The following is a 144,179-nucleotide window of genomic DNA, read 5'->3' as shown; positions in this document are numbered from 1 at the left end:
TTTTTGAAAGTGTACAGAGTGCATGTTCCATAGGCACATATTATTACCTTAAGTGTACATATTAGTAGCAAATGGTACATATTAGTATACCTTTTGAAAGGGTAACATGCCAGTGACAGCTTTTGTACCTTTCTTTCTTAAATTTAATTTCATGCCAGCTTTAAAACGGCCCCAGTTTCACATTAACTTTCAGTAAAATACCTGCAGAAGTCTTATGAGAAACTCTTTAGTCTTCTAACTCTTTTTTTAACTCCTTTAGTCTCTTTTCGCAGTCTTCTAATGAAAATGACTGAGGTGATTTGGAGCGCTGGCATGTAGCATGATGAAATATGTATCATTAATACAGAATACTGAGAAAACACGCCAACGTTTTTTCCCCCTTCAGAGCATCTCCTGATTAGAACTCTAACTTAGTGAAAATGTTCTTCATATGCAAGTGAAGACTTGAAGACTTTGGAGTTAAATAATCAAAAATTCCCTTGATTCTGCTGATGGATTTTTTTGATGTTTTGAAACTCAGAGGTATCTTTTTTTTCTTTGAAAACCATAAAAAGATCAGGGGGTGAAAAAAAATCTGAATGAACATCAAACATCTAGCTTTAAAAGACATGGAGTCAGGGCAACTACAGGGACCTCACAATGTTTCTCTTTTAAAACAGCTAGGGAAGGGCAAGGGGAGGAATCACACACAACATTCATTTAAAGGGCACATTTATTTGATTAGCAGCCATGTAGTGAAGCCCTGGAGAGAGCGAGCCGGCCCTGATCAAAAGGGGAGGGCTGGGGCAATAATTACGGCACAAGGTCTCTCTTCTCTTCTCTTCTCTTCTCTTTTCTCAGGTGCCACCCTGGCAACAACAGGAGAGAAAGACTGAGGCACTAATTAAGCACAAGACCAAACGAGACCTGCCAGTACAACATTGCAAGGAGATTCGTAATTCCCTGCCGTAAGGGATTCAGGTTTGATACGGATTGCATGTGCAAACATATCTGCCAGGAAACCTTCTCTACGCTTAGCACACGTATGCAGACACGAATGTCTGACCAACGCAAGGATCCCGCTGTACATACTTAACACACACTCTTGCATACTATGGTGAACCTGAGTGCTCAAGGAGGCAACTAAGTTACCTTTACAATAAAACTAAAAAATATAACTAAATAACTAAAAATATAATAAAATACCTAACTACATAATTCTACTATTGTTAGAAATTGCAACAAAATTAAAATAGAAATATAAACTTTTGAACTGCGGGTTTCGTCTGGTCAGAGGAGAACTGGCCCCCTGACTGAGCCTGGTTTCTCCCAAGGTTTTTTTCTCCATTCTGTCACAGAGGGAGTTTTGGTTCCTTGCCGCTGTCGCCTCTGGCTTGCTCAGTTGGGGACACTTAATTTCTAGCGATTATCGCCGATTTGATTGCACAGATACTATTTAAACTAAACGGAGCTAGACAATGACATCTCTGAATTCAATAATGAAATGCCTTTAACTGAAAATTGAGTGTTTAATCTTATCATTATACATTACTGACACTCTATCCTCCAATTTGATATAAGTGCTTTGACACAATCTGTATTGTTAAAAGCGCTATATAAATAAAGGTGACTTGACTTTAAATGTATAGCATTGAACTAGATGTTACTATTTGGTAGAACATGCTTGGGCTTCTTCGGTCTTTTTTATTACAATCTTTTATTTCATTACAGTCTTTTTATAGGCTATATATATTTATCTTATAATTTTATTCACATTTAAACTGACTTTAAAACATGAAGTAATTTGCTTTTAATTATTTTTCAAAGGTCTTTAATGTAAAGGCCTATTCACACCAGGAACGATAACTATACAGATAGCGATAAAGATATAGTTGAAAAAACGTTTTAGTCCAAACCACAACTACAACGATAAAGGCACAGAGAAACGATATTGTTGGAATCACTTTCAGAATGATTTTTTCCAGCTGATGAACGATAAAAATTATTGACAGCCAATCATAATCAATCCTGCTGTCACAAGCTCGAGAATTTAAAGAGGAAGACAAGCATGCCCTGAGAATAAACAGAAGATATGGTCCACTCAGACCCGGCACCAGGACGCACGGCTTGGGGGGGCTTTTATATTTGTTTTGCATCTCTGAGCAATTACGGTGTTTTGTTCCTGAATAAATCAACCGTTTAAATCAGGGGTGCCCAAACTCGGTCCTGGAGGGCCGGTGTCCGGCAGAGTTTAGATCCAACCCCAATTAGACACACCTGAACCAGCTCTTACAAGGCATACTAGAAACTTCCCGACAGGTGTGTTGAGGCAAGTTGAGCTAAACTCTGCAGGACACCAGCCCTCCAGGACCGAGTTTGGGCACCCTGGTTTAACCCTAAAACCCTATTGGGGACAAATGTGGGCAAAATAATTTTGATTTATTTTTTAAAAATACTTCCCTTGATCTGAGCGGTACAAGACTTGGCTACTTTTCCTAAGTTTACCACCTGAACACACACACACAAAATGACTCGATTCTACAATGTTAAGTGGGTGAAAAAAAAACTCCTTAATTGTTTGTTCGTGGACAAAATGGGCACCCATAGGAATGAATGGGAAAACCTGTAATTCAGAGCATTCTTGTTGTTTTTTTGTAAAATAAAATCAATAAATCCAATACAATGTATATCTAACATACACACAAATGAAGGGCTGATCCTGTTCAACATTCTGAACATGGCAAAAACTCTCACTCATACACACACACAAACACAAACAATGCATTCAATGAGCCTATGACAGAGCTCAGAGCTTTCAAATAAAAACTTACTCACACATACAAAAACAAAAAATTTAATGAGCCAATGTCTGACCATGTTTTTTGGTATGATCCAATCATCCACAGACTCTCTCTCACACACGCACACACTTCAGAGTCAGATCAAAGTGCTACTGCAAGGTTTGTTGATACTTAGATACAAAACGTTTATGCAGCATATGCTACCTAAACCTGTAGTGGCAGTTATTTTATCAGTTCACTGCAAACAGCACAATGAGTAAGAGGTATAGTGCAGCAGAGACCCTGGATATTCTCCTGGAATCCAGTGGGGAGGAAGGAGGCATGCCAGACTGTGGTTTGGAGTCAGCAGAGGATCAAGGATCTGAAACGGACAGTCAGACTGAGTTTGACCCAGATTATGTCGACACAGATGAAGACTCTGAGGAAGAGGATCCTGGCATACTAACTTATGCATCTAAAAATGGAGAAATCATCTGGACGGCTACTGCACCTGACCAGACACCAGGGAGAGCACCTGCAGAGCACGTAATGAAGATGACCCCTGGGCCAACCAGATATGCCTGTTCGCGTATGGACGACGTAAGGTCAGCTTTTGAGCTTTTTTTTCCTGAGGAAACTCAAAAAACACTGATTGACATGACAAATTTAGAGGGGAAAAGAGTGTATGGGGAGTCATGGAAAGAGGTGGACTGGGTGGACATACAGGCCTACATTGGTCTGCTTTTGCTGGCCGGTGTTTATCGTTCTCACGACGAGGCCACAAGAAGCTTGTGGAATGCAGACACAGGGAGAGCCATTTTTCGTGCTACAATGTCTCTTGGTGCATTTGAAATCATGACAAGGGTCATCCGGTTTGACAACCGAGACACAAGACCTGACCGCTGGAGAGACGACAAACTGGCTGCCATACGAAAAATCTTGGACAAATGGGTCGAAAATCTGCCTAAAATGTACAACCCAGGCCAAGAAGTTACAGTAGATGAATGCCTGGTACCTTTCAGAGGACGCTGTAGCTTCAAGCAGTACATGCCAAGCAAACCAGCCAGATATGGCATCAAAATCTGGGCAGCCTGCGATGCTAAGACCAGTTATGCATATAATATGCAAACTTATACCGGCAAACCAGCTAATGGGCAGCGGGAAAAAAACCTGGGAATGCGCGTTGTCCTCGATATGTCCGCGGGTCTCCAAGGGCACACTATCACGTGTGACAATTATTTCACGTCGTATGCCCTTGGCCAGGAGCTCCTGAAGAGAAAACTGGGCATGCTGGGAACGGTGAGGAGGAACAAGCCTGAGCTCCCATCCGCGCTTGTGAAAATAAGGGGCAGAGAGAAATTCTCTTCAGTGTTTGCATTTACCAGTACACACACACTTGTGTCTTACTGTCCAAAGAAAAACAAAATGTGCTCTTGATGAGCACAGTTCACAAGGCAGCCACAGTCAGCACAGGGGAAGACAGGAAGCCAGATGTAATCCTGGATTACAACAAGACGAAAGGTGGAGTGGACTGCCTTGACCAGGTATTTTACAAAAAAAATTTTTGCATTGTTTACTCATTTTCCTATGACAAATTGCTTGCAGTTTATAATTTGTAACAAATGGATGAGTTGCTAAGTGAAAAAATGTAAATGTACTTTTGTCAGTATAGTGTTTGATTTTATTCTTTTTCTGTGTGTATTATTCAAGATGGTCGCTGCTTACACATGTAAGTGCAAATCCAACCGTTGGCCCATGGTGGTCTTTTCAAACATGCTGGATGTGTCAGCCCTGAATGCCTTCGTCCTGTGGTCGGGAATCAACCCTGCCTGGAATGCAGGAAAGACCTTCAGAAGGCGGATCTTTTTGGAAGAGCTTGGGAAGGCTCTGGTGTCCCCACTGATTCAGAGAAGGAAGAGTGTTCCCCGTGGAGCAGCCTCTCTGAGGATGCTGAATCAGATCAGAGGACAACCCTCCTCAGAAAGCATCCCTAGCACATCAACAGCAACTCCTCCAACAAAAAGAAAAAGGTGCCATGTCTGCACTTCCAACAGGAAGAAAACCAGCACTGTATGTCCAAAATGCAGAGAATATATCTGCAAAGAACATTCAGTTACAATTACCACCTGCCACAAGTGCATGTAAATAATGTAAATAATGTAAATAACTATTACTGTTTGTTCTTACCTGTTTGTTTGTTCTTTCCTGTTCTTAGCTAACACTTATTTAGTTGTTGTTATGTATATTCTTACCCGTTTGGTACTAATTAGTTATTGAAATTTTATGTTTTTTGTTTGAAATAAATGATAAATGTTCTACTACTTTGTCTTTTCCTTATAGCATGGTCATATTTATCTAAGCATATTTTGACATCTTTGTATAGTCTCACCTAACAGATTTTTTTTTTAAAATTACAATTTTAACTTGTGATAGTCAAAAACTTAAGAGGTCAAATTGATTTTATACAGTGGTTCAGTTCAGTCTATATGCAGCCATTGAGTATGAGTAGTACTATAGCCATCTAGTGGCTATTGATATTATTGTTTTTTATTCTTAATTTAATACCAATATAAGGCACTAGATGCCAGCAAAAACACTTCATCTTCAGGATTTAACTCTCAGAACTTAGTGGAATGATATTTTTAATGTAGGTAAAGAAATAATAAATATAACATAAAATAAGCATTATTTATATAGAAATTGTGGTACTTTTAGAGGTAAATAAATTCAAAAATACCCCCAAAATAAAAAAAAATACCATAAATGGATAGAATAAATTTTATCAAAGACATTGATATAACATTTATAATAAATAAAAAATTGGATGACACCTGAGACCTCTGTGCCCACATTTGTCCACGAACAAACAATTAAGGGCTGTTATGTGAATAGGGTATGAGGGTTAAATGATTCGGTTCAATCGCAATGACTCACTTATTAACAGTGATTTGCTGCCACCTATTGGCGGTTTTAATTTCACATTCAAATTTTTTTCATGTTTTAAATCATTTCAAATATCAGTATTTAACGTTTTATTTTTAATAAATCAAAACATTATTTATGCATTTGTAATTGCAGTTAAATGCATTCCTGTCTTGCATTAAACCATGTGTAAATACATCTAAATGCCACTTCAGATGCAGCTTCTATGTTGATTTGATTTGCTTTGCTTGGTATCAGCCCAAATGTCTTATTATTATAATTCACTGATTAAATGTAAGCATTTGACTCAAAAGATAATGGACAATTTTAGAAAAAAATGGCTTTATAAACATAAAAATGCCCTTAAAATATAAAAATCAGTTTAAACAGCCTATTGGAAAATATTTCTCAGTGTGAATTAAAAATATTTAAAAAATAATATTCATGTTTAATCATTTTAGAAACTTGATTTTACAGGCTACCAGGATAATTATAACTTGAGTTTATTAAATTCATAAACATAAACAAACGATATCTTCTCTGTTTCCAGTTTGTAGCATTGCTCATGCATTGCAACGTTTAATCTGATTCTCATGTTTAAGAATCTGTTATCTTGAAAAATAATTTATGCTACTACTGCCCACTGACTTGGTTTTAAACCTATATTATTATCCAATTTATGAGCCTTAAAACATCTTAAAATGCACACATGTAAGTCAGGAAAATCAAATTGTTTTCAAGTAAACGCTCAAAATTCATTATTTGGGTAAGGCTTTACAATAATTCACTAACACTTAAATTAAATAGAAAAGCAAGGAGGTGCATGATTTGGCATGGCAGCCAATAGGCCTACAAATAATGAATAAGCGTTTCCTTACCTAAATCCTGCGTTTGGACCAGGCTCGGTTGCAGAATCACATCACTCTGTGCTTCTGAAATAATTATCTTGATCTATATAGTGTAATTAGCTATCTCTGTGTCATACGTGGTCGCTTGTCAAGCATGAAAAACAAGTTTTATTTAAATTCTGAATATATTATCATATATAGCATGCAAAGAGCGCTCCCTTTAAATGTATTAAAACTGTCACTCATTCATCACGATCTTACAAAGTTCATTTTTAACTAATTAATGTGACCACACAATGATGAATATTTTTTTTTTTAAATGAAGTTACGAGCATGATAGAACTCGGCGCTGCACAAAAAGCGGTGAGTGCGTGGATTCCAACCTAAACACCTCTGATTGGCCATTGCGTTGTAGAAATCAATAAACATGTCTGTGATTGGCTACTTTGCTAGCCTCTGCGAAAATGCATTGTAAAATCATTTGAAACTTTCCAAATCTATTTCGTTATGCTATTATTACGAAGAAAACAGATTCTAGACCAGGAGTTATGGGCAGCTTTTCCATCTAAAAGCAATCAGTTACACTATTTTACACTATGAGTTAGACTATTATACAGGCTAAGCTAAAGACCGGCCGTCCCCCTCGGTGTGGACGCTAGTTATCTTCACAGTTATCTTTATAGTTATCGTTCTTGATGTGAACGGGCCTTAAAGCTATGAAAATAATTGTTTACAAGTTTCAAACAATGAAGAAACAAAAAAGTTTAATAAAAGTAAACAACGTCAATATTTAGTTAGTTAATTTTCCTTCCCTTCCAAAAATTCCACAGTTGTCTCTGCTTAAAAAAAACAATAGAACCCTGCCCAAAACACAATAGAAAATGTAATGGTTATAATGGGAATTGTATTGGTTTTAATGGAAACTATAATGGTGTCTACTGGTATGTGATGGATTCTATTGGTGGGATGTTAAATCCTATTGGAAAAATGCCCAAAACACACTACAAAAAGCAATTTTGTAATGGTTTTACTGGAAGAAGCTAATGGTTTATAATGGTATTTTAATGGAAACCACTGGAATTTCTGTAATGGTTTCTATTGGGCTTCTATTGTTTTGTTTTGTTTTTAGCAGGGGTAGCATCATTTCCACCACATCAAAAAAATTTTAGCCCAGTTAGGTTTTTTGTTTTTTAGTATAGCCTAGGCCTACTTGTTTACCATGGAACCAACACTGGCAGTTGATGCATTTCCATTACAGATTTGTGCAAAACTTTTGTGATACTTTATAAATGTCAATTAAAAACTATTCCATTAACCAATATTATGCGTCTAAAACTTTTTTCGTCTTGTGATAAGTCATGACACTACCCATTATTTTTAATCAAAGGAGACGTATGCGTGTATCTTTAGCAAAGCAGCATAGATAGCCGCTTCTAGGATTCTTACGTGCTGCGGCGCAGCTAAACACAAGCATGGACTAGAGTGGCCGTGTCCGAGCTGTAATGCGTCGCAGACATGTGCTTAGTACATAAGGGATCCAATCCATCCAAGCATTAATGACAAGGAAAGCCCCTTATAGTTGAGAGCGGCCATATATGAGGTGTTTCTTGGAGGTTATAGTACATTAAAGAATGATCAGGTGAATTTTAAGTATACGCCAGGTGACCTGTAAATGCGGAAAAAATAAACGTTCCCATTGCAGTTTTGAGATATTTTTTTTTCAAATTGCCTGAAAAACCACCTCATGCCAATGTAAAAAAAAAAAAACGTTTTTGCGATATATGGGAGTTTTTACGAAATTGATGCGTTTCCATAGGTGTATTTTCAATTCACAATTTCAGTTTGCGCAATTTGAAGGGTAATGGAAACGCAGCTAGTGAAGGAAATGTTTGAGATAAAATATGAACATCAAGGTAAATATCACTTGAGAGCAGATTATTATTAGTGTTGCATTTCCAATCAAGCAAATTTTGCCTAATTATTCTAAAGTTTTACAATTATTTTATTATTTTTAATTATTTAATATATCTACATACGCTATTAGACACTGTTTGTGGATCAATTAAATAGTGTTAAAAAGATTTAATTTTCAAAAAGTCTAAAGAGCCAAAAGTTCCCATATTTGATTTGTTCAGAATGACAGCAGCTCACCTTAAAGAGAAAGCTGAGCATAGAGGCAGAAAGCTACGCTAATGCAATTCTTGCAATATGAATATACGAATTCAAGTTCTGTTTTCACATTACTCTTGAAGAGTATATTTTAAGCCTTATACTTTCCCACTCTCAGAGACACAGACGTGAACATTTTCGAGTTGTTATTTCCAAGTTTCAGAGTGTGACCTGAGCTGTTACAATGATGACTCTTCCAGTCTTCCACTGATAAGTAAAATCCTGCCTCACACAGGTGAGACTGTAAAAGGCATCATTATCCCGCCCTGACAGAGAGGTGAGGGACGTGGAGAGACACATAGGTTATCAGTGTCTGGACAGAGTTTAATTTGTGGCTTCCTGGAACTGCAAACAGCAAACCCTGAGTGAGTAATACAGTCAGGAGCTGACATCAGGCTATCATGTTCATCATTCCACTACCACTGACAATGACACAAAGTTCATCTATTATTAATGCAGAACCTCATGCTCAACAAATTGCAGGAACTGTGCGAGTGTGTTTGTGTTGCAGAATATATGTGCGAGAGTGTGTTCCAGGGACAAATAAACTACCTCCTCACACTTCCTGTACATCTGCACTGTTTGATACAAATTGCTGTGATTGGATTGGCGAGGCATGGTGGGCCAACATGCCACAACTGCACTGGTCTGAGCCCATGAGGAAGAGCATTTTGTCCTTCATCCCAGAACTGTCTTCCGGCCTCTCCCCCGCGTGCCAACGTGTCAATCAGCCATAATTGCTATCCTGGAGGAACAATATCAAGCCTTGGAGCTCTGACCGCACGGATTCCTTGCAACACCTAATCTGTTAATGAGAGCCGCTCTGCTATTTTCAGCCCCGCCGCAGACAGAGACGCCATCACCGCCGTCGAAGAGGAGGAGGAGGAGGAGGAAGGGCCCACACGGCTAACGGTGACAGCAGAGGACAAGAGGACCGACGCTGCTGAGAAATGCAGCATCCAGCCGCATAAATGCTTCGTTAACCAAACTCTCGTCATCAGGTTTGATCAGCACCTCCAAAAAATGTGCCTCTCAGACAAGATAAGACGCGTGTCTTAATCTAGGAACCAGTGTAAATTTTTTATATTTAGGAAGGGGCCATATATTTTTTAAATTATTGATATTTATCCTGGTCTGGAAATATCTATATTGTATTTTTACCTCAAAAGCAACAAAGTTGTACAGTAGCTTTACGGTAACTTATGTGTGACTTGACTAATAGTGATAGTAAACTTTGCATCCAGTATATGTCAAAAAATACTAGTACATTGGTTTTATTAATATCAACTTTTTTTATTTATTTTTTTATTTTACGATTTAAAAAAAAAAATCTGATTTCTGATAGAAAAAAAACAACAACAATTTATTTGTTGGCATGTTTAAGGCATTATTACAACATTAAATCGAAATCGAAACAAAATGTTGCTATCTTCCACAGTTTTGAGTGGGGCATCTTTTGTGCTTAACTTTGTTAGGAAATTATTGATCACTATCTTTGAAATGTAGATCTCTCTTTGTCAGATTTTCCTCAGATTTCTCAAAGTAATTTGGCCCCTATATTTTCCTTGTCCTCAAGTCTTTCCAAGTCTTTCCTAGTCCTCTCAGTCTCTTAAGACTCAAAAATCAAAATTCTGTAATCATGCTGTCCCAGACCTGATTTATTTTCTCTTTTTTCTGTGACACATAAAAATAAATTATTTTTAGACATGTTTTCTTCCAAATATTGCAAGTCAATTGCAACCAAAACAAATTTTGTTACCAATTTTCTTCAAAATATCTTCTTTTGTTTTCTGCAAAATAAAGTCAAAAAGGTTTAGAATGAGGGTAAATGTATTATTATTGTATTAAATGTAATATAATTTATGAATACACTGACATTTAAATCATGCAAATATTTTGCAATGATTCAACAATCCCTAATACAGGGCAAGTTGTGCCACTGAAGTAATTCATTTCAATGTTTTTTGCTATAAAAGAGGACAGCTTAAATAAACAAGTGCCACATCTCAGCCCACACACTCCTGTTCACACACTCAAGAAGTCTCTCTTCTAAACGGTCTCTTCAGAGCAATGCCCAGAATCTATTTAATTTCTCTCTTTGCATCCTTTTCTACTTGTACTTGTGATCAATAGATGTTTTATCAACTTATTCAAGATATGAGCAAATACAAGCTCTTTCTATTTTTCTTACACTCAAATTTATAATGGTTTATAGTAGTAGATTTATAGTAGATTTAAAGTTTACATTTAAAGCTGTTTAATCAACAAATCATTGTCCTTTAAAAGCAAAATAATTGTATTAAATGCTTGAAAAAGAGAGACGGGACAAAAAAGACAAAAGCTCACGGGATCCTCAAAGCTTTTGCTTTCCAACAGAGGAATAAGTACAAGGCACATGAAAGAGCTACACAAACAATCCTTAATGGAACAGATACAAGGCTTTTTAATTATCTAACTCAATCAGCGAGAGACCAGTGGATCAATGAATCCCCATTACACTGGCCGGTGGAGCATCAAGACAGGGCCAGTTTACATCAGTTCAAACGGCCAGCCAGGCTGCAGCTAAGTGACAGATTACTGTTTGTGGCTAATCTGAGGCAGTCACAGCGTTTGAACAGAACACATCTTTAATTCAGGCGGTGAGGCGAGTGTGGGTTGCTGGCCCTGTCACCGGGCCCAAACAACCTCTCTGAAATATTTATGGCCCCTGACCTCACACTGGACATGATGCCATGTGATGTGGGGAATTTGGGTGGAAATGTGGTCATTTCTGTTCCACAAATTATAGGCTTTGGTGAAATAATAAACAGTTGTGCTTTATGACTCAGGTTTTGCAAGTTGGCATTCACTTCATGTTAGTGCCCCCACTTTTCATGTAAAGAGTAGTTGTGTATGAACAACAATTTGATACATTTAATATGGACACAGATTCTAGATGTTTGCATAAGACATATGAATTGTGGGTAGCTGCTTAAAGGGACAGTCCTCCTCAAAATAAAAACGATTCCCATTGACTTCCATTGTATTTTTTGTCCATACAGTGGAAGTTAATGGAAACCAATTCTTTGAAATGTCTTATTTTATGTTTTAGGTTATTTTAGGTTTGAAAAACCATCAGGATGAGTTTTTTTTTTTTTTTTTTTTTTTTGATGGACTATCCCTTTAAGGCACTACACATAAACTTCAAACTTGAAATCTAAGCAATAACTAAACCCTATTTTGATGTCACAAGATTTTTGTGTAATTACAAATCTGTAAATGAGAATAACTTGAGCATAAAGAAAAGACTTTAAAGTCCATATAAAATCAAAATGTATGTAATTTACTTTGTTAGCGCACATTGCTATGCCTGAGGTGAATAATTAATCAGTGTTAAGTTAATACACAGAAAAAACAAATGTTTGTCTTGGTAATCTTTAATCAAAATCTGAAAATTTGAAAATCTGCTCTGGAATGGCATTCCGTCTCCGATGATGTCCGTTTGACATCTTGGACAGACTCCCCTCCAATAATTAATTTGCTGCGAATGAGAGATGGAGGAGGAGTGCTAAAATAAAACCCCACCTATTCAATATTTCAGTATTTCAGTTTTAAACAGAAATATGTCCCAATACAGAAGTCAAGCAACTTCCTGTTCATGCAGACTTTAACATTTCACACTTACATAATTTAGAAAGGGAGTTAGCATGCACTTTTGCGGGGTTAATCCTGCATTGTGGTGCCAAACGTGTAATGTGTGCAACAATGCATTGATATAATGTTACATCTAGATGCTTAGCAACAGATAAACATTCAGAAATTGAACAGTGTGACGCAATTTGTGTGACAGTGTGACAGTGTGACGTATGATGCAATTTGTTCAGTCACAGAAACAATGCATGTTGTAAAACAGCCAAGAATTTACATGGCAACTTTTTTTTCTTTTTTTGGTCTCACTGATGTGAAAGTAGGAGACTAGATGGTATTTAAGCCATTGTGTAATTTTAAAATGTAATTTGTTCCTGTGATGGCAAAGAGACTTTCGTGTCAAAAGATCCTTTAGAAATCATTCTAATTTACTGATTTGGTGCTCAAGCTCCATTTCTTATCAACGTTGAAAATATTTGTGCTGCTTAACATTTTGTGGAAACATGATCATTTTTTTTAGAATTCTTTGATAAATAGAAAGATCAAAAGAACAGCATTTATTTAAATATATATATATTTTGTAACATAAATGTCTGTACTATCACTTGCTGAATAAAAGTTGTTCAAAAGAAAAGAAAAGAAAAAGGAGAAAAACAATCTTACTGACTGCAAAACTTTTGAACCAAAAAAATTATAATAATAATAATTGTGCTTCATTATCAAAGATTTTATATTTTATCAAAAACCTGACTTGGTACGTAACAGCATGATCCCTCTGACTATAATACTAATAGTGCTCTGCTACTGTGCAGTATTTCTTTTCTCCGTGTACATGCTTTTAAAGAGGTGTTATCTAAGCCTTTCCTGATTAACAATTGTTTGATAAAGGGAAAAGGGGAAGTGGGGGTCCAAAATCATCAGTAAATAGAAATTGACCACCATCTGTGTCACATCATCTACCTCATTATGGAAGGCTGATGACCATTGATCTTTCTCAACACACTCTGATCTACAGAAACAAGAGGGGAACAATCTCATTTCCTCTCGTGGGTCAGGGTCACAGTCAGATCATTTGGAAACGAAGAGAGCTAGAGTGCGAAAAATAACAGAACATTTCAAATCATCCTGAACCACGAGACATGAAAAATGACTGAATGTAGGCTAAAATACGCTTTTTAACATTTGAAAAGATAATATTGAGGGATTTTTCGAACGAACCCCTTTCCTCTGAATACCCTCTCATTTCCTGATAATATTATGAAGCCACACATTGTTTCTGTGGGATTAAAATTACCCATGGAAATAGGTCATCATTAGTGCGCTTGTGCAATTAGCAAAAAGGCGTGAAATGGTGAAGAACAGCTGTGCCGTGGCTTAGTGTGGGATGCGGCTGGCACAAGATAAAGGATGTGCGATAAATAACCTCATTTCATAACACCACATGTCAGCTGGGTTCATTTACAATCTACCATCCAATATGACAGATACAGACTAGACATGCCTCTCCTTCATCAGAACGCATTGTGCCAAAAACTGTCTGATGATTCTGAGATTTTCTAGCACGCCACTGATTTGAATGGAAAGCCAGTTTGGTTTAAAACGACGTTAATCGTCAATTGAATATGGCTTGGAAATATTGGCGATTGCATCAGGCATTGCATCACCTTCATCCCCAAAGAGGATTTGGTGTACATCTCACAGTGTCTGGGATAACTGCAGCGTCATTTATTTCCAATGGCTCCGATTCCTCAAAAGTTCACGCGAACCTATTCTGGAGTGCAGGGGGATTTTAAACTAATTGACTGTACGGTGCTCATTCTGGAGACACAGAACTTCTAGCCAATTTATGTTACCTAAAATAATGCACATTTTAAAGAGGTGTTTTTGGACATGGTTCATAAGAAGCCCATTAATTAGATGCATTTGGGCCACACTTTATTCAGACAGCGTGAAAGAGCTGCGTGTTCGCTTCTCACCCTCTCCATAGAGGCCCGTTGTTTAATTGTTGGCAATTTACCCTCTGGATCGTATTTTCAACGAGAGAGACTTGAGTTTCACTGTGTCGATCATGTGTGGAGAGCATTTTCTTCACAGCGGACTGGAGTCCCAACATGTCGATCATGTTTGGAGAGAAAGCAACTCGATATATATTTGTGCAGAAAGTGAACATCCACAGAGTGCAGTTCAAAATTTCACTCGTTTTGTCTCTCTCACCTCCCAATTAGTAAGCATAACATACAAGAATATCGTTGAGGGATTAATAACTGCTCTGTAGATGGCAATAGCGCAGACAGATACCCAAACAGCCGATCACGCTGGCACCTTTCACGTCTCATTTCCTCTCTCTGGAGCCTTGGAAAGAAAGGAAGACACTGACAAATCTAAAATGAGAGATAAATTAGATTCAGATGTGGCTGGTGTTTTGTTATTATGATGAGGTTGGCCAGTATCATATTTTCCACGTTTGAAATAAGGCAGTCTTGTCTAGCGAATGGAAAGCTTAGGCAGAGGAGTCGTTTGTCATTCGTTTTCCGCCACATAATTATTTTGGGTCGCGTCGATTGAATATCTGATTCGGCTAATGAATTCGGAGGATTAATTTCACTGCAACAAGGCATCAATTGTTTCCAGTAAAGGGATGCTGAGTGCAGGGATGCCACACAATGTTTTTTGTTCAGTAAACTGATCATACGCTGTTGTGTACTAATGGTGTTTGCGGAGGGCCGCATTGATCTGCAGGCTCTCTACTTTGCATTGTCCAAACGATATCCGAGATGCCGATGAGTAATAGCAAAGCACGGTCCCGTCTCTCCACCGCAACGACATGTTGTGGCCAGGTACTAATAATTCTGGATTTGCAAAGTGAGTTTCATGGGAATCGGTTCCACTGTGGGCTGCTGGTCTGAAACCTCAGCCATTGACGGTTGTGTTGTTTGTGTCGCTTTCCATCACTAGCCTAGACGAGCGGCTTCATTGGCTGTGACACAGCAGGTAGAAGGAGGGAGAGGAAAGTTCACGACATTCACTGTGCAGAAGGAAGGTTACAGACAGTACTGTATCCATCTGAATGAATAGCAAGTATCTAGGTTGCAAGAGACAGTATACAGTAAGAGTAGTTCTTCAAATAAATACTTATGTTTCAACACATAGTATAATATATACAAAAGTTTCTCCATGACTTTAATCCCATAAGCATCAGTAATGTTTCGCAATGAGATGAAATGAAAAGAGTTATTTTTATAACGGTGCTGTATTATATTGTTATTTTACTATAAACCTAAAATAAATTATTTAAAATGTTAGAAAATATTCATATTATCAAGTTAACAGCATATGGTTTTCAGCAGTATAAAATAATTGTGATTAATCTCATGATTTCTGACAAGTCTTTAGAAAGCAAGAACTATATATTGCACATTAACATGTTTATTTTGACAGCCCTTAAAAAAAAAGTAAAATCCCTGTCTTGTTTGTTCATTTGTTACCTATGTAGAAGACAAAATAAGTGTTCCCTTTTGGTTAGGAAATGACAGTGATTTTGAGATTTTTTTATTCTGAAGAAAAAAAAGAGAGAGCGAAAAGACAAATAAAGAACAAAAGGTAACATACTGGTCATCTTTTAAATTCAGTGCAATACATGCTTGCTGATATCTAGTTATGTTATGTTTCGCAGTAAATTCGAATCAATATATTTTATAATTATCCCAGATATACCGTATGCTCATATTTCCTGTATAATTGATTAGCATTGTTTTATTCAATAAACATTACACACATCCTCAGTACTATTTCTGTACAAACAGATCTTAATAAACATGGGAACTAACACAAACACTCCAGTCATATTTTTGGTCAATTTTACAGCTCTTCATGAACCTGAATGTGCATTCTCAGACAGACAGCCCACTGGGGAATCAGTCTGTGCTGGTTAGAGCCCAGAATACAGGCCATATACACTCAAACACAAACCAGAAGAAGCCTGTTAGTAATGAGGAAAAGACTTGAGTTCCTTGGGCAAACTGATTCTACACTGAAAAAAAGAAAACTGAGGAAAGCAGAAAAAAAACTATCAGTTTTTTGGATCTGTGTTGGATGTGGGAGATGAGATCTGGGTATTGAGTCCATTAAAACCAGAGTATCTGCAGATTTTTCCTGTTAATTAAGGAATATCACACAAAATGAGGGGAAGCACACTCGAGGGGTAACTCACCCTTTGGAGTCTCCCTGTCTTCATTCAGCTTTGATTACAGTTTACGGCTGTTATTCAGGTCAAAAGTACAGTTGAGATGACTGACCATTGCAGCCAGTGGAAGATTCCATATGCATCCCTGAATTTTAATGTGCAATCAGTTCTGCTCCTGGAGGGTCACTGTCCTGTAGATTTGAACTCCAATCCTAATTAAACACAATTACGCCAGATAATAAAGGTCTTCAGGATTAGTTGAAACTTCTAAGCAAGTGCGTTTTTGGCTGGTTGGAACCAAAATATGCAGGATGTTGGCTCTCCAGGAGCAGGATTGGACTCCTCTGATCTACTGTAAATAAAAAAGGACAGTGGAAAGAGGTTGACCATGAGACTCAAGATGTTGGATAGAACATTTTGGACATTTCATGCACACTGCCCAGAAACAAGATGGTTTTAGATTTCAGATACTTAGTGTTATTGCATTTTCATTTCCTCCTACGACACATGTCTCATCCTAATTTTGTTTACTGTCAACCGATTTCTAAGTTTGTAAAATCCAAACAAGAGTAAAGTTTGGGCTTCCCATGAGAATACTGGATCAGCCCAACATTTCTTTAGAGCACTTACCAAATTTATGCCAGCAAAGTGTAGGACTCGTTTCACAACCACAAGTTTACAGGTTTTTCTCACTGGTACAGACGGACAGCCTCCACACTCCTCGCTTCTCTAAAAGACAAAAAGAAAAAAAGAAAAAAGAAAACAATTAGTGCATTACATAAAAATGTTTCACTGTACTACACAAAACTAACCCAGCTGCAACCAATACTGACCATTCAGACAGATTTGCAAGGCCTATTATAAAACTTACAGTAGCCTACAGTCTCCTTTCTATGCATGCCAGAGGTCGCGTTAACCGAAAATTCTCCGTCATTGACAGAATTTTTTTAGCAGTGACGGAAAAATCTGAAGGCTGTCCGTCACTTTGGCAGATTACACACACTGAGGGTGATCTATTGTAATTTATAACTGTAATTCCCACTCCTGTCCAGTTGGTGGAGAGTGCGCTCCAGTGAGGCAGCAGAGCGCGCGATCACTTCTAGAACAAAAATAAAGGTCTTTTGCTGTCTTTGATGCCGCACAGGCGAGAATCGCTTGATCTGAGGTGTCTACAGCGATCTATCACTCCACATTAAAGCCAAAACGGTATTTATTGCTTGAATTTCCTAATAAAATGGACAAAATTTGAAACCTGAGACTGCATTACATATCAAAAGTAACAACGCACAAAGCTTAGCCGATTGCCTAACGTTTTACGCACAGTGGGGCAATTTTCTTATTTTCCTAGGAGTAGGCACAGGTCTCATCGCTGGATTCTCGGCAGATAATTGGATACTTTCTATTTCAGACTCAACAGATACTGACGTCACTTCCAGGGTATCATCAGGTATCCCATGACTCTCTGGTCCTGAACAGTCACCCCTCCTGGCAGGATGCTCCACATGATGATTCAAACAGTCTCTGGGCTCAGGAACTGGCTGTTCTGCACACTCATGTATTGAAGCTGCTGTTGCTTTCTCCCTAGGACACAGCACTTCCTCCACTAGAACACACTCTGCCTCCAGTGATGGCATATCTTGCTCTGAATCTGAGGTCATTACATCTTGGACAGGTGGTTTCCGACACCTTGGCATTGGCACTGGGACTGAGTTAGGGCAAAGCCTGAGGTTGGATCTGTGCACCTTCTTTGCTGGACCCCCTTCAACAGGCTCCACAGTGTACGTGGTCCCTTGAAGCTCTAATACTCTGTACACAGTGGAGGACCAGGCGTACTGAATCTTATTTCACTTATAGGCTTATAGCCACAGCCATATCACCCTGCAGCCCAAGACCGGTTGCCCATGGAAGCTAAGCAGGGCTGAGCCTGGTCAGTACCTGGATGGGAGACCTCCTGGGAAAACTAGGTTGCTGTTGGAGGAGGTGTTAGTGAGGCCAGCAGGGGGTGCTCACCCTGCAGTCTGTGTGGGTCCTAACGCCCCAGTATAGTGACGGGGAAACTATACTGTAAAAAGCACTGTCTTTCGGATGAGATGTTAAACCGAGGTCCTGACTCTCTGTGGTCATTAAAAATTCCATGACACTCATCGTAAAGAGTAGGGGTGTAACCCCGGTGTCCTGGCCAAATTCCCTCCACTGGCCCTTGTCTATCATGGCTTCCCAATAATCTCCATCCACTTGATTGGCTCTATGACACTCTCTCCTCTCCACCTGTAGCTGGTGTGTGGTGAGCGCACTGGCGCCGTTGTCCTGTGGCTGCCGTCGCATCATCCAAGTGGATGCTACACACTGGTGGTGGTTGAGGAGAGACCCCCCCCCACATGATTGTAAAGCGCTTTGGGTGTATTGCAATACACAATAAAGCGCTATATAAATGCCTCATTCATTCATTCATTAATTAATTATTTTGTCTAGGTGGACGCAGGTATACACTTTGCCCCACCTCTACAGCTGGGCAATATACCTTCTCCTCATGCTGCCTTGCTCTTTCCACAGCTTTCCGTTAAGCATTTTCCTTTGCTCGAACATGGGCATCTCAGAGACGTTCTTGGTGCACTTTTAACCAGTCAGGCTTATCATCTGTTACAGGCTCCTGGCCCAACAGAGCATCAATTGGCAGATGCGGCTGGACTCCGAACAACAGATAGTACGGTGAGTATTCTGTGGATGAGTGTGGTGTTACGTTATATGCATAAACAAGCTCAGATAAATGGTCCGACCATCTGCGCTTCTTTTCGGGCGGGAGAGTCTTCAAGAGGTCATGAAGGGTTCTTTTGAACTTTTCACATTGCGGATTGCCCTGGGGGTGATGTGGTGTTGTACGAGTTTTCTTGACCCCATACAACTTGCAGAGCTCCGCAATCACAGCGCTTTCAAAGTTCCTGCCCTGATCAGAATGTAGTTGTTGAGGAACTCCATACTTCAGGAACCATTCTCTGAGGAGGATTTTGGCAGTGGTCTCGGCCTTCTGGTCACGAGTGGGAAATGCTTGATTGAACTTTGTAAACACATCAGTAACTACTAGAACATTTGCTCGCCCATCCGTGGCTGGTTCAAGGGTTGTAAAGTCGACTGCTACAACCTCCAGTGGCCGGGAGGCCAAGAATGAAGCCCAAGGCACCTTAATCTTGGATTGCAGCATCTTTGCTAACACACAGCGCTGACATTGCTTCACCCACTGTTCCACATTCTCATACATTCCTCCGCAGAAACATCTCTGTCTCAACAGGGCTATGGTTCTCTCGATCCCCTGATGACCCATCTGATCGTGGACATTTTTCAGGACTTGATCTGTCAGGCAGGTGGGTAAAAGCAGCTGGTGACATTCACCAGTATAGACATCTTCGAATTACATGGTATAAGAGACCATCTCTTTCTATGATTTTTGGCCACTGTTTCAACAGGGAACGTACGGATCTGGACAAACCTAACCTCTCTGGCTTGGTAGGTTTCTTTTGTCAACTCCAGAACTTCTTGAAAGCACTGAGTGTTGGATCCGACTCCTGAAACTGACGAAGTTCTGCCTTTGAATACCCTGGCAAAGTGGGAGTTTTCTCACCCACAGCATCATCTTCTCCAGCCAAGGACACCTGCAGCTGCCTGGCTTTGCTATACTCCACACCAGCTGCTAACAGGTCTGCCCCCAGAGCAGTTTCCATCCTGTACGAGTTGCAGATCGCCACACAGCCATCATAATCTGGATCTTCACTTTCAGAGTCTGGTTCACTAGATCCGGGTATCCTAGAAAGGGCATCAGCAGCAGTGTTGCATCGTCCAGGACGGTATTTGACTTCAAAATCAAAAACAGCGAGCTGAGCAGCCCAGCGCAGTTCAATGGCTCCTAATTTGGCAGTCGTGAGGTGTTGTCCGTTATTATGGTGAATTTGGGCCCCAGCAGATAACTTCGGAACTTTTCAGTGACCGCCCACTTAAAGGAACACTCCACTTTTTCTGGAAATAGGCTCATTCTCCAACTCCCCCAGAGTTAATAAGTTGAGTACGGCAGCAAAGTACCCTGATTATTACGCCGGAATGAGAGTATAGTTCATAGCCAAATCGGCCTAGAAAATCGCAACTTTTCATTTTCTGCCGGTCTTAGTACACGATATAACTACAGAAGAGTCAAGTTTTAAATAGGACAAATATCGAAACTCTTTGGTCATTTTTGAATGCGATGCTACTGGTCTAATCGGATTCAATGATCTATGCTAAGCTATGCTAAAAGTGCTATCGCCAGACCCGGAGATCGGCTGAATGGATTCCAAAACGGTAAAACTCAACTTATTAAAAAAAGTGGAGTGTTCCTTTAAGCGCTAACAGTTCCAACTTCATGCTGCTGTAATTTTGAACATTTTTCTCAGCCCCTCTCAACCTCCTACTGGCATATGCGATAACAGTCTTCTTACTCTTTTGATGCTGGTACAAGACTGCTCCCAACCCAAGGTTGCTCGAATCAGTTTCAATCACAAAGGGAAGTGTGAAATCAGCATACCCCAGGGTTGGTGCTCTGGTAAGTTTGTCTTTGAGACGTTCAAATGCCATTTGACACTGGGAAGAACAAGAGCTCTTAAACACCTGAGCTGCCTTGACGGGACTTGTCTCTCTAAGGCACACATTCACTACATCATGCAACGGCCCAGCTATCTGGGAGAACCCTTCGATGAATCTTCTGTAATTGCTACAGAACCCCAAGAATGATCTGAGTTCCTTGAGAGTACTAGGGACTGGCCACTCCCAAACTGCACTTATCTAATCAGGGCCTGTACTCATACCTTGGGCTGAAACTTGATGGCCAAGACATCTCACTTCTGGCTGCAGGAAATGACACCTCTCTATTTTTATCTTCAGCCCACTTTCTCTCAATCTTTTAAACACAGTCTCAAGGTGCACCAGATGTTCGTGAAAGGTGGATGAGTGCACCAACAAGTCATCTAAGTACAAGTTAACACTGCCATATGCTGACTCAATTTCCCTCTGCGGACGATAAAGGGACAAAATACAAAACTTTTCCTTAACATTTGGAACACATGACATTAAAACAATAATACCATTATACTGATTCCAATGAAACATGAATGCACATGACTAGTAAACACTTTCACAATCAATAAAAGTGAACAACACTCACTTGAATGCTTCACACTCACACCGGAAACACTCAGAGGGTCTATAGAGCACTTTTCTCCCCTCTAAACAAAATAACTTCAATAACACTGGTTTGCATTAAATTATGCACAAATTAAGTTTTTAACTGTACACTGATACAGATTATCATCAACACTTACGCTTTGGTGAGGAACAGTTCATTCACCCTGCAATGATATAACTCGTGCTGCTCATCTGTAGCTCTCGAGGCACTTCACGACACTCACGCCGCCGTGTTCCTTAAAGGGCCAGCATAACATTATGGCAACTGATGAGAAAGACAGGGTCTATGCGCAGTACATTCAAACCAGGGGGTGAAAAAAACACCAACTTTTTTGCGTTCGACACCAACTTTTCAACCTGGTTACACATATTTATTACATATTTATGCATTTATAATACGATATTTCCAACTTTCCAACTCCGCTTGTTTGTTTCACTCCACTTGTCTGTGTTTGCGTGTTCAGGGCAAGCAGTGAGTAAAAACATAATTGACCTATTGGTAAGCCCCGCCCCCCTTAGTTACTGTTGCTCCCTCGGACAAATAAAAGGAGTTGCTCACTGTCTTTCAATGACAGCTACAGTGTGAAAACCTTGTCCCACGATGTTTTTGCACAATTTTGGACATAGAAGGCCACTAAATGGGAATTAAATATTCCATGGAGGGATTTATAACATATTTAAAAATAAATACGGTGGGTAACTCGAAGAGAGGGTTTTACAGATCACAATGTAAGCGGGAGAAGTCTCATATTACGGTCGGTCATCACGATCGTGGATGACAACAAGCAGCATCAACACTGTTCATGTATGGCAGGGAACGATTAAATTAATGTACATTTAACCAGTTTAATATGGAGAGGCACTGAAATGTAGACCTCCGTTTATGTGTTTTTGACCTACACTGTACAAGACGCGAGAACAGTCCGCTATTTAGGTTTGTATATTAGCATGGACCCACTAACTTTAACATTAGCTAGTTTTAGCCAGAGATACCTTGCTAAAGCACAATAACATTAACGTTCTGCTTGAGCAGATGAAAACTGTAACTTAATGAGTGTATGACAACCAGAAAATGAAAGTTTTTGTCTTCATTTTTGGGGTGAATACTTAGGGACATTTTGCTCTGTTTTGTTTGGATTCAGGAAATGTAATAAAATAAATTATATCGCCCTTCCTCTCAGGATACCTGGAATCAGTGTTACCAGTACCCCAGACACATCGTTTTTCCATTTTTGAAGCATAAACCCCATAAAACCGATGCGCGCTTCGGATCTTCCAATGTTTCTCTATGGCGCTGAAACCTAAAGATGTCCGAGTTCCGCTCCCCCTGCAACTGATACTCGACTGCCATTGGCTAGTCTGCGTTTGAGGGGAGGGGCTTACCGATAGGTCAATTAGCATAGGCCTGCTTCACGGCGTAAAAGAATCCTTTACTCTTTTTTAACCGTTTTTTACTTTTTTTAAACTGTTCAGAAGAACCGAGTCGCGGAATTAAACCAGATTTTCTCATCACTACAGTGGCGTAGCGTTCTTGAATGAATCATAGTTTTTGAAAGAATCGGTTGAGTAAATGAATTAATATTAGCTTGATGAAACCCACAGAAAAAGAAAAGAAATGCCCACCACTAACGCACAAACTGTAGCTCAGAGTGGACATTTTTTTCCACTTCACGTAACAAAAGGGCATTTCTTTGTTAAAAACATCCACAATAAATACATCAATACAAGCAGCATACATTTAAATAAATGAATAAGCAAAATCAAATAAATAAATAAAAATGACATTAAAAAAAATAAATAAATAAAAAACACTTATTGGGGTAATCAAATTGCAGAAAATTTTGAGGGTTTTTTTTTTTTTTTTTATGGCACAAAACTTGATGCAACTTTATAAAATCTACATTTGTCTAAATAAATAATTAAACGGCAAACTTAACAATGTGATTAACAAAAGCAGGTATTACATTCTTTTTAGCTAACCATACATTCGGTGCCAAAGCAGGCGTTTAAGCCCAGAATGGTACGTAGGCTGCTATGTAGCTGTATACTTATGCATACATGTAGGAACATTTTTTTTTTTTTAATCAATAACAAGTTATTATAATAAATGTGTCCAAATAGTTTTTGTTCAGCTCATGAAGCAAAAGATGTTCTTAAAATCCCAGTAGGCCTATATGTTTTGTTTGAACATTTCTGCTAGATTATTTTTAGCTTGGTACCCATTCTAAATGCTCATATCAGCGCATGTCCAAAAAAGATTTAATGTATATATTTTAGACCAGTTCTTGAAATATTTCAATTTAACAGTTACGAATATCAGTCTCGTTGCTTTATTATAACATGACCAGAGTGTGACATTTATTCAAGGGTTATGCTCAAAGACATAACATAGGATTAAATTAAGAAAGAATGGAATTGTGTCAGTTCAAAACAACATTGGCATACAGTATGATGCACTGTGACTTGCTCTCCCCTGTGAGCCGTGCGTTAGTCTGCTGCGATGCATGAGCCATTGTGAGCATGGTAAACGTTATACCAAAACAAACAGCATTCAGGTTACAGGCCAATCGATCTCCAGTCATTAGCCATGTGCGTGTGGCGCCACTGGATGACCAGCAGAGCTTAGGGGTAACCCAACCTGCCCCTAATGAGACAGCACCCCAGCAAGCCACAGATAATTGATTCTGGTCAAAAAGGCTTTGTGTCACAGGAAACGGGACAAAATCTGGAGGCCAAGATGGACGCAAAGATTTAGAGCAAACTGATAAGAGCTCAGGACAGGACATAATCTATTATTCATCCCTCTGTGCTGACATTCCTGGAATATGTGGCGCAAAAATAATTTTTTTCGATCTAAAATTACTGGACAGAAAACATTTTATGCATTGTGAAGTTAGGTAAGTCACTCTTCTCGGTAACAAAGGTAACACTTGAAATATTTTCAATATGACATACATCATTCATAAAGAAACTTGGCTAGTTCTGACTGAATATATTCCCATTAGCGCTCCACCATACCCATAACTCTCGGCTTGTCTTTGCCTGACTATGTAGAGCACATGGACACACTGTCTACTAATAAACCCCGAATGGCAATGAGGAGGCACATAGAACAAACTGTCAGACCAAATTGGAAATCATAAAGTATTCTATAAATACAAGTTGTGTCTTGTCCTCACCTAGCCTAATTTATTCCATTTTCTACATGGAGTTAGTGAGTCCTCCTCCACATTAGGGCAGTTCATTTACAGTAGGAGTCTAGTGAGGACTGGTACATTACCATGGGGCAGAAGCCGGATCTCTAATAGACGGAAAGAGAACTGGAGGGCAGTTCCCGCTTGTGGAATACTGATGATTAAGTCTGTCCTGGGTCCTAAGAGGAGAGTAAGTGCTGAACAGCCAGCCCGAGCTGGAACACGCTTGTGCAAGCAGGCAGTGCAGAAGACTCAATGAGATAATGATGTACCTGTCCTCCACTATAACTCTAATCATGTCTCACCTCCAGATCAGGCCTTTATAAGGTCACAACTAATTCGCTGCAAGGAATTAAATATTCTATATTGTTTTAATGAAGGGTGCTTTTTTAAGAAGAAAGAAGAGGAAGATAAAAGGAGGATGGAAAGAAGCGTGCTATAGGCGGAGCACAATTATCTACCACAACTTTTTTTTTCATGTAAGCTAACATGTCTAACTATATGGGGGTCAATGACAAAGAAGAGTCTCCATGATAAAGAAAGAAAAACTTTAAAAAGGCATACAAATTTTTAGAAATGTACTCCTTGTTTCAATTGTTTTTTGTGGTTTTGAAAAAAATTTTACATTTAATTTGAATGAGTAAAAATGTCACTGGGGGAGCTATGAAGTAAAAGACAATAATATATTTCCAATACACTTTGAATAAATGTTAAGTGTACACATAAATGAAACAAATGTGTAAAACTGTTGTTAAAGATATTAAATAAAAAGTAAAATGATATTTTCCTGACGATTTGAATAAACAGGGTTTTTCTTCTTTTTTTTTTTTACAAACATCGTTTACCTGGAAACACATCACATGACAACCTGATATTTTCCACATCTGATACTTTAACTGACTTATTGACCGTAACACACAGTCACGTGGATTTCTTGGGGGAACAAACAAAAAAACAATAATGTAGGTCTTTTAGGTCAATAATGTAGAGATTTTTGACTTTTTAATTCAGAAATGTAAAAAAATTAAAAAACATTCTCATCACTATTCGAGGTGTTTTCTTGTCGTTTTATTGTACAAATTGTGTTTTAATGCACATTTTAATAAATGAATTGATCAGACAAAAATGAGCATCATATCATTGACCTTTCCCCCTTTTACAACCGAAACATTAGGCAAACAAGCATTAGGCCTAAGATATTGCTCTGGTGGGAATGAATGTCTATTTGTAATGAATGTGAAAGCCAGTCAGAGTACAGAAGTAGGGTTACATTGCCCAATACGGTCTGAAATTACAGCCTTTCAGCTGTGCAAATTAATGAAGTCGACAAACACTGGCCAAATGCATGTGACCAAGCTTTAACGAACATCTGTGATGGTACGGGGCTCTGAGGGGAATTCCTCATAAAGGGGCCATACAACTAAATTTACGTTTCTTCCTCCTATTACCAGACCTTTAAATAATAGAGTAAAATAAATAGCATCCATTAAACTGATCGCATTGTGCTAACTCAAATTGTGTTTATTATGCTAATGGTACATGAAATTAAGAAAAAGACCTTGATGTCAGGAGAGTTAATTAATGGACTTTCTGAGAAAGCGCAGAGATGTAATTCATTTCAAGGTAAGCGAGTCTCATTTGCAGTTGCATGGGTCCGAGCACTGCTGATTGCATGAGTTATTCTTGCAGATGTGCCACTCACAGCAAATTCCCTTCATTAGAAATGAACACCTCATTATATAAAGCAGCTAATTAAACATAATATAGCCCTGCAATGACTCATTAATACACGGCTCCTGTACATAACCGCTATGACTTTAGCATTTCAATGCATCTCTATATTTAAGCAAACAATGTTATTAAGAGCACTAATAGAGAGCTCAACACCTTTTTCTCAATCCGTTTTATTGTTTTTTAATCCACCTGCCATTTTTCTTCACCAGGTGCACCTGTGATGGTTTCAGTTCACATTCAGTGAATTTGTGCAGCCTTGGTTGTTAATGCACTACACATCTGTTCTTCAAGGGACTCATAATCAAATTCACTACAAATCATAGTTAGGATATTGTAATTATAATAATGTAGGACAAAACAAAAGAGATTGGAAAACTATCCTGGCCACTCTACTGAATCTCAATCACACAAGTTCCAACTTTCCCCTTCCTATACAAACACACACTTTATACCATCACTAAGCCCCATAATTCATTGCTAATTAGAAATGCTCCAGAATACACACATGCTCCAAGAGAGGGGGAAGTCATCAATCGAGCACTCTAAATGTAACACTTTATTCCAGTAGCAGTGTGTGTTTGTGGGCACAAAGACAGCCAGCCATTATGCCACTAGTTGGCGACAAGTGACTGTCTTTATGAGTGAGTCATTGAATCAATCATTCAACCAATCATTTCAAATGTGTTGCTCGTATATACTGGCCAGTTTATCATGTTTTGACTTAATTGCAGAGCAAAAACAGCCCTGTAATACTGTGCCTAAATGTACTCAATATTAACTCCTTGTTTATAGTTGTATAAAATCAATATCATGCTTGTCTGAATTTGTCTTACAGCTCTGGCAGACAGTTTTTTGCCCAAAAAATGACAATTTTGTCATCATTTACTGACCATCGTGTCTTTTCATGACATGCATCAGACTTTAATTCATCTTTGAAACACAAATTAACATATATGAAAGAAATCTAAAGACTGTGTTCATGCATGTTCGTTGATTAATTATATATTAACACGAGCCTAAATTAAATTTATTCATCATATAAAGTGATCTAAAAGACTTGGATTAAACTGTTTGATTAAATATCTTCATTTTTGTTTCTAAGATGTACAAGTCTTATGAGTTTGGAATGACATGAGAGTGAGTAATTGATTCCTTTTTCTTTTTAATATAAACAAATTAAAAACAAATTAGAAAAAAATTATTTCAAATAAGACAAAATACACTTGTATGAAGTTTTATTATCTTATGCAATGTTGCTTCTCAAGTAAATTTATATATTAAGTATTTTTATATATTTTAACCATGAAACACGACAAAAATACGCATGTAAATGATTTGGCTGATGCTTCACACCCAAGGTAACTTATACTACATTTATAGCAGTATAGTCTCCATGGAGAAACTTTTTCTCCTCTCACTAACTCTAGCCGACACCAACCGATGTAAGAGGTATTACTGTGAAAACACTAGTGTAATTTTAAGTTTGTACTGCTGCGGTTTAACATATACTTAACCTATGATTCATAGCTTTCATTACTCCTGGTACAATGTTAATCAAAACAAATATATAGCTGGTTCATATCAGCCCACAATATACATGTCACATAATTAAAAGCATTCAATACACCTTGTTCAAACAACACTCACTTCCCAAGCTCTGTTTCATGAGAAAACATTTATTGTCCATACTGTGAATCTACAGGACACAGTTCAAAAAAGGCCTCTCGGTGGAGGTTCAACTCTGTCTGCTTCTGTGTAATGCAAAACCTTCCTGAAAGTCTGGAGATCTGACAGTGGCTTGACGTTGAGCTGTGTTAATTACTGTAATGGCACACATTCTCATTAAGACATTGTTTACGTGTCCCGGGGCCTCGTGGAGTCCAAGTGGCGGTCTTGCTCACTCGTATGCCACCGTGTCGTTTTGTTCATCATGATGACGATGGCCTCGTTAGTGTAGACAGCTGTTCCTCCCAGCCAAAGACAAGGCCGTGGCAGCGAGGGCAGGCTCCATTGGGTCAGGACAAGCAGCGGCGCAACTCGGGAAAGGGGAGGACCTGCAAGCATGTGCCCCCACTGCATCAGAAATAGCAGCATGCCACTAGGTGGGCTAATGTTAATGAGTAATCAGAGAAAGAGGAATAGGAAGAGGGTGCCCTAGGACACATCATTCGCACAACCCCCACCCTTTTCCCAAGGTACCCACTTACTAAGTCCATGTGGTGGGCTCCCACAGACCCTCACCCTTTCCTAAAGCAAACATGCATGCTAGAATTGAGGATTGATGCCAGAAGCATCAGCAGTGGAATTTGTATCTCACACGCAAATATGCACATACACTGCCTTCAGGCGTAGCCTGAAATATTATATTTATGAGATCCAAGCACATGAACGATCAAGTGAAGTTTGCATTCTTAAAAATAAAGATTCCAAATGGTGGTTTCTGGAGCGATGCCACAGAACCATTTTGGGTTCCCCAAAAATTTGCTTTCTTAGAATGAAGAGCATCTTAACCTTTTTTTTTCACCATATAAAATTGAAATGGAAAGATTGCTTGAATGTTGAAGATTCTTCATGGAATATATAAATATATATATATATATATATATATATATATATTTTTTTTTTTTTTTTTTATTATTTTTTTTTTTTTTTTTAAGAGTGTATTTACTACTTGGAATCCTATATGATACCTAAGTAATGACTTTGGACGGGGCATGTTGATGTTAAACATGCTGGCAAAGAAGTCTTGTTAAGGAAAATTAGTGATGCAAAGTGTTTTTCTTTTTTCTTTTTTTTCCCCCCCTTGATATATTTTAATAATATCAAGATGATGTGTAGGAATGAGCTTACGAACAATAAATAAAATTACAAGAATAGTTCACCCAACAATGAAAATTTGCTAAAAATTTACTTACCTCAGGCAATCCAAGCTGTAGGTTTGTGTCTCCATCTGAACAGACTTGGAGAAATGTATTATCACATCACTTGCTCACCAATGGGTCATCTGCTTTGAATGGGTGCCGTCAGAATGAGAGTCCAACCAGCTGATACTGTAAAAACATTACAATACTCCATGAGCAATCCACATGACAATTCCTATATTCACTCACCTTCCAATGTGAAAAAAGTTTTTAAGCATGCATAAATAAGCAATAGAGAAATGACAATGTCAATCTATGTAAAATATAAAAATGTAAAATAAAATATAGCTAATTAAAATTACAGTAAACTTCACTTTTTTAAAATAATAATAATAATTAATCAACAACAAATGCTCATCTCAGAAGCAGCAGCTTCCCAGGTGCACTTAAAGGCAGCAATAGATTCTGGCAGAACATGCTCTTGATTAGCTCATCAGAGAAGCATTCTATGCCTACTCATTAACCTTTGCATTAACCTTAGGTGAGAACATACGTAGGTTTATCCTCTACTCCACAGCAGACAGCAAAGGCAGGGGATATTAGAAAGTATCTCTATGTTCCCTTGCCAAAATCCCACCAAATCTGGGAAGAACTCTCTTTCACTTCCGTCTGCTGCTCTGAATGCCAATCAGCATGTACCAACCTCCATTTTTAGAAGCTGGTATAGTAATCAAACCAGATGATGGCATTTCTGCTCTCTCTCTCTCTCTCTCTCTGGAAGAACAGTAATGAGGCAAAGCAACACCCCTCCCACAACCTTTTGATTTCACACACTTTCGAACTGTGAAATGTAGGTTCAATTAGGAATTTGTTAATATATATATATATATATATATATATATATATATATATAATCACTATCAGTTGATAGCATTTAGATTGGTACAATTTGTCTGTGTCCATAAAAATGTGGCGAAGGCAAAAAAAAAAAAAAATCAAAAAGTCTAGTTATTTAATTTGAGTGTGCTAAACTATAAAGCTTTAATTTCACTATCATCTCTAGGATCTAGTTGAAACTGGTATTCTTTGTTGGGCACCCTTCTGTTGCTGCCACAGAAAGCCTTTGAAAAACAAATTCCAGTGAACAAAAGAGAAAAAGATTAATTTGTCATTAAGGCAGAGCCTAATTGCAGTCAATTCTGAACAAACTTAAATTCAATTTATGCTCATTAAAATGAATATGCGGTGCGTTTCTCCCCATCGTTGCTTTGAGCTCGCAGATGAGAACAAGGGAATAACTTCATCCTTATTAAATAGAGGGGAGTTTATTTGGCCCTATTGTAGCCGAGCCACTTTGATTTTGGCACAGATCGAAGAGAAGAGCAGCTGGAGGAGAAATCAAGTTGAAACCAAGCCTCGGAAAATTGACGGAAACGTGAGCGTAATAATATTTAATAATTAAATTCGCACAAACAATGTCGAGCGAATAAAGTAATCTGCACAAAAAAAAAACACGCAAATGTCATTTGCATAATTGACACTGGTCCCCCCTCACCATACCGTCATCCCCATGCAGCACACCGCCTCCCCCCATAAATGAATAATGAAGATAATAAAAGATGTAGCTAAAATTGGGCACAATAACAGCAAAATTTCATCAAGGCCCCCGCGCTCTGATTAATCTGCTCTTGCAAATCAGCACAGTGAGGAGAGAGAGGGCGGGAAGCGCGTGATTAACAACGCCGGGGACCGTTGCGCTGGGCACGCTGCCCTGCGCGCGAGCCGCCCCTCCGCGCGCAGCTGCTGCGCTCGCGCTGTCTGGCGGTGCCGCCGCCCGGAGGAACACGACCAACTTTCCGCTGCCGTAATTTGTAATGTCGTTAACCCCTCGCGTACCGGTCCGTGGTTTAAAGCCTCATTAGGCCCTTTCCCGTTTCGTATTCCACCTCGAGCGCACCTCTCGCTTAAATTAGCCGCGGTGTAGCCTACCTTGGAAACAAATGAGGAAGCCTGAGGCTTTTTTTCTTTCCCTCTCTCTCTCTCTCCCTCTCCCTCTGTTTATGTGGGGGTTTGCGGTAGATATTGTCCCCCAACTCGAGGCTGGGTCTTTAAATGATTCAGTGCGTGATGAAATGGAAACTAATTTAGGTTATTAGAAACTGGATTACAATTCGTATGATGTTTTGTTGGCATTAAAGATTATGTTATTACCGCGCTCTCATTGATTTAAAAGTGCTTACACAGGCTGCTGTGTCCTTCAAATCATGGAGGCTGTATGAAACACTGTTTGAGTGTAATAGAGCATAGGTGTATCCCTGCCATTTAATTTGATGAGTAAACACAGCATGAAGCCATAGGCTACACAGACCTCCTGTGTGAATGCTAAAGGAAATATGACTCGACAAGTGTTTCTCTAGCTCCCCTCTCTCTTGGTCAAGAAACTGACACTACTGCCATCATTTAGATAATAACTGTGCTCATTTACTAATGTTTATCAGGAATGAAAAGCAAGCAGAGTCGTATATTCTCTCTTTTATACTCCTAATTAAGTTTGTCTTTAATAGTCAATTAGCTTGATTAAATTCATAACTGTGGAATACAGTTTAATGTTGTTGATCTGAGACTCAACATGAAGCATCATTGTCCATCACCTGTAAAACTATTTGCATATTCCCCATATTTTTAATGTATTTATTTTTAATTACCCCACTTTACAAGGACATTTCTATTCTAGCATCATTTTTATTCATCATCATTTTAAATTAGTGGCATTTTTGTGATTAAGTGCTGAAATTATTGTTAATGGTTAGTTGGTAATTGCAGAAGCAATAAGGTTGAGTTATGCATTTAGTATCAGAAAGATCCCAAGCCCCCCTCCTCACTCTCCACCCCATAATCAAAAAGACAACAAATGAAAAAACAACAGATGGGCGATGAGAGCACTCTCAATGTGCGAGTCCTCAGTTGCCATTCGCCCAAGTGCTTAAACACACATTCTATGTGATTAACACAGAACACATATTCAGAGAAACTCTATGAGTCAGATATGGGAATGAGACTTCAGAAGAAAAATACTAAATCACTTTCCCTCTGTTTCTCCCTCCCACTGATTGTCAGTCTGCGATTTCCTACGACAAAATATTTAAAAGCGTTTCAGATGTTCAATGAGCCCACATCAGTTCCTTGAGATATTAATAAAGATATCGGTGTGACAATTACACCCAAGTCTCTTCTAAAACACAGAGGTTCAGAAGGAAATGAACCTCCGGTTGCATAAAAGACATTCCAGGTGATATTGTAATGTCACTCAGCTCTTTCTTTTGCACTTTAGAGATAAAATACTAATGGAAATGAATTGCTGAAACAGTTAAACAATCATTCAGTGTTTAATTCGGGACAAGATGAGCTATTCAATTAACTTCTGAACAGTCAGTGTGTTAAGAAATAGGGATTCCAACAAGTAAAAAGCTCTTGTCTGACAGAATTTGTAGTCAATTTGTAATCACTTGGACATATTCTACCATTCATTTTTTTTTTAAGAAAGAAGAAAGAAATTAATACTATTATTCAGCAAAGATGCATTAAATTGATCAAAGGTGACAGACATTTACAATGTTACAAAATATTTATATTTCAAATAAATGCTGTTCTTTTGAGCTGTCTATTCATCCTTTCTAAAAAAAAAATAACAAAAAAAAAGTTTCCAAATTTTTTTTAAATTAATTAATTTTTTTTTAGAAAAAGTGTTTTCAACATTAATAATAATACAAAAATGTTTTTTTTGAACACCAAATCAGTATATTATGATTTCTGAATGATCATATGACACTGAAAAAAGTGGCCTTGGTGACCATAAAATAAATATTTTTTATATATACTGTATGTATATATATATATACATATATGTGTGTGTGTGTGTGTGTGTGTGTGTGTGTGTGTGTGTGTGTGTGTGTGTGTATATACAGTATATATATTTTTGTTTGTTTGTTTGTTTGTTTGTTTGTTTTGTATTATTACTCCAATAAATATATATATATATTTTAAATATGAAAATACTGAAAGCAACTGAGAGCTCAGAGCTGTGGAGAACAATCTCAGTGTCAGTAACGGCTGGACCTCCAGGCTTCTCTGTGTTGTTATTTCTGCAGGCGTATCTGACCTCAAGTCTGTCCATTGTGGCATTAACACCTTTGACATAATTAGCACTATAATTCCTCCACTCATTAGTGTATTAATAAAAGCTATGAACATCTGTGATGTTCATCTGCACACAAAGCACATGTATGAATGACACTTTCCCTTATTTAATGACAACAGTCTCCCTCAAGCACCCAGCAAAGATCACTCATGACTTCCCGCAAGCTAGACAGTCAGCCTTGTAGCCTTACTTGTAAATTCTGTACAATTAGTGGCCTCTTGCATAGCCGGAGACATCATTTGATTTTAACCTCCTCTGTCCAATTAACAAAATGTAGGTTGGAAAATAAATGGCAGACGCTGGGGCAAATTAATTATGTGTCCTGCAAGATGTTAGCCAGCGAGCGCCATACTGAGCTGCCATTGGAGGCGAGGGTGTGTGTGTGTGTGTGTGTGTGTGTGCCATATGGCTTGTGTGAGAACGGACATCATTCGGGGTGCAACAGTGAACCCCCTGGATGTCTAGCAGATATTCTCACTTGGATTTCTCACTTTCGATTGGACTACATGCAGAATTGCTTTGTCTCTTTAAAGAAGAGCAACATTATATGTTGTTTGTTTGGAGAGACTGTGAAAGTTGTAAGCAATTATGAAAGCTTTTCAAAATCTGGGTACCATTATATTGTTTGTTCTCATATGTTCTTCCAAAATTCTCTTTCTGCAGTACAAACATTTCAACACAATCGGTTTGTGTGACTCATTGTGCAATATCGCCCTCTAGAGATTAAATTAAGAATGTTGCAAAACATATTTCTTTGCTTCAATCAGTATTTGTTTTGTGTGTGTTCGTGTGTTTTGATTTGCTTTATGTTTTGTTTTGCTTTTGTTATTTGCTTTTAAGTCTAATGGTATGGTTGCACATTTTTTGTAGTTCTTTGAAAAACATTTGGTGCAGAAACCATTTTCACTCAGAAATTGCTAGTAAATTTCACAATTATCACAATTATTAATCAAACATTAACACACACGCATTAAGTAACACATTAATTAAACAAACAAACAAAAAATAAATTTCAAGTAGAATTTTCATGAAAAACACTCCATTAATCTTAATAATCCGAATTTTATTTAAACTTTGAAAAACAGCCAAAGCTGAAGTTTGCATAAAATGAATCTCTAAAGTATGAAACCATAAGGGTGGAGAAGGTGTTATATTTTTATTATATAATCAATGTGCATCCACTGAGGCCAAATTAAACAGACCAAACAAATATTTTTCAAGAGAGGAGGCCTTTCAGAGCTTTGCCTCAGCATGGAAAACATCAAAAATGCATTAATTCCCCTGGCAGCTGAAAGCACTGAAACAGATCTGCCTTAGTCTAAATATTTGATGCATTTTTTGGTGGTCTGAGTTGACTCAGTGTGTATAAACATGAGGTGTGTTCTGTGCGTCATGGCTCAGGTGGCAGATTTGTAAGCTAGAACTCATGAATGTCACAACATCCTTGTTCGTACACTGGCCCGTACTGTGCTTGATAAACATAACTACTGCCATCTGCTTCAGACTGCAAAAGGAAATGGAAGAGAAATCTGTGATTACACATTGTGTTCTCAACCATTTCAAAATATGGCACATACAAAACTGGAAAAAGACTAGATCAGAACAACAATAACTTAGTCAGCCCACCCAAGGAAGTGATCATCCTGTTGAACAGCAGATGGGTCAGTGACAAACAAGAGTGTGCACAAAACAGAAAAAGAAAAGTCTATTTTAAAACACGTGCTAAGTAGAACTGTATTGGACTCTTGTTAGTTTCATATGCTTTTGAACAACTTTTATCTGTTTTTTTCAAGAAACATTTAAACATTTAGATTTGTTTTGTTTGTTATGGTTTTGGGAATTCACACCTCATAACATTTTACAACCTGAACTACTCTTGCCTTGTGATAAAAGATTAAAAGGCCAAATTATCTGATATTTTATGATTTATTGAGCCTGAAACAGTCAGGAGGGTCTGTAGGGGCCTTCTTTATGATATAATTTTCTTGTTTTATGGTGGTCACACCGCATGACTCTTGGCAGAGAAAAAAAAAGGAGAAATGGTTATGTCATCTCCAACTCTTTGATTAAAATTTAATTACCAACATTGTTCAGAATTTCTTCTTTAATACAGGTTTGGAACGACATGAGAATGAGTAAATCATAACAGAATTTTATTTATTGGGTGACGTATCTACAAAAAATAATAAATGAAATTAAATAAAATAAAATAAAAAATAATCATACAGCAATAAACAACATTATTTTCTATTACATTCAATTGATAATTAAAACTAACATTAAAATAATGGAGATAAATTATGCGTATAAAAACATAAATGTGATATATTTAATATACAGTATATATATATATATATATATATATATATACACACACACACACACACGCATATACATATATATATTTATATATGTGTGTGTGTGTGTGTGTGCATATATAAACTTTATTAATTTGATTAATATCGGCACCCTTGATAAATATGATCAAAGAAGGCTGTGAAAATTAATCTGCATTGTTAATCCTTTTGATCTTTTATTTTTAAAAATCACAAAAAAATTTAACTTTTCATTGGATAATAAGAATTTAAAATGGGGGGAAATATCATTATGAAATAAATGTTTTTCTCTAATACACATTGGCCACAATTAACGGCACCCTTTTATTCAATCATTTTTGAAACCTCCATTTGCCAGTTTAACAGCTCTAAATGTTCTCCTATAATGCCTGATGAGGTTAGAGAACACCTGACAAGAGATCAGAGACCATTCCTTCATCCAGAATCACTCCAGACCCTTTAGATGCCCAGCTCCATGTTGGTGCTTCTTCTCTTCAGTTCACCACTCATTTTCTATAGGGTTCAGGTCAGAGGACTGGAATGGCCAGCAGAAGCTTGGTTTTGTGCTCAGTGACCCATTTTTGTGTTGTTTTTGAGGTTTGTGTTTGGATCATTGTACGGTTGGAAGATCTAAACACGGCCCATTATAAGATTTCTAACAGAGTCAGTCACTTTTTGATTTTTTATCTGTTGGTATTTGATAGAATCCATGATGCCATGTGTCTAAACAAGATGTCCAGGACCTCCAGCAGAAATATAGGCCCACAACATCAAAAATACAGCAGTATATTTCATTGTACACATGGGGTACATTTTATTCCTGTGTTCACCAAACCCATCTTGAGTGTTTGCTGCTAAAAAGCTCATTTTTTAGTTTCATCTGACCATAAAAGCCAGTTCCAGTCGTGTCTGATAACTGAATATGCTGGAGTTTGTTTTTGGATGAGCTAAGAGACTTTTTCTTGAAACCCTCCCAAACAGCATGTGGTGATGTAAGTGCTGTTTGACCATTTTCTTTAAGGTTTTCTGACCCAGAGACTCAACTATTTTCTGCAATTATCCAGCTGCGGTCCTTGGAGAGTCTTTAGCCACTCAAACTCTCCTTCTCACAGTGCATTAGGACGATATAGACACACGTTCTCTTCCAGGCAGTTTCGTAACATTTTATGTTGATTAGAAATTCTTAATTATTGCCCTGATGGTGGAAATGGGAATTTTCACTGCTCTAGCTCTTTTCTTAAAGCCACTTCACTAATTTGTGAAGCTCAATTATCTTTTTCTGCACATCAGAAATATATTCTTTGGTTTGTCTCATTGTGATGGATGATTAAGGGAATTTGGGCTTTGTTTTCCCTCCTATTTATGTTTTGGTGAAACAGGAAGCCATGGCTGGATAAGTTCATGTCCATAATCACCCTGGAGTGCTCAAAATTATGAATATGAATGGGAATATAATTCAGAGATATTTTACTCATAAGAATTTCAGGGGTGCCAATAATTGTGTCCAACGTGTATTTGAGAAAAACATTTATTTCATAATGATATTTCCCCCCATTTTAAATTCTTATTATCCAATGAAAGGTTAGATTTTTGTGAATTTTTTGTAATAAAAGATCAAAAGGACTAAGAATGCAGATACATTTTCACAGCCTTCTTTGATCATATTTACCAAGGGTGCCGATATTTTTGGCCATGACTGTATATATATACAGTGGGGCAAAAAAGTATTTAGTCAGCCACCAATTGTGCAAGTTCTCCCACTTAAAAAGATGAGAGAGGCCTGTAATTTTCATCATAGGTATACCTCAACTATGAGAGACAAAATGAGAAAAAAAAATCCAGAGAATCACATTGTAGGATTTTTAAAGAATTAATTGGTAAATTCCTCGGTAAAATAAGTATTTGGTCACCTACAAACAAGCAAGATTTCTGGCTCTCACAGACCTGTAACTTCTTCTTTAAGAGGCTCCTCTGTCCTCCACTCGTTACCTGTATTAATGGCATCTGTTTGAACTCGTTATCAGTATAAAAGACACCTGTCCACAACCTCAAACAGTCCAACTCCAAACTCCACCATGGCCAAGACCAAAGAGCTGTCAAAGGACACCAGAAACAAAATTGTAGACCTGCACCAGGCTGGGAAGACTGAATCTGCAATAGGTAAGCAGCTTGGTGTGAAGAAATCAACTGTGGGAGCAATTATTAGAAAATGGAAGACATACAAGACCACTGATAATCTCCTCGATCTGGGGCTCCACGCAAGATCTCACCCGTGGGGTCAAAATGATCACAAGAACTGTGAGCAAAATCCCAGAACCACACGGGGACCTAGTGAATGACCTGCAGAGAGCTGGGACCAAAGTAACAAAGGCTACCATCAGTAACACACTGTGCCACCAGGGACTCAAATCCTGCAGTGCCAGACGTGTCCCCCTGCTTAAGCCAGAACATGTCTGGGCCCGTCTGAAGTTTGCTAGAGAGCATTTGGATGATCCAGAAGAGGATTGGGAGAATGTCATATGGTCAGATGAAATCAAAATATAACTTTTTGGTAAAAACTCAAAGAATGCTGAGTTGCATCCAAAGAACACCATACCTACTGTGAAGCATGGGGGTGGAAACATCATGCTTTGGGGCTGTTTTTCTGCAAAGGGACCAGGACGACTGATCTGTGTAAACGAAAGAATGAATGGGGCCATGTATCGTGAGATTTTGAGTGAAAACCTCCTTCCATCAGCAAGGGCATTGAAGATGAAACGTGGCTGGGTCTTTCAGCATGACAATGATCCCAAACACACCGCACGGGCAACGAAGGACTGGCTTCGTAAGAAGCATTTCAAGGTCCTGGAGTGGCCTAGCCAGTCTCCAGATCTCCCATCGAAAATCTTTGGCGGGAGTTGAAAGTCTGTGTTGCCCAGCGACAGCCCCAAAACATTACTGCTCTAGAGGAGATCTGCATGGAGGAATGGGCCAAAATACCAGCAACAGTGTGTGAAGACCTTGTGAAGACTTACAGAAAACGTTTGACCTCTGTCATTGCCAACAAAGGGTATATAACCAAGTATTGAGATGAAATTGTGTTATTGATCAAATACTTATTTTCCACCATAATTTGCAAATAAATTCTTTAAAAATCCTACAATGTGATTCTCTGGATTTTTTCTTCTCATTTTGTCTCTCATAGTTGAGGTATACCTATGATGAAAATTACAGGCCTCTCTCATCTTTTTAAGTGGGAGAACTTGCACAATTGGTGGCTGACTAAATACTTGTTTGCCCCACTGTATATATATATGTATATATATTAAATACAAACATGTATTACTTTATTTAATTTACTTTTTAAATAAGACTATAAATCAGAGATTCTGTCAAAAATTCTTTATTTCTGGAACCCTTATATTAGCAATAATACTACCAATACATAACACTGTACATCTGTCTATGACTTAGAATAATAATAATATCCATAATATATTTTATAATATCAATAATATTTTATATATTTGATATATATTTTATATATTGACATTTTTTACTTCATACAACTAAAATATTACAATTATTTTTAATAAAAAAGTTTTTAAAGATTCACCTATTATTATTATTTTTTCTTTGTCAGCTTATAAACACATTGCAAAGTGACAGGTATTGCATGTTGTAATCATTTGTGGGATTTAATTAATGTTATTAACACATTCAAATCAGAAATATCTCAATTTACAGGTAAAAACATGAACAAGGAGCTTTATCTGGTAAGCCGGGTTTTCTTACCTTATTTATGAGCATCTGAGGTGACACAGGTAATTATTTACATTTGTTATTTGCTCTGGTTAATATGGAGATTAAATTAGGTGCTGCTCCCTTTAACCCTGACATTGACAGCTGTGCTGTTTTAAAGTTGATCCCTTACTCGCATTCACAGGGGATTAAGGATTGGAAATGGCAAACGGTTTGAATGTGTATAAAAATTGATATCTGGGATAAGCTACGGATAAATGAGCTGGGAAAATGGTTATGAAAACCTCTGGAAGAATGGTCAACACCTGCTGTGGTTTGAATGACTTTTTTCCTATTGGTGGTTATTTTGCTTCAGCTCTTTGCCAGATGCAACATTAATCCGAATCAAATTAGAATCATTTTCATTTGTCACATGTAGAAGAATGTTAAAATAAACCAGAAAGGTGTATAACAAAAAAAACTAAACTATTTTAAATAAAAGCTCAATTAAAACAGCGTTTCAGATGCTTTATAAAATGACAGCCTAAGTTCAAAAGTTTAGAAACATAAAAACAGATGGTGTTTGCAGAAGGCCCGTTACAATGCTAAAATCATGCAAACTCTATAATACAATAAAACATAACAAAATATGATATATGATGTGACCTGATAGAGCATAATACATCTCGTGCTCTTCCTGCATACTGTAATTGATCATGATGAATGCCTTTAATTGTTTGGTGCAGAGACCGTCATCATTCTATACAAGCAGGCTGTGTGTACATCAGTTGGGGCAACTTTGTCTTAATTAAGTGTCTGTGTGTGCATAGATTTCAAATGGGGGGATGGGATGGAGAGGATTTGGTTCAGATTATCTGGGCTATAGTGTAACAGTTCTGAAGGTAAATGCTATTAAAGTAGAGTTAAACAGAGTTTATGTATCTGAAAGATCTTACAGAGGAAATTCTTTTATCCGTTATGATTATGTTTCTGTTTCGACTCTGCCAAGGGTATATAATTTAATAGTGTTTCGATATAGTTAATATAATTTATGATTTTGGTTTTAGTTTATTATAATAACCCTGGTCCTGAAAACCAAATGTACAGTAGATAGAATCATTGTTGACATTAATGTACTGAGAGAAGAGAAATAGAGGAAGCATACAGCCCTGAGCCAGGGTGCAATTGCTTACTGCATGATTACAAGTAGGGCATCAAATCTACACATTGTGCGCTTTATGTCACAAAGTGTGTGATCTGCCCACAAATAGATTTAAAGGAATAAAAATGGAACTCCCAAAAATGGAAGTCCACATAACAGAAGTCAAAGGTCACCAAAAGGGTTTGATTACTAACATTCTTCAGAATATCTTCTATTGTGTTCTGCAGAAGAAAGAAATGACAAGAGGGTCACTACAGAATTTTCATTTTTGGGTGAACTATCCCTACTGCTTTAAATTTCACAGCCACAAAAAATAACAAAAATAAATAAAAATAAAAATAAAAAATTGACAATTAATTAAAAACAGTAATAATTAATTATATGTTGATCAATAATTTGACTCTTTATTGTCTTGTTTTGTTCAACTGAGTATCAATACTAAATCAATACCTGTAATACTATAAGTATTACCAATATTTGAACTTAATAGAGGTACATGATAGGTGTAACAGTATAAATACAAATTTAAGAATTTATTGTTTTATTACTTTATATTAATATAATAATTTTAGAAATCATGGTGTCATTTAAAACAGCTAAAACTATAACCAACTAAATCTTAATTGTAATATTACAAATTACCACTAGATGGCGTAAAATACATGGACAAAATACCATGAAAATGAAAGGCAAAAAGCTCTGTATAATAATAATAATAATGTTTATATAATAATAAAATATAAATAATTATTAATTCATAAATATCAATTTTGTGTGCATTTTCATAATATGTATATGAATATAAAGAAATATAAAGAAAAATACAAATAAATAATTAAAAGATTACGCAAAACTATTAAGGCTTAAGGTTATCTTAATTAATAATAATAGTTTATATTTCATAATGTAATTTAATACAGCTAAACATATAACCAAAAAAAAGGTCTATGAAGAATCTTAAGTGTACAATTTACCACTAGATGGCGTAAAATACATGGTAAAAGCCAGATGGAAGTATTTTGTCCTCCAATGGTAATGTAATGAATCTGATAGGACTGCTATTCCCAACACTGAAATGAATATAGCCTAGTATTCAGCAGTGTTTATACTCAATGTATGTGATGCAGCACAGTTTAATAAGAGTCTGATCATATTGTGTGTGTGAATGTGTTCATGATGCAATATGTTTCAATCTGTCTCTCAAACAACCATTGAGAATGACAGCTCTCAGTTCATTTTTGAACCATACTAAATTATGTGGTTCTTCAATATGCATATGTGTAACTAAAGAAGTGTGGAGGGCAAAATATGTAAAAACTACAAATCTAATACCCTGCATTGAATGTTAACCCTATTTGATGACCACACACATCTCTCTCAGGTATGACAGTAAGAGAATCCCTCCTTCACACACAGTATGACGCATCTCTGAGCTTGCTTGATCACTAGTCATGAGTCATGAATCATGGCCAACCTGCTCACATTGCAACAGAACAAAATCAATTGCTATTATTACCCCTATTGCCCCAGAGACTGGTTTTACTGGTTTTCCCTTGTGAATGTACAAAGCTAATATTGCATTTATGCTTTTATGGTAATACTCGTTTCTCCATAAACTGTTAAAAGCATCTTATTACAAACTGATTAGAACAGCAAATTCATTAGAACTGTGTAATGCATGATGTCTCATATAGCAGAACAGTGAGTCTTTATATTAACTGTGCCATCAAAATCTATAATACTCGGTTATTCTAAATGAGGAACTCCTGGGATGCTATATTGCCATTTCATGCTTTAGTCCAATATCTTAACCCTGTACTGAGCATATTGGTGCAACCTATTATAAAAGCAACAGCAGATTATCATGGATGATAGAGAAACACATGGTTTTACACAGGAAGCTCAATTGTTACCACAGGAAGTGTCTAGTTCTTAGCTCCTTGTAAGCTGGGAAGTCAGAAAGCCAATGGTGGTTTGGTTTCAGAGGTTTCAAACAGGAGATGACTCCCCATGGTATCAACCAAATTCAAACCAAAGATAGAACAAAAAGCAGGCCGGACAGATTTATGAACAATGTATTGAGATATCGTAATAATCTATATAAACTAAAATATCATTCATCAAATAAAATATTGTTCATTAATAAAGAGGAGAGAAGAAAACATGGCAAGATTAATGCATCAAGATTACAGTCCTTACAATAAGTGCATTATGCTTTGTTATTATTTCATCATGTAGCTGTCAAACCTAAATGATTTACATACATATTTGTGTCAGCTTGGTAAAAAAAAAAAAAAAAAAAAAAGCTGCAGAACAGAAGTACTGTTTAAAAATGTAAATATATATAACATATGTAAATATGCTACTATATAGCTTTATATATAATTAATAATAATGTCATTATATTATATAATAATAGCCTATGCAATACAATATAGGCTACTGTATTATTATTATTATTACGCACTGTTCACATTAATACATTGTGCTTTACATAAATCCCTGTAAAAATGCCATAAATAAACAATACAGCCTATAAAACACCTATTCCTATATTTTTGACAGGTTGAAGCCTACAGAAAACACTGAGCCCCACCTTAGTATCAGTCTTGTGTAAAAATGTAATTCCACAAATGTAGAGGAAATACTCTCTGACGTATTTCTGTAATTTTCAAACATTAGGCGCTGATGTAATCTGATACGAGGCTCTAGTAAATATTCAAGAATGATTTAAACTCTATATTTGGCAGTGTGCATGGACACTCATGGGAAAATGCTTGCATAGAGTTTCTGATCACATGACTGGAAGTGTAGGATTTGACTCCAGCTGGGAGAGCAGAGAAGAGGAGCGTGTTCAACAATACACGCATTCAAAACACTCGCGTTTCCACGACCGTGTGCGTGAATCTGTCACGGAAAACTATTGCATTGGTTTACTGAAACTTTCAAAGCTTTTATACAATTGCTTTTTATATATCAAACAAGGATATTTCGGCAGCGTCATGGGAATTGGGAAGTTTACCGGCTGCGCTATGGAATAGCCCGAGTCGTGGATCCGATGTGTTTTCTTCAGAATCAGGAAGAAATACGAGCTAACTAGGAGAGAATTGGAGAGGTTTAACTTCTTACTGACATTCCTCCTTTTTGCTCCCTTGAGTTTGATTCAAAGTTATTAAGAAGCAAGATGGCGGCCGATCCCGTGCAGGTGAGAGAATTATTTTATCTCTTATTTACTGACCGCGCGCTTCAACACTGTCAACTCACTTTGATCATATTACCTTTGTTTTCATCTAATCACTACTTTAAAATTTCAACACTGTTCTTAAGCATTAGATAGTGACTTTTAACTGTGTCTGAAAGGGTTAAATGTGGCCTAGAAATATTGACACATAGACCAACTGTTGCTTCAATCCCAGCCCATAGATAAACTATGCATTTTTACCGCAAACGAAGTGTATTATATGTATAATAATACTGTATTTACATAACTTCAGTAGCATTCAGAACAGCGGTTACTTAATGCTTTGTACCTCTTTGTGCTTGTTCGCATTATGTAGCCTAATGTTAATTTACTGTTTCTTAAACGTAATAATTACGATATATGTTAGCCTAACTATTTGTTTCCTTTTTGTATACTACCTAAAGTGCACTAATAATGTCCTTACGTTTTCTCAAAACCCTGTGAGCTGTTTTCATGAAGGAAAATGAGTGTATATGTGCACACAAAATAAATGTAGAAACTGTGGAGCAGAACCTCTCTTTCGTGCATGTCGTGAGGGAAAATCTGGAGTAAAATCTATTATTAGTAACATATCCTGAACGATTCCACCCTGGCAACTCCCTGAAACACTGCTGAATAATACTGTATGAGGCAATGTCAGTGTTTGTTTGCCTTCTTTTCATTAAACACGTTTCTTAAAAAAAGAAAAACATTCCGTTTAAAACTATATAGCAAGTTACAGTATATCAAGAAAGTCAAGAAAATCAAGATTCGTGCTAAACTTTACAAACAACTGAACTGAACAATATGCAAGTTTTGACATGATTCAGAATTAATTTAGAGAAGTATAAACTGGCTTTTTGCAAACTGAAGGTCATGAATGGATATTTTGATTTATGTAAGGGTTTTAGTCCAGCTGTTGCCTAATTTGATGGTCTTCGCATCATTAGTCATGTAACAAAATATTGTATCTGATTTGCATCTGTTTTTCTTAAAAGGCATGTTTCCTCAAATATTATGTTATATTGTGCTGTTTTGGCTTTTTAAACTATAGTTAAACCTTTTATTAATTTAGTTGTGTGACATAGGTGAGGTGTTGTACTGTCACAACTGTCATTTTAAAGAGACAAAATATGTTTCAAACAAAATGTGATTCATTCGAAAGCAATACAAAGTAAAGAAATAGTGTAAATGGCTGTGAATCAGGCCTTTGTGAATAGGATCATTTCTAAACTCGTGTCATTTTGTTGCTTTGAGAGGGAGTAGTTTGATTGCTGTGTTTGGGTTGTCTCCTCCCCACCTAATTGCAGTGAGGCTCAACTGAAACCCAACAAGTTAACTGATACTCTCAGTTTGAGTGTTCAGAGGGACTCCGCCAGGTTGTTTTTTTTTTTTTTTTTTTGGCTGAAGTGTTGGACAGGTATCCTCTAGCCCTTATCTGCAGCCAAATCACTGAAGGAGAGAGAGGCATTAGCTCAGAAATGCCACAGTCTTTGGGTAGGAAGTTATTTGTGTAGCTAAGGGAAGAGGATATAAGGATAAGCAAATTTTCTTTTCTTTAAAGATTAGTTTAGATCATTGTCAAACACACTGACATAAGCAGTCCACAAAATATTTCAGTTTGCTTGCTGAAATTGAGGGCACACTTCCTTGGAAAGGAATTTCACTGCAAGTTTTGGTTTCTTCCTCTCTTGTTACTCTGAATGGTGCTTTGTTCTTTTCTTTCTTTCTTTTAAAATTTATTTAACTATAATACGTTTTGTTTTAAATTTCTTTTAAATACAAGTTTTGTATTTCTTGAGAAAACAACAGAAAACAAGCTGTGTGCTCATTGTTGTGACAGTGGTTTACATAAACATATTATTTTTTAATGACTGAGCAATGTTAAACATGTTCATATGCATGTCTTTGGCCGTCACGTCTCATTGTTTTGTAAAACCTTTGGTTTTGGTTTCAATCCACTGTGCTCTGGCTGTATGCAGACTTTATAATATACACACACTAAACTCAGAACATTAATATCAGTTCCAGTTCTACTGGGTACTCCTATCCAATATGCTATTGTAGCCCATCAAAATAATTAAATAGGGCCTATAGCTGTACATAGCAGTTTGCAGAATGCATATGCTATAGGAAGTTATAATAAAGTAGTGCATGAAATGGACTTCTGTACTGATAAATAATCAGCTGAAAGTAACTGGAAAGGGTAATGTTGCATCTCAACACTGATGCTAGTTCATTTATTTTGCAAATTGCTTGCAGAGAAATTTCTAGCTAAACCAAGTACCAGTATATAATAACCATCCTTTTTTTTTTTTTTTTTAAATTCCATCGCTAAAAGCTCATGCAAAAAATCAGTTTTTTCCTAAAATGTCAAATATTGAAAAACATTTCATGGCTTGTGGGTCAATATGTAGGCAGATTTTTCCCCATGGGGAGTGAAAATCTCATGTGAATAGTAAATAAAAATAAATACTAAATTATTTAATAATTATGGATATTCAGTATTTTTACTACTACTACTACTACTACTTTTATGTCTGCTATTGCTGCGAAAGCATACATCCCATCCATCAGGATGGTCAAGAACCTCCCAGTCAAACAGGTTAGGGCAGCTTGACCAACATGTGGAATGACAAATCAGATTTTTAAGTCATTATTGTTAGTTTATTTTTAAATGTGGCATTAAGGTGGAAAATCTATCTTTCTGTAAATCTTCATTTTTACTTGGCAAGTCACCTGACATATGTTCCCATTAAATCTAGCTCCATAAAGAATCCTGTGCAAGACGTTTCTTGAGTGATCTGTGCCAGAGCACAAGGTCTTAGGTGTTTGCTGTGAGTGCGAGTTAACTACAGAAGTACTAATGGTAATGGAACAAATAAGTTAGTGGGTTAGATGAAAGTCTTTTCACTGGCGTGGGTGCTGGGGGTCATGGTAAAACCATAATAGGATGAGCTCTGAGATAAAACTCACAGGATGATGCTCAAACCCTCATTGGCTCTAAGCTCATTCATGACTCTTTTCAGTGGGTGGAGTTTCAGAGAACTGGCCAGTCACTGAGGCCCAGCATAGCTCTATGGAGGGCTTCACATGTTGGGACTCCTCTCCCTACCCATTTTGAACTCTTTAACTCACAAAAGTAAATCTAAACACATGGATTGTGAAATTTTATAAATATTTTTTTAGTATTTATTTTATTTTTTTTAATAGTTCAGTATTTATATTTAATAAATTCCAGTTATATGCAACAATATAACAATGATAGTAATATACAGCAATATTAACCTGCATGATTAGCAGTATTAACCTGAGCATGTAATGCAAAATATTCAATTGATTAGACTTCAGAGTTTTGATTTGATTCACTTAAACAGAGTTACGAATCAAACTCTAAAGTTTATATATATATGTATGTATGTATGTATGTATGTATGTGTGTGTGTGTGTGTGTGTGTGTGTTTATAATGCATTTTAAATAGATGCATCACTAAACAAGGAGAAAACCTGGGTGACAAACTGAAATGGTCTAGGAAATGTATTGATGCATTAAAATCATTGTGGTTTTAATATTAAAAATAAACATTTATTTGAATGGTACTTTTCATACATTAAATGCAGCTCAAAGTGCTGCACAAAATATTATAGCGGCATTAAAAGAAACATTGGTAATACAATTTCAGTAGTTTTCTCAGAGAGAGGAACAAGAATGTCAAGGGGAGAGAGTGAATCTACAGTATCAGTTTCAATCTTTCTCTCTCGTTCGCTTCACTATTGTCCAGTAGTGAGTTTCATTGAAGCAACTCTGACCGCACTGAGGAACACCAGTTCAGAGATTCCTCTTATTTAAATATTTCTTGTTCAGTTTAAAAAGTTAAAAGTTTGAAAATAATGTACACTAAACCCTACCCTAAGCCTAACCGATAGTTTGAACAAAAGCAAACATAATAAAAAGGCATTTCAAATTAGCAATTAAAAATACAATTTCAACTTGCTTCTGCAAGAATTTGCACTCTATTGTCGAGTGGAAATGAACTGTTTCATGCAATGCTGTACCAGGTGAGCTACTGAGCAAGTTTACTACATCAAATAAGCTCATAAAGATCTGTGACGCAAATTTAAATGTATTCGCTTACTAATCATTCACAACTGTAGAATTGTTTTGAGGTCGTAACATTGTGCAAGAAACCACACTAAAAATGCTTTATTAATCTATAATCTGGCCCTGTAATCACAGAAGTGTGAAAAGGAATTAAAGTTGTTGGTGTTTTAGTGTCTCTAGTGTTAATTTCAGCTGGAAACCGCAGTGAAGTCTAGGTATAGGTATGTTTTTGAAGTTTTGCAGTTTGCTTTGGTCATCTGATATCTTGTACAGGTAGCCTAAATGATCAGAAGGTCTTTCTAACCTCAGTGTGCCACAAGCCATTTGGTAACCTGTTGTCTGCTGTGTGGGAGTTAGTTTGTTATGCAATGTGGCCACTGTGTTCCCTGTGAGTGGATTTGTTCCACAGCCAGGTCCTTCTCTCAGGGTGGGGCATTTATTGTGGGAGAAAAACCCAACCAAGAGTCTTGGCCAATGTCTTTTTGTTCTTAATTTCTTCTTTTCCTCCTATGTACAGTTGTATATGTTCAACCCCGCCACCCTGTCACTGACTCATGTTCTTGGCATTGTCTTACTTCAGCGTCAATTCCTGGCTTCTCTGTTAGCTGTGTTACTTTCCGTGTTCAGCCAGCCAGAGCGTTTACAGGACTCTCCACAGACGGGACACAGACGTTTCCCTGTCTCTCACTGCTATATATCAGAAAGCTGAGGAGGAAAGTGAGGTTGTTCTCCAGCCACACTAGGTTCTTGGCTCTTAAAACCAGTTTACATCTTCCATTCCCTTCTTATGACCATTAAGGTGGTGTCACATTTACCACTGTTTGGCAAAATCTAATAATTTCAATAGAAATCCACTAATGCCGAGTTCACACTGCACGATTTTCAAACTCGTCGGATCGCTGTTGTTTTCACACTGCGTGACTATCTGGGGTAGCATTCAGTCGCTGCTGTGTTCACATTGCACGATGGATCGGCGACAGGGGCTTTCACATTGCACGATTTCACAATAGGAAGAATCGCCGACAACTCTGTCTGATCCACAAACTGCGTTTCACAACAAAACACACGCGAGAAGTGATAAGGAAATAATGCGAGAACCTGCGTCAGACCGTTGTTCTCGAGCTAGACTGGAAGTATTAAAAAAATATAGCCCGCAAATTGTCTGTGCGCTGATTTCCAGCTACAAAAAGAAAAACATTATTCAGATAGCTTCAGATATTTAGCATGTCAAATATTTCGTGGGCATCAGTGACATGACGGCGATTCCCTCAGATCGCGTTCTTGATAATTCACACTGCGTGTAATGTGTGTAATGCGTGTTTTAACAAAATTACATTACACACTACCACAAACTTTGGTTTTATTTATTTTTTGTCATTGAGCCACTGCACAAAATAAAAAAATGTAACCAAATCAATAAATCAGTGCAAATAGCTCTGTACAGAAACCCAGGAAAACATTTCCATGGATGAAACATGAAGGCGAATAAACACATGATTTTGACAGTATATGATTTGTATATGATTTTCATGAGATTCTGCCTATTTTCATAACGATACAGGGTGTTTATGTGACAAATTCTAAGCAGGTGTCTGAGCTGTTCCAACGTGCCTGCTCGTCTCCACACAGTGTGCGTTACATAGCAGGAGTCAGGTTCATTGTAGAAGGAGTCAGATTTCACTGATCACATGAAGAGAGGCGCTTTCTGTGCGAGTGCTTTGGGTGTAGAGCCTAGTTTTGCCGCATCAGCACAAGCACGAAGGTGCGCACAGAGTGGCAAAAATGATAGAAACATCCAAGAACTATCATGATAGCCAGTTTATTTTTACTTTACTTTTTGCTTTCATTTTAAAAAGCTTGTTATCTTTGCTGTAGTGTTGTCAAAAGACCCGGTACTTCGGTACCAAGTCGGTACTAAAAAAATGAAAACGTCACAGTACCAGGTTTTTTTAAGTACCGGTGGTACCGAGTACCCGGTCAACCCGGTTCTTGACACGTAAGGCCCTATGATTTCCGCAATGCAGAAAACGCGGACGGAATCACGGAACCTAGTTTAAAAATGGAATTTACAGTTTAACACGGAATGTCATAAAATTTGTCAAAGTAGGTCATTACACTTAAATCAAATCGCGATATGGACTAGTATCTGTAAATATTAAGCCGCAAAAGTCGATTCAAATATGAATCTCGCAGTCCCGCATGTTCTGCGAGTCTCAATGTGAATGAATGAATTGCAGAGACGCGTGGCTTTGTTACATACACTGTCGAGGTGATTTCAGCGTCTGCCGTCTAAATGAGGACGTAAATACATAAACAATATCTCCAGAACTGCTCTGAGAGTCACTTCACGAGCATTTTACCGTTTCATTTGAGTAAAACCATCATATACACACAAAAAGGTAAAGGTATTCACGGCAACCCATCAAAATAAAAGTTTGGTTTAGACATTGTGCCAGAAATATATTAGGCTACTATTTAGTAGTATGTATGTGATACTACTACTACTACTACTACTACTACTGTTTAAAAAAAACTAATAAAACGAATTTTTTTTTAATTAATAATCATACAATATTTCTTCCGTATTTTAATTTTAATAGTAAACCCCCTTTATTTAGGCCTAACAAAAAATAAAATGTTTAAATTTCATTAATTAAAAGACAAATACAATTTGGGTGAATCTTGTTTACAGTTTTCCATACTTTTATTACTTGTGGAAAAACTTCAAACACAATTTTAAATAAGCATAAAGAATGTCATTGATTTTTGTACGTTTTATTTTTGTTTGACTTATAGTGTGTTTTTTAATTAGCATGTTTTTGTGTATTGCTTTGGTACTGAAATTGGTACCGAGAACCGTGGATTTTCACTGGTATTGGTACCGAATACAGAAATTTTGGTACCGTGACAACACTACTTTGCTGTATACCTCATGTTACGCTATGGAGGCTTTCTTTTAATTTTTTTTTATTTATTTGATTCCTCAGTGTTCTGTAATTTATTAGTCTGTAAATAATACAGCCATGCCTCATCTTATTTATTTTTGTTAATAAAAGTTATGTAAGCTAGTTTGTCAATGTAGCCTACTGTTTTATCGTTATTGTGCTTTTTAATTAAGAATAACAATGAATCCATCTTTTTGTTTTAGTCTTAAAAAATGGAAAGCAAAACAGACAATTCTCTTTTCTTGTAAAACGTGACAAGATCATGAATTCGAACCCCGGCTTATAACATAAATTGAACTCCCGTTCACAAAATTCAAGTCACAAATAATATGAGCTGATGAAAAAGAACGGGTTGTTAACCATTTTCATTACCATATAACTATGATAAAAGTTCATGAGCATGCATTGATTAATCCCATGTTGTATTAATCCCATTCAAAACAAATGAAAAAGGTGAACGAACTGACCTTACTGCACCTGTATGCAAGCGTTGCTATAAATCATGTGTTGCCACAGGAGGCAACACATCAAACCTTTTTAAGCATTTGCCGCTTGCTCATCCTGATCTTTTCAGAGAATTAAGAGATCGACAGGTGAGTGCATCATTCATAAATTCAGCTTTAATTTGAACTTATTTACAACTGATCAACGCACATACAGATGTGATACAGTAAGCGCAAATGTGCGCGTGTGACACGCTAGAACCAGTGAAGTTTTGGTCACGTAATATATGCGCTAGCATTTCATACAATCGAAAATTTATTGAATTTGAATTAAGCAAGAGTTTTGCTATATTCATTTTAGTATCAATAATATGAAAGGAATGTTTCTGCTAATGTGAAGCAGCCGAGAGAGCGAGATTTATATTTAATGCTTTTTCTTTGGCTATCTGAAGCTGAAATCTGAAAACAATCTGAGAGAGAGAGAAATAATAACGTGGTTTTGAATATTACTTTGACTGTTAGAATAACACTTTACAATAAAGCAACATTTGTTGCATTAATTGCGTTACTTCAGTTGTATTTTTTTTTCCTTCAAACTCAAAATGTAACCTATATTCCCGGTAGGTTTTTGTTACATTTTGAGACATTTTGTTTGCACTATGTGTTTGAACTGAAAAGATAAGAAGATTTGAATGTATTTTCATTTTATTACTTCAGTTACATATTTTTTTTTTCCTCCAACATCAAAATGTAACCTATGTTCCCTGTAGGTTTTATGTTACAGTTTGATACAAAGGTATTAAGATATGAATCTGTTTTTATTATTATTATTATTTTAATAAAATTGTTTTCAATTCACTTATCTTTTGAGGCTGGATATTTGTCACCTATGGTATCGATTTAGTATCGTACCGAAGCCAAAATGATGGTATCGAGCCATCCCTATACCCAGCCCTAGTCACACAAATTTGCATCGTTGACCAACAGAATGCTGTTTGGTTTTAAAGTGACTTCTGTGTAAGCTGTGCTTCTTGGACCTTTTTTGCCTTTTGAAATCTAAATTTTGATAATGTGACAACAGCACCTTTATGCTAATGCATGGAGCCCTGACTCCTGTAGGTTTTTTTTAAATAACACAGCAAACTGAATGAGGGATTGTTGGTGTCTCTTGCTTTTTTTCTAGCATGTGAACGGATTTAAATTAGTAATAATTTGATGTATGGTTCTGATTGGTTGAATTTGAGGAAGGCAGCTGGAATTGCAGTATGCTTGATGTCTTTGACCCTCGTTATTTTACGACCACCATGACCTTAGTCTGAGTCGCCGTCATTCAGCAGTAGATTTACAAATGGCTTATCCGACATCAGGCTTACCTTGAATGGAACTCTTCCCTGCCAAAACTAGCTTAAACACTGGACTGATTTCCACACTTTAACAGGCTCCCCTTGTTAGAAGACCTTTGTGCTGCTTTATAGTTTTACATTTAGTTTGGGAATGTATATTTTTGGAGAGTTCTGGATATCTTAAGATAGCTTGAGGGTTTTGTGCTATTAAGAGAGAACAATGTTGGGGTCTGTATGCACAGCTGGAATCGTCCATTTCATGGTAAGAACCAGTTCTATATTCTGTGGTACACGGTCTTTTATTATACACGCATTTTATTAACCCTTCTTTTTTCTCAAAAATTGATTCACAAGGAATCTCACTTTTTTTAACAGCTACAGTATGTTTGGGTGCAAATAGTCAGTGATATTCTGTTTAATATTCTACATAGAAGCCTAAAAAATAAAAAAAAAGTGAATGTATAATAACCTAGAATCGGATGATTTCATTCTGTGCAAATGTCAAAATGTTTCCATATACTGAATATCATAATGGCAGTCATGAGGCATTCTGCTTGTGAAATTGCAGTTTTAACATTTGTTATTATGCCTTGATCTCTATCAGAACTTACTTTTCAGCTGACTCTTATGAAAAGATTTTAATGAAGTGAAAACGGTTTTAGTTTCTGAATTTTTATTGAAGGTAAATTTCAAAAACCTCTGGCATGGTGTATTATTATTATTATTATTATTATTATTATTTTGTTTTTTCTTTTTACATTTAAATGCAGGTTTAAAAATGTAACAAATAGTTCTATTTTTATGAGAGCAGTACTAACTCTAAAGGAATTGCTGTAATGAAATATGTAATCTAATTACTATATTAATACTGAATGTGTGTGTTTAGTCTGTGCTTTTGTTTTTCTTTACTATGGTACATTTTAAAATGTAATGTTTATATTTTAACCCGATTTGCACGTATATAAAGCATACATAAATGCATCACTATATTTGTATTCATAGCACAATTTTGGAGGACAATATTGGCCATCTTATAGTCTAATAACTTTAAAAAAAATACTGAGGATAAAATTTGGCTTTTTTAAAATTGATTATTCAATTAATCAAAGATATAATCGACATGCTGATCAATTATCAAAATAAACATTAGAAGAATCGTGATGCATTGTTGAATGCATTTTTCCACCACCACCACTAAAACTGATATGATTTTTTCCGGATATAGGCTATAGCTTTACGATTTATGGACTGTTGCACTTTAAAGCTCGTGGTGACCTTCTAGATGTTGATTCTTTCCTTTTTTTTCAGGAAGCCTCTAGTTTTAAATCACACCACTTGAGTTTTTTCGCTTTGTGTGGTCACATCTAGTTGATTTGAAGCAGTTGGGCTGCTCAGTCAGTGATCTGTGTGTGCTGACCCCACCCTGCTGATAACACGCGCTCTGAATGCCAAACCCCGTGTTTGCTATATGTCTTTCTCAGGAGGGGTCTTCTCATTCACCACGCAGGCATGTTTGTGTGAACTTTGAGAACCATGTTGTAGTGAGGAGGCGGTGCACTGAACTGACCTAAGGTGGAAAAATATTCTCAGTTGAGCTTGTTTTGATGTATGCTTTAACCTTACAAAACGAACACTTGCATCATCCAAGAGGTTGTTGGATGGATGAGGACAAACTGTCCTAAATGTCTAAATGGTGAATTGGTGCACATGTCTTACAGGGATAGTTCACACAAAAATGAAAATTTTATCATCATTTATCACCCTCATGTTGATGAGTTTCTTTCTTCTATTGAACATAAAAGAAGATATTTTGAATAATGTTGGTAACCAAACAGTTGCTAGTGGCCGTTGGCTTCCGTAGTATGGAAAAGATAATATGGAAGTCAATGGGTACCAACAACTATTTGCTTGCCATCGTTTTTCTTTCAAATATCTTCTTTCATGTTCAGCAGAAGAAAGAATTTCCGGTGTCCTTGTTACAGTGTGATTATATATTCAAGTATGGAGTAATATTAATTAACTAAATGTACTTACTGTATGCTTAGGGTTAGGATTAGGGTTTGCCTTAGGGTTACTTGCATGTAATGATCCATAGTTTATTGTTATTATAATAGCATGTTACAAGGACACCATTAAAAAAAAAAAGTGTTACTGAATTTCCTACAGGTTTGAGTAAATAAATGTAAAAATTAAATTCATTTTTGGGGAACTGTTCGTAATTCTGAGGCAACCTTTTTATTTGTACGTGAGATTTAATGTTGCTTGACATTGTTTGACCACTTGGAATTTTTTCTGTCAGTGACATAATGTCAATTTTTGATGCCTGATGCTTGGCATTATTTCATTTCAACAAGTCAAGTCAATTCACATTTATTTATGTAATAGCGCTTTATAAAATACAGATTGTTTCAAAGCAGCTTTCCAGTGATAAACAGGACAATAACAGTATTAATATTGCAAAATTCATCTATTTTGAAACACTTCCTTTTCAGCTGTAAAGCAGTTCTGCAGAAGACAATAGTGACGTTATTTAGCTCAATTCTGATTAATTAATTATTAATTAATAGGTCATTAATTATGAAACAACTTTAAATGCAGGTCTACAGAAGACATTGAGTTCATTATCAAGCTCTGTTCAGTGTCACTACAGTGAGATTGACGCTATTTTCTGAATAGTTGTCTTTTAAGCCACAGCTGACCAAGCCAAAGGCAGATAATTTCACATTTTAATACAAAAAAAGAACGTTGCCCAAATCAAAGTCATGTGGTGCATTCAGGGAAAAAGTACATAAATAAATTATGTATTCTTACAGAGGACCCTAGCAAACCTTCATGACTCTTTGTCAGAATCAGTAAGTCTAATAAAATAAAGAAAATATAGCTGTTTGTCAGGCCGACGCCATAGCCTTGTGGGCAAACATATGGCACAATTGCGCTTGCCCCTGAAATTAAGCCCTGTCTCATGATCCAGTTCCCCTCACTTTTCTCCAATTGTTTTCTATGTTTATTATTAATTATTTTTTTACGTTTATGTTTATTATAATAATGTTTGTTATTTTTCATAGTTATTTTTGGAGTCATTAAAATGACACTTTCCTTAAAACTGGTATAAAAGTGCTTTCAAATAAAACCAATTCCTGGTTTACAGGGTATATTTCTAGAAAATTTAAACTAAATTTCTTTTCTTCATCGTGTACACTCTGTTTGTCCCTGACCCTTGTGCTTGGCTGAAGGAGTCGCATTGTTATTGCGAGATCTCTGGGCCTTCTCAAGCTGATTAGCTGCTGCTTTATTCCGTTGCGTAACAAACTGAACCGGATCATACACTCTACCTTGCATGTGAAAGTAAATTTGCATCATTCTGCAGCATAGAAAGGATATTACTCTCACAATGCAGACCACTTATTCTGAGAACTTGCCATTGCGTTGCATCTTGAGAATGATGCTTCATTCCAGGATGCATTCCATGTCTCTGAATGCTTCGGATAATTGTAAACATTTCTGCTATCTCTTTCTCTCTCCTGCTCCTCAGAGTGATACTCGGGGTCAGATGGTTTCAGAACGTCTTGGTCTTGGCCAAAATCTGGACCTCTCAGACACCATGGTCCAACAAAAGCTGGATGAGATCAAGGACCAGATAAAACGAGAGATCCGCAAAGAGCTGAAGATCAAAGAAGGAGCTGAGAACCTGAGGAAGGTGACCACAGATAAGAAGAGTCTGGCTTATGTGGACAACATGCTTAAAAAGTCCAACAAGAAGGTGGAGGAACTGCACCAGGAGCTTCAGGAACTGAATGCACACATAGTGGTGAAGGACCTAGAGGAGGTTGTAGGTATGGCTGATTTCACTCCTGTCTCTTTAGCTTTTGTATTTACTGTAGATTTTGTTTTTAATCACTGACAAAATTGTACTGAAAAAAAACCCATAGTACTACCATGTTTTTTTTTTTTTTAAATAGATAAATTATATCTTGGTGTTTTTCAACAAAATGTTTATTTGCACTAAAATTGCTTAAGAATTAACTTGTTTATGGATTTGTTTAGTCATTTAATGACAAACCATAATTTCTAAGATTAAAAATGCTATAGAAATGTAGTTAAAAATAGGTTTTTCACTAAATGAACATCAAAAGGAACAATATTTAATCAGTCCTATAGATGCACCAATATATACCAATCCATAGTAATAAACTGCAATATTCACCAATGTTTATAACGCTTGGGTAACATTGGGGAACAAGTGAAAACAAATGTTTGAATCAGTTTGGAATCAGGTAAACAGATTAATTGAATCAATACATGGAAATGAATCACTTACCAACTCTTTTGCAATTGTTTGCTGCTATGGCCAAATGTAAAAATAAATAAATCACTGAGAATATCTATCTCAAGCCTCAAGTAATAGACTGGTTTCATGGCAATACCATGTTTTGGACTGAGGTAATACCATAGCTTTCTTTGAACTGTTGAAGTACAATGTAAATAACATGGTACGTAAATATTGTTATCATCAGTATAATGGTATACATTCAAGTACCATGTTATTACCATCTCATGCTGTTACTGTACCTTGGTACAACCACAGCACTTTTTTTCTTTTTTTGTTCTACTGTGGTTGTACAACCAAGGACTTTGTGTCCAAAACAACAGTTATCCATGGATATTACTGTGCCCTGTAATATACTGTTGAAAAAAAAATCACCACAACAAAGAACAATGATAATGATTTGCCAGGGATTTAAGGGATTATCTAAAATAGAAGGTTTTGCATTTGAGCTTTTGGTTATACAAGAGGCTTGCTGTTGAATTTTGATATTGTTGCTCATTTGAACCATCTGTCTTTATTTCCCTGTGAACTTTACTATTAATAATATTACAATGGTATAATGTGACTCAGAAACTGTCAAGTTAATCATAAATGAATGCAAAGAAGCAGTATGACAAGAATGGATGAAGTCGTTGCATCCTTGTTTGTGTGTAAATGTTGTATTATGCTCATGGCGTTGTGGGTTGTGATTTATATTATAGTGTGACTCTTTGTGGACTTTGAGAACATGATGAATGCAAACTCATGATTACAAGGCTGTAATTTCTTTGCTCTGCTAGTGCTTCAGGGGACCTCTGTTGTTTGAAATCATGTCTTTTAGTTTCTCTGAATGCACATGCATTTGTTAGTGTCTCGCCAGCTGTATGCCTTTTCTTAGTTAAGACCTGTTCAGGCCCAGAACAATAACTAAAATGGCTATATTAGCATCCACACCAACAGATGATGACATTGTTTATTCATAATTGCAACACACACTTTAAAGTAGGAAGGGATTTTGATTGGCTCTCAAAGTTTTTATTATTCATTAACAAAAAAAAAAAAATGCAGTGTGAAAGTGATTTCAATGTTATTGTTAATATATGGGGTACTAGATGGTGCTAAATACCCTCAAACGAAAGCACAAGCAATTAAAGATCTGGCAAACTATCCAACATGTTTTGACAGAGTTGAGCAATGTAGCCAATCACAGACATTTCTGTTGATTTCTTTAAAGCAGTGGCCAATCAGAAACGTTAGAGTTTTCAGAATTCACTCACCGCTGAAAGCACCGGGGTTTTGCACGCTCGTGAATCATCTCATAAGTGTGGACGTGATGTAAATAAGAGATTCATTGTGTAGTTTAGAGAGCTTAATTGATTATAGCGGAACTTTGTGAGATCGTGATGAACTAAGTTAAGATGAGAGATGCTTTGTGATAATAATGGGAGTGCGCTTTCTATAATCCATTCAGAATTTGTATGAAACTTTCATTTTTCGTACACAGACATGCTGCAACGTTTCGGGAATGACATCCGCATATTTATGTTCAGTGCATATTCAGTGATCACCAAAGCAATGGATGGGACAAAAATGACTCGGTGATTTATCCTGGATCCAGACTTCAGCAGACAGCGCACGTCCTGAGCGAGATCTAGTTCACGGACTAAAAGCGTGTGTAGCCTAAACTTTATTTAGGTCGGGACATATCAACCAGTAATTTCATTTCCAGTAACGGAAAGTTCAGAAATGAATGGTATGTGATTCATGACAGAATAGTCCTACGACTGATCTTTTAAATTTTCCTCACGTGTCTCACCTGTAGTAACAACTATTCGAAAAGGACACATTTCAAGTGACACAGGAAAAATACACGGGATAGATTAACATCAGAAAAGCAGCGTGCACATTTCTGATTAAAAATGAAAGACCGCTTAAAACGGAAAGCATCGCCATTCAAATCAGCAGCCAGAGTCAGAGCTCCACAGTTTAGTGAACGCAGGCAACCTCTTTAAGTTATTTTTGACTGTGCTGTATTGACTGCTTTGATGCGTTGCAATATGGTATGGCATTGTTTTGATGCATACATCCGAAAAAGATTTCTTGTGCTTTTTTTTTTTTTGCTTTTTTTTTTTTCTTGCCCACCTGAGTAAAGACTCAAATGTCGCCCATGTGTGCAAGCACGGCTCTTAATGGTATGTTTTTTTTTGTTTTTGTTGTTGTCTCATACTTTTAAATACGCTGTAAATTTGTAAATGCTACTGCTTATGTTAGATTTTAATATACGGTTTTATCCTGATTAAAGCTTTAATACAGCACAGCAACCGCATGCGTGTCCATGTTTAACGCTTCTCATAGCTATGTGAAAAATATATCTGTCCATACACACAAAGTGTATAATTGGAACACAGTTTATTGGAGCTGATGATCTGAATGAGAGAGAGAGAGATGCAGAGCAGGGGGTGTGAGGAACAGGATTAAGAACCGCTGCTTTAGAACATTGATTTTCAGGGCTCGCAAAATGTAAAAAAACCCTGGTAGTCCTTCTGGCAGGTATGCTTCAGATTTTGGTAGCCCAAAATTAATTTAACTAGCCCAAATAAAAAAGACAATTTTATTAAATATCGAAAATCAGATAAGTCTAAATGTAAAAGTCAGTTTAAGCCAATTTATGAACATTTTTAAGAGCTGCACAAGTAAAATGAACACAGTATGAGTGGGGTTGGACCATGTCTATGGTAACATTTTAAGCCATAAAATGACATGATTTACAGTTTAGATACAAGTTTTCACACACACAAATTTTTTTATAAAATGGCATTTCAGCTTTTAAACCATTTTTATTAAAAGGGACAAGTCAAGCATATATTAATTTAAAACACAAATATTACTGTCTTAAGTGTTTAGATTTTTAGAGGCGCATTAACTTTTCACATTTACAACTCTGTTTGCTCCTTAAAAACATGGGTCGATATTCACATTTATCTGAACATAAGATGGCACACTGAAAAAGCAAATTCACTCTCTGCCACGAGGTGGCGCTTTAGGAGCAAGTATAGCGGCTTGTCCGGTAACGGCTGTACACAAAGCAGCACTGCGCTCATATACGCTGCTTTATCAGGCATTTTATAGGCAAGATGAAATTAAAATGCCAAAGACACGTTTCTGAGGACAGACGGTTCCCTTCAGATACACATTCCTATAAAGACATCTGCTCCGCGTTTTGGCTTTGAAATGTGCAGTGCTCATATTTATTCAATGACATCATTGCCTTTTGAAGTTTAATCCACCTCTTGAAATTATAATTAAGATATTTTATGGCCTTAAATTTTTATACAAGTAAATTGAGAGTTTTTAAGCACCCACGGGAGCCCTGTATTTAACTTAGCCCGTCGAGCAGGGCAGTGATAGGCCTACATTTTGGTAGCCGACTGGAAAACGCAGTAGCCCCTGGACGTCGGGCTAGCGATTTTGCGAGCTCTGATTTTGAAACTTGTGAATCCATTAGAATCGTTAAAAGACAATCGCGATTTCATATGACTCGTTTTTTCTTCCTCCTCTCTAAAGCAACGCAGCATGGCCTCGCCTCCTTTGTTGCATGTTCCCGGGGGCGGGGTTTATCAGGGTTTGTGACATCACAAACCCGGGAAATAACTCATTGTAGTCCCTACGAGCCGTTTTTGTAGGCATTAAATTGACACAATTTTAAAAGACAATATCTCCGTTTGCATTGAGCTTTCAGCGTAGAAACTTGTTTAAGCAGATATTGTTTATGCTCAAACAGCAACATTACACACTAACTAACGTTTAAAAAAAGTGAGAGCGCAATCAACCACCCCTTTAAATCAGTATACAAAAACAGTAAAGGCTCTATAAACCTGTCTGTGACACTTTTTTTTGCAATGCAATCGGCTGGTTTTGTGTGCTAATAATTTAACAGGACATGAATGAGAATTTTCATTAAATTATTGTGCAGAATACATGAAACAAAACATGTGACATAATGTATAAATGGTACCGGTGAACATCTCCAGTATTTCCATAAGACAGTAGCAAAAAGAATAAACATTTATACAAGAATATTCTGAATTCTGATGTACTCTCTATGTATGTGTTACTAAGAAATCTGAAATCACTTTGCACTCAATTACAAAAAAGGAATACATGGGAATTCCCAACATATGAATCATGCAGGGAGGTGTCTTCTCCTTGGAAGAATTAATTGCATTCCTGTTTGGTCTATTTCTAACAAGGTCAAGTGAAATATTTTAAAACCTGTCAAATACTTAGGTTTGTGCATTTTAAGCCTGGTTTTAATTACAGGCCTTTTAAATAGTCAAACTACAGCAGTATTATCTAGCTTATCTTCATGCAATGATGACTGGCAGTAATTTAAATAGTTTTATTTATACAATTGCAGGGAAATATAAATTTGCATATTTTGTGTATGGGTAGTTGACTCAACCCATCAATGGACCTTTGTTTTAATCAACAAGATCAAGACGAGGAACAATGGATTTTATTTGAGTGTATTTAAGTTATTATAAGTGGGCATCAAATTTTTCACAATTTTCATGTTTTTAATGAATTTGAAATGGTCCTGTGTGGTGTGACAAATCCGCCATTAAACAGTAGTACAAAAAGTCCATATAGTCTATTCATATCAGTTAATATTATTAAAAGCAGTACGAAAAGTCCATATAGTCCATTGATATCAGGTAATATAAGCTGCATGTCTAATTGGCAATATGAAATTTAAAACAGTAGATGTAGTATTGCAAGTCACAATTCAGCTACCAGTTTTCTGGTGTTACTGACTATTATTGTTTTATTAATGTTTTGCCTTGGTCCGTCATGACAGAGCTGTCAGAAACAGGGCTTCCACCTTACCTTTGCAGGTGTATAATTTGTGGTTGTGTTCTTGTCAGGACATGAGTAGATGATCTCATCATTCTGAACCTCAGCTAATCATAAAACAACCCTGAAGTGCATGGCGGGCGTGCGTGCGTGCGTGCGTGCGTGCGTGCGTGCGTGTGTGTGTGTGTGTGTGTGAGAGTGAGAGAGTTTCAGAGGGAAAATGACAAAATTAGCCCTAGGTCATTCGTGTTAACTTGATCAAGTTATAAATTGCATGCATATTTTAGTAGTTTAGGTATTACTTGTTTTGGTAAAGATGAAGCAACTTTAATGCTGGCAATCCAGTTTTGCCCTCTTCTTTTAGTTTTTCTCCTAAGGTGTTTTTTCTCATGTTTGTGTTTGCTCAATCTTGTGCAAGTCTTTCCATGATGGCCTGGTTGTTCTCACAGAGAGTCTTTGAGAAACTGGCTCACTGTCACCTGAGAGAACATTTGCATTTTTCCTGCCTGCACAAGTCCTTCACTGGGTGTCATTATATCATTGTCATTTCTGTTTATTACACAACTCATCAAATGCTAAAAAAGAAAAGCCATGTTATTTGGTTACATGTTTTAACTGTTGTGATTTCTCAGTGTTCTTAATGTTACCAATATGTGTTGAATATACCTTAAAACTATTTTAATAGTATTAACTGTTCATATATATATATATATATATATATATATATATATATATATATATATATATATATATATAAATATAAATATAAATATAAATATAAATATAAATATAAATATATATATATATATATATATATATATATATATATATATATATATATATATATATATATATATATATATAAATAAATAAATAAATAAATAAATAAAATAAAAATATAAATAAAATAAAAAATCACTTCATTACTCTGGTAGGGAACAATAGTCTCATCCTCAGACATCACAGACCATTCACTTGCTGTCTCATTCATATGCAACCTAGAAAACTCTCCATTTTACAATCTCTAATCTGATTTTACACAAACAGTTTTAATCTGAGGTGCATATCTTAATAGCAGTTAAACAAAATATTCATTAACAGAACTGTTAATAAAAAGAACTTTAATAATTCATCTCTTCTTGTATATGTAAGTGGTTCAAGTGGCCAGAATTACTTAAAACGTGGACCGGACTTTATTTAAAAGCTTGGTTTTTATCTAAAGGTTTACAAACAGAAACAAGGATTTTTGCTTAGTTAATCAAACTTTTAGCATCATCTGCCACATCAGCCACACTTTATTTTTCAGTGTAGTTGTTTGTGGTTTATTATCATAAAAATGACAGGGTGCTAATGCTATCTGTCCTGCATTTAGAATGTCCTACCTGCCCTGAAGGATCAAGTGTGGTTTCACTAATCTTGTGTGCGTTTCCTGCCCATATGTTTAGTCACATTTCTCCAACATTCCCAACAATGTATAGTTATTTTAGTGTTTTATTAACTCTTTGATGTTGATTTGTGTTTGTCCAATATCAGAGTACCCGCTAACCCCAGACACCCCCAAGAGTGAAGCACGGACGTCCACCAACAGTAGCAGACTGGCCGCTCTGAAGAAACAGGCCGACATCGAGCTCAAAGTGAAACAGGGAGCGGAAAATATGATTCAGATGTATTCCAACGGCTCTTCCAAGGTAGTAGTCTGTGATGATTTAGAGGATCTGTGCTGTGTGGTTTGTAGGGGTGTGCGATTTGTATATATAGTCCACGATAATATCGTAATTGTTGTTTTAACAATGTGCGATTTGACATTGAGTATCTTGCAAAAATTATTCAAAACTCCCCAGAGCGCATGCGTACATTATGTGAAGTCTAGACTAGTGCACGTACTTAGTGTTCTTTTGCTGCATGATTCAGTCTATTAAAATGCATTTAGAATGATCACAAATTCAAGATACAATGGCAGAAAATTTAGAGAATCAATTTCACGCGAAGAGTGCCGTTTTCTCCAAATATTACCATGATTACAAATGTGATATTGATTTTTTTACAACAGTTCAATAAACAAGAAGCTAAGGGACTTACGTTTTAGACACCATATATTTCCTGTTTTTGCACTGTTTCGACAACAAAAATAACTGTTTCGTTTCTGAATGAATCAACCATTTAAATGATTCGGTTCAATCGCAATGACTCCCTTATTAATAATGACTTGCTGCCACCTGCTGGCAGTTTTAATTTCACATTCAAAGTATCTTTTATTATTTAGATCATTTCAAATATCAGTATTCAACGTTTTATGTTTTAATATCAAAACATTTATGCATTTGTAATCGCAGGTTAAATGCATTCATGTCTTGCAATAAACATTGTGTCAATGCATCTAAATGCCACTTCAGATGCAGATTCCGTGTTGATTTCATTTGCTTGGTAACAGCCCAAATGTCTTATTATCCTGATTCACTGATTAAATGTAAGAATGTGACTCAAAAGTTAATGGACACTTTATAAAGGTAAAAATGACCATAAAATGTAAAAATCCGTTTAAACTTACTGGAAACGATTACTTTCTATCAGTGTGAATTGACCACCACACAGAATATGAAAAATATCAAAAACTTTAGGAGTCAGTTCTTGAAGGGTTAGTTCACCCCAAAATTTAAACTCTGTCATTTAATTACTCAACCTCATGTCGTTCCAAACCTGTAAGACCTTCGTTCATCTTCGGAACACAAATTAAGATGTTTTTGATGAAATCGGAGAGCTATCTGACCCTCCAGCAACACAACTGAAATGTTCCCAGGTACAGAAACGTAGTAAATACAACTTCAGTTTTGCAACGCTACGAGAATAACTTTTTTTTTTTTTCTTCTTCTTCTTTTTTTTGCGCAAAGAAAACAAAAATAATAATTTACTCAACCATTCTTGTCCCCCAAGTTACGTCTTCCGCCATTTTTAAGAACATATTTGACTTAATCAGCGTTGTTTACATTCGGGGGGAAAGCGCGCGCATGAACGTAATCTGCATATTAAGCGTTGTTCACGCTTGGGGGGGAAAGCGTGCGTATGCATTTTTCAGTTAAATCAACCTTAAAGTGTAAATTTGTAACCTCTAGATATTAAGTTGGAATAGAAAAAGTATTTAAAAAATACACTTCATCTTTATATTACACTACATACTGTACTTTTCTTTTACTCCCAGAGAGAATAAGCCGTTTGATCTCTTAAAGATCTTGGGAGACAAGATTCATCCCAAGAAATGAAAACAGATGTTAGCAAACATGTTCTCTAAAATTGAGTGAAATCTCCTCTCCTTTTTCCAAAAGAGGTAAAGGAAGCCAAACTAGACTCATTTTTACACACATGCCAATGTCATGGTTGTAACCCCCTAGGGTGCAGCTGACATTAAGGAGAACTGGAATAGAACAGTTCAGTTATGTTTCTCCACCCTCCCCCTCAGGAAATCAGCCTTTGTTGCTGTACATGTAGTGTGTGAAAACATACATATAGTATCAGCAGAATCGCTCTAATGGTTTGGCTTGGCTTTGGTCTGAAGTGTCCTTTCCTCCCTTTTATCAAGAACGACTCTGTTAATTAAAGAGGCTCTGTGGCTAAAATTAGCATCTAGGACTCACAAAGGAGTTCTGTTAAATCAGCACAGTCTTCGGGGGAATATATGGAATGATAAACACAGGGAGACAGAACTGAAGGGAGTCTGACTTATTTCCAGATGTATGAACGGTCTAGTACCCTTTAAAAAACTGTTACAAAAACATACTCCGCACTATGGCACATGACTTCATTTGACTCACACTGATTAAGTGATATTCCTACATTTCTGCTGGCCCATGACTGCTCTCTTTAAGAGCTTTAAAGCTGCGTTTTTGCACCACTTGTGGCACCAAAGGGAATTGCTAACTCTTTGTCTTTCAATGCTGGGCCAAACAGGTATTCCCTTCCCAAACTCACACTATTGGTTGGAAAAAAAATAGAAAAAAAAAGAAAAACACAAATCAACTGGTATGTGTTTTTTTTTTTTAAAGTGGTGAGTCCTGCATGCAGGTTCTCAGCTGCTTTAGACATCCGGAGGAAAGGCCTCTAAGGTAACGTCAGCCTCGAATGGCTGCTTACAGGAAGTTTAGTCCATAGAGATTCCTGACTCAGTCACATCCTCGTTTTACACTTCAAACGAGTTTTGGATGGTTTCGTTTTTAATTTGTGGGTTTCACTTTTAATAACTTTTAAATAATATGATGTATAAAGAATATGAATTAAGACTAAAGTCATGCTATAGCCTGTTGTGAATGTGAACTAAAGAGTGTGACAGGCAGCCCCTTCAGCTGTGACTATATTCACAATAGAGTATGGCCTCATGGACCATTTTTTTTATAGAACAGTTAATATGTAAAAATTTTCAGGACACACATTTTTAAGTCCTTTTTATGGTTGTCAAAACTAACAGGTGTCTGAGGGAATTTTTAGGCTGCCTCAAAAAGCAACTTGGTGCGTTATATACAAAATAATGTGATCTAATGTTAAAATACTTAGGGATGTATACAATTGTTATCCTTTCAATATAAAATATATAGTCCCTGATATGCAAACAATAAGAGATTGTAGTGTGTGAGTAAATCTGTACGTTATTAATAAATGGCAAATTGAATGGAATGAATGCATATGAGGTGAATCCAGTAGTAAATGAAAGAATTACTGTTTTGAAAATAGATATGACCAGGTTGATAAGATGTTAAATTAGACATTCAAGACTCACTCATTCATATTTATTGAAAGGGGAAGAGAAACCAGTTTGCCACTTGTGTAAGAATTTTAGTGTAAAACACATTTTAATAGAATGTCCAATATTAAATTATATTAAAGTGTTAGTTCACCCAAAAACGAAAATTAGCCTGTGATTTACTCGCCCTCAAGGCATCCTAGGTGTATATGACTTTCTTCTTTCAGACGAATCCAATCAGAGTTACATTAAAAATTGTCCTGGCTATTCCAAGCGTTATTGTTACAGTCTGTGGTTGTTTCTGTTCAACAGTCCACAATACGTCAAATAAAGAGCGCACATCCATAATAAAACGTGCCTCACATGACTCCGGAGCGTGAATAAAGGCCTCCTGTAGCGAATCCATGTGTTTTTGTAAGAAAAATAATCAAATGTTTTCAAACGTAATAAAAACTTTGCTCTCACTTCTGTTGACTGTCGTACGCGGAAGCTGTTCTGGCGGATTGAAAAAGATTGAAAGATTCTATATGATTTTTATTAGTACTATTGTTGTTACTTGTGTGTTTTTGTATAGTGATTGCTTTTTAAGCACATGTTGTATGTGACCCTGGACCACAAAACCAGTCTTAAGTGTCAATTTTTCTAAATTGAGGTTTATACATCATCTGAAAGCTGAATAAATAAACCTTCCATTGATGTATGGTTTGTTAGGATAGGACAATATTTGGCCGAGATACAACTATTTGAAAATCTGGAATCTGAGGGTGCAAAAGAAAAAATCAAAATATTGAGAAAATCGCCTTTAAAGTTGTCCAAATGAATTCTTAGCAATGCATATTACTAATCAAAAACGACGTTTTGATATATTTACAGTAGTAAATTTACAAAATATCTTCATGGAATATGATCTTTACTTAATATACTAATGATTTTTGGCATAAAAGAAAAATCTATAATTTTGACCCATACAGTGTATTTTTGGCTATTGCTACAAATATACCCCAGCGACTTAAGACTGGTTTTGTGGTCCAGGGTCACATATTATTGTTAATGATACAGATGATATAGAATATGATACTGTTAATGTTGGCATGAATATAGCCATTGTTGCTGACATGGCGTTAAAACAAACAATTAAATAAATAATGTATGAGTGCTACACAGTAATATGTTTTGAAATATTGAAATAAAGAAAGCGATCATTACTTAATGTACATTTAAATAGAATTGACATGAAACCTTGATTCATGCACTGCTGTTGCAAAGTTTTAAGTCTGTAAGATTATTTTAATGTTTTTAAAGCCTCTAATGCCAACCAAGGCTGCATTTGTTTGATTTAAAAATATAGTAATTTTGTGAAATATTACTGTTTAAAATAAATAACTTGTGTTTAAAATAATGACGGCAAAGTGAAATTTTTAGTAGCCATTATTCCAGTCTAAAGTGTCACAAGACCTTTTGGATTCTTTGAATAGAAAATTCAAAAGAACAACATTTATTTGAAATAGAAATGGAACCGAAGAGTGTATCTCCTTTTTTATTTCTATTTGAAGGTTTATGAACTATGGATCTGAAATAAGTAATACTTGTCATTATAAAGTGCTATTTGTGCACTTTTTATTCCTCCTGTTCTTTTCTGAACTCTCCTTCTGTTTTTTTTTTTCTCCTGTGGCTTCATCTGTAGGACCGCAAACTGCTCGCAGCAGCTCAACAGATGCTTCAAGACAGCAAGACAAAGATAGAGTTCATTCGAATGCAGATTCTCAAAGCCAGCCAGACCAGCGAGATGAACTATGAGAACAATGACGGTATGTGGTGTAGCCGATTTCCTCTCTAATTATATCTATGATTTGCAATTTAAATGGGCAGGAGTGTGGTAATAAAACATAAATCTGATGTTTACAGTGACTTCAAGCAAGCCTATAATCAGTCCTCTGGACTTGAGGATAGAAGAGCTTCGACATCACTTCCGGATAGAGTCTGCTGTGGCAGAAGGTGCCAAGAATGTGATGAAACTGCTGGGAACAGGGAAGGTGACGGAGAAGAAAGCTCATTCAGAGGTCCGCTCCATTTCTAAGTTATAATGATTTTTGTAGTTTCTTCACGTATCTGTATCCATTTAATGCAGTTATTCATTTAACTATATACTTTTAATAGCCTACATTGCCTCAAGGGCCAAATGTTTACAGCTTTTCTCACTTTACACCATAATTGTGGTATGACACAGAGTGGTTAAATGGTCTTTAGAGCTATCATGTAATTGTTTTATTCCTGTGTGAGTTATACTCAGTTTTTCCTATCTGTTGGAGGATTTTAAAATGTCCTTTTTAAATGATTTTCTTTTGTAATACAACACACACAAATTTCACACCTACTGCCTGACAGAAACCAGTTTTCTTTAACATCGCTAAAGAAAAAAGATACAGGGAAAAAGATCGAAGCTAAGTCAATCAGTATACTAACGGCTGAATGAATCCTCTGTGCCTCTGAATCAATATGTTTATTTGAAGTTGTTCCTGTTGCTCACCTGGTAGAGTAAGGTAGAAAAAAAAAGGGTTCACTTTAGGGATTTTTTTTTATTGTGATTATTAAAAAATTATTAAAAGTATTTATTACAAATAAAACTGTAAAATTATTATTTTAAGTATTAAAATTATGCATTTATAATAATAAATATTAATAATAAAAACATAATCCAAAACAGTTTCTGGAATACAACCATTTGTCACAGAGAAATTTAAGTCCACTGTCATATTCAAAATGTGAGTATTTATGTCTGTATGCATTTGTAAGCATTGTCTGACTTTCTTGCAGGCACAAGCCCGTTTGAATGAGTCCAGTCAGAAACTAGACCTGCTGAAGTTCTCTCTGGAGCAGAGGCTCAGTGAGCTGCCCAAAAATCATCCGAAGAGCAATCTGATTATGGAGGAGTTAACGATGGTGTCCTCCCCACCTCTCAGTCCTCGCCAAAGCATCATGTCCACCAGCAACAAGTACAGCACTGTGGCCAAACCAGCTGCTCTGACCGGTAACAAAACATAATCCATACATTCACATGTACTGATCATATTTTAGATTGGTTTTAGAAATTCGACAGCTTGTAATAGGGTTAAAACCTATTCACACTGGGAGAAAAGTGCAAAAGTGAAGTGAATCACAAAACAATCCCATTTCTCATCAAATATTTGTCATAAAATGCAGAGGTCCATCTTCAAAACCAAAATTGAAATATTTTTAATAAAACCTGTGAGATTTCTGTTTCTCCATTGAAAGTCATTCCACAAAAAATATGATGCTTCGGAAATTTCAAAAATATCTCATAAAAGTGATCTTTATGAATTGAGGATTAATCTCAATTGGTTTAGGCTTTTATTCAAATAAAACATTGATCATTGCACATCAGATATGTCTGCTTGTCGCAAGAGTATCAAGCAAGTATGTTTGAAATGCCGTTGACCATGTTTGATGTGTTCTATGCATGCGTGTTGATCAGTGTTTATATGTGAATTTAAAGCCTAAATTAAATCTGTTTATCATATAAAGGCTTGGATTAAAACCGCTAGTCATATGGTTCACTTTTATTATCTCTTCATGAAAGGAGAAAAAAAAAAAACTGAGAAAGCAAATGGATTCCACTATAAACAGGAATCTTCTTCATTTAGCATTCAGTACTAGTTGGTAAAATAGCACCCCCAATTGTACTGGAGTATGTAGGAGCAATTCCAAAAATCAATATGCTTATATTTTATTGGTAGATATGTTTTGGCACTGGTAGAAGAAAAAAATAACCCATACATGTTCAGACGAATTTAGTCTCTGTTAATAGATCCATGGGAATTCGTTGTTTCAATTTATAGTCTTGTTCACTGCAAATATTATTTCCCAGTGTGAACAGGCTCTTTAGTCCTATATCACAACACATGGTACTGTACATATAGCCCCGTTTGAGAAGGGCAACAGCTGTCTGGGTATAGGCATGTAGGAACTGCATTCGACTTTTCACACTGTCAACAGCACACTTGGCCCCAGCGGTCCCCTCCCCCACCCTTGGCTTTATCACACACAACTTTGACCTTCACTCTGAAGGAGAATGAGAGAGCTTACGTTACCATTATAGACTCGTAGTGCTTTCCATATAAGGCTCTGTAACCACTGCGTGTGCCTTGAAATAGACATTTGCAATTGTTTGCACTCTTATTATCTTGTTAATCAGAATAGATGTGTTTGATGATTTACATCTCAGATCACGCAGCGTTTTGGCTCTGAGTTGGGTTTCTGTTGTAAATCCACAGGCACATTAGACGTGAGGCTCATGGGCTGTCAGGACCTCCTGGAGAACGTCCCAGGTCGCTCTAAGACAGCATCTGTTGCTCTGCCCGGCTGGAGCCCCAGTGAGACACGATCCTCATTTATGAGCCGAGGAAACAAGAACAAGTCTGGCAGCAGCCGAACGCTGTCCAAGTCTGATGATCTGTCCAGTTGAGTGGCTTTATATGTGTTTTAAATGCTTGTTGAAAATCCAAGTTAATATCATTCATGAGAATCTTGCATGGCTATTGTGCTTCACTGATTCATTCTGAAGCATAACAAATCGGGTAATCACTGTAAATTAAACTAAATTCAGAGACATTTATCTACATTTATCATTCACATTTATGTGAAACATGGTGATTTGCCATCTTATTTCATCTTCACTCATTGTTTCCGCCGGTAAATTGAAAATAACACTTGTTCTGACTTGGAGTCTTAAGTGAATACACTACCGTTCAAAAGTTTGGGGTCAGTATGTTTTTTGTTTGTTTGTTTTTTTTGTTTTTTAAGATATTAATATTAAATTTTTTATTCAGCAAGGACACATTAAATTGATCAAAAATGACCGTAAAGACATTTCTAATGTTATAAAAGATCTCCATTTTTAAATAAATGCTGTTCTTTTGCAAAAAAAAATCACAGCTTTCACAAAAATATAAAGCTGCAATGCAGTTTTTAAAAAAAATATAAATAGAAAGGTTTCTTGAGTACTAAATCAGAATATTGAAATGATTTCTAAAGGATCACATGACACTGAAGACTGGAAATTCGGCTTTGCCATTACAGAAATGTTACATTTTAAAATCAAAGAAGTTACTTTTTAGATTGTAATTTAAAATTTCAGAATGTTACTGTTTTTGTATTTTTGATCAAACAAATGCAGCCTTGGTGAGCATGGAAAAAAAAAAATGTGTATATATTATTTTAAATTTTTTAGACCCCAAACTGTTGAACAACTTTTAAATTCTTTGTCTATGTATTTTTGTTGTTTTGATTGTATGCAGACAGACATGTTTGGGGAGTATTTTTATTTTTATCAGCAACACATTTAATCAATGTATTAAATACACATCCCTAACATTCATGTTTTTGTTTTAAAGTAATAGTTTAAGAGTTGTTTTGTACTGTTATGACAGATGAAATCAGTGCCGTTCTGAAGCTGGACAATACAGTTGTGGGACAGACCCATTGGAAGCCAGTTAGCAACCAATCTTGGGATCAGAAGTTCACGCTTGAACTTGACCGGGTAATGCAAGAGAAATTGCATAAAACACACTTGTCAAACCACAGACTTATCCCATAATCCTCTCGACACATGAGTAGATGGGCACACATATGCACACATGCTCTCCATTCCAGCCTCTCTCAATTAACTTTGGAAATGTTAATCCCAGATTTGACCCAGTTCTTATGGAAACTCGGACAAGGCGGATCAAAAGTCATCGTTCGTAATCTCTTCACTCTCACATATAATTGTCCCCTTTCTACGATGGCTATGTGTTTCAGTCACACTCTTGCTCAAGCAAACGTCAGTTTAATTTTAACGTTCATATGTTTATAATCAGCATTAGTTCCCTGTTTTTTCTTTTTTCCCAAACTTGTCCTTTATAATGTATAAAACACATTAAGAAATGGGCTGATTTTGTATTTGCTTTCAGGCTCTTTTTATTTCTCTGTTGATGGAATTGCTCAGGTTTCTATTTGACATCTCCCAAAGGAGCAAGGGTTAAATAAGAGTGAATTAAATGACTTCTTCAGTTACTTCATTAGTGATTCCTGTAAACCTGATATAGAGGCTTACTTGCTATGTTATTTTGTTAATTTTTGAGGGTAGATTATTATTTACACACACGTCTATGGGTTTGGACTTGCTTTTGGCTGTGTGACGGCATAAGCGTTTAATCCCATGGCAGGCAACGTGAGAGATCTAATCAGCAGTTGTGTAATGGCAGACAGACTCTGAAAAGACCTGTAAAAGGCCTGTAAATGTCAAACCGTTGGCTGTGAACTGTAGTAAAACCCATAAGTGGTGACTGTTGGGCGTTTTTAACTTGATCAATAAATTTCAAAAAGAAAAGCACTTGACCAGTACTCTCTCAAATACAATTTTAAACTGGCATTCAAAAAATGAGTTTATTTAACATTTTAAATTTTAATTGTGCTCTCGGTGCCGATAGCCTCGTGACAGTGCACCGACATATAGCGCCGTTGTGCTACGGGCGTCCAGATTTTGAAATGGACCTTTCCCCGATTCTTTCCCCCCCCTCTCTCTCCCACTTCGTTACTGTCCTATCAAAATAAAGGCAAAAATGGCAAAAAATAAAAATAAATAAATAAATCTTTATTAAATAAAATGTATACATGTATTTTTTTTGGTTTGTTTTGTTAACCTAATTTTTAAGTCAATATTTTTTGTCAATTTTAAAAGTTGTTGTTATTATTGTTATTTTAATTTCATTTTATTTTTAATTTTTTAATTTTATTTATTAATTTTTTTTCCCAGCTAATATACTGATAATTGATTGCTTAATTTTATTTTTATTTTAACTGGCACTTCTAGTCCAGTTGAGGAGATTCCCCCACCCCCACCCCGTATGATTATAAAAATTGCTTTGGGTGTACAGTAATACACAAAGTGCTATATAAATGCCTCATTCATTCATTCGTTCGTTCAACTACCCATAGCTTTCTAGCAATCACATAGTAAACCTTGGCAACCCCTCAATACAACATCATAATGAAACTTTATGGAATATTTCATTTTTTTAAAATGTTTATGAAAGTAGTCAATTATGCTCACCAAGGCTGTACATATATTGTGTGTGTGCATATACATATATTGTGTGTGTGTTTACTTAATATAAGATATTAAATGTTTTTTTTTGGTTGACCTGTAGTCTCGTGAGCTGGAGATAGCTGTGTACTGGAGAGACTGGCGCTCACTGTGTGCTGTTAAGTTTTTACGGCTGGAAGACTTCCTGGACAACCAGCGTCATGGCATGTGCCTTTACCTGGAACCGCAAGGAACACTGTTTGCTGAGGTACTTTAATTTTTTCATCATGCATAGACATGCATTACACAAATTTGATGGCCTTGTAGAAGACATTTATATTGAGATTCTCCCTACCTCTTTGGATACAGGTTACGTTTTTTAACCCAGTTATTGAGAGGCGACCTAAACTACAAAGGCAAAAGAAAATCTTCTCCAAACAGCAAGGTAAGGTTATGAAGTGGCAAATATGCCTCAGTGTTGGGAAGGGTTGACATGTCCACTTAAACAGATTAGATTAAGCAGCCTACTTTTGACACAGTACTGCGGTTCAATATTGCACTGCTGTGGGGCCAGAGTTTACACAGCGAAGTCAGAATGAACTTTGACCTTCTTGTTTGAACTCGTTTGAACCATTTATAGACAAAGAAGGTGAATAGCTGGTTTAGAGACTTAAGCTCTGTTTGAAAGTTGTGCCAAAGTCCCACAAATAGTGCTCTGCATGGGAGACTCAAGTCAAAATTTTCCGTTAGCATTTTGCTAAGCTAACAGCGCAATGATGTTAAAAGGACATCTCAGGCCCTGTTAAATCAACAAATTTGGCATGTAAATTTGGTTTTCATTATTGATTTGTCTTTTCAGACCAATGCATAAAAACTACAGATGGGGCTGAATGAACATTACATTCAGTAAATTCAGTTTCTGACAGCAAGTGGCACTTATAGAAATGTAGTAGTACCCAGTTGCTCTGCAAAAAGTGCTTTGCAACTTTCTGTTTACATGTTTTCAAACAGCTGTTCAGATTTTACTGTTTGCTGTGGTGTTTATCAAAGAACAATACAAGAGTACAGAGAAGACAGACTGTCATTCAAATTTTAATGTTTATCACACTGTGTTTTCCCACAATATTTGTCCTGGTGTGAACAGGCTTTCACAAATATTTAGTCATCCTGGATTTGCTTTCTTATTGAGCTATTCACAGAGCATTCTGGGATTGCATTGTACATGAAGGATAAATGCTATGTTGTCTAACTTGGACCTTTCGGATCATCCGGAGAGCATGTCTACAGTGCATTAAATAAGTGTCTACATGAATAGCACACTATGTTTTGGAAGTAATATTATCTGCTTTTCAGAAGTTTGCTTCTGCTTTCTTCATCTCATACATAAATCTTGTTCCTCTCAGGTAAAACTTTCCTGCGTGCCCCTCAGATGAACATTAACATCGCCACCTGGGGCAGATTGGTGAGAAGAGCCATTCCGTCAATCAATACCTCATTCAGTCCTCAGGCGGCTGATCTAGGCTCAGCATTGAGCCCTGAAACTGTACCCATCGGCCACCCAGACGCCCACTCCCTACCCAGGTACATATGTGTTCAAATGCATTCCAGCTCATCCGGACAGACTCATTTCCTAAAAGAGCATCTGTTAGCGGAAAGCCCTCGAATTATTCTGCAGTCTTTGATAAACAATGACTAATCTGTCTGGAAATGTAATTGGTGCTCTATATTTAGATACTGAGATGACTTAACATTCCTGCTCTGTATCCCAGTCAGCGTATGCATTCCATAATGTAGCTATTCTGTAAATCTCCAAACCCCCAAACAAAGCCGCTGGACTGTTTAAAATGGAAACTGTCATGTGGTCTACTTTTATGATTTGTCTTCTCTCCTTCAGCGACCCCACTGTGACCAAATTAGATTTTGACAAACCAGCCACCCCTCCCTTAAAACGTCACTCCATCGAAGTTGAGATAGAGGAAACTGCATCGCAGGATAAGATCCCAGATGGAAAAGAGGTGCAGGTACAGGAGCAGTTGTTTTAAAGGAATAGTTCAGCAAGAAATGAAAAATATCATCATTCACTCAGGTTGATCCAGACCCATCTGACTTAGTTTTCTGTTGGAACGCAAAAGGAAAAGTTTAGCAGAATGTTGTTGACACCATTCTTTTCCATACAATGAAAGGGGATGGGATGGAACGCTTTGGGTGATGAAAAGTCATTTAAGTTGTTATTCACTGGTTATCTTGGCAGGTTATTTAAATGCACGTGAAGGTGAATGAGATTTGGCAATTTCCATTCATCTTCACATATAATTAAATATGGCATGACAAGTTGTTTCAAATGAAGTTTGCTGCCAAATGTTGTTGGTTCTGTCTTTTAACAGATGATGTGCTCAGTTTGAACATGCATATATTCCAGGGGTTCTTAACCTGCCTTACCAAACGTCCAAAGATGATTTGAAATGATTTAAAATTAGACAAACCAAGCTTTAAAAAAGCAACTAAACAAATTAAAATCCAGATATTTAAAATTTTAATGTACCAACAACTGTGATTTCAGCTGTAATGTGTGATTTCTTGCCCTGAAGAAGTCACAGAAATGATTAAAATCTTAAAATACCATGGGCATTTTATAACAAACATTTTTTTACAGTTATGCTAAGCTCTAAAATATTTTATTGGGTAGAAATGGTGAGTAAAGATTTATTTATGTATTTATTTTTTAAATACTTATCCTTGTTTTAGAAATCTATATCCAGTATCACTAATGACAGGAAAAGTCATGTAAATTTATTGGTTGAAAAAAATTGGATGCCTGAAGATCCTGTAGCTCTTAAAACCTCTGGAATCCTGAAATTTGATTTATAAATGTTTTAGTTACTTAAGATTACAGAGCTGCAGCAAAGTTGTCCTTGACTGCAAAGTTGCCCTGGTCACCATTCACATCCTGCCTTGCATGTCCTTCTGTGTTTGATGGGGAAAAGTCAGTTATATGGGTTGGGAATATAATGATGACAAGTAAACAATGACAGATTCTTCATTTTGTTTTTTTGTCTGAACTGTCCCTTTAAGGCAAGTATTATTAATAAGGGGAGTTCTCTTGAAGTACTTCAAAATGACTCTTAAATGCCTGTCGCCTACAGGATGCCCTAGCGACCTTTGACTTCCTGAACAACACAGTAGCTAAACCAGATTATGACAGTCTGGTTGAAAATGAGCAGCCTGTCCTGGAACTGACTGCAGTTCAACGAAAAACTGAAATAAGGTACAATAGTTTTTCCCCTTTTTTTTGGATTACTGACATCATGGCTACATATAAACAGCATGCAGTCAAATGCTCAAAGTGTGTGGTCATGCCTTTAGGGAAGAAGAGGAAGTTCAATTCAGTTTGACAGACTTCAAATGTGTAGCTGTTCTGGGGCGTGGCCACTTTGGAAAGGTAAACTTAAACTTGCTTTCACATATGCACTAAGGCGAGTTCTGTAAAATGTGCAAATGTGTCATAAATGTACAGTATATGAACCATTTATGTAATGGTAGCAAATTATGTCTACATGCTGCCACTTTGAGATGTGGCTCCTGCAGATAGTTTCATTGTCTCATCCCTTTAATTATTCAACAGGTTTTACTTGCTGAGTACAAGACCACTGGAGAAATGTTTGCCATTAAAGCTTTGAAGAAAGGTGACATTGTTGCAAGGGATGAAGTAGACAGGTAAAGGCTATCTATGTGTGTTTAAGTAAAATAAACGAACAACTTCATGACGATGCTTCGAAGCATTTGTAGAGTCATCAGTTATTGTATACTGTGGGGACTGTTCTGCTCCTGTTTTACTTCCTGTTATTATTAAGGCCAAAGCGTCAGAGCTGTACTCTAGACATGGTGGAGCCACCATGCATAGTGTTTTTTTACAAATGAATGTTTTTTTGAATTAATCGGTATTTTAGCATGTCACATTTATTCATTTTAGTCCATTTTATTTGGACTAAAATGCAGTTCAAATAACATTTTAGTTGACAATATGCAAAATAGTGTGTTCATAAATGTATATGTTTTCATATAAATATTTATTCGATAATTGTCTTTTGGTTAACTTAATTTAGATTGACACTGGAAGTCCTCATGCTAGCAACTCTCTAACTTGCTGTAACTTTGTTGCCATTTCTTCATTTTCAATTTTCAATTTTCTTCTCATAAATTTTTTCTCACGCCATAACTTTCTGATATAGAGGCTAAAATAAATACAAACTGTTTGTTATATAATCTACAGTATATACAAATGCAATGCTACATACATTATCAATAGTCACTGTTAACATTATATGCATTTGAGTAATTAACATTCCACTTAAAACCACTAATATTTAGCTTATTCACTTATAATTACTATGCATGCAGTTAATGTGTCCATGTTAACTGACAGACAAAGTGGAACGCTTCTGCTTTTAAAAATACATTTGTCACACTGGAGTGCAATATATTGAAGTAGAAAGTCTTAAATATATATCAATATAGCTAAAGTATGTATCTCTCATATACATTTTTACCGGAATTGTTGGAGGAAAAAAGTTAATGGCCATGTTTTGTCAACTGTCCTTTTACTCTACATTAATATCTATCCACAGCCTCATGTGTGAGAAGAGGATCTTTGAGACAGTGAACAGTGTTCGGCATCCGTTCCTGGTGAACCTCTTCGCTTGTTTCCAGACCAAGGAGCATGTGTGTTTCGTCATGGAGTACGCAGCAGGAGGAGACCTGATGATGCACATTCATGCAGACGTGTTCTCTGAACTGCGCTCTGTGTGAGTGACTGAATTTACTATTGCTGCTGTCACTTTGACATGATTGTTTCCCAAAAGCTGGATTTCCATCTGAAATCACTTGTTTTTACGTCCTCAGTTTTTATGCTGCTTGTGTCGTCTTGGGGCTGCAATTTCTGCATGACCATAAAATAGTGTACAGGTAAGCGTCAGTCCTGAATGTAAAAACAGAAGAACGTTTTATGAACCACATGTGACTGTCATGAACTTTCTACTGCAGGGATTTGAAGTTAGATAACCTTTTGCTAGATACTGAGGGATACGTCAAGATTGCAGATTTTGGTCTTTGCAAAGAAGGTAGATAATGTATTTTTTATTACTAATGTTACTAAATTTTGTGTGATTTATGTGTTGTTTGTCAGTAATGTGAGTGTAACTCATTCCATCTCCCATCATGTAGGAATGGGCTTTAAAGATCGTACTAGTACGTTCTGTGGAACTCCTGAGTTCTTAGCACCGGAAGTTTTAACTGAGACGTCATACACAAGAGCAGTGGACTGGTGGGGTCTGGGAGTTCTCATCTTTGAGATGTTGGTTGGAGAGGTATGATGGATGGATGGATGAATACTTAATTGATCTGCAAAGAGAAAATGTATGAAGAGTACGGTTAATGTCGTTTGGTCCACCTAAAAATTTAAAATAATTTACATTGTTTCAGATGATTAAATCTTTGAAAAGTAAAATAAAATGTGACTTTAGAACTTCAGTTAAGGACCCGTATACTCAAAACGAAGTACCGTTTGTTCATCATTTAGGGGTAAAACGAAAGTTGGAAATACATGAGCAGCGTTATACTGTTAGCGAAACACCACGACACAACCCTCTCTGATGAAAGCAACATTTAAATATGTAAATATGTGCTGCGCGCTTTCCTCTCCGTAACAAAATAAACACAACAAAAATGGAGAAAACGGCAAGCATTTCTTTAAAAACAAACAAAAAAAAGCATCTGATCATAGCGACATGGTTATGTTTGAATGAGCTCTGCAAATTAGCACTCTCGTCAAGTCAAGTCATGTGTATTTACATGGCACTTTATTAAATATATTGCTTAAAAGCAATCAGCAGTGTTAAACATGAAAAACAGTGTCAGTGTCTCATTTCATCAGAAGCACAACTTTTATTTTCACCTCCAAGGACTCGAGAGACTAAATGAACCCAGAGGAGAGTTTTGCGTGAAAGAAGGCGGAGCCTCAGCACACACCCCCTGTGTCGTAATCGTCACGGACTAATGATAGTATAAAGGTGTTTTGGAGCTGTAAAGAATTTTTGCGGAAAGTTAGGTTTGGCAAGCCGTTTCGAACTCACAAAACGAACTTCATTTTGGCTGGATTTTGTTCGAAATGACCTCACATCAGTTCGTTCTTCGATTTGGTTTGAATTATATCGGGGTCTTTTAGTATTTCACTGGTTTACAGTCCACAGCAATCCATGCAACCGAGTTTGTCAACCTGCCTGATGTAGACCAATGGACCATTCGAACAGAACTTGTTCAGACATTCCATCTGTGCTATTTGACGTCTCACTGTTTTTCAGCGTCTCGCTCTATGAGCACCATGTTTTTAATACAGTTTGTCAAGTTTGAAAAACGTCTCAAGTTTACTGCGTTCTGTTGCCATTTTGTTGGTTTCCATCCAACTGTTCTTTTTAAAGCAAGACTGCTTCCCATGCATCCATTCTCAGTGGTTTTGTTAGGCGTGTTTCTTGTAGTGGTTGCAAACTAAAAAAACATGAACGTGATACTTCAGTCCTCAATTGACAATTTACATAATTTAGTTGACTACAGTAATTAACATTTATAATAATTAGAATTTAAGTGATTTATTATTTGTGATCTAGTACTGATAGGCTCATGTTCATTGATATGGGAATAATACAAACAAAGGCACTTTTATTTATTTTCAATATTTTATTATGTGAAATATTAATATTATTTTAATTATTTTACAGTCCCCGTTCCCTGGTGATGATGAAGAGGAGGTGTTTGACAGTATTGTTAACGATGAAGTTCGCTATCCAAGGTTCCTCTCCACAGAAGCCATTTCCATAATGAGAAGGGTATGTTTGGATGTGTCCTGCTATGGTTAAACTATTTTCCTAGACTACAGCTCATTTTATTGTTAACGGCAACACAGCTTTATTAAAAAAGACTGTTCCTTTTTGTAATGGCACTTTTATATTCTCAAATTAATTTACCAGCTAACTATGCTCATAAGCTTTAAACATTCTCTTCCTTATCCAGTTGTTAAGGAGAAATCCAGAGCGGCGCCTTGGCGCAGGGGAACGAGATGCGGAGGAAGTGAAGAGGCACCCGTTTTTCAGAGTAGGCCTGTTTAACTTTTTTTTTTTTTTTTACACTTTCAGATGTCACTGAAAATCTCCTTACAACACATTTGTTTATTCTTCCTCAGAATATGGATTGGGCTGCACTGCTTGCAAAGAAGATGCGACCCCCATTTGTGCCGACCATCATAGGCCGTGAAGATGTTAGTAACTTTGACGATGAATTCACCTCAGAGGCGCCGATATTGACTCCACCTCGTGAGCCAAGGTTTTTGACAGTCAGCGAGCAGGAGATGTTTGCAGACTTTGACTACATCGCCGACTGGTGTTAACCCAGATCCTCATAAACCCTGTTCACACATGCTCAACACTGAACCAACTGAACAACTCCCTCTCTGTAGGACACATTGGAAAAGAAACTACTTTCCCTCTATGCTCTTATTGTGCCACTTAAAGGATTGGCAATAATTTGTTTTAAGAACCAAGAATGAAGTGGTTGAGTCTTGGTAGCCCAATGTGGCATCTTTTTATTGTCAGGGCACTGGGACACTGATCGGTGACCATTATAAACTTGTGAGGAATCAACAGGATCAACTGCAGCTTTCCTCTCCATTTTCCACACATTTTCTCTGCTTTTAAAAGCTGAAATGTGCCTACTGTCTTCAGATTTTGGGATTTTCAACACACAACTGAAGAACTGAACTTGACCAAGACATCAAATTGCAAATTATTCACTCCATAATAGGAGCATCTTACAAGACTAGCAAGCTCAAAGAGAGTTCTCTTGAATTATTTATTTTCTTGTATTCCCTTCAATGCCTTAAATTCTTTACAGGGCTTCCAAACAGTAACTATGAGGTACAGAAAACCTACCAAAGCGTTCCTGCCAAATGTTCTTCTACCCATTTTATTGGAATAAAAAAGACCTTGGTCCAAGAGCACAGATAAATGAACTTGAATTTTATCAAGGCAAAATGAGAGAAAGCTGCAATTTAATTGATCTTTTAAGAATTTATTTTCATTTCTATAGAAGTATCATTGTACTCTAATCATCAAAAGAAATGTAAGTTATAGTTTTATACTGTATTTTTAGAATATTAGCCATTTGGATCTGCTGTATGTTATGACAATGGTTGTACACATATATGAATTGTAAGATTATCATTTTGGAGAGGGCAGCTCAAAGTTGAGAGCAATTCTGAACTTTTCATATGGAATGTAAAAATGTATATTCATGAAAACAAACAAAAAAAATGTATATTTTTGGCATGTGATCATGCCAAACTGGCTGTATGTTTTATTAGTTGACATTTTTTAAAGAATATTTGTAGTCCGTTTCAGATCTTTGTAATTTTGCAGCGATTTCTCAGTTTAGCCATTTTGTGGTTGTATATGTCAACATTAAACCACCTTTAATAGAAGTCTGTGATCACCATTCCTACTTGTTCCGACACTTTTGTTCCTACAGTGAGCTCACCCCTTCTCTGAGCAAGCTTATGATGGACTCCTGCCAACAATTCCACTCAAGTGTATCACGAAAATCTTCCTCAAATAACATTCTGTACACCAACTAACACCTGGTTTCTGTCTATTCCTCTTGGTAAGAGCTTCAAAGAAGAATGTGCTCCAAGCAAACTAATGAAGACACCCCTAATATCAACTAAGTATGTTTACATGCACTTTCAAGTTGTACTTGAGTAGAAATAAAAATTGTTTGACGTCACTAAATCCACTTAAAAAGATGCCAAATACAGTGTTTTGGATGTAAACCCGATTCATCTTTGCCATAATTCTGACATTATTGGCGTGTGCCATACCGAAAAACGTATATTTGATGATTCATATATAACTGCACATTTAAGCTTGTTAGTGGGCTCTCTGTTAAGACATAAGACGATGGATTTACTACTGAGTGAAAATGTGATGTAAATCTTACTGCAGGTGGAAGATGACTGATGCACCTGTCTGGTCAAACGCGACGGCCAAGTTTTAGTACTTGATTTAACAGTGTCTTTGTGTATCCGTGGCAGATGAAAACCGGTCTAGTGAATTTACTAATAAGCTCGTTTTTGCCGTTTCCTACTATGGGTGGCGTTTGATACGTTTTCAGTGAAAGCAGAAGCAGTTTTGATGTTTGAGTCACCTCACCTGACTGAGAGGAAGAAGAAAAGTTATCGCTCTGCGGGTCTAACTGGTCCTGTCTGGGTGTGTATGTGAGAGTCACTGCATGACTAATACGGGTTTCCCATGGAAAGCAAGTTAGTTTTGCTTCATCCACTCCGTGAACATTCATAACTCCCTCCTCTCTGTGTTCAAGATTAAGGTAATGTGTTTGAACAGCCTCCTCCGCACAGTATCATACACGTGAAATACTCCCACTGTGCTGTTCTTAAAGGAAACCAATTATTTAGTGCAACATGGTGTGTGTGAAACAGCACTGTATTATCCAACACGATTTGAGAACGTCCCAAAGAACATCTTGTCCTTCAGTGGAAGCTACAACGTCTGACCATTTGCACAAAAAACAGCTCACATGGTAAATGTCAAAGTATACATATTTGATTAGTGACATTGAAAACTCTTAAATATTTCTTTGTCATAAGAAATGTTTTACAATAATAAAAAAGGCATACCATGACCCCTTTAAACTTTGTTTCCTGTTTTTATATTAGATTAAACCAGATTTTTAATCTTTTGAACTACAGTGTAAATCTGATTTTGCTGTCTGATAGTCAGAGACCAGACGTTATCTTGGAAAATGTCATAGAAATAGTAGGGTACATGCTCTCCAGGGGATGGTCAGGACATGGGACAGATTTACAGACAGGAAGAGGAAAGGGAAGCTGGGAAATAGGTTGGAGAGGAGAGGCTCCGCCCTTCACTTTGCTGGTGCTTCAGAGAACCTTTTATCTGCAGAAAGGAAGTGAACCAAAATATAGGAGGGAATTTGGGTGTCACTGATCAAATACTTTAAATTAGAGAAGAAGAATTCAGACAATCTAACTCTTTTAGAACAGTCCTGTGGATTCAATCGATTTCAGCACAAGTTGAGGCTTTTGTATAAATACTTCAGATCCTTCTGTATTTGCACCTTATTGTAATAACTATATCCATCTAAATTATTAGTGAATACACACACTGCTTTAGAAAGTGACGACTTTTGTAAAGGATCAGCTTAGTGTGTGGTTTGTGCATGTTAGCAAATAATATTAACGTTGGTCTACTTAACTCTTTGCACTTGACTAAATGGGCATTTGCTGTTAACAGAAAAAGTACAAAAGGTTAAATTCAAATTCACTGACCAATAATATAGGCCTATAATTAATTAAATTTTAGGTTCCACACCTATACTGAACATTTTCAGGTTGAATGATGCCATCTTGAGGTTGGCAAATGATATTGTCTTGTGAAAAAACCTATTGGTTCTATTAAAAAATATATTTTCGTTTAAAAAAATAAAATAAAAAAAACATTTAATTTAATTTTTGTTCATTCACACAAATTTACTAAAAAAGTGAAGTTATATGGAATGCAGGTCAGACTCAATCCTGTCACCCACAACACCTTAGATTTGAGTTGTACTCTGTGTAAATGCTATTTACTGTAAACTTTGCAAATCAATGCAAAGAAAAACGCTGGACTTAGAAATTTCACACTTCTCTATGAATGGTCACAGTGTTGGAAACTGACCTCAGAATTGCAGCCAAACCAAATACTACAAGGTGCTGCATTTAACATGCTGTTTCAATCACCCAGGGCCTGATCTAAAAGCACCTTTTACACATTTTCATCTACACTACTATTGAAAATTTTGGGGTTGATATGATTTTTTTAATGTTTTTGAAAAGTCTGTATTATGCTCACTTGGGCTAAAAACAGTAATACTGTGAACTATTACAACTTAGAATATCAGTTTTCTATTTTAATATATGTGAAGGTGTAATTTAGCCATATGATGAATTTTCAGGAGCCATATTACTCGTATCCTTCAGAAATTATTTTGATAAGAGTACACAAGCTACCTTTAAAAAGCCAGACAAACATGGCGACTTCCCCACATTTGATTTATACATTTATACAAGCATTAAATTCAGTAAATTTAATACAACTAGTAGCCTGTGACAAAATATTCATTTAAAAATTAACATATAATTAATAATCCCAACAGGCTTTAAAAAAAAAAGACTGATCCTGCAAACTTTAAATGCAAGCTCTAAAAACACTTCAGCTGCAGTTTAGGTTATTGTAAGAGGATGTAACATTACAAAATTTAGGTAAATATTTTATCTGATCAGTACTGCACATGGTATTACTGCATTATCAGCCTTTGTTCCAGCTCTTCAGAATGGCCTCTGCTGCATCCAAGGTGCTTTCTTGCTGTAGTAAAAAAACCATTAAATACCATTAACATTAGTAAGGCATTTAATGTCAGTTGTTATTTTAAAAATCATCTCTGCAAAATTCAGACAGTTTCAGAAAGGAAAGATAGCAAAATATTTAGCTATGCTGTCTTTAGATAGCTAAATGATCTTTTGCATTTCCTGTAAAAACCTAAAGTTAACCCACTCCTTACCTTGATAAAGCACAAACGGATGTATTTCTCAAACTCCTTTACAGAATCTTCCCCCACAAAAGCTGTTACAGGAATCGCAGCCAGTTTCTTAAAAAATAATAATAATAATAAATTAAAAAATTTCAATTATATTATATATTACACATATACATACATATACACACACACACACACAGTGGTGTAAAGTTTTTGCCCCCTTCCAGTTTTTTTTTTTTTTTTTTTTACTTTTTTGCATATTTGTCACACTTGAATGATTCTGATCTTAAACTAATTTTAATATTACACAAAGATAGCCTGAGTAAATACAAAATGCAGTTTTGAAATAATGATTTCATTTATTGAGGGAAAAAACCTGTCCAAATCTGCCTGGCCCTACATGAAAAAGTAATTGCCCCCTAAATCTAATAACTGGTTGTGCCACCCTTTGCAGCAACAACTGCAATCAAGCGTGTAGCAAATCAGCTCAAAAGGGAAATGTATATAAATAATTACAATTAATTATTATTAATTACAATTATTTATGTCAGCTGCCAGTAACTGTAGCAGAATTAAATTGCCATCAACTAATCTGTTCGTCCAGCGAACATTCAGTGTAAGTTCATATCAAATCTAAGAAAGGCTATTTTCGTGGCCACAGAAAATACTTTCCTAAGTATTAATGCATTAGAGCATGTAGCAAGGATCAAAATCATAAAGGGACATTAATTTGCAAGGCAGAATCAGAAACTTGTGTCATTTGTGCACAAGAGTTTTATTAACTAAACACTAACACAAACTAATCTAACAAACAAACATACATACACTCACGCGTACATACAAAAGGGGAGCTAAAGTGGATGAATGAAACCATTAGAGAAACCAGAGAATGCACTTATGGAAAATGAGTCAGAACCACCCGAGTTAAAAACCATCAGTGCCGTTTTACAACGGGGTCTACCGCTTATACTAAACCTGTTTCGTTTAGTTAAATGTACGATACTTGCATTGCCCTTGTCGTTGAACAAGTGTCCGGATGCATTCTCGGATGAAAGTTTTGATGGTTTGGTGGTGTTGGAGTTCTTCAAGTCCTTCCAGGTTTGAAGGGTGATGAACTCCAAAAGATGTTATTCTGGCTCAGTGGTGATTGGGAGAGTTTTCTCCCAGATGAAGGTGATGAGAGAACTAAGAGAGACATCGGCTGAGGTCCTAGGATCTTTGTTGAATGGAAAGACAAGGCCGAAGCCTGGCTCAAACTTAAGGTACAGAAGACTTCTAGCTCACATCCTCATCTTCTCAGTATCTAACAGAACCGTAGACTGGCAAGCGGGTCACTGAAGTGAGAGCTTTGTCTGTTATAGAGGTCACACCTCCGGGGAGTCAAAGAGCCAATGGTGACATTCACTTTTGGAGGGAAAGTTTACAACTCTTTGGTATGGTATTTTGCATATGTGATTTGATTGGGTGTTAATGGAAAAACTACTAAAGATGCTTAGAACACTAATATGTTGCATAGGTATAAACATGTAATATACACTCTCAATTAGATCATCCGAAGACGAATTCATAGAGACCAAACATGGTATAGTTAAGGTTATGTGAACGAGTGGTGCTATCATACGCATGCACAAAACAGTATACAATACTAAAGGCAATATACAATAACCGTAACAATATACACAATGACCTGAAGGATATGTGTGTTCATTCAAAGAAAGTTTTTCTATGAATTAATTAGAGAAGAGTCCATTTTTATGGGCATTGTGTGTCTTTCCTAAGGGGAAATGGAGTGAGAGTTGCTCTGCCTGCATTCCTTTGAGCAATAAAACTAGTGTTATCTTTGATTGCCATGGAACCAGAGGCCTGTTCTGCCCTTTTGAGGTGTTAAGTTAGTCCATAGACCCTCATAGTTGGCTTGTTTGGGTGAGGGAGTGTTAGGGATTATTTGTTAAATATAACAAATAGTTGTGTGTCTGATTGGTCCAAACGCTACAAGCATTTGTGATAACCGGCAATGAGTCTTTCACATTGCCGTGGAGGAATTTTGGCCAACTCTTCTTTGCAGAATTGTTTTAATTCAGCCACATTGGAGGGTTTTCGAGCATGAAAGGACTGTTTAAGGTCAGGCCACAGCATCTCAATCGGATTTAGGTCCAGACTTTGACTTGGCTACTCCAAAACCTTAATTTTGTTTTTCTTGAGCCATTGTCCTTCTGCATAACCCAAGTGCGCTTGAGTTTGAGGTCATAAACTGACGACTGGACATTCTTCTTCAGGATTTTCTGACAGAGTGCAGAATTCATGGTTCCATCAATTATGGCAAGTCATCCAGGTCCTGAAGCTGCAAAGCAGCTCCAGACCATCACACTACCACCACCATGTTTGACTGTTGGTATGATGTACTTATTATGAGATGCTGTGCTGATTTTACACCAGATGTAACAGGACACACAAACCTTCCAAAAATTTCAACTTTTGTCGCATCAGTCCACAGAATATTTGCCCAAAAGTCTTGGAGATAATCAACATATTTCTTTTTGGCAAATGTGAGACGAGCCTTTGTGCTCTTTTTGGTCAGCAGTGGCTTTTGCCTTGGAACTCTCCCATGGATGCTGTTATTGCCCAGTCTCTTTCTTATTGTTGAATCATGAACACTGACCTTAATTGAGGCAAGTGAGGCCTGCAGTTCTTGAGATGTTGTTCTGGGTTCTTTTATGACCTCCTGGACCTCCTTGTCGTTGCGCTCTTGGAGTAATTTTGGTAGGCCGGTCACTCCTGGGAAGGTTCACCACTGTTCCAAGTTTTCTCCATTTGTGGATAATGGCTCTGACCGTGGTTCGCTGGAGTCCCAAAGCCTTAGAAATGGCTTTAAAACCCTTTCCAGACTGATACATGTCAACTACTTTGTTTCTCATCTGTTCTTGAATTTCTTAAGATCGCGGCATGATGTGTTGCTCTTTAAGCATGCTTCACTTTGTCAGACAGGTTCTATTTCTTGATTCAACAGGTCTGGCAGTAATCAGGCCTGGGTTTGGCTAGTGAAATTTAACTCCGCTTTCTAAAATAATGTGGTTAATCACAGTTCTTTCATGATTTAACAGGAGGGGGGCAATTCATTTTTCACATAGGTCCAGGTTGGTTTGGACAGCTTTTTTCCCTTAATAAATGAAATCATCATTTAAAAACTACATTTTGTATTTACTTGCATTATGTTTGTGTAATATTACAATTTGTTTGATTATCTGAATCTTTTAAGTGTGACAAATATGCACAAAAATTTAAAAACAGGAAGGGGGCAAAAACTTTTCACGGCACTGTATAATATACACACATACATATATATACAGTGAGGAAAATAAGTATTTGAACACCCTGCTATTTTGCAAGTTCTCCCACTTAGAAATCATGGAGGGGTCTGAAATTGTCATCGTAGGTGCATGTCCACTGTGAGAGACATAATCTAAAAAAACAAATCCAGAAATCACAATGTATGATTTTTTTAACTATTTATTTGTATGATACAGCTGCAAATAAGTATTTGAACACCTGAGAAAATCAATGTTAATATTTGGTACAGTAGCCTTTGTTTGCAATTACAGAGGTCAAACGTTTCCTGTAGTTTTTCACCAGGTTTGCACACACTGCAGGAGGGATTTTGGCCCACTCCTCCACACAGATCTTCTCTAGATCAGTCAGGTTTCTGGCCTGTCGCTGAGAAACACGGAGTTTGAGCTCCCTCAAAGATTCTCTATTGGGTTTAGGTCTGGAGACTGGCTAGGCCACGCCAGAACCTTGATATGCTTCTTACAGAGCCACTCCTTGGTTATCCTGGCTGTGTGCTTGGTCATTGTCATGTTGGAAGACCCAGCCTCGACCCATCTTCAATGCTCTAACTGAGGGAAGGAGGTTGTTCCCAAAATCTCGCAATACATGGCCCCGGTCATCCTCTGTGCAGTCGCCCTGTCCCATGTGCAGAAAAACACCCCAAAGCATGATGCTACCACCCCATGCTTCACAGTAGGGATGGTGTTCTTGGGATGGTACTCATCATTCTTCTTCCTCCAAACACGTTTAGTGGAATTATGACCAAAAGTTCTATTTTGGTCTCATCTGACCACATGACTTTCTCCCATGACTCCTCTGGATCATCCAAATGGTCATTGGCAAACTTAAGTCGGGCCTGGACATGTGCTGGTTTAAGCAGGGGAACCTTCCGTGCCATGCATGATTTCAAACCATGACGTCTTAGTGCATTACCAACAGTAACCTTGGAAACGGTGGTCCCAGCTCTTTTCAGGTCATTGACCAGCTCCTCCCGTGTAGTTCTGGGCTGATTTCTCACCTTTCTTAGGATCATTGAGACCCCACGAGATGAGATCTTGCATGGAGCCCCAGTTCGAGGGAGATTGACAGTCATGTTTAGCTTCTTCCATTTTCTAATGATTGCTCCAACAGTGGACCTTTTTTCACCAAGCTGCTTGGCAATTTCCCCGTAGCCCTTTCCAGCCTTAAGGAGGTGTACAATTTTGTCTCTAGTGTCTTTGGACAGCTCTTTGGTCTTGGCCATGTTAGTAGTTGGATTCTTACTGATTGTATGGGTGGACAGGTGTCTTTATGCAGCTAACAACCTCAAACCGGTGCATCTAATTTAGGATAATAAATGGAGTGGAGGTGGACATTTTAAAGGCAGACTAACAGGTCTTTGAGGGTCAGAATTTTAGCTGATAGACAGGTGTTCAAATACTTATTTGCAGCTGTATCATACAAATAAATAGTTAAAAAATCATACATTGTGATTTCTGGATTTTTTTTTTAGATTATGTCTCTCACAGTGGACATGCACCTACGATGACAATTTCAGACCCCTCCATGATTTCTAAGTGGGAGAACTTGCAAAATAGCAGGGTGTTCAAATACTTATTTTCCTCACTGTATATATAAAATTTTGAAGACAATTCTGTATGTTTTACTGTGCTTTGTCTTATTTATTACTAAAATCACAAAACAGAATACCTTCTCCTTTATCATCCATTTTACAAACTTGTAGTCATATGGTTCATCATCTCCCATATGTGACAAGTCCTGATCTATATTCAACAGACAAGACAGAACAACACTAATCAGATTTAACTTCCCACAAACAATGTCACCTTTGCAAATAATTTTTTTTTTTTTTTTTTAACAAACGTCACTTCATGCCACTTACTGAGTGCTGTGACATCCACAATCATGAAGTATCCTCCCTCCGGGACCACTGGAGTCATGCCAGTCTGTCTCAACATGGCTGCCATGCGGTCTCTTTTCCCTTCCAGCTCTACTGCCAGAGAGGTAAAGTAGCAGTCGGGTTTACCCATCAGCTCAAAGTCCCGAAGAAGACCCTGGCCAACAGCATCCTACTGTGCAGTAAAACTGTCACAAACACGTCATCTAGGACAGTGCATTGTGTACAACTATATAATAGCAGACAAAACTTGCCTGTAAAGGGGTCGGACATGTATAGAGACTGTTCTGCATAACAGTCTGGAGGTGTTTGATCAAGTGTTCAGGCCCAATTGACCAGCCCAGCTGCATAAAATAAATAAATAAAAAAATGAAAGAAATATAATTTTATCATTTTTATTTTATTTTGAAAATGTTGGAATTATTTGTTTATCACCATTTAATTCCAAACCTGTTTGCTACTTTTTTTTTCCCATGAAATACAAAAGGAGAATGTTTTTAAGAATCCTGAAGCATCTCTCTACCATACAATGATGTGTCAAGATCAACCTAAAAATGCAATGATTTACAATATCAAGCTTCAAAAGAACCATAAAAGTGGTTCATATAATTTGTGCACTATATTATGAGTCTTCATAAGCCATACAGTGGCTTATAAAAGGCTTTAAACAGAGAAATATTTAGGTTGTTTAGGTAAATGTTTAGGTAAATCTTCGCCATTGCTTGCCCAAAAACCAATAGAGTATAGCAGCCTTGGTTCCAGAAGTATTTGTCCCATTCATTTTCCCATAAGGATTTTTAAAATGTCTTCAATAAAGAGTTGTAATACAATATTACAATCTTTGATTTCAATGGCTCAAATTACTTAATTACTTAATGGCTTTAATTAATGCTGTCCAAATACCCACACTTTTGGTCGTAGCACTTGACTACTTATATGACATATTTCCTGTATTTGGCCCAAGTGTTCAAGTGAGCATGAAGACCACAATTGTGTGTAGAACTTTTCATTACCTGATGGGACACACTTATAGTGTTGTAAAAATGCAAGTGTTTACAGAGATTTATTTTTCAATTTTATGTTTCAATACAAAAATTTAAATTGTGGGGCTTCTAATTAAGTGATAAAAAGAATTTGTAAATGTTGTACAAAATAAATATACTTACCTTTGCACCAATAAAATGTGCAACACTTTGTTTTACAACCAAATTATTTGTAATATCTAATTATTATTAATATTTAATTTAAATTGGAAAGGTTTCCATGACCTTTCGCGAGATCTTGGCAAAAAGTTTTACGATTTATTCCAAAACATGATGCATGATGGGATACATTAAGCCTTGAATACCGCTCCGGAGCGGTATTGAAGATAGTGTGAATTTAGTGTGCGTTAAGGGCAGTGCACATTGGCGTTTTTTTAAAACCTGGGACGGTCTTGCGCACTTACTTCCTGTCGAATACACGTGCTCTCAAGCGGCTAAGACCACAAGTGTGGGTATTTGGACAGGGTAAAAAAATATAATTGCAGGAAGCATTATGAAATAAAACAATGGTCAAAAATTTAAGCAGTTTAAGAATGTAGGGAGATTGACTCTATTACGTGTTTAACAGTGCTTCATGGGAGTGGGTAGGCAAGTGGACACTAGGAATTCTTTTGATACAATTTGTTCGTTTCGATTCTCCGATTTATTTTTATTTTTATTTTTTTGCAGAATTTCGGCTAATGCAAGTTTTCAACAGCATTTCAAAAGCAAACAACAAAATGAAATGATGTGCTTAAAAAACAGTAGGTCTGTTTTAAAGGTTTATGAGTTATCCTTAAAAACAAATTCCTCTATGGAGAAAATCAATGGGATTTTTGACTATGGTGACTATGGTGATCTGGCACCAAATGCATAATTTGGCCATGATGCATAATTTCTTAATCTGAAGTTTGAATAAGATATTATAGCTCTTATCGACATAATGTTGCTTTTATGGATTTTTGTTCCTTGAAGACTGGAGTCTTTAAAATCTTTCAAAAACATTATTCGGCAGAGAAAAATAACAGCAGGAGGGTTTGAATTGACAGGACGGTTTATTGAGTAAATAATAACATAACTTTCATTTTTGGGTGAATTAATATTATAAATATGAACAATGAAGACAATAACAGTCAAATACCTTCCATCCAGTGACGCTGAATGTTTTCCCTGCACTGCCGATAGTGATGGTTCTGTCCCACATTCCAGGGAGGGTTGCTGTTAAGAAAGAACACAGCAGAATCAGCACATCTTTATACAACTTGTAATCCACTGACACGAAAAGATAAGATGCACCACTGGAGAATAGTCACATACCTATCTTTACATGCTCATGGCCTTTATATACGAGCCATTCATATACCTCATCACTGAAGCACAGGGTGTCATGTTTGATGCAGAGATCTGCAATAACTTGCAACTCACACCTACTGAATATCTGGAAGTGGAAGAGAGCTTAGAATATTCAAATGCATTTGGGATCTAAATACGATATATGTGACCTTACTTTTCCAATAGGGTTATTAGGAGTGTTGATTATGATAGCCTTGGTCTTGGAGTTGAATTTACTAGCAAGTTCTTCCTGGTCCAGAACCCAGTCAGCACTGCTTACTCTGGTTGCTGCTGATGACGACTTCTACAGAACAGGTCAAATAAGTGTTATGTTTCACGAAAAAATACAGCAAACACTACAGCAAGCAATATTCATCCTGCTAACCTACCAAACGCAAAGGTATTAAAACAGGTTTCCCCCCTGCCATTTTCACCATAGGAACATAGCAGTCAAAAAAAGGTTCTATAATAATAACCTGATTTGAAAAAGGGAGAAAAGAAAAAGAGTAGAGAATGCGTAAGTCATAATCTAGTGCAATTATATGTTGGAAGTATTACATACAAGTGCTAAATATGCTTTACCTCATCTCCGTCCTCAACCAGAGCCTGCATAGTGCTGAACAAAGATCCATATCCACCTACTGTAACCAGTATCTCTTTAAACGGATCGAGCTGACGGTCATAGACCTTTCCATATACTTTTGACAGTGCTTTAACCAGTGTTGGGTGGCCCTGAAAACAGAAATGTAGCTATTTGAGTGATTTTTCAACATAATACAGGACAGTCAAAAAGTGTGGACAGAACATACAAAGCCACGCGTGTACTGGTTCAGCCTGTCAACCATTGCAGCCTGAGCGAGACCCTCTTTCACATAGGAAGGAGGAGGAATATCTGGGTAACCCTGTCCAAGATTGACAATGGAAGGGTCTGCTGCCACTGATGTGAAGGCCACCCTAAAACACAACAGACACTGTTAGGAATATTTAAAACATGTCTGTGAGAAAGTGTTAGCAAATAATCTCTATTCTTACCATACATTCTTGTCCAGACCTTCTATCCTTTTAGTGTTCTTATGTTTTATGGATGCCATCTTATACTAAAAAAAAGTGGAAGAAGAAAATAAAGGAATGTCAAAGAGAAATGAATAACTCGGTAAAACTTGCACTCACTTGGCAGGATGTGAAATTTCTAAATCTATTGGTCTGTAATATGCGCGGAGCAGATCTGAAAACACGAAGTAGATGAATAGGATTCATATCTGGCAAAAAAAAAAAAGAAGTCAAGATCGTATCAAATATTCATTGCTCACTTCAAAACATTGCGGCCACAGAAATAAGACTCCTTTCAGTTCATTGGTCGCAGTACAGTAAAGATATTTTGTGTTTGAAAGGAGCAGATTCGGCCTGACGCAAACGTCCTACGCCTCTAAAACGGACCAATCAGTTTGCTCTTTTCAAAGAGTCGATTACAAGACTCTGTTGAGTTGAACAGTTCTGTGTTCTGGATGTGACTGGTCCTACTATAGTGAGGTTCGTCGATATATAAATCAAGTTACGTGATGACCTTGCTCTTCCGGAACTTTCGAAGCAAGATACAGAAGTCCGCATAAGCTGTTTAAATATTCTAACTCAAAACTGGGCTAGTGGTAGTCGAACTGGCCATTTCTGGCCTTCGCGACAAACAGCTCAAGAAAATAAATAAATAAATGAAAACATGCAAAAAGATTATCAGTAGCTATCTAATTGAAGCTCTAAATAGCCTATAAAAAGAAAGAAAAAAAGCGTTTACTTTTCATCATCGAAACAATGAACCATATTGAACGACACAACAAGGGGTCCTCCATACAGCAGAGGCGTAAAACAGACAGCTTTATTTAACGTTACATTTCTTAATCATATGAACTAAAAATACCCTTTCAGTTTTCTGACAGTAGCAATTTTACTCACGTTTGTAATGGTCTCGCTTAATTTGATTGCACCTCTATTGAAAGAAAAAGATTCTGAAGGAAAAATGTGCCTCGGGGCAGGAGTTTTATGTTTGTAGTCTGAGTTAAATTAATCATTCATAGAAGCCTCCAACCCGCATCTATTTTAGACAATATGTTACTTCTTGCAAATGTCACCAGTTGTCTAATGTCAACATGAAGTTCATACGAACGGCCAAAAAATATTTGTATAAAAAATATATATTATTAGGCTATTTAATTCTTTTTTTTAAATTAAAATCGCGTTTTTTTTTTTTTTTTGTGTTGTTGTTTTTTTTTTTTTTTCAATGCAAAAAGTTTACCAAAAAAATTTCCATGGCTTTTTTCCCTACCCAGATGTTGCAGTCTCAGCCAAATCAAAGGTCCTGGTTTGGGCGTCTCTGATCTATAAGCTTTCCAAATTTTAACATTTGTCGACATGAATTTTAACACAGCAGATGGCGCTGTAATCACAGATACGTGATGAATATTAGCTTTTAATGTAATTCAGTAAATACATAATTAACATCTCAAGATTTAAGATCCCACGATTCTCGGAACAAAAGTTTTTGTTTTGATCATCTCAAGACAGTGAATATTTTTCTTGGAATATTGTTTCATGTCATATAAGTATTATTTACAGGTTCACTGAACTAAAGGCTAATCCTGCTGACCAAGTAAAAGAATAATTGAAAAGTATAGCCTATCTCTTCACAGTGTTTAAATAATATCCTTTCAAATCCTTGAAATTTCTAATTTTGAAATAAACTTCCCAGCAACTGTTAGGGATAGTATGTGCTGGAGATTCTATTCATAAACTGTCTATGAATAGAATCGCAAAAGCTTGCTGTTTTAGCAGTCTAGTCCATCCGAAGTCTGGATTTATAATGTGTCTGCTAATCTTTCAACCACTATTTTAAACAATTTTGTTCTTATTTGAATCTATACATTTATATTTGACTCAAATTATTTTTCAGTTAAATCACCCAATTTAGCTTAGATAATTGTTCATATTGGCATATATGGCTTCACTATACAAAAAAATCAAGGTTTTTCAGATTTTATAGACTCTGATCCCTACTTAGAAATAAACAAATAAATAACATTATTATATAATTCTTATCAATCCGTTAGTCATTCAAAAATAAAATAAAATTTAAAAATAAAAATGTATACATATTGCATATCTTCTCCCTATGCAATACCTTCACAGTCCCCCAGGGGTCCATAAAACTCTGACATTTAATAATAGATGATCTCAGTATGTGTGCCTTTTGGGGCAAATTATTCTAAATTAAAGGGAATTCATATTGCCTGTATTTCATTTTTCTCTTAGGCATTTAATATTTAATTGGCTTCCAGTCAGCACTGAATAGTTTCAATGAAAAATTGAATAGAGATCACTTACAGCATACACTAGAGAGCATTGAGTATTTATTTTTTATTTTTTTCCTTTGGTATTGTTCTTTTAAATAGACCCATGATAAATGAAATAATAGAATAAATAACACAAGCGATACTATTACACATTGTCATGTAATAATTTTATTTTGTTAATGTTGTTTCATAGGACGTTGTAAACACAGTTGTAAAAAGATCACCATAAACCAGTAAATTCAAGTGTGTCTTCAAGTAGTTAGGAACTTTAATTGTTTTGTTTTCTCTCTCTCTCTCTCTCTCTCTCTCTCTTTTCAATATGTGACCCTGGACCACAAAACCAGTCATAATGGTCATTTTTCTAAATTAAGATTTAATAAATAATAATAAGCTGAATAAATAAGCATTCCATTGATGTATGGTTTGTTATGATAGGCCGATATTTGGCCGAGATACAACTATTTGAAAATCTGTAATCTGAGGGTGCAAAAAAATCAAAATATTGAGAAAATCATCTTTAAAGTTGTCCAAATGAAATCCTTAGCAATACATATTACTAATCAAAAATTAAGTTTTGATATATTTACAGTAGGAAATTTACAAAATATCTTCATGGAACATGATCTTTACTTAATATACTAATGATTTTTGGCATATAAGAAAAATCAATAATTTTGACTCTTACAATGTATTTTTGGCTATTGCTACAAATATACCCCAGCGACTTAAGACTGGTTTTGTGGTCCAGGGTCACATAATGTGCAATAATATTGGGGTAAAGTATAAAAGAGTATAAATTTATATAAAGTACAAATTCAAAATATGTTTTTTTTTAACACATTTGAACATTTTGAACATCCTTTTTGGTAAATAGGTAAACCATTTTTAATAATGCTTTGTATTATAAAATCTAAAATCTTTACAAAACACTTCAACCATTTGCAATTTGTTAATTGAAATGAAAACTGATAAATACTGTAAATAGTGCAGCAATGCTGTTTATTTGAAATGCTAGCATGCTGCTAAAACAGGGGAGCTGAAGACCATTCTCAGTCTGTTTAGCGTGTTCTTTAGCCCCGGTGAGATGTCTTCTTTTCATTACTTCTAAGTTCATACATTTACAGTATGTTTAGAGGAACACTTTATATAACAATCTACAAGATGCCTGTCCTTAAACAATATATATTTCAATATATATTTATGTTACAAGCATTGACCGTCCATCTATGAATACATCTTCCTAGCATTTATAGTTACTTGTGGATGATTAGAAACTCATAGGCAGGATCCTTTGACCTAATGTGGGATGGGAGTAGAGTGGTACTGGTGATGTCAAGAATGACTTTGCTTTCATATTTCATCAACAGGACAAGTGCAATCTACTGTTCCTGAGGAGGCAAAGAGATTTTCAGTGTTTCTGCATGTTATGGATCAATAAAAAAACAAACAAACAAACAAAAAACACTGAGCATAAGCCTCTGGAGAAGTTCATTCAGAAGGTATGAAATTCTAAGGGTCAAGTAGACATCCAGCTTATGTTCAAAAATACTGTTTTTTTTTTTTTTTTGAAGGAACTAGAAGACTTAAAATGACATCACAGAAACTTACATAACAAGGTAAAATCAAAGACTACCTGCACCTGCAGACTAAATGGCCTTGGCCAAGTTTTTTTTTTTTACAGAATTGAACAAGATCCTAAAATGAATCCTAGTCTGCAAAACCTTTGAGACCTCTACATTTCTGGAAACATCTTATCAGTGGCAACTTCACCAAATACAGCCCTGTTGACACAATTGAAAACATGAAAATAACTTTTAATCGTATAAGTATATCTTATCAGTAAACGTTATAAGGCACTCTCATATTTTCAGTTTATTATGTAAGTTAATCAATAAGGCCAGTTTTAGGAGTCATTAAACAGTGACACATGATAGCGGGTCTTAGAAATGACAGTAAGGGCCAGAGTGGTAGAGTATGCCATAATCACGAGTTTAACAAGGAAAAACACATACTGATAAAATGTGTACCTGAATGCACTGAAAGTTGTAGTGTAGGGATCGTTCACTCAATTATTTCACCATTTTCTCACCCTAACGTTGTTCCAAACCTGCTTGCTTGTCTTTTTGGAAAGATATTTTGATAACATTTTTGGAACCATTGACTTCCGTTGTATGGTGAAATAAAAAGACTGAGGCAATTCTCAAAATATCTCATCTCAGAACTCAAAACTCTGGTCCCCATCACCCAATGAAAATATTATAAATGATAATAAAACAGATATATAATTAATGTATTTTTTCTCTGTATATGTGACCATGTGTGTTACAAAACTTTAATTAAAGAAAACCCATCACTGCAATGTCCTGGAGTTTTTAAGAGTAGACCAACACTACGATTCTTATCTGAAGTAGACTATATTTGGACATTCCCACCTGCAAGAAATAAATCACTTTGAAACAACTATTTGGTGAGTCATGAATTCTGTCCTTGACATGACACTCTTCTGTGAAATGTTGTCTGGTCAGTACATTTACAAGAGTGATTATGCAGCTAATCAACAACACAATAATTTTATCATACACCTTTAAAAACAAATTTTAGTCATGTATTGCATATATTTTTCTGTTTAGAACTATTTAGAAACTGTGCTTTATTGATTAGTTCATGATAGTTTCAAATTTCCAAAGAGAACTAGCTGCGTAGATTCTCAGCAGAGCTGATAAAAAACCACAGCCTTACAGGCTTTTAGTTGAGGAAGACCTTTTAAAGTCTGTGCCGCCCAATGTCAAAGAGGGTTTCCGTAGAACAAAGAGGGGGCATGCGAGCAAGCCTGAGGCAGATGGTGCAGCCAATCAGACACGCTGTAAACATATGATCTTCAGAGTCTGTGGAGACAGTGGGATGACATACTGAAGTTAATGTCTGCTATGGCTGGTATGGAGGAGGATGGCAGTAATGAATAGCCTAGCTTTCATGGCTCATTGGCGTTAGTTTCCATTCCTGATATCTTTTTAAAATAAATAGGCTACTAAAAACACAAAATACTAAAAATAGGCTACACATAAAGTTACATTACTCATATTTAAAAAAAAAAAAAAAGATTACATTTCTTGAATTGTTGTTTAGTAGTTCACTCTCTATGTAATTGTATGGGTTATTTAATAGCCTAATAATATAGTCAACCCTGTGTGAATTACAGTGGATTACAATAAACCACTGCCTTGCTTGATACATTTATCTCCCATCTTTTTTAGGTTAAACAAGGATTCTAAAAACTGTTAAAACAATAATTAACTTTAGCTTGACGCACAGGAAATGGCTTTATTTGCATGGTTAAAATAGTGGGGATGTGGAGGATATGCTCCTGAGAGTTGCTTTAACAATGAGGTTCTTATGGGTCATGGACAGATGTAGCACGACATAATAACGCGCAAAATCTAAACGGAAAGTGAGAAAGGCGGTTCTGGGAACGCTATTGTCATGTAGGCTACTGAAGACCCGCCCAAGGTAGCGCAGCCTATAGCAGTAGGAGGACAGAACTGACTGAGAACCGCAGCCACAAGGACATGCTACAGTCCCCGCTAGAATCTTCAGCTGTAGACGGAGAACGCGCCTTCAATCCATCTAAAGGTGAGCCCAAACCGGGACAGTTTCATTCGCGTTATCGGTGTTTGAGACCAAACGTTAACATCGCAGATGTTTATGTTGGATAATTTCATCTTCATGACGTAATTGTGGGACAGTCTCTGAAACGCGCTCGGGACAGCGTTTAACTTTTCAAACCCCCATCAGTGAGAAAAACGTGTTAGTGGAGCGAATTTACCAAAACAAATGCTTCAGACGAAAGAAAATTGATGACCACGAGGAAAGTGTTGATATAGTTCATAGAATATCCATAAAAATGTTGCGTCGGTAAAGTTCTTAAATGTTTGTATGATTTTATTTTTTTATATATATATTTATTTTACATTATTTACTATAGTATGTCTATAGTAAACAAACAGGCCTATATCTTAAAATATAAAAAATAACTTAAAGTAGGCGAAATTCAAATCAAATATGCGGATTTACAGTGAAATAAAAATCGAATGAGTGAACGTGCATTTGTCCCGTGAGTGGAAATTAATGTTGTTTTTTTCGATTTCCGTAATTAGCAGTAGAGGAAATCGTCTCCACGTAACATTACAAAACATATCGTCCTCCGTGCGAATGTTAGCCTTCTGAAAGTGAGCTCTTCATCCTGCTAGTGCTGACTGGATGTGATTCAGGCGTGCAACGTTTTTTTTCCACGACTATATTTGAGAATCACCCCATTTCCTGGCAGGAAGAGCTGCTCCAGGAGATGGTACAGATCTCTACTGAGCTGAGTTTAGTAGGATACTTAAAGCTATTAGTTTAAATAGCAGATCTGCAGCAATGCATAGAACCCCAACCATTTCTGCACTGCTTATTTCTTGTCTATCAGAACTCGTTGGATTTTTCCATTCAGTCTGCCAACAGTTTCAGTCTCACAGCGTCTGAACATTGGATATAGTGCAGCATTTATCTATAATAAATGTCATGAAATTGTATCTTTTAAAATTTATTCACTTTGTTATAGGCTGCCTACTCCTGGAAGTGTAATTAATGTGCATTTTATAAGTTTCAAACCTGTGTGAGGAATATATCTTGCAACAAAAGCCAGGAATCAGGAGTTCCAGATACTTGAACTGCTGCAGCTGTTCACAAATGTCCAAATATTTTGCACTGCCTGAAGACAGCTGCCTGTTGAAGCATGTTGCATATACAGCAAAGTTATTTAAAGTTCTTTTTTTTTTTTTTATAATTGTTGTGGCTACCCATTCTGTGCATAGAACACAGGCAGATTGCATCTAAATATGCAAGCTTTGGTGCTGTCTCTTTTCTGCAGAAATATTTATAAAAGTACAATCTGTGGATACTGGAGTATATATTTTAACCTGAATAAGACTGATTGTGTTTACTCTGTTGTAAGCACCCTTGAACGGTTAACATTTCTAGAAAGTACACCACTTGAGGATGTATGATCAGCTGAGGTTGGTTTTTTGCGTAATTCATTTGCTGACCAGTTTGTGATGATTAAGCTACTAGTCTTGTACACTTTCCTGTAATTGTTTGTGTACAAGTTTGGCTATTTATATTTTATTTTAGTGCATTCACATTTAGACTAAGGCCTAAAGTGTTATTTCTTTGGGTTGACCTTGCGTGTTAAGTACATAGGGGATGTTTTTGTTTATCTGATGTTTTGATCAGAGAGAGCAGTTTAGACTGTTTGACTTAAAATGGATTTCAAGTGTGTTTCATCAGGTGCAGGACTACAACTGGGCACTTGTCTGCATTTTGTGAAAGGTGCCTTAGTAAGTCTACTCATTAGTAGGGGTTTAAATGATGTTCAGTAGTTCTACTACTCCCCTTCCTCGTGGCATTCTGTGTTTTACTACTTTGTTGTGCCAATGCTCTCCATCTGTGCAGGCCTTTTATAGGTACACCTAGAAACCTCTTTTTGGAGTGGCTGACTGCTGCAAAGTGAAGCATATGCAGTGGTAATTTCAATAATTAATAAGTTCAGTGGAATATGCTTTGTGTATGATATGGTGCAAGAAGTGCAGCTCAATAGAGTTTAGACGAAGCCTGGCAGACTGCCTACATTAGGAATCATTAGAATGTAAGGGCATATTATTCTGGTCTTTGTGGCAGTGTTGTCTTGAATACTTAAGGTGATCCAAATTCTTATCCAGTGACTCAGGATTCATAGGTCATTTGAATTGCAACTCTTGATATTTTTACTTGTATTTTTACATCTTTTTCCACACTAAATTACAGAAGGATTTTTGTTTTGCACAGTTTTATTTTGTAGATTACCTGGATGTTTGCCAAATAAATAGATGCATGGATTTGAATATTTCATTAGTTTAGTTGTAGAGACTGTGAAGGGAAAGAATATTTAGCTAATGAATGAGCAGCCAGTTATACAGTGTTGCCCTGGATAATGGTCATTATTCAGAAATATTTTATTGCTGAATGTAGTAGTTGAAACAAGAATCAACCACTATTCCAAACAGCCATTTAATAATAATAATTATTATTATAATAACCAGATGATACAATATGGTTGGATTGTTGGAGGTGTGATTTTCACACAATGAAAGGCAAATTTAAATATTCAAATACAAATGTAAATATCCATTGTTGAGGTTATAATTCTTTGGCTGTTAAAAAATTACAATAAATACATTTGTTCATGGATTAGCCAGTGGCTGGTAGACTGTCATTCCATGTAGCTTATTTATTTTAAACATCCATCAGTTTATATTTAGGCTAGAGTAGTATTGTCAAAAGTACCGGTATACAAAGTTGGTACTGAAATATTAAAAATGTCACAATACCATGGCTTTCAAATGCTCCCATGCGGACAGCAGGCTAGTTGTGTGCTTGGCCTGTGAAGAGCATCAAAGGGTTTTGTTTACAGTGTTTTTTTAAATGTCATGCATTGTAGCCAATCACAGACATGACTGTTGAGCTCATGAATGCAGTGGCCAATCAGAGGTATTTAAGCATCTGCTCAGTATCAGAAATACAGTACAATTCAGTGCTAGTTTTGCACGCTTGTGAATCCTTTCAATATAACCAACAAAGTGTAAACACTGTGTAACTCAGAGATTCATTGCTTGGGAAGTGTCTTTGATTATGTATGTTTTGTTTTTTGTTTTTTACAAGAGTGGTGAACTGAAGCGATTCACAATTTGAATAAAAGTTGTATTTTTCATAACTACACACTGCAAAGTTTTGTATTTGAATGCAAGAATGAAATTAAAATTCTGATGAATATATAATGTGTTTCTTTTGTCTTCATTGTATTGCTCTTTCACTTGACCTTTTTAATTATTTACAATTATTATTATGAATAATTAACTCATTTATTTAATTTCTTTTTTCCCAAATAGTTAAATATGTAAATCCAATAGTTCCAATAGTTTTTGTTCTAGTACTGAATTATCAAGAACTATGAAATAACTCTAGGCTAGCATATCAGCTGTTTTTAGTCAGCATTTATGCGTTTCTTCCAATTCCTAATTTTTCATTGTGCCTTTACAGGAGTATGATTCCAGTGACTGAATTCCGGCAGTTCACGGAACAGCAGCCAGCGTTCCGGGTTCTGAAGCCATGGTGGGATGTGTTCACAGACTACCTCTCTGTGGTCATGCTCATGATAGGTGTGTTTGGATGCACTCTGCAGGTAAATATTACAATTCTTCTCCTTAAACCACATACCAAAAGAACATTTCATTATTTTTTTAGAGCTGAGAAGCTAACATCTTAAGCAGTACTAAGACGTACAGTCTTTCTTGACCAACAGCAATGGAATAATGAGTGACTTCACACCATAGATGGATTTCCTCTGTGCATGAACAGCCCACTGTTGGGCAGTGTGTACTGCATTTAGAAGTGGGAGTTTGCTAACGGAAAAAAAAAAAAAAAAAAACTAAATTCCAGTCACCTCAAACAAAAAGATTACTCCTTTCCCCTCATGGTGGCCCCTCTATAAACACAAAATGACTCCTGCAGTCTAGCTTCTCAGCCTCATAAACTAGTGGGTGGAGCTTCAAGCAGCATGCTTGGCCTTCAGTTTCAATTCCTAGATGATCCTAATTATTTTTAGTCTAAACAAACATTAACAGGAACCCATTGTTAGGGTGGGAATATCCCCCACTATCCCTGGAGGTGTGCATCAAAGAATGGCATAATTGCATGAAGCATTGCAATTTGTGAATTGCGATTGGATGTTTGTGATGATCCCAGTGAAGGCAGTATTAATTGACCTAATTAATGCTTTTACTAACGTCATGGCGTAATCCTGTGGTTCTGAGGGGGGAATAAATAGCCTTCTCTTTGCTAAATGACCATGTTTGACTGGGGCACTTTGAGTGGCCATGTAGTGCATAATGCACATTTTATTAGCCACTTGGGGCTGCTGCGCCTCGCATCCATTTCACTGCAGAGATGCTGTGTTCAGCGCTGCTGATGCTTTATTAGCAGGCTTTACTCAGCAGTCAGTCTGTTGTGCAACACTATAGTGCTGTGTAGAGCTCTCACAATCTTTTCCCTCTCTTTGTAGCTGATTTTTCTTGCTTCTCATTACCTTTACAGACAGAAACCACATGGTAATTACCAGACAAACTAAAACTGTTTTGCAGGAAAAGGGGGGGAAGGGCACACATCTTGAATCGAATACAGAATGCTTTTGTTTACTGCTGCTCGGTTCTAGTGAACCTTTTTTTTTTTTTTTTTCTGCCTGATGTGTACTTTAAAAACAATATTTAAGTCAAAATTGAGCAGCCATTGAGCACCTTTTCTTGCTAACCCAAAGGTAATTCATCTCCCTTTTGAATTCAAATGGTCAATGTAATCATTTCTCATTTCCTGTCTGAGTCACAACACTGATGTCAGAACACCAAAATAGTTATCTTAAAAGAGATGCTCCTCGTTGGATACTGTTACACTGTTCCCAGCAATCTATGAGTGGTGTGGAATTGCAATACAGTACATGAAATGGCCTCATTTGCTGTCTTTTACACTCTTGAGGTTTATTTATTTGCTCTCTGATGTGTGCATTTGAGGTTCTTTCACTTTCATCTTTAATTATTTTATATCCAGAGAAAATGACTTGCATACTTGGGATATTATTATAATCAGAATGCAGCCTGTGCATGGACAGACTCTGGTTTTCTGTTCCCCCCAGCTACTTTTTATGCAAATTTCTGGATTTTTGATTGTGTTGATATTGATAGCTACACTCTTCTGTCCTTTTAGGTGATGCAAGACAAAATCATATGCCTTCCTCAAAGGACATTCTCACCAAACCAGACAGAGCTGATGTGCCCACCTCCTTCCACAAAGCATGAATCGACAGTGCCTGTCCATGAGTTGAAAGGACTGAAGACGAACTTGGATATTCAGCAGTATAATTACATAAACCAAATGTGCTATGAAAAGGCGCTGCATTGGTATGCTAAGTACTTCCCTTACCTGGTTCTCATTCATACTGTCATTTTCATGGTGTGCAGCAATTTCTGGTTCAAGTTTCCTGGCTCCAGCTCTAAAATTGAGCACTTCATATCCATCCTGGGCAAGTGCTTTGACTCTCCATGGACTACGAGGGCACTGTCGGAAGTATCTGGGGAGAATCCCGAGGAGAAAGACAACAAGAAGAACAGTGTCAGTAGGTCAAACCTTGATACTCCAATTAGCGAGGGCAACCTGGAGAAGACTCAGTCTTTAAGATCCATTCCTGAAAAGATCGTTGTTGACAAGCCAGCACCAAGTGTCCTTGACAAAAAGGAAGGAGAGCAAGCCAAGGCCTTGTTTGAGAAGGTCAAAAAATTCCGCCTGCATGTGGAGGAGGGTGATATATTATATATGATGTATGTCCGTCAGACTGTTGTAAAAGTGCTCAAGTTTATCCTTATAATTGCGTACAACAGTGCTCTGGTGTCAAAGGTTAGGTTCAGTGTTACCTGTACGGAGAACATGCAGGACATGACGGGTTACCGGTATTTCTGTTGCAATCATACTATGGCCCACTTGTTCTCTAAGCTCTCCTACTGTTATTTGTGTTTTGTTGGAGTTTATGGACTTACATGCCTTTATACGTCCTACTGGCTGTTCTGTATCTCTCTCAAGGAATACTCTTTTGAATACGTCAGGCAGGAGACTGGAATTGATGACATCCCAGATGTAAAGAATGACTTTGCTTTCATGTTGCACATGATCGACCAGTATGATCCCCTATATTCCAAGAGATTTGCAGTGTTTCTCTCAGAGGTGAGTGAAAACAAACTGAAACAGCTCAACCTCAACCACGAGTGGACAGCCGACAAGCTTCGGCAGAAGCTGCAGACCAACAGCAATAACAGGCTAGAACTTCAACTCTTCATGCTGTCTGGTCTCCCAGATACCATCTTTGAGGTGACAGAGTTGCAGTCTTTGAAGCTGGAGATTATTAATAATGTTACCATACCAGCAGCCATTGCCCAACTAGAGGATCTCCAGGAGCTTTCGCTTTACCAGTGCTCACTCAAGATCCACAGTGCAGCCACCTCCTTCCTCAAGGAGAACTTGAAGGTGCTGCGAGTGAAGTTTGATGATTCCCGTGAACTTCCGCAGTGGATGTATGTGTTGCGGAACTTGGAAGAGCTCCATCTGATAGGCTCTTTGAGTTCTGATGCATCAAAGAACGTAACCCTGGACTCTCTACGAGAGCTCAAAGCGCTGAAGATACTGACGCTGAAGAGCAACTTCACCAAGATCCCTCAGTCCATTGTGGATGTGGCCAGCCATCTACAGCGCCTCTGTATTTGCAATGATGGCACCAAACTGGTCATGCTAAACAACCTGAAAAAGATGGTGAACCTAACAGAACTCGAGTTGGTGCACTGTGACCTAGAACGCATACCCCATGCCATTTTCAGCTTGTCTAATCTGCAGATGTTGGATCTGAAAGAGAACAATCTACGCACCATTGAAGAGATTGTCAGCTTCCAGCACCTCCGTAAGCTGACCTGTCTGAAGCTTTGGCACAACAGCATCGCTTTTATACCCGAACACATCAAAAAGCTTGGCAGCTTGGAGCGCCTCTACTTCAGCCATAACAAGATCGAGATCCTACCTTCACACTTGTTCCTGTGCAACAAACTGCGATACCTTGATCTTTCCAACAACGACATCCGTTTTATCCCACCGGAGATAGGCGTTCTCCAAAGCCTTCAGTACTTCTCTGTTAGTTGTAACAAAATCGAAAATATTCCTGATGAGCTCTTCTTCTGTAAGAAGCTGAAGACTCTGAAGCTTGGCAGAAACATGCTGTCTGTCCTCTCACCAAAGATTTCTTTCCTGGGAGTACTGACTCACTTGGAGTTAAAGGGTAATCACTTTGAGATCTTACCAGCTGAACTCGGCTCTTGTCGCGCCTTAAAGCACAGTGGACTTGTCGTAGAAGACATGCTGTTTGAGACGCTGCCTTCAGACATCAGGGAACAAATGCAAGCAGAGTGATGACTGCTTTGCTTTAATGCCAAATATTGTAATCTGACTCCTTAAGAGGCAAGACTCCAGGTGTTCCGTCCTGTAGTATGTATTGTGATCTATATGGGTGAGTACTTGCAATTTCATGTTTAAAGCTGGACTTGTGCTTAATGGCCTTTTAATGCAAAAAGAAAGAGAGAAATCTAGGGATGAATACCTTTCAATGCCTTACATTGTATATTATGAAAAAATCATGTAAAATGTACAAATTTTAAGACTATCTTAATTCTCTAAGATATATATATATATATATATATATTGTAAGAATTATAGAACCTCAGACACTTTGAACTTCTGAGATGGACAACACCAACACGGTGTATTAACATCTGTCTCCACATCCCACTGAGAGAAAATGCGGGAAAACGCCTCTCACATATGCATCAGTTCCTTTTCATCCCCTTCCTTCCCCTCACCCATCCTTCCCTTCACTCAGCTCAAAATGGTCAATAGTAGATTGTAATGTTCTACATGAATGCAAGTGATATTTACAGTCATGTTTGGTATCATTTGAATTGTCTCAGGGCATCTGGTACAATGGGCTCATTCTTACGAGAAGTAAACTAAAAGGTAATACAGATCCTAAGAGTTTAGATATATTTTGCACACTGTAGAGGGTGGGTCAGTTTCCAGTGGTTTCTATGCAAAATTACCTTTTGTCCCAAAAGGTGTTAACTCGGTCAATGCAAATTCCAATCGTTAGCTCCTGTCTCCATCTCGGGGGATGTTGGTCTTGGTCTGGGGTACTTAAGGAAATGTGGCAAAAGGATCGGGGCGATCTGTAGCCAGAAGCCCGTAGTGTGTTCTCTATACTTCACACTATGTATTTCTATAAAGTCAGGTATGCATCTTTTACTCGTAGATTTATCTTTGAGAATTCGATGTTTGTATTGATATGATTTGATATCTCTGAATTGGCTATGTAATTGACATAATACATATTTACCTGACTGATAATAAATTGTTACATTTGATCTTATTCTGTTTTACTCTGTAATTATTGACTCTAGTAGAATACGTTGTATCCTTGTTAGAGACATGAGCACCTGAATGAACGAGTAAAATATAAAGTAAAGAGTCACCAGAATAATCAAATATCAGAAGAATACTAATTAGAAATAGACAAACAACCAATTTGCATTTCAACCTAAATTCGAGGTTATAATAAAATGGAGTCAGATTAGATATTAAAATGGAGTCAGATTTGAAGTTAACCTAGACTGAATAACTTTGCGCGCTGAAAAGGCCGAACACGCAGGAAACCTTCACCCACGATTGGATACCGTCCTTGGACCAAATTCGTGGACCTTACAATATATATATATTTTTTTTTTTTTTAAATCTGTAAATCATAAAAGTAGACAAATTATGACAGGGATTCATTTACAGACAGTGTGTGTGACAGCAATTTCATTGTATGCTTTCACTGACATTTGCTCTCATAATCCATTAAGCTTTTGCAGGTCAATTACTGTACAACATGTTTTGCACTGGAAATAGCGATATTAGAATTTGCACTGGAAACTTTTAACATTCCTTTTATTTTACTTGTTATGTGTATGTAGGACTTTTCAAGGATTTGAAGTATAAAAGATAGGAAAATAGGTCATGTAATCATTTATTCTAGTAGTATTTGTTTTTTTTTGTTTGTTTTTTTCTTCCTGCATATTTACTCTAATAATTCTAAAGCTTTTGGAGAGCAGGATCCATGTGCATGTGTTCTCAGGTAGACTTTACATGTTTTCTTTGTATTACTGTGCTAATGTTAAACAAATTTGACTGCTGTTGGTAGTAGATCCTGCATATAAAGGTAACTGCATTTCAGTATACCTCCTTTGTACTAGTTGTACCAGCTTCAAATGTCAGAAGCATTTCTAAAAGGGTCTGCTTTTTTCTGCTGTGTTTTGCTTAGTTTAAACATACTTGACTTCTCCGGTCTAAGACTGAATGCAGACGCAGAAGGCATTTCTCTTACCTTAACTTAGCCGTTAACATGTTTCTTATAAACCAACAATGTACTATAAATAGACATTTAGATTTATTCATCATATTAGTCAACAGTATTTGTCATTTAATCTTGCATTGTACACTGTTTCTATTTTATGCAAACTGAAAGAAAACATTTGACAGAAACAAAGCTCCAAGCATATATACAAATGAATTTTAAGAAATGGATTCTTCTATAATGTCTATAATATGCAAAAAAAAAAAAAAAAATCTCTCAAGGTGCACTAAGATAAATCAGGTAGACTTTACATTTCCATAGTATTTTCTCCTAGCTACTCATTGGCGATAGATTACGAGTGTGCGTCTTGTCTTGTCTCTGATCTGATCTTGCCTTGTGGGAGGTGACTCGTCTGATGTACTGAGATCAGCATGTGGCCTTTTTTTGGCACCATAAACAAGTGTCATTGAGTCAGTGTTTGATGTATTAATTCCAAGACACTGGTAATACCTCGCTTTAAGAACGTTAAAAGTGGATACTTGAGCTGTTTAGATCACCTGACCTTTGTGTGTTTTGCGTGTAATCCTCTAGTAATATCTACACAAATGGCTTTGGTGCATTTGTAGTGATTTTTTGACAGTAGACCTGTCTTGGGTTACGAAGGTCAGTTCCTGTTCTGGACTCGTCTGGTCTGCATGATAAAGGTTATAGTGATGTGAATGCCAAAGCTTCAGTCAGTGTTGACATTTTTCTTTTAAATCTGTGCATTAAATGAAGGATATTGAATTTTTTGCCATTTCATAAAAGTGCTGACATATAGTGCCACCATATGCCTTATTTTCCTGTTTTATATTATTTTCATTCTACCAAAGTGTTTTTGATTTGTAAAACAGCATAAATAAAATGCATTTTTGTCCCTTGTGTCGAGTTCAGTTGATGTTTTGTAATTCTCAAGGGAGACTTGTCACCCAGGTGGCAGTATTGTGCAGTAAATGCAAGAGAGATTTGAGTCTATGCAATGTTTAGGGATAATTTGCTGACTTCCTAAAAGCATGCATGCATGCCCACACCAGAAAGTCTGACACATTGCTGACATTAAAAATGCAACTGCAAACAATATTTTTATTTATTTTTGAGGGATGATTTATATGTCTGGGTCGTATCTGTTAAAATATTCACAATTAAATGGACACACAAATTCACATGCAAGTACATATTTTACAAAACTTTAATTGTGTAACATGCCTTGAAGCAAATAATTTAATTTGTATTGCATGCTTCACTGTGCTTCACTTTAAAAAAAAAAAAAAATTTTCAATCAAAAAAAAAAAAAAAAAAAACGCATCCCATTCAAATTTACTTTATTTTCATACGGTCATTAAGAGAATGATAGTAAATACTGATGCTGTGTAAATCAGTTAAAAGCCTAATATCATTCATGTAAAAGAGTATTATTAATGTCTGCCGAAGCAATCCTCTGTCTGATGGAGGTATGTGGGTGTTGTCTCTCATCTCATCTCATGTTCCAGCACCAAGTAGGGATCAGAGAGTGTTTCTTTGGTCACATGAGCAGCTGTGATGGATATGGCTATTGATAGCTGAATCATGGTCTGGTCTACAGTAAAAAGCAGAGAGGGAAAATACTATAGCTTCAGCCACTTTCAAAGGCATTATCTCTACCTTGCATGTGGTTATTTAATACAAATTCTGTTACATTTGAAGGTAATATTTGGGTATTTTATCAGGGAAGGAGAAAATCTCCTCTCCTTGTACAAAACTTCAAATGAGATGGATACAAATATTTTGTTACAGTTTTGCAGTGTATAGTGGCATGTCTTCTAACTTTGACTGAAGTGGACATCAAATGCCTTTATATAGAACATATCTTGTTTAATTACCATCCTGAAACACAACACCATGTACAGATCTAAGGCAGGCAAGTACTTGGACCCTAAAATAGAGTACTACACTGTTTTGTCAACAAGATGGAGATGTTTAACTCTTGTCTGATCCCCTGTCACCACATAGTATAAAAGATTCCATGTACCAAATGTGGGATGGCTGACTCGTTATAAATAAGAGCTTCAACAGGGGGTCCAGAACCCCTAGAGGGACCACATCGGTACTCCATGGGGTGCACCAATTATTATTAATAACTGTTAATATTTATATTAACAAATGCTGAATGCAAAAAAATTAAAATAAATTTAAAAAACTTGTTGCTACTGGATGGCATGAGTAAGTTCATTAATCTGTTGTCTGTGAAAAGTTTTTGCAGGTCTGTGATTTGTGTTGCATTCAGAACAAGTCAAGAAGCAAGGAAAAGTTGTGCACCAGACCTCAGGCCTTTATAAACCTGACAAGCTGATGACCCTTGGACAGTGTGATCTTGAAAATTTGCCCTGAGGAGAAGACTGCTCTCTGTTCAACCATGAAAAGGCAAGGTGCAACAGCTGTCAAAGTGGAGCTGTGGATAGAGGCAATAGGACACTTTCAAGGTTGTGATTAGAGAAAGCCTTCTATTTGAATGCAAAATAAATCAGCATAGGCTCACTGCTGTTCCACAGCCTTTCTCATATAATCTATAGAAACAGATTCAAATCGTCATTTTAAAGACAACATCACCAAAGCTAAAGCTAAGATAGTCTTTCACAGTATTTTCTTTATATTCCTGAAGAGTTTGAGTGCCAAGAAATGTCTTCATGTACCCAGAATTTGCCTGCGGCACATATTGTAATGTGGTATTCACCTTGTCACACTTTGTTTCAATCAAACTGAGAGTTTTCTGTTAGGTTTTCTGATGTCTTTCCTTTGTCTCCCTCTGTGTGTGCAGGTGGCTAGTCACATAAAATAACCACACCAGTGACCAACACTAAATCGTTCATGTGGCAAATAAATACAAGCAAAACCCACAGAACCTGGTTGTCCGGTGGGGAGGGGAAGGCAAAGTCTGTTTAATCTTATTTGCAACCATATGGTTTGCTTGTAAAACATAAAGGATTTCATTTACATATAAACAAGACAGCAAGCTTGCAAAAGCATGCATGAAAATGCATGACATAAGGTGAGTTTTTCCCCCGTTATTTTATAGTGTCTAATAACTACACTTTGTATTTGCATATTGTTTTGATTTTTGTAACAGTATAATTGTATATGTTAAGTATTATTTGCCTATGCAAGGCGACAAACTCAAAAAGTATGGAGTTTAACATTTAGCTGGTTTATCATGGCCCGGTTTCATAAACGGGTCTTAGTTTAAACCAGGACTAGGCCTTAGTTAAATTAAGATATTTAAGCAACTTTTACAAAAATGCCATAAAAGAATACATTACAGGTGAGCATCTTGACACAGAACAATGCCACTGACATATTTTAAGATGTCAGAGCAAGATATTTTCAGTTGAGACAACTCAATCTGGGACTATGCATTTAATCTGGGACTAGTTTAAACCTTGTCTGTAAAACCGAGGGCATAAATATCAGGTATAGAGTTCAGCCAACTTTATTTTAGAACTATGCATACTTAAACTGTAGGATAATCAATGATGCTAATTTGATATATAAAATGTAAAATTATTGGAATCTGGCACAAAAATCATGGTAGATTTCCTCTATACTAAACACTGACTACATACATCAGTCTCAACCATTCAGTCCTGTTACACAAACAAGTCACTATACAAAATAATTCTGAATATATGAAATAAATAGATAAAAATAATCAGAGGTAGGCTAAATACAAGCCAACAATCGTAGCATGCCCCTTCTGCGTGACAGCTTAATTTAAGCTAAATTTGCAGCTATGTTACTAGTTACTCATACTGGCATACTTTGTAATAATTTAACATTGACGGTTCAAACCCGATTTAGTACCCTTTTCGTGGAAAGTGCCTTCAGGCTTGTAACAGTTCAAGTGTAACAAACGGGGTTTGGTTGCTTAGTAACTTCTGAACACCGGTCAGGTGTTTCGCGCGTAAATCCTCCCGTAAACTTTAGCTCCGCCCACATGCACTTCCTCTATTTGACAGTACATTTATGTTTATTACAGACATTTCTCATTCATCATTTCATACGCATGGGCATCGTGGACGGGTTGACGTTTTTAAAATGACAGCTTTAGTTTGAGGTATGTATGAGCCTGTAAATGTGTGTTTGTTGGGGTTTAAGGTGGCGGATATGCAGTGCAGAGAACTGGTGCAGACTGGTTGACTCTGCCGCTGTGCGCGCGGTACTGAATGTACCATAATAACGAGATGAGCGGGGACCCTTACATGTGCATAAAGCCCTTTCGGGTAAATGATTAGTAAGTTGTCCTTTTGTACCGACACTTTTTCCGCTTTAACACAACAGTGTCTTCAGACCTCCAACGGTTTCCTTCCTGAGCGGCGTTAATCTGCACAGAACCGCGAAGACATGACAAGACACCGGATTGCGTTCATAGGCAATATTCCAGTCCGTTCCCGTAAATCGCGTTCTGCTCGCAGTTTACGTGTTATTGGGAAGCAAACCATTGTCGTATATATGTCGTGACCCGGTATAGAAACACAATGGCGTGAATGCACTCAAAAGGACGTCTCCCACACGAGTGGACCGCATATTTATCTACAACAGTATCCCCATTACGGCAAGGACAAGTGGATAAAATGTGTTTCAGATTCTCAGGAATTAAAGTGCTGCATGGATGACGTTTATATGAGACAGTAAGTATATACGTGATGCTATGCATCTATTTCTGAAATATTACAAATAGTCGAGTAGCCTATCTTGTCTTGAGGTTGTGTTTATGAAGACTATCAGAGTAGTTCAGAGCAGCCAAAGCGAGATGGTTTGGGCACTTTTTGAAGGAGACTGTACAAACTGTATTGACTGTTCAAACAGTTGCATAAGCTGATATATAACTAGTGATGTGAATTTTAGGTCTCTTGTAAGAAGTTACCAATTTATCCAATTTCTGGGTAATGCATATTACATAATTTGTTTCATAATATTTTACACTGTTGCCCATCATACAGTTGTACTTGAGACAGCCAGTGTTTTCAAGTTAAAGTGTTAACTTGATGACAACAACAACAACAAAGAAAAAAGTGGATTTAGATTTACCAGTTTCTTTTGCTGTCATTTTTGAGACACATTTGGTAATATTGGATTGGCCTATTTATTTGCAGAAGATATTTAACATTTTTGGTTGACCTACCTTAATATTAATTATTCTTGATTTCCTGATTTTGATTTCACTTGACTTGGCAGATATGAACAGATTTTCAGTTTCAGCCTTTAATCTTGTTTTTGTTTGTTTGTTTGTTTGTTTGTTTTCTACACACATACATACATACATACATGAATTCATACATCATTACAATAATGTTTTATTTTAATTCACTGACCTACAGGAAACTGTACGTATACTGGGACACAAATGGTTGCCCCAAAACTGAAATCTGCAGGATAACATGAAGAGACATGATTGGTTAACAGTATTGTCATTTAAATTTTCTGTTTGAGACACAGCAAATGAAAATAACAGCTGCAGCCGTGACCTAGTTATGGGGTAAAAGCCCAGACTGAGGTTAAATAAGGCTAGCTGTGATGGTAATTGTGTTTTTTGTGGGTTAAGGTTGTGTTATGCAGGTGAGGTTAAAAACTATCACCATAGACTGGAAAAAATGAGTGAAAGACCAGAATTAATTATGCAACTCTGATTTATTAGTCAGAATCCCAGCTATTCTCTCAATGTTATATTTTCAAAAAATGTTTTGAAATATGAAATTATAAGATAACCTATTTCCAAATAAGCCAATTAAATTGCAATTGTTTTGCCCTTTTTGTTTTAGGAAACAGTAGTTAATTAATTCAATTTCAGACCAAAACATTTGTTTACCTCAAATTTATGAAGTGATTTTTTTATTTATTTATTTATTTTTTGTGTGTGTGTGTGTGTGTGTGTGTGTGTGTGTGTGTAGGCTAACTAACAGCTTTAGATAAAATGTAGATAGAATGCTTTGCAAACAGGTTTTCTAAACACTCCAACATGCCATCATTTAGACAAACAGGATGGACAGTGGTTGACATGTATCACTAAAACAATGCAACCATATGTTTGGAAGTGCCACAGAACCATTAGTCTTTGCTAAGTCAGCTTATGAATTTTTTATTTTGTTTTATAGTATTTAATACCTTGCACCGTTTTCTACACCTGTCTAGAAATGATAAAACTAGTGGAACAAAGGAATCAAAGGCAAATTATATGTAAAATACATAATGCATAGATTGCTACAGAAACATATGGCATATAAAAAGTATAAAGAAGCAAGCCTGTGGCAGACCTTTTAGTATTATTTGGTGGGACTGTTGCTGATTTCAAAAAGTGTTAAAACAATTGGTACTCACTTACTGAGTGATGCCAGTTCATCAGATGCATGTAAAGTGCACTAGTGTGTGGAGCATGTTGAATGATGAGAGTAGTTGAGGAAATGGACAAATGCTCTTTGGAGTTGTTTGTATAAGTGTTTCCTGCCTGTGAATGCTATAAATGCAAGTATAATGAAAGGTTCATTAGTCTGAGAGTCTGCATTGTCATATCCTAATCCTATCCTATCATATCACGTCATATACTTTATTTGTTTATTTATTACTTGCAGTGGAACAGAAAATGCCTATTGTTGACTTTTCAAAACATTTGCAAGCCTGCTTAACATCTCAGCTCTCATAGGGTTAGTGTGTGTAACCTTCTAGCTGTAGATCTTGGGAACTGATGTCTAGCGAATGATTTTGGGTAAGCAGTGGGAAAAGCAGTTCTCAGACATTCTCTGATGTCTTGTTGAGTCCTACTTTACCAGTCTTTGAGCATTAAATTTATTAGGTGACTTAATATTATTCACAGTCTTGTTGGTGGCTGTGTGCTCAATTTCCACTTCATTTGATAGGCTTGTATTAATTTTTACTTTAAAGGACTGATTTTTTTCTTTTTTCACAGTGAAGTACCATCAAAGAAGTGATGAGCTCTACAGATGTTCATTCTTGTAAAATGACAGATCGACCAAAATAGATCACCCTGTTGGAATATCCAGCCAGAATCTAGGTTTTTGAATGCACTGTCTATCTCTTTGCTGTCATTTAATATGCATCTGTAAATAATTATGTGCCTTTTGAGAAATCACGTGTGCTTTTCTAACCCCATGGCAACACACTAAGAAAGTAGTAATTGTTGTTTACGGTAATCCGACTTGGCTAAATAAGCTATTGTGTAATTGTACTAAATTAGAGACCAATTAATGTAGAGGGAGGACTTCTGCATATATAGCTATTACTGTAACTAACGCCAGTCTTGAATTGAATTGCACCACTTTAAAGATGTTCATCCGTGACGCACTTTCTTTTTCTTTTCTTTTCTTTTTACATTTATTGACGAAATACAAAATTTTATGTATTTTTTACTTAAACATTTTCCTTATGCTTACAGTTGACATGTTAACATCAAAGGCAGTGTAAGATTTGAACGAAAGATCTGTAGGACAGGCGAAGCACAAGAACAAAGCGCTTGTGACTTGGATGGAATGTGATTGTCTTGTGAAGCAAGTCTAGACTTTGTTTTATTAGTAGATCCTAGAGGCAGTAAATTATGTGCAAAAGGCCTCATGGAAAAATTAAAAGTATCAAGTAATAGTTCATGTAATCTGATAACACATTGCTTCAAGGAGAATAACTCAATCATCCAACAATGAATTCATATTATTCAAAACAATTATGATTTATATAAATAACAGCTGGATTAGCCAAGTGAAATACAAGTTAATTAATCATTATGACATTCAGTCAATTGTTTCTTGACAGTGAGAAGGTCATTCAATTTTGTCTATTGAATGTTTATTGGTAAGTCTTAGCAATGTGAAAGTTGAGCTCCACACGTCAATAGTACCCCTGCAAAATGCCTGAATTTTGCAGAGCAGAGGCTTGCAACTTGATATTAAAGACAACATTGTCTTTGGCCAGGCTCACCACTGCAGTACTATTGTCTTCATGCAGTACAGTAGGGGCCCACGAAGGCTGATAATCTAATAAGAAAGTCTAATGCAGTGCTTTTGTGCCTGAGCAGTGACCAAGCATTGTGCTGTGAAAAGTGATACAGGACAGAGACACTAGGATGTCTCCCCAAGCGACGGGACCATTTGTTATCTTTAGTGGTGTATTAGGCCACTCCTTGCATTTGTGCATTGATTTAATGGAATATGAGAATGAGACTTATGTTATGTCAAGCCTGCATTTCACATAGCAGGGAGTGTAACATTGAGGTACTTGGATTTGTTTATTAAGTTAAGAACAAGCAAAAATTAAACGTTTTATATGTTGTGTATTTGTCATTGTAAGAATAACAATGCTGATGCATTTTTAAAATAAGCACGCACACACACACACACACACAAATATATATATATATATATATATATATATATATATAGGTGTTATACATATTTTAAGTATTAAATATCAGATAATTTGACGTCTTTGACAAGGCAAAGTTAATTCAGGTTGTAAAAATGTCATGTGGTGTGACTTCCCAAAAATAAATAATTTTTTTACCTTGGAAAAAAATATATAACTTTTATTATTAAATTTTTTTTTTGTGTGTGTGTGTGTACACTTCATGATGACACCACAACACTTATTAAATAGAAAATTAAAGATGCTAAATTGAAAAAGATTAGATTTAGTTTTTCAGTGCTATATGAAATCAACATTAATACAGAGTGAATATATAAGAAGTTGTTACACGTGTTTTTAATGAGAAATTAAAAAAAATAAAATAAAAAGATTTGTCCTTTTCTCAGACATTCTTATTTGTCATTGATAATACTATATACTAAATACTTGTTTTTGTTTTTATGTCTTCATGTAGGAATGTTTACCCTCACAGAAGTTGCCTCTCTAAATGACATCCAGCCAACTTATCGGATACTGAAACCATGGTGGGACGTCTTTATGGATTACCTGGGTGTGGTCATGCTAATGCTGGCCATATTTGCCGGGACCATGCAGTTAACCAAAGATCAGGTGGTTTGCCTTCCTGTTCTGGAATCGTTGGAGGACCAAACCCCTGTGGCCACGGAAAGGCCACCAGAGAAAGCACTTGGCTCAGGGACAGGAGGAGGCCATGTGACATTGGCAGCTGCACCTTTAGCAAGCAAAGAACAAACCGACAGTGTTGTCCAACACTTCCCACAGTCGTTTGCTGTCAAGCAACCTCAGCCTACGGGTTTACGAACAAATCTGGATTTTCAGCAGTATGTCTTTGTTAATCAGATGTGCTACCATGTTGCCCTTCCATGGTATTCAAAATACTTTCCATACCTAGCTCTCATTCACACTATTGTTCTCATGGTAAGCAGTAACTTTTGGTTCAAGTATCCAAAGACCAGTTCCAAAATTGAGCATTTTGTGTCTATTTTGGGCAAATGTTTTGAGTCCCCTTGGACAACCAAGGCATTGTCTGAGACAGCCTGTGAAGACTCCGAAGAGAATAAGCAGAGATTGACTGGAGCCTCTACATTACCAAAGCATCTTTCAACCAGCAGTGAGGAGGGAAGTCCAAATCAGTCCACACCTATGCTCGCAAAATCTAGCATCAAGTTTTCTGCAGAGAAGCCAGTCATTGAGGTTCCAAGTATGACAATACTTGATAAGAAAGATGGAGAACAAGCTAAAGCACTTTTTGAGAAAGTGAGGAAGTTTCGCACACATGTCGAAGACAGCGACATGATCTACAAACTGTATGTAGCTCAAACAATAATAAAAACGGTCAAATTCATTCTGATTCTGTGCTACACCATGACCTTTGTCACGTCCATTAAATTCGATCATGATTGTGAGCCTGATATTAAGCATTTAACTGGATACGCAAAATTTAAATGCACCCATAACATGGCTTTCATGTTGAAAAAGCTCCTCGTTAGCTACATTGTCCTCATTTTTGTTTATGGCTTGGTTTGCATTTACACTCTCTTTTGGCTGTTTAGACGGCCTCTTAAAGAGTACTCTTTTGAGAAAGTGCGAGAAGAAAGCAGTTTTAGTGATATCCCAGATGTGAAGAATGACTTTGCTTTCCTCCTACACATGGTGGACCAGTATGACCAATTGTACTCAAAACGTTTCGGTGTCTTTCTCTCAGAGGTAAGCGAGAACAAACTGCGGGAAATCAGCTTAAACCACGAGTGGACCTTTGAGAAACTACGCCAACACGTGACTCGCAATGCGCAGGACAAGCTCGAGCTGCATCTTTTTATGCTCTCGGGCGTTCCTGATGCGGTCTTTGACCTCACTGATTTAGAGGTCCTGAAACTAGAACTCATCCCAGAGGCACGTATCACAGCGAAAATCTCCCAGATGGTCAACCTCCACGAGTTGCACTTTTACCACTGCCCTGCCAAAGTTGAACAGACTGCATTCAGTTTTCTCCGCGATCACCTCCGGTGCCTTCATGTCAAGTTTACGGACGTAGGAGAGATTCCCACTTGGGTTTACATGCTGAAGAACTTGAGAGAGCTCTACTTGGTGGGAAACTTGAACTCCGAGAATAACAAAATGATAGGATTAGAGTCCCTCAGGGACTTGAGGCATCTAAAGATCCTACATCTGAAGAGCAACCTTACCAAGGTCCCGACTAACATTACGGACTTATCGCCCCACCTGATCAAACTTGTGGTTCACAATGATGGTACTAAACTCTTGGTGTTGAACAGCCTGAAAAAGATGATGAACCTTGCTGAACTGGAGCTGCACAATTGTGAACTGGAGCGGATACCGCATGCAATTTTTAGTTTGACCAACCTGCAGGAGTTGGACTTGAAATCGAACAATATCCGTACCATTGAAGAGGTCATCAGCTTCCAGCACCTCAAACGGCTTAACTGCCTCAAACTGTGGCACAATAAAATAATTTCCATCCCATTGTCCATAAGTCACGTAAAAAACCTAGAGTTCCTCTATCTGTCACATAACAAACTAGAGACCTTGCCTACCACTCTGTTCAATCTTGTTAAACTGAGATACCTGGATGTTAGCCACAACTCCATCGTAGTGATTCCTCCAGAGGTGGGGTTTCTCCAGAATCTACAGCACTTTGCCATCACAGGAAACAAGGTGGAAGTGGTACCCAAGCAGCTGTTCAAATGCACAAAGTTGCGTACCCTATCCCTTGGGCACAATTGCATCTTGTCGCTGCCAGAGAAAATCGGGCAGTTGCTGCAGCTGACTCATCTTGAGCTGAAGGGGAACTGCCTGGATCGTCTGCCCGCACAGCTTGGCCAGTGCCGACTCTTGCGCCGAAATGGCCTCATTATGGAGGACCACCTTTTTGATTCACTGCCCCTAGAGGTCAAAGAGAGCATAAGTCAGGAAACCAGTGCTAATTTTGCTAACGGAGTGTGAGTGTGGGTCAGGAAAAAACTGGTAAGATGGTTTTCTGAGTGAACGGAAACAGTGCGCAAAAGGCAGTGTTCTGTTTGTTTTGTTTTTCTTTTTTTTAAAAACCTTTGTTGTTTTATCCAGGACTGTGGGCGTGAATGGATGTTCTATGTGTAAGGAATGAGTCCAGTATCAAAACTTATGTTAACATTCAATGTCTTTTTTTGCACAGGCCAAAACAAATTGCCGGCAAGCCAATATAAAGGTTTGTTAATTTCAACTATGCTTAGTGCATAGAATTCTTAAGAATTATTCAAATGTTTGAGATGATTATGCTTGTCTGCATGGGTTTTTGTTCTTTTAAAATGTTTTTTTTTTTTTTTTCATTTGCCCATGTTACAGTTGAAGTATAATTCAGATCACTTTTGTTTTTTGTTCATTTTCAGTAGCATTCATGTTAACATTTTCACCAGCTGTTATCTGCACAGACTGCATCATATGCATTGTGTATTGTGGTACCATTAATGATTGTATTTATTGTTTGGGAGAACCAAGAACAACTGACATTTTATTTTAAAGTTAATCACAACTACTCTACTTGACTATAAGTAGTAAAAGAATAAGTGAAAAAGTCTCCCTGGAATTCCCCAAAAAGGAATTCTCATTTGGGTTTAGATAAAATTGCACTAAAGTAATTTAAGATGTGCTCTAAAGTGTTTAACAAACTGAATGTTTGCATTGATACAAAGTTATCATAACCGGCCAAGATTCAATCAAGCAGTATATTTATACCTCAGTTGCTATCCGTTTGAACTTTGTTTTAATGAAACTGTCCACCTATTCATTGTCTATTAACCAAAACACTTGGAACTGAATAACAATGTTTGTTGATGCAGTGCAATGCACATGATACCTTTAGTCTGTGCAAGTTTTGGCAATAAAATAGCCTTTTCCTTTTAACATCATCCTTTCATGTGGGTTACAGAAGTAATGCATAAGTTATGTTGACCTCATTTGACTTGTGCATGTTTTGTATATAACACCATATGATGGGACAGACCGTAATGTGTATACACTGCATGGTCCTTAATGCTCAAAACCTCCAGTAGACATGTATAGGTAAACTGCCCTGATATATATATTCTAACATCATATGTTAGCCTGTAACTGTATATGACTACCATCTGCTTTACTGTTAGCCCGTACTGGCGAGTAAAAGTAATGAAAATGCTTGCATTGTGTGAATCACTGTTTTAAGTTACCTTGCTCTGTCTGTGCTGTGCATGCCCATGCAGTCAGCTTTTGAGGCAAATGCACAAAAAGTGACTTGCCAGATGTTAGGTATCGATATTCATGCCAATGCTGGAATTACGTGTTAGATATTCCTAATCTGAACATTTGTTGTTTCATTTTTCTTGACAAAGTAACAAATCTGTCATAAAGTAATAAAACATGGTCCAGATTTAATAGTTGTTTTATAATTGAATCGAAAATAAAGATTGTTATCATTTACTCATTCTAATGTCATTCCAGACATCTAGACAACCTGTATGAAAGAATGAAAGTTGTTTGGATCGCATTGACTCTTAGATTTTTTATTTCATTTTTGTAATTTATTTTATGTGTATTATGTTTTACAGAAGGAAGTCATAAAGGTTTGAAATAACATTAGGGTGAGTAAATAAAGACAGAGTTTAAATTTGGTAAACTATCCCTTAGCATGCTATAATAACATAAATGGTTTCACTGTTGCACCCTATAACTCCTTAACCATTTCCTCATTTTATTTGAAGTCAGTAATTTGTATGAAGAGGAAGTGCAACTGTTCTCTTGAAAAGTAAAGGGTATCCGTAATACTTAGCTGCTTTAATTGTTGACATGGATTAAGTGGTGTTTGCTTCAAAGCATTCATTTGTTTATGAAAGTTTTCAATAGATTGGATGGTATTTAATTCGCCTGTAGTGTACATGGATTGCAGGGTTAATAGTAATTTAATAATTTGGATGACGTCCATTGTATTTTTTTTAAAATTAAAACCAATAAAATTTTGAACAAATTTTAGTTTTTGACCTATTTGCATTTCACAGAAGAGTTGTCTAGTCATTTTGTGGAATTGCACTTCCCACACGGTTATATTTGTCCTACTGAAATGCTGCAGGGTCTGACCTGTAATTGGTATCTTTGTGACCCCTCAAGAATCTTGATGTCGTGCCAGATGAGGCTTGAAAATCATTTTTGATACATGTGTGTCTGACAATACTTATAACCACATATGAATCTAAAGATGAGTTTCAATGTTTTGAGTAACTTTAAATTAGATTACAATATAGGTTTTGTACGATGTAACTATTTGTTGGTTCTGTTTGATGTTTGGAATGAAAGTTTGTTTGTTCTTTTATGTAGAGATTTATTAATTTATGTTCCATTTCTATAACCTACTAATAGTTTTACTACGGTGTACCTGATTTGAAATGATTCCACCATAAAAAACAACAACAACAAAAAAAAACAACGTGTACATTCAGGTACATAAAATACTTATTGTTCATTCCGACTGAGTACTTATTTTCAGAACAAAGGAAATGTATTTTATTTTTCAGCAAGCTACTTGAAGGTGTATTGCTCTTCAGCCTTGAATGTAGCCTGATACTGCATCCCTTCACGGATTAGCCTTTCCAGTTTTGATGGAAAGGAGAATGAATTTAGTCTGCTTTGCTCCTAATCACGTTTTGTTTGAAAGGATGTTAAATTTGCAACTTGCAATTTTTAATATAATAAATACATTGAAAATGTATTTTGGTGTCTGTGTTGTTTGAAATGTTACAATTTTCATTACATTAGTGGTTCTTAATTTTAGTCCTAGAGACCCCTGCTTTGCACATTTTGTAGGCTATGTCTCCCTTATCTGACACACTCGGCTCAGTTTATGGAGTCTGTCCTAACAAGCTGATGATCAGAATCAAGCGTGTTAGGTAAGGGGAACATGCAACATTTGCAGAGCGGGGGTCCCCAGGTCCAGGATTAAGAACTAATGCAATACAGCATAAGGAACTAAAAGCTAACCTATATATTGAGGAGTTAATATAATTTAAGAGAGTAATAATGTGCCATATAACTTTTAATATGTATAGAGTTATATTAAGTATAGTATTTCAAAACAAGACCCTTTAATAAATCCAATCTCAAAATCAAAACATACCGAAACAATTTTCACCTCGAAATGTCTTGCTAGTTCAGTGGCATCCTTGCACAGTGGTTTAGGTTTGAGCTCCCTCTAGTGGTGAAGGACGACGTCTTGAAAGTGTTACAAATATTTTGCTGCTCTATTTATGCATGCATGTATGTATGAATGAATGAATGAATAACAAGCTGATATCACAAAGGGGCGGAGTTTGGTGGGTCTGAAGTTGTTTCAAAGTGGTTATGTACCATAAATTAACATTAATAATTCTCATTGGACTATTCAGTGTCTATATTTACTATATAATGGATATTGTTACTCTCTGACCGGTGTTAATTGTTCAACTGAAGGTGCTGATGCTAAAAAAAAAAAAGTAAAAAAAAGATACGGCATTGTCACGTGGTACCAACCTTTCACAGCGCTGATGTTTGTGATTACTGGAAAAGTCGTGTATTTAATCATTTAGTTTAGATTCATTACATTGTAAGGCTGTATCAATCCGATTATATAGGCCTATTTTATAGTACAAATGCCTTCAGTGAAACCAAAAGTATTTGAATGGGCCCGAATTGGGGCTGTAAGTTTGGTTTGTGAACCACTAGCGCCCTCTGGAGGAAGATAACGTTCATAAGGAAATGGTTCTGAAGTAGCAGAATTAGTGTCGCAAACCAGCTTTAACGTTTCATGACACCGTTGTTTAGTTTGTTTCTAGCGGGAAATGATTTCAGTGACACCTGCTTTAATTTAACGCGGTGGGACTGATTGACTCTCGTTTATGTGGTAAGTGAGGCGTCCTTTATGTTGCATTTAGAAGTAACGTTACTTTTGTTGAAAAAGAACCGGTGAAACGGAAAAATGGGTACGTTTTAAATGAGGTCTGAGCTCAGTGTTTACAATGCCTTACAAAGGCATTTAGACTTTTGTTTAGTTGCATTTTAATCACTAAATGTTATGTTTTTTGTTTGCATAAATGTGCATAATACATAATTACAATAAATAAATAAAAAATCAAAGTTTTACATGACAGCATGCCAGGCAATGTAACATTTCCCACAGCACGAAACACGCATTTTCGTTAAATAAAAGTAAGAATTGATGGTGCAAAATGGATGTAAATATAGCAAGGTGTTATGTTTCAATGTCACAAGTAAATCTTGAAGTATCCAAACACCAGGGCAAAATTAACACTGTAGTGTTAATTTTCTTGCAAAGGCCCATTCATAGAGTAGTTATATGTGTCAATGTTTGTGCTCTCTACAAGTGTTTTATGACAAACCTGAACAACTTTACCTGGTACAAAACTGGGACATCCTTTTAATGCTGCTGGCATTGCTTAAAAAGGTGTTCAAACAGTTGCTGCCATTACTGAAAAACTGTTCAAACAATTATTGTGGATTAGGCCTAAACACTCACACATTATTTTGTGCTTTCTTACATAAACAGTGTCATACCAAACAGGTTTTCTTTCATTTTTAACTTGAAGAACATGGACCTTTTTTCACAGACTATGGTGAAGAATTTCTGCAACACTTAAAACCGTAAATTTTAGCTTTCACCTTTTTATTTATTTATTTATTTTTTGTTTAATCTCCCATTTATGGCATGACTTTTTAAAAATTTATTTATTATTTTTTTTTGTAAAATAAATTGTCTCCCATTTACCTTTATAGACTTTTACCCTGCCTGATCATTATATATTGGCCATTAAAAAAAGTATTGTTTGACTTCTAAATTAAATACTTTATGAAGTACCATAGAAAAGCTTACAAGATAACAGATAGTCCTTTGCTTAATTTACAGTACCTGTCAGCAAAATTATGGAGTCAATACTTGCTAGTATTATTTTATGTTTATTCAAGGCTTTAATTATGACATTATACAATCTGTTTTAAAGGACTTACGATAAGGATGAAATGTTCCCATCATCAGCTGAAAATTCAGGTAATTTAATCTCTACTCTTATATTGCTACATTGTTATATACTGCTGTCTTGTACTTCTTGTTTCTGAATGAGGTGCATTCCCATAGCATTCTCAAATAATCACATTCACTTGTCAAATGCCCAGGGAAATGCTACAGTCAGCCATTATTTGGATCGTTTGCATCCTCTGAGTCCTTTGAGACCAAAGGCTCTGACAGGTAAGAATTGTCAGAGGATCCTCCTTATGCTTTTCTGAGGAGGCAACAGAAACCGCTCTCCTATATCAAATGTTGGAGATCTTTAACACATTTATTCTAAAAGTAGTTTGTTTGGTAAAACTTCACAAAAAAAAAAAAAAAAAAAAACTTATTTTAAAAATAAATGAATATAAAAAATATATAAATTAAAAATGAATTGTAAATGTATTTTTAATTTTATACATTTTATTATATAAGTTATGTTTTATGAGTTAATAAAAAAAATATTCAGTCTCTGAAAAGTGCTACCATTTATTTTTTCATCAGATATGGTGCCTATGAATCTTTTGGACTTGGGTCCTTGAACACTGAAGATGCAGATAGCGTTTTTGATAATTCTAATGGAGGGTACAGTGACACCTGTTCATCCACCTGGGGTGCAGACGTCTTGTCAAACTGGGACTGGCCCTTCGTCATGTCTTCTCAAAGGTCCAGGTCTCCGTTTTCGGACAGCGGCAGAGAGAGTCAATACTCAACATCTAACCTCTCCGATTCCTCCAGCCTGTACTCTCCTTCACACTCTCGGCCAGCACCGATTGGCTCACGGGGCAGAGACATGCACTCATATGTGCACAGAAACTACCACGCAAGAGATGCTGTTGTACCTGAGGCTAAAGGACAAGATGTAGGGGTACGTCTGGTGTCTAGTTTATCTATTGAGCAAAAGCAAAGACTTTCATTGTTTCATCTCTTCATCTTCCACAGTGCTCTAGTCAGAACCCATCTATTTGCATAGAGAGATACTACTCAAAATCAGCTGCTTTGGTGTTTCGAGGGACCAAGAGGAAGATGATGGAACCAGCACCTCCTTGCAAGATGGTTAAAAAAAAGAGGATAGTAAGAGCAACTCCCAGCATAATCAGCATTGTAGGTATGTGAAGCGCTGCTTTGATAGACCAAACATGATTTAAAAAATGGACAAATTGTTAAATTGTTGCACTTTCTTTACTGTATTTTTCAAAAATTGACTTACATTGAAGCTTACAATGCTTTTTTTGTTCTTTTTTTAGGACCACACATTTCAAAGGTAAGAATTCACAATTAAAGATCAAAATCAGTCCTGTGATACTAGAGTTTGTCTTTTCTACAGGACAGTTGTATTTCTTCCGAAACCAAGGAAACAAATGAAGAGCATGGTATGGCTTTTATATTCTATTGTTTATTAAATTGGAAAAAAGTTTTATCTCACAGCATAATTCAATGCAAGCATGGTTTAATATTTGAGTGTAGAACTTGGTAAGAAAGTTCGAGCCAGAGAGAAGCGCAGAAGACGACGAGAGAAGAATCATGAAAAATATGGAGATAAGCACAGGTGAACACTGAAATTTCAACTGACTCGTTGCTTGATTTTCTGGATATTCATTTATTATTTTAATCTATTAAAAAAAATTCTATATTTTTATATATACAGTGGTGTGAAAAAGTGTTGGACCCCTTCCTGATTTTGTACATTTTTTTTGCATGTTTGTCACACTTTAATGTTTCAGATCATCAAACAAATTTAAATATTAATCAAAGATAACACAAGTAAACACAACATGCAGTTTTTAAATGAAGTTTTTTATTATGAAGGGAAAACAAAATCCAAACCCACATGGCCCTGTGTGAAAAAGTGCTTGCCCCCTAAACCTAATAACTGGTTGTGCCACCCTTTGCAGCAACAACTGCAATCAAGCGTTTGCGATAACTGGCAAGGAGTCTTTCACATCGCTGTGGAGGAATTTTGGCCCACTCTTCTTTGCAGAATTGTTTTAATTCAGCCACATTGGAGGGTTTTCGAGCATGAATGGACTGTTTAAGGTCATGCCACAGCATTTCAATTGGATTTAAGTCCAGACTTTGATTTGGCTACTCCAAAACCTTAATTTTGTTTTTCTTGAGACATTCAGAGGTGGACTTGCTGCTGTGTTTGGAATCATTGTCCTGCTGCATAACCCAAGTGCACTTGAGCTTGAGGTCACAAACTGATGGCCGGACATTCTCCTTCAGGATTTTCTGATAGAGTGCAGAAAGCAGTATAAGCAGTAAAGCAAAGCAGCCTCAGACCATCACACTACCACCACCATGTTTGACTGTTGGTATGATGTTCTTTTTATGAAATACTGTGTTGGTTTTACGCCAGATGTAACGGGACACACACCTTCCAAAAAGTTATACTTTTGTCGCATCAGTCCACAGAATATTTGCCCAAAAGTCTTGGGGATAATCAAGATATTTTTGGCAAATGTGAGACAAGCCTTTGTGTTCTTTTTGGTCAGCAGTGGCTTTTGCCTTGGAACTCTCCCATGGATGCTGTTATTGCCCAGTCTCTTTCTTATTGTTGAATCTTGAACACTTACCTTAATTGAGGCAAGTGAGGCCTGCAGTTCTTTAGATGTTGTTCTGGGTTCTTTTATGATCTACTGGATGAGTCGTCTTTGTGCTCTTGGAGTAATTTTGGTAGGCTGGTCACTCCTAGGAAGGTTCACCACCGTTCCAAGTTTTCTCCATTTGTGGATAATAGCTCTGACCATGGTTTGCTGGAGTCCCAAAGCCTTAGAAATGGCTTTATAACCCTTTCCAGACTGATACATGTCAACTATTTTGTTTCTCATCTGTTTATGAATTTCTTAAGATCGCGGAATGATGTGTTGCTCTTTAAACATGCTTCCCTTTGTCAGACAGGTTCTATTTAAGTGATTTCTTGATTCAACAGGTCTGGCAGTAATCAGGCCTGGGTTTGGCTAGTGAAATTTAACTCGGCTTTCTAAAATAATGTGGTTAATCACAGTTCTTCCATGATTTAATAGGAGGGGGCAAGCACTTTTTCACACAGGACCATGTGGGTTTGGATTTTGTTTTCCCTTCATAATAAAAAAACTTCATTTAAAAACTGCATGTTATCTTTGATTAATATTTAAATTTGTTTGATGATCTGAAACATTAAAGTGTGACAAACATGCAAAAAATTAAAAAATCAGGAAAGGGGCCAACACTTTTTCACACCAAGTCAAGTCACCTTTATTTATATAGCGCTTTTAACAATACAGATTGTGTCAAAGCACTTAACAGTATCAAATTAGAGGATAGAGTGTCAGTAATGTATAATGATAAGATTAAACACTCAATTTTCAGTTAAAGGCATTTCATTATTGAATTCAGATTTGTCATTGTCTAGCTCAGTTTAGTTTAAATATTATCTGTGCAATCAAATCGGCGATAATCACTAGAAATTGAGTGTCCCCAACTGAGGAAGCCAGAGGCGACAGCGGCAAGGAACCAAAACTCCCTCTGTGACAGAATGGAGAAATAAAAATCAAAAAGCAGAACTTTCATATATTCTAGATTCATTACAAGTAAAGTAAAACATTTCAAAAGTTTTTTTTGTTTTCATTTTGATGATTCCAACGTACTGCTTATAAAAATTCAAAAATCCAGTATCTCAAAATATTAGAATATTTTCTAAGATCAATCAAAAAAAGGATTTGCAAAACAGAAAAGTTCAAGTTCTTTGAAGTATGTTCATTTATGCACTCAATACTTGGTCGGGACTCCTTTAGCACAAACTCCAGCATCAGTGAGGTGTGGCATGGAAGCGATCAGCCTGTGGCACTGCTGAGGCACTATTGAGCCTTCAGCTCGTCTGGATTGTTGGATCGACTGTTTCTCATATTTCTCTTGAAAATATCCCATAGATCCCATATGGGGTTCAAGTCAGGCATTTTGGCTGGCCAATCAAGCACAGTAATATCATGGTCAGAAAACCAGTTGGAAGTGGTTTTGGCACTATGGGCAGGTGCTAAAGTCCTGCTGGAAAAGGAAATCAGCATCTCCATAAAGCTTGTCAGCAGATGTAAGCATAAAGTGCTCCAAAATCTCCTGGTAGACAGCTGCATTGACTTTGGACTTGATAAAACACAATGGACCAACACCAGCAGACGTCACAGCACCCCAAATCATCACATGTCTTCAGAAACTTCGCACTGGACTTCAAGCAGCTTGGATTCTGTGCCTCTTCAGTCTTCCTCCTGACTCCAGACCTTGATTTCCAAATGAAATGCAAAATTTACTTTTATCTGAAAAGAGGACTTTGGACCACTGAGCAACAGTCCAGTTCTTTTTCTCCTTAGCCCATGTAAGATGCTTCTGACGTTGTTTCTGTTTCAGAAGTGGCTTGGTAGCCCTTTTCCTGAAGACGTCTGAGCGTGGTGACTATTGATGCACTGACTCCAGCTTCTCTCCTTGTGAAGCTCTCCCACGTGTTTGAATCGGCTTTGCTTGACCGTATTCTCAAGCTTGCAGTCCTCCCGGTTGCTTATGCACCTTTTCCTACCCAAATTCTTCCTTCCAGTCAACTTTGCATTTAATTTGCTTTGATACAGCACTCTGTGAACAGCCACCCCTTTCAGTAATGACCTTCTATGACTTACCTTCTTTGTGGAGGGTGTCAATGACTGACTTCTGGACCATTGCCAAGTCAGCAGTCTTCCCCATTATTGTGGTTTCAAAGAACAAGAGATACCTGGAATTTCTACTGTAGGGATGGTCATTTAATGAAACTCAAATTTAAATATTCAAATATTTTGAGATACTGGATTTTTTACTTTCATGAACTTATGTAAGCTCTAATCATCAAAATTAAAACCAACAACAACAAAAAAAAACTTTTGAACTGTTTTACTTTACATGTAATGAATCTAGAATATATGAAAGTTTCAGTATTTGAAGTGTTACATTTTTTTTTTTTTTTAAACTTTCACAATATTAAAATTTTTGAGATGCAACTGTGTGTATATATGTGTATATATATGTGTGTAATATATATATATATATATATATATATATATATATATATATATATATATATATATGCAACACTTTTGTTTTTGCCCCATTTTCATGAGCTGAACTTTTCTATGTACACACAAGGCCTATTTCTCTCAAATATTGTTCACAAATCTGTCTACATCTGTGTTAGTGAGCACTTCTCCTTTGCCGAGATACTCCATCCACCTCACAGATGTGGCATATCAAGATGCTGATTAGACAGCATGATTATTGCACAGGTGTGCCTTAGGCTGGCCACAATAAATGGCCACTCTAAAATGTGCAGTTTTATCACACAGCACACAGATGTCGCAAGTTTTGAGGGAGCATGCAATTGGCATGCTGACTGCAGGAATGTCCACCAGAGCTGTTGACCGTGAATTGAATGTTCATTTCCCTACCATAAGCCGTCTCCAAAGGCGTTTCAGAGAATTTGGCAGTACATCCAACCGGCCTCACAACCGCAGACCACGTGTAACCACACCAGCCCAGGACCTCCACATCCAGTATCTTCACCTCCAAGATCGTCTGAGACCAGCCACCTGGACAGCTGCTGCAACAATCGGTTTGCATAACCAAAGAATTTCTGCACAAACTGTCAGAAATGGTGTCAGGGAAGCTCATCTGCATGCTCGTCGTCCTCATCGGGGTCTCGACCTGACTGCAGTTCATCATCGTAACCGACTTGAGTGGGCAAATGCTCACATTCGATGGCGTCTGGCACTTTGGAGAGGTGTTCTCTTCACGGATGAATCCCAGTTTTCACTGTACAGGGCAGATGGCAGACAGTGTATGGCATCGTGTGGGTGAGCGGTTTGCTGATGTCAACGTTGAGGATTGAGTGGCCCATGGTGGTGGTGGGGTTATGGTATGAGCAGGCGTATGTTATGGACAACGAACACAGGTGCATTTTATTGATGGCATTTTGAATGCACAGAGATACCGTGACGAGATCCTGAGGCCCATTGTTGTGCCATTAATCCACGACCGTCACCTCATGTTGCAGCATGATAATGCACGGTCCCATGTTGCAAGGATCTATACATAATTCCTGGAAGCTGCAAACATCCCAGTTCTTGCATGGCCAGCATACTCACCGGACATGTCACCCATTGAGCATGCTTGGGATGCTCTGGATCGGCGTATACGACAGCGTGTTCCAGTTCCTGCCAATATCCAGCAACTTTGCACAGCCATTGAAGAGGAGGACCAACATTCCACAGGCCACAATCAACAACCTGATCAACTCTATGCGAAGGAGATTTGTTGCTCTGCGTGAGGCAAATGGTGGTCACACCAGATACTGACTGGTTTTCGGACCCCAAAATACAGTAAAACTGCACATTTTAGAGTGGCCTTTTATTGTGGCCAGCCTAAGGCACACCTGTGCAATAATCATGCTGTCTAATCAGCATCTTGATATGCCACACCTGTGAGGTAGATGGATTATCTTGGCAAAGTGCTCACTAACACAGATTTAGATAGATTTGTGAACAATATTTGAGAGAAATAGGTCTTTTGTGTACATAGAGAAAGTCTTAGATTTTTGAGTTCAGCTCATGAAAAATGGGGGCGAAATCAAAAGTGTTGCATTTATAATTTTGTTCAGAGTATATACAGGTGCTGGTCATATAATTAGAATATCATCAAAAAGTTGATTTATTTCACTAATTCCATTCAAAAAGTGAAACTTGTATATTATATTCATTCATTACACACAGACTGATATATTTCAAATGTTTATTTCTTTTAATTTTGATGATTAGAGCTTATAGCTCATGAAAGTCAAAAACCAGTATCTCAAAATATTAGAATATTTACATTTGAGTTTGAATAAATGACCATCCCTACAGTATAAATTCTGGGTACCCACAAAGAGGGTAAGTCACAGAGGGTCATTACTGAAAGGTGTGGCTGTTTACAGAGTGCTGTATCAAAGCATATTAAATGCAAAGTTGACTGGAAGGAAGAATTTGGGTAGGAAAAGGTGCACAAGCAACAGGGATGACTGCAAGCTTGAGAATACAGTCAAGCAAAGCCGATTCAAACACTTGGGAGAGCTTCACAAGGAGAGAACTGAAGCTGGAGTCAGTGCATCAAGAGTCACCACGCTCAGACGTCTTCAGGAAAAGGGCTACCAAGCCACTTCTGAACCAGAGACAACGTCAGAAGCATCTTAACTGGGCTGTGGAGAAAAAGAACTGGACTGTTGCTCAGTGGTCCAAAGTCCTCTTTTCAGATGAAAGTAAATTTTACATTTCATTTGGAAATCAAGGTCCCAGAGCATGAAGGAAGAGTGGAGGCACAGAATCCATGTTGCTTGAAGTCCAGTGTGAAGTTTCCACAGTCAGTGATGATTTGGGCTGCCGTGTCATCTGCTGGTGTTGGTCCACTGTGTTTTCTGAAGTCCACAGTCAACGCAGCCATCTACCAGGAAATTTTAGAGCACTTCATGCTTCCTTCTGTTGACAAGCTTTATGGAGATGCTGATTTCATTTTCCAGCAGGACTTGGCACCTGCCCACACTGCCAAAGGTACCAAAAGCTGGTTCAATGACCATAGTGTTACTGTGCTTGATTGGCCAGCAAACTCGCCTGACCTGAACCCCATAGAGAATCTATGGGGTATTGTCAAGAGGAAGATGAGAGACTCCAGACCCAACAATGCAGATGAGCTGAAGGCCACTATCAGAGCAACCTGGGCTCTCATAACACCTGAGCAGTGCCACAGACTGATCGACTCCATGCCACGCCGCGTTGCTGCAGTAATTCAGGCAAAAGGAGCCCCAACTAAGTATTGAGTGCTGTACATGCTCATACTTTTCATTTTCATGCTTTTCAGTTGGCCAAGATTTCTAAAAATCCTTTCTTTGTGTTGGTCTTAAGTAATATTCTAATATTTTGAGATACTGATTTTTGACTTTCATGAGCTGTAAGCTCTAATCATCAAAATTAAAAGAAATAAACATTTGAAATATATCAGTCTGTGTGTAATGAATGAATATAATATACAAGTTTCACTTTTTGAATGGAATTAGTGAAATCAACTTTTTGATGATATTCTAATTATATGACCAGCACCTGTATATTATTTGAGGCAGAACTTGATGACTTCTGCTGTATTCCTTTTAGAAGCAGAGAAATGTTGACTTGTGAAATGTAAGAAGGCTAAAGAATTTAAATTTGCTTGCTACAACAAAATATTTCAAAATTAAGCGTTAATTATTCAAATACATTTAGAAAAAAATGTCAAGGTAAATGCAAATTTCTGTCACTTTAGTATTCATAGTGCCTTTTTTTTTTTTTTTTTTTTTTAGGTGGGCTTTTACATGTGCTTTTTGTAAATTCCACACGTTTGAAGACAAAGACATTGAGAAACACTTTGGAAGCACGTATCACAGAGAGACTCTTGACTACATTCGTCGGCAAGCCAAATTTGATGACAAGGTCATCAGTTTTTTGCATGTAAGAATTTTAAAATATTTTTTTTCCCTTGATGTTTTAGTCTGGATTTTTATAATATATGTTAATGTACATTTACCCCATTCTATTATTGCACAGGATTGCATGGTTCACAAGTTTCATAAAACTGTCTCTACTCTACACAAACATAAGTTTTCTTGTGGACGAAGTAAAGATGAATGGGCAAAGATAATGGAAGGTATGATTCCACTCAAGCCAACATCACATAAATATGTATAATATGATAAATCAATACACTGATGTACATGTATTTTTTAACACTTGATGCTTTGAGGCTTTATCATCTTGCATACTACAAAGACAAATACTGAAAGACTATTTAAACTTCTTGTTTTTACAGGGGTGACAGAAGATGACTACATGAGAAGGATGGAGGTGGTTTACTGTGTTGCATGTAACATTCACATTCCTGTGGTTTTCAGCTCTGTGCAGCAACATCTTCATTCACTCACTCACCTCAAGAACAAAGTGGTAACATGGCTCTGTCCTCACTTCTCTAAATATCCTGAACCGTCATTTTCATCTTATATATGGGCTTTTTCTCATTTTGCTTGTATGTCTTGTTTTTTTCCCTTTCAAAGGCTTATAAGGAGCAGTTAAAAAGAGACAGCGTGGTCACAGCTAAAGCAATAATAAATAATGATAATGTGAAGGTGTGCTATGAGAAGTATGTGAAGGTAATGACATTTGTGGCATATTGAAACATTTAGAAAATAAGGCTTTTGAAACAATATTTAATGGGACATCTTTTGGTTTTACAGGGAGAAGACCCATTTGCAATCGATGCCAATGACACGAGTTCTGATTCTCAGGATCCTGAGAAATCTGATGAGGCAGAGGAAGACAAAGGAAATAGTGACTCATAATAATGGACAAAAGGAGTATTGAATGGAGAAACAAGAGGAAAGGACTTCTTCTACAGTACTTTCTTGTTCTAACTTCAAATGCTTGTTCACATGACCTTGCAACACAAAAGGCCTAAGAATAATTTTGAGTTCATAATTGTTTCACATTGATCCACACTTATAAGTGTAGGCTAGTTTTCTTCTGATAAAGTGTAGGCATTGTCCTCCTTTTTTTTTTAATTGTTGTATTCATAGTGCAGCCTGAGTTGAATTCTGTCTACTAGGGTCATGTTGTACTCTGTAGTATCTGTGTGGGTTTGTTTTAACAATATTTAGCCACTGTTCCGACTGTCGTTAAACTTTACAGCTTTATATCGAAATGCAGATGTTACATTTTGTTCCCTTTAATATTTGGGATTGGAAATGTGCCTTTTCACTGTTTGCTTTGAGATGAGATGGTGTGTTGACCATTAAATTTTCACTTTAAACTAGATGTGCTTGCTGTGAGAATATATTTAACAGCTTTAATTATTCATTTTACCCATTAGAACTGTATGTATGATTGTTATGTAAGAAGAATACCAGCTACACTGGAAGTCCCTCTACTGGAAACAGATAATAACAGCTCTGAGCAACTTTAAAAGGAAATATCTGTATGGGATTAAGTTTGAAATTGATTTGAAACTTGAGGCTGTATCAGTAGGACACACTGTATATTAACTTCCCATCATAAATGTTGCGTTTGTTTAAATTTCATTTTCTTATTTATGTTTTTCTTATATAAGTGTAATTTTCAGCCTTTACAGTATAAGGTTTAAACTTTAAAGCACTGACCATATCTGCAAGAACCAATGAGCTTTGAGAACATTTTTCCGCCCTTTTTTTTTTCCTTTTATGGTATCAGGCTTTGAATTTAGCTTATGTAAACAACAAATGGATTTTCTGTGGAAAGGCAAGAATAAGAGTAAAAGGTTTAGGTCTGCTTTTCACATGAAGCACGAATGACCTTGAGAAAACGTAGAATCACCTTTTATGTTGTATGTCTGTACTTTTTGTAGCATGACAGTCAATCATCAACACCTCAACAACTTGTTTCATGGATGAAAACATAATACGGGTTTAGAGAGACATGAAGGTGAGTAAATGGGATTAGTATTTTTCTCTCTCTATTGTTCTGGCAAAACGGTATCATAAAAGCTTTTCTGGGGCACACTAGCAGGTGCTAAATTCATGATTATTTTACTGTTTTCAGATCTTGTTCTTGCTACTCTTCTTCTGCTGCTTTTTTTTTTTTGGTCCTTGCCATATATATTTGCACAGAGGCTCCCTACAAGTGCCCTCTAAAATAATAATAATAATAATATATTACAGATTAGTCGTTATTGTAGAATGTAAATTAGTTAAAGCACATATTTCAATACAAGCATTTCACTCAAAAATAATTCAAAAATCAACCTGCGGCAGCAGCTCAATTCTTGGGCTACTTTTAGACTGGGTTTAAAAGTAGCTCAATGTAGACTTGGCAAGCCTGCTTGTAATAGTCTGCCTGTGAAGGTCATGATACTAGTTGTCTGAAATCTTTTCGTCTGCTCCAGTGTTTTAAGGGGGCTCTGCCTGACGCTTATCAGATATGACAGAGAGGCCTGTTATGGCAGTCCCATCATACTGAGTTCACAGGTTACTTTATAAGAAGAAACATTTGTTTCTTTGCATCATGCTACAATAGTCAGCTTAAAATTCTGCTGGAGATCGATGCCATGTTTATAGAATAGAGACATAAAGTGTCTGTTTTTGACATTGCTTACCCTCTAATGTGACCAGGACTCAACGTCAGGTGGGTACAGTGGTAGGTCTATTTAAAAAGTGACAAAATCTTATTACTTTAATGATTGTTCACGCTGAAGCATCGTGACTCATTATTAGGTCTGAAATGACACAAATAAACAGTGGAAGCACATGTGCCTTACAGAAAGAAAGAAAAAAACAAACCGCTATAAAAATCCTGTAACTATATGCTAACATTAGCACATGCTTAAACTGCACTGTAAACATTATTGCATTAACTCATTGTATCATTTATCTTTTATTTGTAATTGTTTGTGAAATTTACTGGATTTTTTTGGAGTGAAAATTGTTTCTGCACTAAATGTGTATGCAGACAAGTGACAGATTGTACAATAAATGCTTGTTGATATTATATTAGACAAGACCAAAAAGAGCTGCTTTTGGTATATAAAGATGTTAAGTGTTGCTTTTGAGTCGAGGGCAAGTGTTTTCTGTTCTAGATGCTGAAGCTCCGATTTTAATTGGGCATTAAACCCAGTGAGAGATTGATTGTAAAACTTTTATCTAGGGTATGGCCTTGGATTTATTTGTGTCTGTGTGTATGTTTATGTATGTGTGTGTGTGTGTGTGTGTGTGTGTGTGTGTGTGTTGCCCAAGGGACAAGAGCACAAATCCAGAACTGGCACTTTGTAAGAACTTGCACAGATGATGAGCAGTAATTATGCTTTAATGATTTCTTTAGGGCATCTCCCCCTCCCTCGCTCCCTCACTAGCTCTCTCTCTCAGTGTCTTTCTTCTTACTCACTCCCCCTAAATTAAGACTTATTTTGAAAACATTTGGTGATGAAATGCTGCTTAAGTCCTCTAATTGCCACACGAACCTCATGCGGGCATTTTCGCTTGGCATCTTTGATGTCACATGCCTCTGCCTGGGTACCGATTGGTGCTTATTGGCTGTAATTGGGACAAGTTGTTTTAAAAAGGGCATCCGCTGCATGACTTTGATGGCTGCAGTGGCCTCGCCATTGCTCAGAGTGGAGGAACCCTCCCCCAGCATGCACCCATGAGCACTAAGGCCCTGTCACTTATTAAAGGAGGTTGTCACCACAAAGTGACAGATGTCCTGATAGGATCTGGCTGAGATTTTGGCCCCCGCCTGGCTTGTTAGTACACATGGTTCAAGGGAAGAGAACTGTTGGTTGTTTTAATAACTGTTACTTGTATTCTTCGGAGGCCTCCATCTTTCCCACCCTATGTTCCTTGCTCATTCTTCGTCCGTGTCTCCGTCTCAGTCTCTCTCGCTCTCCCGTCTCTCTCTTCTTTTTCTCCTGCTAGGAGGTGTTTTAAACCCCTCGTAGCTGCTCTCAGATTCTGAGCTCTGTTCTTGTTCTCTCCCTGAGGTGCTGGCCTTGTCATGTCAAGGGTTCAGTGCCATCCGAATGTTTTTAAAGCTCCATTTTCGCTCTGCGCTGCCCCCCTGCTTGTCACATGAAGATGAGGCTGGTGTCCTGGGGTACACACCTGGCACTCTCAGTCCCTCGCAATTCCCCATCAACCCTAAGCAGCTCTCTGGAGAGCGGCCCGTCCTTTTAGGTTTTTTCCACAGGTAAAATTGTGAAAAACCTTGCAAGCCCCCCGGTTCCCCCGGAGGTAAAATCTATAATGGAGTTTTGATTCAAGCTACAAGGGCCTTGAAAATTGACTGCTTTAACCACACAGCTGCCTTTCAGAAGGTCAGCGCTGCACCGAGACGAGAGAAAATCATTGGCCCAAACAGGGCTGGAAAAGGCCAGAACAGCTCACCGCAAATTACACACCAGCAGGGTACCATGCAGAAATGCATTTTTTCCCCAGCAGTAACTTTTATTTGTGCAGTTTGGCTTCTTAAACTTTCACATTTTTCGACATAAATTATTCAGAATGTAAACTTATTGAATTATGGAACTTCCAAACTAATAACAGTTTTCATGCATGCAGCGCTCCACTCTCAAGGATACAAAGTGGTGGGTCTGCATGTGTTTTGATTTCCTTTGATGATTGCGTGAGGTCAGAAAGCTGGAGTTGCTATAAAGAGAATATTTTTATTGGTCTCAAAATGTGACTTGTAATATACTTGGGTCTCTATTAGCTGAAAATATTTGGTACTAGTAGCAAAAGACAGAGGGCGCTATAGTATAGCGTTGCAGCATTCAGCGGAAGAGGTTTTTTTTTTTTTTTTTTTTTTAACATATTCAAAGATTTATTTCAGTGTCAGTCAAGGCTTTTGTCATTTGATGTCAACTGACACATAACTGTTCTCTTTTGTAAAGCTCTTGTTATATTCCATCATATGTCACACTGTCATAGCAGTAAGGAATTCTATCCATTTATCCGGATGATCACTAAATCCAAACATCAAACAAACACAATATTGGTTTTTAATCAATTCAACTGAATCTATTTCATAAACGAAATGAATTACATCTGTATGTGAAACCCTAAATGATATTATACTTCTACTTTATATTTCACAACTGAAAATATTTACTAATTCATCCTCCTCCTTCTCGTAAAACTCCCTCATCCTTCTCCCAAACTAGGTGTTGATATGAAGAGTCAAACAAGGCATTAAATTTCCATTGCTGCTGGAATCTAAGACAATCATTGCTTTATCATCAAATTGACTGAGATAAACTGAGAATTCCTGACTTACAATTCTCCGGCTCACATCACCGAAGGCAATTGCATGTTTGTTAGAAGGAATAAAAAAACACCTGCCAAGAGTAGTCATTACTTCCTGTCAGGACCCTTTGAAAGTAAAGCTACCTGACAGTTAAATTCAGCTTCTGACAGAACCAAACTTGTTGAATTCCCACAGAAGTTAATACTCTAAATACTCGTTGTTGCAATCAGTTAAACATCCCCGGGAGGCTCAACAGAGTTTCCCTTTGAACAAATACCCGAGGGAGGCCAGCCTGGGACAGCGCCAGAACCTACAGGTCTTAACGGCAGGTGCTTCTGGGAGTTTATGTAATGAAACAATTGGTAATTTCTCCTGCGACTGTTGGGAGAAAAGATGTAGAAAAAGAGAGGAGCGAAAGAGTTGAGAGTGTGTTTTAAGTAAGAATCTTTATCTGGGCTTAATTTCCCATGCTTGAGCAGAGTGGAGGATTTTTTTCCTCCTTACAGATCTTTTTGTCAGATCCTGCCTACCCAAGATAGACCCAGGGGCACTCTAAGAACATACACATCACCTAGATTTGCCTTCCAGCCCACTTCCCTCTCCAGCGATCGCTCCCTCGATCCCCGACGGCTTCTTTGTGCAGCAAAGACGAGAGAACGTTTTAGAAATCAAATTTCACTTTGTCGGGGGAACCTGGAACAGACTCTAATTTGAATAGATTTAATAGAGCATAATTGTTGCAAATACATAGTCACACATCTCCCCAGATTACTGAAAGTTTGCACAAAAGAAAGCTTTAAAGAGATGTCGAAATGCCATCTCTGATTAATGCGGTGCCAGTGGAATAGTGTTTTTATGAGCAATTGCCTGCATAAGTAATCGTAGACTTGCTTTAAACGTATAGTTTTAGACTCACAGATTTCTTATGACCACACCTCCACTTCAATCTAGTCATATTGTTTTTTTCATTTTTATTTACTTTAATGCACTTTTTTCTATAACAAGTAATTAAGGGTGACCGATATGATAATGAAAGAAAAAACTTTATCAATTAATAAAATTAAAGTTTTTAAAAAATTATTATTCCTTTGAAATATTTCTTAGGAATAACATTTTAACAAAACAGCTTCATTGTTTACAAATCCAAATCATGTTGTCTAAATGCAGGGGGAAAAGAAAAAAAAACCTGCACCTCATTACAGCATGTCAATGTCAATAAGTCTCTTAAAATATCAGATAATTTGACTTTTTTTTAATGGCAGGTTAAGGGTATTTCAGGTTGTAATTTCAGACTATTTATTAAAAACATTACAGTAATTAACTTGCACATGTGAACTAGATTTATTTATTTAAATTTTATTTTAATCATGGACAGTCTTATGTAATTGCCCCCTCTTTGTATTCTGAGCTGTCATTCTAAATTCTGGTAGGTTAGAGTGTTTTTTGTCTTGATTGCTCACTCATAAACACCTCAACTCTTCTGTTCTCTTGAAAACATTTCTCTTGTTTGTCACACTAGCATGCTGACAGACTTGTGGCCCATTGGGGGATTTAATAGTGCACAGGTTATCATAAGGATGAGTCAGTCTACTGAGACACAAGGGATATGGAAGTGGTCTACAGAGAGAGATGCGGGCTGGGGGAGGGAGTGTTGGTGTGGGGGTTTGGAGGAGACGCACGTAGGTAGTGTATTCCTCCATCCCTCAGCACCTTGCCTACGTTGACCAGAGTGTCCATCAGTTTGGTCTCTTGAGTGCTGTAGGAACAGCAGTGCTGGCAAAAATAAAAAACACACCCCAAGAAAGTGCTTTTTTCATGGCCGGAATAGGAGTGATGGATTGGGTTAGCATGAGCACACAATGCATTTGTTACAGAAAGAAAAAGAAAACAAGGTCTGGCAGAAAAACCCTCCACTGGAAGTTGGCACTGAAGTATGTAATGATGAACAAGAATGGGTTAAAAATTATGACTGAATATTTGGATATTATTATTTAAGTTTTCATGTATCTCATTTGCAAATATATTTGTTTCATTATCAGCATATGCTTGACTTTTCAATAACACATGGGTTGGGTTGTTTGTCCTGTGTCCTTGAATTGATATCTGACTTAACACGGCCCTCTGTGTTTTGCATGCATCTTCTGACCTTCTTCACCCATGAAATTTAATTATTTGTGGTTACTGATAATGAAACACGTTCTCCTGAGATTTGTGTAAAGGCAGGCTACCTGCCAATTTGAAGAGAGCGATTCTGAGAGCATAAAATATGAACCACCTTTCTGTGCAATAATTGTCCCAATTTCCTTTGAAGAAGGCAATCATCCTGGATGTTCACCAAGAGCTTATTTAGGGATATACTTTTTTTCCATCTAGGTTATATTAATTAATGCATGCCTTAGCTCAAATTAGCCCTCTGAGGAGCAATAACTCAAAATTCTTGTATTTATGTAAGTAATAGGTCAAAAAAAACATGCTAAACTGAAATAATTATGCAGTCCAACACTTAGCTTTGAGAATAAACTGCTTGAGAAACCTGATAAAATATGAATGTGTTTAGGGTGCAAATTTGTAAAATATTTACAGCCTAGTATTGGTGGGGCACAGCAGTTAAATCGGCAGTCAACTTCAATAATTACTAATAATAAAGTAAACTTTTTTTATTTATTTATTGTTACTCATTTATTTGTGAAACGTGTCAATGTTTATAACAATAATTATTGATCTGGAAGGTAATCTTGGGAATGCTGGAAGTGCAGAATTCTGTCTTGGAACGCAGTGCTCAGTTGTGATGTGAGAACTCAAGGAGACTGCATGAGACTCAGCAAGAAGCCCCCATGGGGACTGATCTTATGTCAGGAGATTGCAGATTTTTACGCTAAAGAAGCTACTCAATCTCTCCAAAGACTGAATTATTAAAGGCCCTGTATGTTTTTCAAAGGCTGGGTTTAGCTTTTAGATGAGAGTGGGGTGGGGGGTGGGGGGTGTTTCATACTGGATCATATCTGTCCCACCCCCACCTCTACAATTCTCTCTATACTTGCTCAAATGGCCCTTTACTTTCTAAGCATGCTTTTACTGCCTTTGAAGAGTTATTTTTGTTGATGAAAAGGATATGCCGGCTTGGTAAAGTGAACTGCAGCGATTCGTTCGCTCGTTTAATACTCCTCCCTCCTAGGTTTGGTTCATAAATTTATTATCAGTAAAGTATACGAGCAGTCTCATGCCTTAGTGAGGCCTGGAAGCTAAGTGTTGCTGATGTGAAAAGATTGAGAGCCAGACAGAACAAGAGAGAGAGCAAAGAGGTGAAGGGTAGGAAGAGAGGGAAAGAAGAAAGTGTGTTCTGGTTAGTGCATTATCTTTGACTGACTGACGGCCGAGTGTGAAGTATAAAGCTCTGGCTTCATCGATGACTCTCTTCATTGTGAGCTGTAGGAGAGCAGCCTGGCTTTAGTGCGTGTTCATTACTGAATGCTGTAGCTGATTAATTCCCATTGGACACACACATTCTCACAACACTTTGAAGTTAACAAGTTTATCTGCCTGAATAGAAAGTCACTTGCATATTAACTTTAACTTTTTTTTTTTTAATGCATATAATATTTAAATAATATTTCACCCCAAAATGAAAATTCTTGCCTTTTCTTGCATTGTGTTATATTGTCATACTATCCAAGGAAGTGAGTTGATGGCAGAATTCAGTCATTTTGGTCAACCACTTCTTTATGATATGATATGATATGATATGATATGATATGATATGATATGATATGATATTATATTATATTATATTATTGCATTGCATTGCATTATATTGCATTATATTATATTATATATCCAGCCGGTTGTTATCACAAAATAAAGGCAGACAGGCTAATCAGCAGCCCGATGTGAAGCTGCTTGCCACAAAAGTAAATAATTAAGACATAAAACATTGATCAGCAACAGCGGTCAATGTTTTACGGGTTGTTATCGGGGAATAACACCAATCAGAATCAAGTGTTCCAGAATCAAGCCATGTAATAAGTAAGGGATAATGTACATCCAGCCAGTTGTTATCGAAGAATAAAGCCCGACAGGCTTGTCAGCAGCCCAACACAAAGTGGAGGGTTGTTGTATAAGACTGAAGGGCTTTATTATGCGATAACAACCAGCTAGATGTACATTATCCCGCTTATTACATGGCTAATAATTGAAATAATTAGACATGAAAAATGTATTTGAATTCAAAGCTTCCATGAAGAAAGCAGTTTTTAGCAACGGCAAGTTCAAACAAGACGGACATTAAG

The 144,179-nt window shown here is 36.9% G+C and overlaps 5 protein-coding genes, 1 long non-coding RNA gene and 1 pseudogene across 20 annotated transcripts; 5 read left to right on the top strand and 2 right to left on the bottom strand.

Annotated features, from left to right (window-relative positions):
• Positions 1 to 2,601: 2,601 nt before the first annotated feature.
• On the top strand, positions 2,602 to 5,561 carry LOC131541851 (piggyBac transposable element-derived protein 4-like; annotated as a pseudogene).
• Positions 5,562 to 28,301: 22,740 nt separating this feature from the next.
• On the bottom strand, positions 28,302 to 31,171 carry LOC131542958 (uncharacterized). Of its 2 annotated transcripts, none has more exons than XR_009271833.1 (3): positions 31,063 to 31,171; positions 29,557 to 29,691; positions 28,302 to 28,695 (listed from the first exon to the last, which is right to left on the bottom strand). It is a non-coding gene; the product is annotated as an uncharacterized LOC131542958 (long non-coding RNA). The 2 variants fall into 2 exon arrangements; XR_009271832.1 differs by lacking the exon at positions 31,063 to 31,171 and adding an exon at positions 30,056 to 30,326.
• A 12,530-nt stretch (positions 31,172 to 43,701) lies between these two features.
• Positions 43,702 to 82,468, top strand: pkn2b (protein kinase N2b). 2 transcript variants are annotated; one of them, XM_058778413.1, is made up of 22 exons: positions 43,702 to 44,123; positions 56,504 to 56,804; positions 63,665 to 63,819; positions 68,545 to 68,668; positions 68,766 to 68,920; positions 69,675 to 69,888; positions 71,153 to 71,338; positions 72,308 to 72,417; positions 74,069 to 74,212; positions 74,314 to 74,389; positions 75,348 to 75,525; positions 75,839 to 75,959; positions 77,088 to 77,209; positions 77,308 to 77,383; positions 77,567 to 77,658; positions 78,570 to 78,746; positions 78,844 to 78,906; positions 78,985 to 79,061; positions 79,165 to 79,307; positions 80,715 to 80,822; positions 81,007 to 81,087; positions 81,176 to 82,468. In XM_058778413.1, exons 1-22 carry the CDS (start codon positions 44,103 to 44,105, stop codon positions 81,377 to 81,379), a joined length of 2,928 nt encoding a protein of 975 aa, XP_058634396.1. In that variant the 5' UTR covers positions 43,702 to 44,102; the 3' UTR covers positions 81,380 to 82,468. The 2 variants fall into 2 exon arrangements, with proteins under 2 accessions (XP_058634396.1, XP_058634395.1); XM_058778412.1 differs by having other exon boundaries at positions 75,839 to 75,965.
• A 2,488-nt stretch (positions 82,469 to 84,956) lies between these two features.
• On the bottom strand, positions 84,957 to 95,220 carry LOC131542098 (kynurenine--oxoglutarate transaminase 3). Of its 5 annotated transcripts, none has more exons than XM_058778416.1 (14): positions 95,119 to 95,187; positions 94,342 to 94,430; positions 94,204 to 94,268; positions 93,981 to 94,125; positions 93,754 to 93,903; positions 93,561 to 93,647; positions 93,347 to 93,475; positions 93,157 to 93,277; positions 92,981 to 93,057; positions 91,072 to 91,161; positions 90,803 to 90,989; positions 90,610 to 90,683; positions 85,621 to 85,707; positions 84,957 to 85,424 (listed from the first exon to the last, which is right to left on the bottom strand). In XM_058778416.1, exons 2-14 carry the CDS (start codon positions 94,426 to 94,428, stop codon positions 85,368 to 85,370), a joined length of 1,356 nt encoding a protein of 451 aa, XP_058634399.1. In that variant the 5' UTR covers positions 94,429 to 94,430; positions 95,119 to 95,187; the 3' UTR covers positions 84,957 to 85,367. The 5 variants fall into 5 exon arrangements, with proteins under 5 accessions (XP_058634399.1, XP_058634401.1, XP_058634400.1 ...); XM_058778418.1 differs by lacking the exon at positions 95,119 to 95,187 and adding an exon at positions 94,482 to 94,555 and having other exon boundaries at positions 94,342 to 94,396; XM_058778417.1 differs by lacking the exon at positions 94,342 to 94,430 and having other exon boundaries at positions 95,119 to 95,220.
• Positions 95,221 to 99,915: 4,695 nt separating this feature from the next.
• lrrc8c (leucine rich repeat containing 8 VRAC subunit C) lies at positions 99,916 to 110,478 on the top strand. Of its 2 annotated transcripts, none has more exons than XM_058779956.1 (3): positions 99,916 to 100,142; positions 103,626 to 103,767; positions 105,342 to 110,478. In XM_058779956.1, the coding sequence occupies exons 2-3, from the start codon at positions 103,630 to 103,632 to the stop codon at positions 107,580 to 107,582; spliced, it is 2,379 nt and encodes a 792-aa protein (XP_058635939.1). In that variant the 5' UTR covers positions 99,916 to 100,142; positions 103,626 to 103,629; the 3' UTR covers positions 107,583 to 110,478. The 2 variants fall into 2 exon arrangements, with proteins under 2 accessions (XP_058635939.1, XP_058635940.1); XM_058779957.1 differs by having other exon boundaries at positions 101,113 to 103,767.
• A 3,061-nt stretch (positions 110,479 to 113,539) lies between these two features.
• On the top strand, positions 113,540 to 123,748 carry lrrc8db (leucine rich repeat containing 8 VRAC subunit Db). 6 transcript variants are annotated; one of them, XR_009271697.1, is made up of 4 exons: positions 113,540 to 113,683; positions 118,451 to 120,999; positions 121,187 to 121,219; positions 122,595 to 123,748. XR_009271697.1 is itself a non-coding variant. In XM_058778842.1 (3 exons), exon 2 carries the CDS (start codon positions 118,453 to 118,455, stop codon positions 120,976 to 120,978), a length of 2,526 nt encoding a protein of 841 aa, XP_058634825.1. In that variant the 5' UTR covers positions 113,540 to 113,683; positions 118,451 to 118,452; the 3' UTR covers positions 120,979 to 120,999; positions 121,187 to 123,748. The 6 variants fall into 6 exon arrangements, 4 of the variants coding, with proteins under 4 accessions (XP_058634825.1, XP_058634822.1, XP_058634823.1 ...); XR_009271696.1 differs by having other exon boundaries at positions 118,451 to 121,219; XM_058778842.1 differs by having other exon boundaries at positions 121,187 to 123,748.
• znf326 (zinc finger protein 326) lies at positions 122,590 to 136,290 on the top strand. Of its 3 annotated transcripts, none has more exons than XM_058778847.1 (13): positions 122,590 to 122,627; positions 126,030 to 126,076; positions 126,202 to 126,274; positions 126,581 to 126,944; positions 127,019 to 127,184; positions 127,324 to 127,340; positions 127,404 to 127,449; positions 127,544 to 127,625; positions 134,436 to 134,583; positions 134,680 to 134,779; positions 134,942 to 135,072; positions 135,183 to 135,278; positions 135,363 to 136,279. In XM_058778847.1, the coding sequence occupies exons 2-13, from the start codon at positions 126,049 to 126,051 to the stop codon at positions 135,465 to 135,467; spliced, it is 1,356 nt and encodes a 451-aa protein (XP_058634830.1). In that variant the 5' UTR covers positions 122,590 to 122,627; positions 126,030 to 126,048; the 3' UTR covers positions 135,468 to 136,279. The 3 variants fall into 3 exon arrangements, with proteins under 3 accessions (XP_058634830.1, XP_058634827.1, XP_058634826.1); XM_058778844.1 differs by lacking the exon at positions 122,590 to 122,627 and adding an exon at positions 123,867 to 124,915 and having other exon boundaries at positions 126,581 to 126,938; positions 135,363 to 136,290; XM_058778843.1 differs by lacking the exon at positions 122,590 to 122,627 and adding an exon at positions 123,867 to 124,915 and having other exon boundaries at positions 135,363 to 136,277.
• The last annotated feature ends 7,889 nt before the right edge of the window (positions 136,291 to 144,179 follow it).

The sequence above is a fragment of the Onychostoma macrolepis genome, chromosome 06 (genome assembly GCF_012432095.1).
Source record: "Onychostoma macrolepis isolate SWU-2019 chromosome 06, ASM1243209v1, whole genome shotgun sequence".
Taxonomy (NCBI): Eukaryota; Metazoa; Chordata; class Actinopteri; order Cypriniformes; family Cyprinidae; genus Onychostoma; species Onychostoma macrolepis.
Note: the sequence above shows the minus strand (reverse complement) of the source record. Positions and strands in the feature narration are given on the sequence as shown.

Bases quoted from the DNA above. Each gene is read 5' to 3' on its own strand.
- pkn2b (XM_058778412.1), top strand. From the start codon at position 44,103: ATGGCGGCCGATCCCGTGCAG. The intron at 69,889-71,152 runs GTAACAAAACAT...GTAAATCCACAG, and splicing joins CAAACCAGCTGCTCTGACCG to GCACATTAGACGTGAGGCTC. The intron at 81,088-81,175 runs GTAGGCCTGTTT...ATTCTTCCTCAG, and splicing joins AGAGGCACCCGTTTTTCAGA to AATATGGATTGGGCTGCACT.
- LOC131542098 (XM_058778416.1), bottom strand. From the start codon at position 94,428: ATGAATCCTATTCATCTACTTCGTGTTTTCAGATCTGCTCCGCGCATA. The intron at 93,058-93,156 runs GTATGTGACTAT...CTTTCTTAACAG, and splicing joins CCATGAGCATGTAAAGATAG to CAACCCTCCCTGGAATGTGG. The intron at 85,708-90,609 runs GTATTCTGTTTT...TTATTTTTTAAG, and splicing joins AATGGATGATAAAGGAGAAG to AAACTGGCTGCGATTCCTGT.
- lrrc8c (XM_058779956.1), top strand. From the start codon at position 103,630: ATGATTCCAGTGACTGAATTCCGGCAGTTCACGGAACAGCAGCCAGCG. The intron at 103,768-105,341 runs GTAAATATTACA...CTGTCCTTTTAG, and splicing joins TGTTTGGATGCACTCTGCAG to GTGATGCAAGACAAAATCAT.
- lrrc8db (XM_058778842.1), top strand. From the start codon at position 118,453: ATGTTTACCCTCACAGAAGTTGCCTCTCTAAATGACATCCAGCCAACT.
- znf326 (XM_058778843.1), top strand. The intron at 126,275-126,580 runs GTAAGAATTGTC...TTTTTTCATCAG, and splicing joins GAGACCAAAGGCTCTGACAG to ATATGGTGCCTATGAATCTT. The intron at 126,945-127,018 runs GTACGTCTGGTG...CATCTTCCACAG, and splicing joins CTAAAGGACAAGATGTAGGG to TGCTCTAGTCAGAACCCATC.